We start from the raw sequence: 144179 nt of genomic DNA, 5'->3' as shown, positions 1-144179 counted from the left end.
CTACAACAGATTAGTTGTGACTTCAGAAATAAATGAATCAACATTCCATTTCAAAATAGAGCTAAAGTGCAACAAAATTTACAATCAGCTGATACAAAAAAATTAATGGTTGCCTAATGTTTAAACCAAAAGCTAAGGTTGTTTCATGTAGCGAGCACGAAATGAAACTAATGGGTAAAGCCACAGTGGCTGTCAAGGTTCCTCCCCCACTCTGAACTCTAGGGTACAGATGTGGGGACCTGCATGAAAAAACCCCCTAAGCTTATCTTTACCAGCTTCGGTCAAAACTTCCCCAAGGTACAAAATATTACACCCGTTATCCTTGGAATGGCCGCTACCACCACCAAACTAATACTGGTTACTGGGGAAGAGCTGTTTGGACGCGTCTTTCCCCCCAAAATACTTCCCAAAACCTTGCACCCCACTTCCTGGACAAGGTTTGGTAAAAAGCCTCACCAATTTGCCTAGGTGACTACAGACCCAGACCCTTGGATCTTAAGAACAATGAACAATCCTCCCAACACTTGCACCCCCCCTTTCCTGGGAAATGTTGGATAAAAAGCCTCACCAATTTGCATAGGTGACCACAGACCCAAACCCTTGGATCTGAGAACAATGAAAAAGCATTCAGTTTTTACAAGAAGACTTTTAATAAAAAATAGAAGTAAATAGAAATAAAGAAATCCCCCCTGTAAAATCAGGATGGTAGATATCTTACAGGGTAATTAGATTCAAAACATAGAGAACCCCTCTAGGCAAAACCTTAAGTTACAAAAAAGATATACAGACAGAAATAGTTATTCTATTCAGCACAATTCTTTTCTCAGCCATTTAAAGAAATCATAATCTAACACATACCTAGCTAGATTACTTACTAAAAGTTCTAAGACTCCATTCCTGTTCTGTCTCTGGCAAGAGCAGCACACAGACAGACCCTTTGTTCCTCTCCCTCCTCCCAGCTTTTGAAAGTATCTTGTCTCCTCATTGGTCATTTTGGTCAGGTGCCAGCGAGGTTACCTTTAGCTTCTTAACCCTTTACAGGTGAGAGGAGCTTTCCCCTGGCCAGGAGGGATTTCAAAGGGGTTTACACCTTCCCTTTATATTTATGACAGTGGCATATCTGCGTAAGCACAGATATCACAGTAGAGTTGCACTACCCCATGAGAATAGTTAAGGAGTATATGTGTATACTCCAAAACTATTTTCAGTTTTGACAAGGGTTATGTCAATTCTCATTTGATTCAAATAATATGTTTAATCAACTTCAGTATGGCCTCAGCACTTGATGTGTAACAATACATCAGATCATTTGAGGATCTTTGAGGGTCTAGATGGAATAGAAATTGATGATTTGCTGATTTGGAGTAAAAATTATCAACAACACAATGAGAGACTGATTAATGTTCTGCAGTGTGTCTGAGGCTATGTCTACACTACCACATATGTAGGCAAAACTTATGACACTCAAGGGTATGAAAAAACAAACCCCGGAGCAACATAAGTTACACCAACATAAGTGCCAATGTGGACAACACTATGTCGGCGAGAGAGCTTCTCCTGCCGACGTAGCTACTGCCACTTGTTGGGGATGGTTTAATTATGTCAATGGGAGAGCTCTTTCCCATCGGCATAGAACAGCTACATGAAAGATCAGTACAGCTGTGCCTCTGTAAGCTCTCTAATGTAGACACAAAACAACTCTAAATGGAACAGAAACAATTCTGCCAGATCTGGCTGAATGAGATTGCTTATGTAGTATATATAATCAGTGACAAAGGAGTTTTGGTGGACCCAAGAATGGCAAAAAGCAATTGTACAACGCAAAAGACTGCAAAGGCTTACACAGGTTCATGAGCATGTTAACATATCTAAACAAATGAATCCCTAAATTTTTCACAATTCAATGCTCCACTCAGAATGATACTTGAGGATAGTACAGAAAGGCACTGGCAAGAGAAAAGCTTTGGGGAATTTAAAAGAATTTGTCACAGAAGTGCCTATAATGAACTATTTTGAGATTACTCAAGAGCCTAAGATCCGAATTGATTCAAGGTTGTGGGTCAGAGTTCAATATGCAACAATTCAAATAGGTTCTGTTACAGGATCCCTCACAGAACTTGTCAGCACCATTCAGAAAGCCAGCTGCAGAGAGGTTGAATGTGATGCTACTGACCCTGTTCAACCTCTGCAATTCCATGAAGCTAGTGGGTGAGCTTGGCATCCGAAGCTTGATCCTATGTGCTTCTGACACATTTTGCTTCTACTAAATTGCTAGGCTAGATTAGAGAGGCAGTGCAGTCCAGTGAATAATGATCCTCTTCCTGGCTCTGCTCCTGACTGCTGTGTGACTTTGGACAAGTCAATGAATCTCTCCATCCCTCTGTTTCAGATCCTCAGTGGTTTATATGTTTCAATTGTAAACTCTCTGAAGAAGGGAGAGTCTCTTAACTATGTGTTTGTACAGTCCTCACATGATGGAACCTCAGTCTTGGTTGGGCTCCCTAGGTGCTACCATAGTACAAATAGTGAACAGTTTGCTAGATAAAGGTAGACTTTTCTTTTCCTCAGGAGCCCAACTAGGGAGGTCCACTGTCTTTGAAAATAGCTATTTAACGTAGTAATATAAACAAATACTTTGTACTTTAATACAGTTAGTTGTGAACTGAGACTCCTAGAAGAAATATGCAAGTAAAATGTGCCTGCCTGTGAATAAAAAAAATGTGTGTTTCTTAATGAGACACATTTTACTTACCTATATCTATACCAGTTTGTATAATTGTTGTATGACATATTTGGTTTCATTTTTCCATGTTGATCACAATAAAAGCTGTAGTAAATGTTTAAAACACAATTATTTCATTTTCTTGATTACACCCACAACATTTTTCTCATAAAAACTTTCTTAAAATATAATTTTGGTGCTTCAGGAGTGGGTCCTCACCATACAAATAATTAACGTATGAATGTTAATGGGAAATATTGGGCGTGTAAGTAGAATGTACTGGTCAAGTGAGGTATTTTAATAATATTGGCTATCTGCCATAAATAAAGACAGCAGCAATTTATCCCATCTCACGAGTTAGCTTGATTTGGTTGATTAATGCTTGCAAACGGATTTTAATTATATGTAGTAACAGTTGGTATTTGGAGACCTAAATATTTGGGACCATGTGGTGACAGTTTGAAGCTCCATTGTATGAAAGATCTAAAGAAACCCTCTTAACATTAACTTGATTTCGAATTTCAACCAATTTTATAAATTGATATGCCTCCAGATTTCTCTCTGCATTTAAGGAGCTCTCTTTTTGTTGTTTGTGTTACTGTCTAAGTACATTACTTTATGGTCACTCTTCCATGGGCTCCGAGCTTTGGCTCAGGAAGGCCACTCTTTCTCCGTAACTGCAGGCTGTCAAAAATTTGATCAGCTACGGATTTTTATTGCTAGGATAATCAAATAACAAAACATGTTTATTAATTTTCCTGGAATGTAGATGCAAATATTACGGTTGTGTACATTTATTTTTGATAAAAGATTTGCAAATTTAGTTTGCTTATGGGGAGCCTCATGATGTGATAATATAACTTTCAGTGTCATATAGTTTAAGTACCATTACTCTATTTCTTGCATAATTTGTGTTAAAAGTACATTTTATTTTATTGTTGTTACATATTCAATTATACTGACCAACGGAGAAAAAATGGGCTCCCTTGTTTAGTCGTTTTGCATAAATGAAACATATTGAAGATTAGTGAGTAGTCACAGCATCTTCTAAAGTATTATTCAGAACCTGGTCCCATTTACAAAAATGAGGGCTAAATCCAGATGAGTTAAGTATCATTTACTTAATTGAAAGTAAATGTAAAAAGCTTTCTCAGCCTCAAATGAAAATGCTGAAACCAGGTAATTTTAAATGGATATGAATTAGGTTTGTAGTCATATTGCTGGTGCCTAATTTGAGCGTGTGATAAACCTAATAAACAAAACACCTTTACAGTCTAGGTTACAACAAAACCAGCTACCATGATTGCAAAGATGTTCAATTGTGTCTACACGGATGTTTAAGGGGTTTTTCCAATAATGTTAGCTCACATGATTAAGCTAACTTGACTGAAGAAAGCATCTTTTTTTGCTATCTAGACAGGGCCTTGGAGAAATTTTGATTTGCAGACTCCCAGTGCCTTTTGTCAGAGGCCAGCCTGCAGCAGAGCCAGTCCCCTGGCAATCCAGTGAGTACAGCTGGCCCTGACAGAAGCTTCTGATTGACTGTACCACCTGATTGGCTGCCTGCGGGAGTCTCCAGGCTGATGATTAGGCTCAGCAGCAGCAGCAGTCCAGTGGTGGCTCAATGCATTCCTAGCCTGCCACTGTTCTTGGTCCTATCCCTGCCTCTGCTGTCTCTAGACCTGCCCCGCCTGTCCCTGCTCCAGCCCCCAGCTCCTTTGTAACCTCTGATTCCCTCCTCTGATCCTCTGCTAGCCTTCTCACTGTGACTCCAGCTAATCCTTTATCTTAGGCTATGGTCTCTGACTCTTGGCTTCACTCCTTGACATGCCCCATATGGATTCAATGCTAACCAGTAAGCCGGACTCTTGCTTCAACCACTAGGCCAGACCACCCACAGCTTGGTTGCTGACAGTTAGAGCAGCCAAAAAGATTGACCAAGCATGGGTAAGTGGCTGGACTGCCCTTCAGATGGATTCTGCAGAGGCAGCCATGCCCCTGCCAGACACTGTGGGAATCCTGCAGACTCTATAGGCCCAGGTTATGGCCTTGCAGGCACAAACTGCAGCCCCATAGGCTCAAGCCATCCCACGCATAGCTGCTAGCCCAGCTTCTAGGGAGCCGGAGAGTCAAACGCCTGATGAGTTTGATGGGGATGGTAACAAGTTCCATGGTTTCATGACCCCATCCTGGCTCCTGTTCATGCTTCAGCACCTACTTGTTCTCCACTGACCAGAGTCAAGTAGGACTTATTATTAATCTGCTAATTTGGAAGGATTTCGCCTGGGAAACTCCCCATCTGGAGACTTCTAGCCCCTTCTTGGGGGCAGTTCAAAGAGTTTGTACAAGCTATGGCCATTGTATTTGATCCGAATTGCACACAGTCTGCCAAGAACACGCTTCAGGAGCTGCATCAGGGAAACAGGTTGGTCGCCAAGTTTGCCACAGAGTTCTGGCATCTGGCAGCAGACACTAAATAGAATGAGGTGGTGCAGCACTACCATTTCCAGCATGCCCTAAGCGAGGAAATCAAGAACAAGCTGGCATGGGTGGAGCTGCCACCTGACCTTGGCGTCTTGGTCAAGTTGTATATCAATGTTGATGATCATCCTGACTGAACGCTGCCTGGAGAGAGAGTTGAGTTCCCAGTCCCATCCGCATTCTCATCACAAGGGCCTACACAGATCAGCCAAGTTCAGCCTTGTCTCTCTGATGCAGAAAAGGGCGGGTGTCATGTTTTGGGCCTCTGCTGTATTATGGGGAATTTGGACACTACGCTGTAGTGACTACAGTGTGGGATGCCCTGCTAAGAATCAAGCTGTGTCTTGACCAGAAAGACGCCTCGTCTCAGCCCAAAAAAAGGTGTCTAGGCTGAGCCTGTGTCCCCACTTCACTCCAGGACCTTTCACCTCTCCTTGTCAACCGGCACCTTAGCTATGAATGGACACTGTGCCAGCACTGTCCAACTCTCCCTCTGACTACAACATTCCCTCCATATCAGAGGTCAAGCTGAGGGCACTCATGGGCCTCTGACAATTTCATGGATTTAGTCTTTGCCTGGAGTCATAACATTCCAATTTAGCCAAGGAGCATCCCTGGTTGGATGGAGTCTATTGACAGATCCCTCCTCTCCTCCATATCAGTTACTCATCAAATGGTACCCTTGATGCTTAGCACTCTCCAAGGTCACTGGGAGGATCAACAGTTTGGTATGATCCATGCATGATCCTCACTCCCCTGTCATCCTTGGCATTCCCTTTCTCATCACCCATGATCCGCTCATCTGCTGGAGGCCAGGCACAGTACACTTCACATCAAGACTCTGCCATCAATTTTGCCTCCCAAAATCATGTTCTGGTGCGATCTTTGCCACCTACTTGAGAATTCAGAAACCAAAGGAGGTACACTGAAGATGACTTCCCCCATTCCTGTGATCCCCTTGATAACTTCAGGAGTCCCAGTGTAATATTGAGATTACCTTGATGTTTTCAATAAAAAGAAGGCAGCTACTTAGTCACCCATCACACTTATGATTGTCCAGTTCACCTGCAATCTGGAGCCGAGTTCCCCTTTGGCCACAGTAGTCTCTCTTGGAACCTGAATTCCAAATGCTCCAGGAGTACCTCTGCGAGAACCTAGAGAAGGAGTTTATTTGCCCCATCCACTTCTCTGGCAGGGGCTTCAATCTTCTTTGTGGCAAAGAAAGATGGCTCCTTTCGCCCTTGCGTTGACTGTCGAGTTCTGAACAAATTGATGGTCTGAAACCCATACTCTCTGCCACTTATTAATGAACTCTTTGAGAGGCTCCACTCAGCTGAGATTTTTACTATGTTGGATCTTCACAGGGCCTATAACATTGTCCAAATTAGGGAAGGTGATGAATGGAAGACAGTTTCACACCCAATATGGATATTTTGAATATTTGGTTATGCATTTTGGGTGATGTAACTGGCCAGTGATGTTTCAGCATTTTGTCAATGATATTTTCCAGAACATATTGAACTAGCTTGTGAGTTTGTTTGTTTTTTGATGTTGTTCTTGGTTTTTCTTAAAATCAGGCACTGCACGAGCAACATGTGTGCCACATGCTCAACAGACTCTGCCAAAACCATCTTTACACCAAACTGAAGTTATGTAAGTTTATACAGACACAATTGCGCTCCTCCCCCAAAGGGCTAACAATGGACCCATGGAAGGTATCTGCCATCTCTGGGTGGAATGTCTGAAGGACATAAGAGGCATACAGCAGTTTCTCGGGTTTGCCAATTTCTACAGGCATGTTATCAAAGGATTCTCTCCCCTACTTGCTCCCATAACTGTGCTTCTTTGAAAGGGAGTCCATTTCGTCTGGTCACTAGAGACATAGTTCGCATTTGATCAGGTCAAAAGATCCTTTACCTCAGGTCCCATTCTCATGCTTCTGGATCCTGCCAAGCCCTTCACCATAGAGGCAGATGCTTTGAACTTTGTCATTAGAGCTGTTCTGTTACAACATACTGGCTCTCATAACCAACTCCAACCCTGTGCCTTTTATTCATAAAAACTAACCCCCTACTGAGAAGAATTATTATATCTGGGACAAAGAGATACTTGTGATAAAGACAGCTTTTCAAGGATGGTGACACCTAGAAGGAGCTCAGGTCAGGGACACCAGAACAGCGGGGACCAGGGGGCCATGTGGCCCCATCACTTTAAAAATCCCTCCCACATTTTACTAGCTGTAAGGGTGAGTGACTTGGGGAGGGGATGGAGAGGAGCAACCGGGAGGCAGGGCCTTGGGGGAAGAGGAGGTGTGGAGGTAGGGCCTTGGGGGAAGGTGCGGTGTGAGGGTGGGGACTTGGAAGGAATGGGGCAGCACAGGGGTGGGGCCACAGTTTGGGTGCTGGTGACCCCCCACTTTTAGGGACTTTTCATTGCCCTGGCTCAGGTCCCAGTCCAGGTCCATACTGACCATAAGAATCTGGAGTATCTTTGAACTGCTCATAACCTTAACTAGCAACAGATCATCTCGTCACAAGTGACCCAGGTCCTTAAGCAATACCTGTGTTACTTTCTCAATTATCATCAAGACGACTGGGTCATCCTTCTGCCGTATGCAGAGTTTGCATACAACTCCATCCAGGCATTTACCAGACAGCCCATTCTCCGTAAACTATGGTTTCCACCCTTGACTTCATTCAGCTGCACCTCCAGACTCCCAAGTCCCTGATGCAGCAGATCTAGTTGCCCACATTCAATGGTTTCACCAAGAGTTTACCAAATAAACTGAAGCTTCCAAGGAGAAATACAAATGTCATGCCAACTGAAAACACCAAGCCACACCAACCCTGTCTGTAGGAAATAAGGCCTGGTTGTCCTCCAAATACCCAAAATCCACCTGTCCCCCAGCCACAGATGACAGGTTATGGATGACTTCAGAGATCTCAGAAGGATGCTGAAGGACAGAAATGTCCTAGTAACATTCCTGGAGATTCTTCCTGTCCCATGAATGAAGGAAGACAGAAGGTAAAGATTCTGGATGTGGACCACTGATTAGGTAAGCGGTTCAGGGTAAATGGTTTTGGTTTTATAGAACACTGGTTAACCTTCTGTGGAGAGGGGGTTGCACAATTTGGATGGCCTCCATCTTCTCAAGGACAGACTGGCTAGACTAGTCAAGAGGGTATTACATTAACAACAAAAGGAGAGGGAGAAAAAGGGAAACAGGAGCATCCATTTAAAACAAAATTAAGATGTCAAGAATAAAAGATTAATCAAGGCACTAAGGGACCTTGTTGCAGAGCTGGTACACCCCATCACCCTTTTGGGAAGGGGGAAGGGTGTTATAACCCCACGGCTGAGTCTGGAAGACCGCCCTTAACTTCTAGGCAGTACAGTCTAACGGTCAGGGTCAATAGGGTGCTTTCCCTCACAGGGCGCCTGGCCCAATGGCCAGAGTCAGTAGGGCCACCCTTGAGCAGCAGGGCAGTGCAGTCTAGTGACCAGAGTCCAAAGGGCTTCCCTCTCTCCTGGGGCTGTGTGGCCCAATAGCCAGAGTCAACATGGCTACACTTGAGCGGTAGGGCAGCATGGCCTGATGGCTGGAGAGGTGGGCTATTGCCTCAGGGCGAGTGGTGGCCAGGGTATAGGGCCTGGGCCCTCCCTACACCACTGGGTCACAACCCAGGGCTCTGGCAATCACAGGTTGCCCACCACCTGCTCCGCGGGGATCCTGCTGAAACATGCTGAGCTAAGCCCCGGTTCTATGAATGGTTCCCTGTTGAGTCCCTTTGGGATACTTCCTACCAGTTCCTCCACAGCTAGTCATCTTGGGGGTCCCATGACCTCTCCTCCCTCTGTGGCATTGGATGCCTGGGAGCTGTTGGTCGTCACAGTCTGGCTAGCCTCCACATCCTGGAGTGTCGGCAGTTACCCCCACAGGACCCTGTTGCGCACCTCCATTTCCTTCGACAGTCAGCCCCTACTGATCTGAATTGCTCCCTTTTATATCCGGGTTCCAGCTGGAGCATGCTTAGCAGAGATGAGGGGGCATGGCCTCCTCAGCCCACAGAGTATGATTAACCCCTTCTGAACCACTGCGGGGCTGGTACACCCTGTCACGGACCTGAAGAGAATAAATTATTTAACTGTCTATACACCAATGCTAGGACCGTGGGCAATAAACAAGAGGCATTGGTATTGCTCATTTATTAGCATAAATTGAACGTAGTTGACACTACTGAATCCTGAAGGGATGATTCACATGATTGGAATGTTAAAATCACTGGTTATATCCTATTTAGGAAGAATCAAGTGGGCAAATGGGGAAGGGGAAATGGCACTCTGTCAAAAATGGCATTATAGTAGAACCTCAGAGTTACGAACACCTTGGGAATGGAGGTTGTTTGTAACTCTGAAATGTTCATAAATTTGAACAAAATCTTATGGTTGTTCTTTCAAAAGTTTACAACTGAACATTGGCTTAATACAGCTTTGAAACTTTACTATGCAGAAGAAAAATGCTGCTTTCCCTTTTTTTTTTAGTAGTTTACGTTTAACACAGTACTGTACTGTACTGTACTGCATTTGCTTTGTGTGTGTGTGTGTGTGTGTGTGTCTGCTGCTGCCTGATTGTGTACTTCCGGTTCCAGATGAGGTTGGGGGTTGACTGATCAGTTCATAACTCTGGTGTTCATAACTCTGAGGTTCTACTGTACCTGTTTCTGAATCCTGGTCTACACTACAAATTTATGTCTGTATAACTACATTGATTTTTCCATACCTCTGAGCAATGCAGTTATACTGACCAAATTCCCAGAGTAGACAGTGCTATGTTGATAGGAGGGCTGCTCCCTTAAACATAGCGTCCACCTCTCAGGGAGATAGTGTACCTACACCAATGAGAGAAGATCTCCTGTTGGCGCAGGTAGTGTCTTCACTAAGTGCTATAGTGGTACAGCTGCAACGATGCAACTCTGTAAGTGTAGACAAGCCCCTCGTCACTAACAACTCTGAAGCAAAGGAACTTAATTGCTTATGGATTAATTTCTAAAAGATAAAGTGTGAGATGGGGTACTAGTTGGTGTATGCTACAGATTATAAAATACACTATAGAACAGGATGACCAGCTCCTCAAACACCCAACGATAATGTGTAGAGAAAAAAAGATGTGTTATCATGGGGAGTTTCAATCATGTGATATATACTGAAGGTCTCATGCTGCCAGTAGTAAAATATTCTTGGAATTTCTAAAAATTATAAATGACAATTTTCTAAACTGTGACCCAAGAACCTCTGGATGCCAACTGGCAGAGGATGCTGTGGAATATAGGGGTACAGGTGAGGTCTCTAATGAAAACCTGTATCACATTCGTCATCATAACCATTGTGAGATGTATGTATGGAGAACGTGTGGGGAGAGTAATTTTTAATACACACACACACACACAAAATCATGTTCTCTAGGTTTGTAGCTAAAAATCGGTCACTCAAAGGTAGCATGTCTTAAGACAAACTCCTCCAGACAAGGGGTTGGAGACACTTATCACCAGAGGGACTATTGTGTATTATTGTGTTATATAATTGGAGTCTATTGTAATTCTAAGTCAAATACTAATGAAGAGCTGGTGGAGACTTGAGAAGGAAACTAACAGGAATAGATAATCAGTGGTGGGGAGGGAGAACTCTACCTTGAGGTGCACCTCAATGGTCTAATTTGGTATAATTAGGGAAACAAAGAGACACCTTGGTATCCTTCACCTAGGAAGTAAACAGAGAGTGAGTTTGCTTCCTGAAAAAAAGTTCTCAAGCAGACTTGGTTGAATAATGCTGAAGAAAACCTTGAGGATAACTTGTTAGTTAAGTTTAGGCTTTAGAATGTGTGCTATGATGTTATTTTATATGTAATCATTTATACTTATCTCTCACACTGGTTTTTATTTGAATCTCTGTTCTTTTTTACATAAATTTTATTTTGTTTTATAACTGAACCCAAGTGTTGTGCATGTTACAGGACTAGAGGCCTAAGGTAAAACAAGTAAATTGCGGTATACTGTTCCTGTTTGGAAACAGAGGAATTGGGATTTCCATGAGCATCCAGTGATCAGGGGCTAGATACCACAGGGGGACACTTTGAAGGGACTCATAGGTTGGGGAGAATCTGTTATTTACCTGTTATTAACCAAAGACGAGGCTGATGATCCCAGTAGAGTGCTTGAGTGGCAGACAGGCTGGTAGTGTTAGGGAGATAGCACCTAGCAGGTACAGGCAAGACTCCCGCGCTTTGGAGGCAGGTGGCAACAAGGTGACTCACAGCCCAGGGTGTCCTGAGAAGTGTCACAGTGGTGCAGTTGGTAGGATTGGTACCCCACTTGCTAGCTAACCAAAATCATGCTCCCTGCACTTATTAACCAAAAACTGAGAGACTCAAAGGTAAAAAGACTGGAAACCAATCAAGAAAATATTCGTTTGTTATTTTCTGTTTGTTTGTTTTGGGTAAAGGTGATGAAACAAAGGAAAGTATGAGTAAGCAGGATCAACAGCAAAGAGATCAGACTGATCCATCAAAGGGGACTGAGTGCAGTGGTGGAGCAGGCTTAGAAGACCAACCTGACCCAATTCTCAGTGAGGCAGCCAGGAAAACCAAACTGGATGAGGTCCAAAAGATGGAAATAGCAGAGCAGACCAAAAGGCTGGAAATGGAAGCTGAGAAGCAAAAGCGGGAAGCAGAGAAGAAGAAACAGGCAGTGGAAATAGAGGCACAGCAGAGAGCACTGCAGCTGGCACAAGCTGCACATCAGTGAGCCAAGGAACTGAAGGAGTGGAAGCATGAGGCAAGAGATCCTGGGCACAAGATGCTGGAGATATGGCTACAGAACCCTCAGACAGCAAGCAATTCTCTCCAGAGATCCCAGAGCTGGGACAAACTGTACCTTACTTACAGGGAGAAAGATTGTACTAATGAATACTTAACCACCTTTGAAATAATCTGTAGCGTACATAATATCCTGATGACTGGAGAATGACTGTTTTGCTCTCCAGACACTCTGGCAGAGCTTTGCAAGTGTTTAATATGGATGTAAATGAAGCTATGAGGTATGATATTTTAAAGGTTTAAAATTACACCAGTCATATTGCCTCAAACTCAGAAACCTCAAGATGGTTGATAAGTTATATCACTGGTAATAGATGCATAAAATGGTAGATTATTTGAAAAAAGTGGATAAAGATTAAAGGGGCAGACACCCATGACAAGTTGGTAGATTTGCTGTAGCTCAACGTCTCACTATCACGGCAGTTAAGCACTAGAACAGGCTTCCAAGAGAGTTCATGGAATCCCCATCATTGGAGGTTTTTACAAGCGGGCTGGACAAACCCCTGTCAGCAATGGTTTACGTTTACCTAGTCCTGCCTCAGCGAAGGCGCTGCACTTCATGACTTCTCAATGTCCCTTCCCAAAAGGGCTAAAATGTGATCCTTGGATGTATAAACAGGGGACTACTGAGTAGGAATAGAGAGGTTAGATTACTTCTATATTCTAGTCAATGATGTGTCTGCTACTGAAATACTGTGTCAGGTTCTGGTGGTCCCACTTCAAAAAGGCTGTTGACAAATTGGAGGGGGTTCACTGAAAAGCCATAGGATTGATTAAAGAATTGGATAACATGCCTTACAGTGACAGATTCGAGAAACTCAACCTATTCAGCATAGTAAAGAGTAGGTTAAGGGGTGATTTGATCACAGTCTATAAGTACCTGCTTGGGGAACAGAAATTTGATAGAGAGCAAAAAATTAACAAGAACCCAGGGCTGGAAGTTGAAGCTAGACAAATTCAGACTAGAAACAAGGTGCACATTTTTAAAAGTGAGGGTAATTAATCATTAGAACAAATTATCAAGGATTGTAGTGAATTCTCCATCACTGGAAATTTTAAAATCAAGATTGGATGTTTTGCCAAAAGATATGCTCTAGTTGAAGCACAGCTATTGGACTCGAGTTAAGAATTTATTCAGGGTAGTCTTGTGCCCTGTGTTATGCAGGAGGTCAGAGTACCTGATCACAGTGGTCCCTTCTGGCCTTAAAAAATCTATGAAAAACAAAGAGGCTGGGTACTATAGAACCAGAACTACTGTACTTAGTTGTTCATTGCCAGGATCTCTTTCTTTCCATGAGTACACTCACTAGGGATTGCCTTAGGCCATCAGAGCCTTGTAGCAGCACTCTTCTCTTTTTCAGTGACCTTGTATACATTTATCTTTATATCTTTAAAAACTTCCCTATACTCTTGCCCTGTTTAAAGAAATTGTTTAGTCAGTTTTAACAGGTTTACAAAATCTTGCTATTTGTATATCAGAGACAAAACAATAATCGTGACAAGAGTGAGCTTTTGTTTGGAGAAACGTTATGCAGTAATTTAATCATCAGATCTCTCTATTTAACAAGGTGCTGCCATATAAAAGAGTGTCTTTACACTATTCCATGACATGTCTATTCTCGTAATTATTAAATTGAGTGACATCTCAGATTATACATTTAACAAAGCAAACTATCAAATGTTAATATTCAAAAAAATTGGACAGGTATGCTTGTGTTTTTGCAGGTGAGTGCTCTTAGGCTGAATATTGAATAATGATCCCCATACAGTTAAGCTTCCATTTATCTTCTGTCTATTTTACTGGGTATGTAATTAGTATGTTAAATTTTCCATAACAATCTTCCTTTTCTTTTTCTTCAAAATTCAACCTTTTTTTAAATATCCTTTTTATCATCACTTATCCTACTAAGCTAATATACTTCCTTGGCCATTTGCATTTTTGTTATATATTCATTGATTGGAAAAAAATTTCTTGTGCAGCCTTCTTGTCCACAAGACTTGAATACAGTAGTAGATTATTTTGCATATTTACAATTTATTTGAAAATTATGTGTGACCAAGATTGCTAACCTTGCCTAACAATTACATTTTGTATTCAATATTTTCTAATTATTGTTTTGACCAATTGCATGTAGTCCCTAACCAGTTCTGCAGTCCTTTATTGCATGTTTCTTTGTTGCTACAGATGCTTATGATTCTTAATGCCTGGTTTTAAATAATGTTATTGTTAATTGTAAATGTGCTGATGTAGAACTACTTGCTCACTTTACCTACATCTTTCAGGTAACTTAAGATGCTAATTATTTTCAAAAATCCAGGTCAAATGTTCACTGTCTGAATTCATTATCCACTCAGCAAAATTGCTTCTATTATGGCTGTTTCTGTAAAAACATGAAAACTTTACGAATGTTTTTAAAGGTCAAATTCTGGGCTCAGCTGCACCCATTTACTTTATTTGCACTCAGTAATGGATCTATGTTTTTGAAGTGATAGCAATATGAAAATAATATTAGACAAATGAGTGTTCACTACACTAGCTATGTGGTTTGGGTTAGCTTTGTGAAATACAGTGAATTGTAGGATAACTTTCAGAGTAACAGCCGTGTTAGTCTGTATTCGCAAAAAGAAAAGGAGTACTTGTGGCACCTTAGAGACTAACCAATTTATTTGAGCATAAGCTTTCGTGAACTACAGCTCACTTCATCGGATGCATACTGTGGAAAGTTTAGAAGATCTTATTATATACACACAAACCATGAAAAAAATACCTCCTCCCACCCCACTCTCCTGCTGGTAATAGCTTATCTAAAGTGATCACTCTCCTTACAATGTGTATGATAATCAAGTTGGGCCATTTCCAGCACAAATCCAGGTTTTCTCCCCCCCTCCCCCCCCCCCCCACACAAACTCACTCTCCTGCTGGTAATAGCTTATCCAAAGTGACCACTCTCCTTACATTGTGTATGATAATCAAGATGGGCCATTTCCAGCACAAATCCAGGGTTTAACAAGAATGTCTGGGGGGGGGTTAGGAAAAAACAAGGGGAAATAGGCTACCTTGCATAATGACTAAGCCACTCCCAGTCTCTATTCAAGCCTTAGTTAATTGTATCCAATTTGCAAATGAATTCCAATTCAGCGGTTTCTTGCTGGAGTCTGGATTTGAAGTTTTTTTGTTGTAAAATAGCGACTTTCATGTCTGTAATCGCGTGACCAGAGAGATTGAAGTGTTCTCCAACTGGTTTATGAATGTTATAATTCTTGACATCTGATTTGTGTCCATTTACTCTTTTACATAGAGACTGTCCAGTTTGACCAATGTACATGGCAGAGGGGCATTGCTGGCACATGATGGCATATATCACATTGGTGGATGTGCAGGTGAACGAGCCTCTGATAGTGTGGCTGATGTTATTAGGCCCTTTGATGGTGTCCCCTGAATAGATATGTGGGCACAGTTGGCAACAGGTTTTGTTGCAAGGATAGGTTCCTGGGTTAGTGGTTCTGTTGTGTGGTATGTGATTGCTGGTGAGTATTTGCTTCAGGTTTGGGGGCTGTCTGTAGGCAAGGACTGGTGGAGAGTGATCACTTTAGATAAGCTATTACCAGCAGGAGAGTGGGGTGGGAGGAGGTATTTTTTTCATGCTTTGTGTTTATATAATAAGATCTTCTAAACTTTCCACAGTATGCATCCGATGAAGTGAGCTGTAGCTCACGAAAGCTTATGCTCAAATAAATTGGTTAGTCTCTAAGGTGCCACAAGTACTCCTTTTCTTTTTGTAGGATAACTACAAATGCTTGCAAAAGGAATAATCTTCAAGATCCCCATCTAGCAAAGTAGTCACTGTAGAAACATCAAAGCCAGTCTATTTAAATTGTCCTCAGTCATGGTAGTGCATTGTTAGTTTTAAACTAAGCAAGCGTGGAAGAAGGAATATTCCTAATAGCTGTAGTCATATGTGGAGTAGCAAATAGAGTGACCAGACAGCAATTGTGAAAAATTGGGATGGGGTGGGGGTAATAGGAACCTATATAAGAAAAAGACCCAAAAAATTGGGACTGTCCCTAAAAATCGGGACATCCGGTTACCCTAGTAGCAAATATCTTTGGCAAGTCAGTGGCACAGCTGGGAATAGAATCCAGGTTTCCAGATTCCCAGTCCTGTGCTCTCTCCACTGGACCACAATGCCTAGAAAAATCAAGTTTTCTACTTTACTAAAATTTTGTACTTTAGTAAAAGTTATTTCAACTAAGCAGGGTGCTGCATCTGGAGTAAACTTCAAATGGTAGCCAACTTGCATCTCTACTTCCTCCTTTTGCACTACATGACTCAAAAATTACTACCTTATACACACAAAAACTGCCTTGAAAGATAGGGAGGACCAATTTTAGAAGTAAGATTGACTCTTTGAAAATATAAAGCGATACAATTTTTGTCTTGCAACACAGAACACATTGCTTATTATTTGATATACACAGTATTCTGATTATTTTGAATGTTCCTTGGATAGAATTTAGATTTCTAATGTATCGGCTGTTTATCTAGGTAGTAAACTTGACACTGTTTAGACCTTTTCATTTTCATTTATCATTTATTTCAATTCCTCCTTTATATTCATTTGAGGATCATTTGTTACATTTTATTCAAACTACTGAAGAGTTTACCTAGCTTTGATACTTCTATGGCTACTTTCAAATTAGTTAAGATAACACTTCAGATGTAATATTACTTTTGAAAATGAAGTAGAATGGGTTTTTACTTGTTTATACTTTGTTAGAATAATAATGTATATGTATAATTTGTTCTTTGATTCTACCTTTGTGAACTGCTACACCATGAGAAGAAAATCTGAATAAGACAAAGTCTTTGATTTGACCAAGGGACCAGGCAATCTTTATGTATTTTGAATGAAGAAATAAGAGTAAAGAAGTCTCACTATTTGATGTTAGGCATGCAGAAACTCTCATATTTGGAAGTCTCGGACATTTTAACCAGTGTAACAAGCAGTTCTTTGTATGAATGCTAAGGATCCCGCTAGGTACAAGAGTATTCAAAAGGCTCATTGGAGAATGCTGTTTTTAATTTGTTTTTACATTGATTGATGCCAGAAAAAAGGGAAGTCATGCATTATCAGCACTGGTATTGCATACAAATGTATTTAATTTGTCATTGTGTATACATTAATTATCTTCATGTTTGTGGCCAAGACAAGTCTTCAAGAGCAAATTAATGGCATAAGTGGTATTGTCCTTTCATTGTAATGAAGAATGGGCAATATAGCTTATTTTTATAAGCTTGAGGCCATCTCATAATAAATTGTGATCTTGCCAAAATGCACAAAGGAGTTAGTGCAAACTGGTGCTTTAAGTGAATAAGCCCAAGAGTTCCAAATGACACTGCCGCATCAGCCCTCTTTCTTTTGCACAGAACCATTCACCCAATATGTTTGTTTTTAAGGTAAGACATTAAAGCAGAGGTTTGGGTTTGACATGGTCATCAAAATTCCCACAACACTCTAAAAGTAGGAATGCTAGCCCCAATATCTTGGCCAAACTCTGTCTACCTACATTCCCCATCTAGGTCCTGATTTTGCACCATAGAAGTCAATGGGAGTTTTTTGCTACTAATTTCAATGGGAGAAGAATCAGGTCGCTAGTTTCAATGGGATACAGTATACTTCTCCTTCTCCTGTGCTAAACTATTGTGTGGAGTGACTGTTGAATAGTTGCACTTCAATGGTAGTCAAAATGATCCCATATAATCTGTATTATTAGTAGAGTTTGCAAAGCATATAAAGCTCTGCTCTTTGGAATCCATCTGGATGAAAAGCCCTTTACAGTTAAAAGATCATTATCATTTATTACTATTGATATTAAATATCTGTGCAAGTTGCATGCATTTGTTCTGAACATGGTGGTGGAAAATAAGGCCATGCATATTCCTACAACAAAGCTGTTCATTGTATAATTTAGTTTTCAGCTGAGTGAACTTACTGCAGGTGAAAATAAGATGATCCAGATCTGTCAGCACTGATATACATGTAGGTGGTTCCATTATTATAATTTGTGAAATGCTCACAAGCTGTCTTTGTGAGGATTCTTATATAGAATAATGTATTAAAACGAAGCAAGATGTTCTACCTTATGATGGGAGTTGCAGTTGTGCAGTTTGTATAAAGTGATCAAACGTGTCTCAAATACATAAGGAAAGTTTTTGACCTGAAAGAGAGAATTTTGTTATTGTGTGATATATATTTTTGTGTAAGATATTCAATGTTGTAAGAAAAAAATTCGTTTCTGTTTGTAGGATGGATTCCCTTCAATCAAAAGTGACTGATAATATTTGTAAACCACCTGCTCTTTTCATGATCAGGGGGTTATTACAATAATTATAGCACAACTGTTCTCTACAGTAAGAATTGTCGGTAATAGTAGAACTCTCCATATCTCTTGAATGTGTCAAGTGGTTGTGTTAGTATCTTTAGATTAGCTGGGGTTGTTGCTGTTTTGAGAAGATCACTTTGTTTTTGTCAGCTGTTTCTTTAGATTCTAAAGGCAACTATTGCCTAAATTAAGTTTTATGGGGTGACTGGAGCTTCAATAGAAGGTAGAACCAATTTGTAATGTCTGTTGAAAAAACAACAGCTTGATTTGACAAACAATAATGCCCACTTTTACTTTGAACACTGTTATTGTATTTCAGCAGTAGACCTGCTTGTGAAAAAAAGTTTGTTTCTTATATGTAATATGACAACATAACCTGATGTGATCCTGCACATAGTACACTATATTTCAATTTAATTCTTTTACTTTTTCTCTCCAACAGTGTTCAGAAAAGTGGAGCCATCTCTAGTAAAAAAAAGAGAGGAAAAACTTGGTCTAAAACATGCACCAGTTTAATTTCACAATCATTCAATTGTATCCCCATAGGCAGGCTCATGCCACTTTGGAGCTTTGCTCAGTCGGGCTCTGTCTAGGCAGGAGTTGATTCAAGAGAGCATAAAAGAGAATCCAAAGCAAGCAGAAGAGCCAGTTCCATGAAACAATAGGTTAAATACGTGTTATGAAGACAATGAATTCTCACAAGTGGTAGGGTGACCAGATGACCGATTTTATAGGGACAGTCCCAATTTTTGGGTCTTTTTCTTATATAGGGTCCTATTACTCCCAACCCCCTGTCCCGATTTTTCACATTTGCTGTCTGATCACCCTAACTAGTGGTCTAATCCTGCAAACACTTAAACACATGAACAATCATATTCACATGAGTAAAGTCCCAACAGACTTACTATTCTTCTGCTTAAGTGATTTCTGGATGTGGGCCTACATGAGCATGGTGCTTGCAAACATGTGAAACGAAAAGCAAAGTGTTCATGTTCTATACCTGAAAACAAATCTTGCATTAAAGTGAACTAAGTAAAACTAAATGGTTGAAGGGCAGGTCTCAGTTGGATAGGGTGACTTCTGATCTACCTGAAGTGTATGTGTGGGAATTACAGGAGCCACTAAAGTTCCATACTGAAAGCAGCAGCACTGTTTTTTGCCTTTTGTTCTGGCCAGTGTGCCCATTTTTGAAGTATTCAAACAAAGAACCACAAACCGCTAGTCACACCATAATACCAGCTTGTGTTTATATTTTCAGCTCTCCAGATCATGAACCTTTTGAGTGCACGTAGAGCAAGTGCTCATGTGCACGCGCCCATACGCCATCAGGAGAAATGAAACTGTAAACACAAGCTGGTATTTTGGTGGGAGCACACTAATATGGCGGTTGGTAGGGTCAGAGGGTGGAAGGTGAATTATGGATTCAGAATTTCCTTGCTTTTTACATTTGAGTCAGGCTGCTTACGCAGTAGCTGCTTTTCAAACTGAAATATTAATCTGCTTTAAAGCAATAGGGCCTAGATTACATGTTAGATTGGAGATCTAGACTTCCAAGAAAATTGATGGAAGCCTTACCAGTTAAAATATTGAAAGGTAGCCTTTCACAAAGTAATATAAAATATACTATGGGGAACTACTCTGCACTGGGAGAGGGATGGACTGGATGTCCTCACAGGACTTTTCCATTTCTAGCTTCTATGATAGACCAACGGCCTGACAAATTTGATTGTTCAAAATTAAGTGAAATATAATAAAAAGCATTAAAAATTATGATTTTGGAGAAAGGGATGGTCATGTTTAAAACTCTGAGAAAACTATTTAAATCTAGGCTAAGGTTTGTATGCAAATGTAAACTATCAAACTATAAACCTCTTGATTGGTAAACTGAAGAGCTGAGAAATTTTTAACTATAGCTGCATTACCCAGGCATGTGTAAGAGGATTTCTAATGGTTTTTTCCCCTCCATTTAATTAATATTGTAATAGAATAGCATTATTCACCCAGAAGTGATCAGGCATACTTTAACCTACTAATGAGAAGGACAATTAAGGAGTAGCAAAATTATGAGTAATGGTAATGTTTCCTATAGATGAGCTAAATATATGTCACTGCAGCAATGCATACATCTTATATATCGGTACATGAAAACAAAATGCTGTAATATAAAAACTGTAGGTTTAGATCTAAGGACCCATTGGGGCTATATTTTCACAATGGTGCATGGAGAGTATATGTATAAATCTCATTGTCTCTCCTCTACCATATAGTACAACTAAGGCCATGTCTACACTACCACTTATGTCAGCAAAACTTACGTCACTCAGGGGTGTGAAATGACACAGCCCTGAGCAACATAGATTTTGCTGTCATAAGTGGTAATGTGCACAGCGCTATGTCAGCAGGAGAGCTTCTTCCACCTACATAGCTCCTGCCACTTGTTGCGGGTGGTTTAATTATGTTGATGGGAGAGCTCTTTCCCATCAGCACAGAGCGGCTACATGGGAGATCTTACAGCTGTGCCACTGCATCAGTACAGCTGTGCCGCTGTAAGCTCTCCAGTGTAGACATAGCCCAAGCCGTTGAAATGCTCTCAGAAGAGCTACTTATTTGTGCGGATATCTAAGGACTCCTTTCCGTACTAGTGTTTTCCCAAATTCTATAAGTAGTAATTTCTGCTAAAAAAAGGGAGCAGTACATGTCAACATTACTCAAACCCTGAATTCTGAAATGAAAGTAAAACAAAAAGTTATCTTATTCACACATGAAATACTGTTATTTTAAGTGTATATTAAATACATTTTAAAAAGAGATTAACAGAGGATGATGCATGTACTGCACAGGGCTAAATTTTATCTAGAGAAAGCAAAAATTTGATAGCCTCTGTAAGAATCATTTATTCCACTGATTTGCACACAAAACTGATCCTGCACAACAAAGCCCATTTTCCCACCATTTCAAGATGACAGGATCTCATGCAGAGGCCATTGGTGGTCTATTTCCCTTTGCTTCTCAAAAGCAGAATATTGCCGGTGACCTATTCCTCCTTTCAGAGAGAGCAGCAATATGATGCAGAAATAGGCTGAGGGCCCTAAAAAACAAGAATAAAGATGTATGTCAAGAAGAGGAATGCCAGAATCTATGTCATGAACTCTGTGTGGCCTAGAGCTGGTCATATAACGTTCTGTACATCTGTAAACTCATTTTTAGGAGTTTAATATTTACCTGTCTCACAGGAGTTGTGAAGCTTAATACATTAATGTTTCTTTGGGATTACTGGGTAAAGGTACTATGTATTGTAAGTGCCACATACTATTATTTATTCTTATTATCAGTTCTGGAATTGTAATAGAGTTCAAAATAATCTAGTTCTGTAAGTAAATCTGAGACAGTATTGCCAAACCAAGCATTCAAATGTAATGAGTCAGGCCCCCATAATCATTAAATTAACTTAAAAGTCATGGGATTTTTAAAATAATGAAACTTATGGGGCTCTTTGCTTTCTGGGTTTTAAGCCTTCAGGTCATATTTTAAAGCTTTTCTCTTCAAACATGCAGCCAAAAACTTATTTTTTAAAAAAATGAAAGCTGAGTTTCTCATGCAATCCCATCACTCCAAGAGCAGGGGCTTTAAGAACAAATCAATGTTGTGGGATTCTCAGTAAAATCATGAGAGTTGGCAACACTGCTAAAAGCTCGACATGCAAGAATTCCAGTGAGGTGTGTTGGCATGAAAATCCCATTTCCAATTCTCATTCCAATCAGTAGTTGTGGGTGCCAGTCTTTGGTTTGTGTCCTGCCTCTTTCCTCAGTCCTCTCTGTGCCTAAGCTCCCCTCTTCTTCCACTGTGGTGAGCAGCACAAGGTCCCTCCGTGGGGGTAGGATGCAGAGACCTGCTCTTTCTGGGCCTGCTGCCTGGCTTTGTAGGCCTCTCCTTCTCATTCAGTACTCCCTGTTCATGTTCCAGGGTAGAGAAAAAGAAACCCACCAAGGGGCAAAAGGAGTGGGAGAAACTGAGGGAATTCCCTAACTCCAGAGATAAGACAACTTCTGAAGAGGGGGAGTGATAGAAAGGCAGCAGACAGCCACCCAAAAACCCCTCACTTCTAGTCAAGGAAGGCTGTGGGGAAGAGGAGGAACTGAGACCTACTCAACAATCCTCCCTGATCCAGTCAGAAAAGCAGCTAACGGGCGCTGGGAGAGAGTGGAGAACTACTCAACAGCCTCTAGCTTCACAACAGAGCGTGAGTTCTGGTTATATTTCTCCCATTTCCATATTATTATTAGCAGTAGTGGTGGTGATGCTGTGTTGTTTTATTATTTGATATTTCCGTGAGTTCTTCTGTTATCCACCGGAAGCCATAAACCTCTGTTTCGTGACATCACCGCTGTGGACATGATTGTGATATCACACAGAGGATTATGACTTCAGGCTAAGAATAAACAGTAAAAGTAGATCAATCCATAAAAAGCACAGATCGCAGTTTTATGGGAATGTCCTTACTAATAAAAAGCCAAAAATCAGAAAATATTAGATAGTGTGGTGAAATCCTTTCTAAATAGACTATTATCCATTGTAGTGGTTTAGACTGGTTCTGCCCTGTCAGCCTCAAAAGGAGGACGCTCCATCTTGTTACACCACCTAGCATCTGATAGCCAATAGATAGGGGATTAGCGCAGTAAATGTAAGCAAAGAGGCTAGGACCCTGGCCCCTTAGGTCAGGGCAGGGCAATTGGCAGTCTATAGCCCAGCTCTCTGGCTGGAGCAGACAGCAAACAGTCAGGCCATCCAGCCTAAGGTGGGTAGGCTGCCACCTCAGGGGTGGTGTTGGCAGTAGGGGTTATTTCTACATTAGCAAAACTCTGATGTGGTGTTTGTAAGTGTTGAAGCAACAGATGAGCACCTTTTAAAATGCAAACCATTACATTTACAATTAGATTTTAAAACCTTTTTCCAAATGCAAGATTTTATGTTCCACATCTTATCCTGATTTAGGACCCAATCTAACCCCCATTGAAGTCAATGAAAAGACCCACCCTTACACTTATAGTATGTCAAGTGGCTACAGACATGTTTGGTGAAATACATTACTATTAGTGACCTTGTAATGACTATAATTGATTTGTTTGGTTCCTCTTGGTTTTGTGCCTATTTTTCCTTCAGAGTTAGGTCTTATTTACAGTGAATCGTAGGCAGTGAACTTGTGTTACTTTGTGCTCTTCAGTTAGAACAAGTTTTTGTAATTTAAAATAATGTCAGCTTGATACATGTGATTTGTAAAATAAAGTGATATCAATGTGTGTTTAAAAACAAATACTATTGTAATGGGTTAAGTAACTAATCTGAGTATTGTTGTAGGATGGGACACTAGAACAGATTGTAATAAGTTAGACATTAGTAAGAAAAAAAGCTATTATTAATTATTAAATATCGTTATAATATGAAACTTAGGGCCCTGCTCATTTTCCCACTGAAGTCCATGAAAAGAAGCAGGATTAGACACATTCTCTAATTTCTCAGGAGTTTCACATGCCAGCACTTTATCAGAGATTGATCACTCAACTCTCTATGCAGAATTTAAGTAGACTTTAGCAGATTTTAGAGATTTAGGTCATAAAGTATATCAGGTTCTCCTCAAGGCAAGTAGACCTTGCTAGAGTATTCATTCATGTTAGAGTTCAAGATCTCTAACATTTCAGAAATAGCGGACAATACATTTGGGAATATAATAACTAAGGTTTATTGCAAAATTATTTACAAAAACAAAACAAACTCATCTTACGTTAAATATATTAACAGTGTTCACATCATCTTAACGTGCTCAAGGAAGGTTCAAAATGAAGACCTGTTTCTCAGAATTATTAATTGAGGTCAGTGGGACTCTGCATAGGTGTAAGGGTCCTCCAACAAGGATTCCTTGGTATGGTTAGGGACTTACTTGGGACCATGGTACAAATGAATCTGTCTATCTGTAAGAAGGTGGGTTTGCAATCCCATTATTAGAGCTGGTCAAATAATTGATCATGATTAATTCACCTCTTTCTTTTCAGGAACTGTTTGTGAACAGAATGTGATTTTCTCAAATTGATTCATTTACTGTTTACTGTGAATAATTATTGGCCAGTTTGTTTATGAACAGTATACTGTGAATATCTGTTATTCAAAGGTGTGCTGTCTTAACCGGACACAGAGATACAATAATGATACACACAACACAGTAGTTCTCTCATCCGCACAAGCTTCTTCCTTGATGATGACCAACTCCCCCTAAGTAGTTCCTTATAAGGACTATCTTCCCAGCATGCCATCCTGGGAGCTGGCCCTTTAAATCTGGCAGAGACAGCCAGTTGTAATGCTAAAATGGTTCTTTTGCAGCTGGCTGCTGCCTCTCCCTCTATTTCAGCTGGTAAATACTGTGAACTCCTGTTATGTTTTCCCCTCATTTTCCTTTTGTTATCCCTGAGGAGATGGCACATTCCCACAGACAAAAAGACCATGTGTTAATTTTCTATTCCTTGATAGTATGTATCAGGTTGCCAGTGTGAATACTCATGACTACACATTCAGAATTCTCTTTCCGTGAATATTCTGCAATATTTGCTTAAAATTTGCTGCATCAGTGAATATTCCTTCAAGCTAACCCCAAAGGAGTGTGAACAGAGCTAGAGCAAATTAATTTAAAATTCCAAATTAATATCAAGGGAAGTTTTTGTAGCAGTATTTGGATAGCACTAATCAGTACATATGGCCTCATTGTTTCCTCCAAGATTCAGACATAGAAGGTTCTGCCATAGGTGATCTCTCCACCTTTGGTGTGGAAGTGGTGGCTAAACCACTTTTGTGACACCATTAGTTCCCTCCACCCTACCCCAACAACACCCTCTCCATGCAGTTTGGTGTTCACAATGGACGAACAGGAGGAAGATTGGGTGAGCCAGGGGCAGAGGAGATGCACATTTGTACATCCTCTGGCCCTGCAGACCTTCCCTGAAAAAGTTAATTCATCCTCAATGTGTACTTCCCCTCTGGATACCTTGTTTTGGCCCTATAACCCTTACTCCTGTCCCGGTTTGTTCATTTGTTGTTCCCCATAGTCAGTTGCTAACAGGGTTCAGTGGCTCCTCCCCCCTTAATTGAGGGGATGAGTCTTTAGTTTTGTGTGGACTTAGCCCCACTTGTTGCAGTACCTGCGATAGGGAACCTAAGAGGGCACAATCTGGCCCACAGAATGGAGTGTACTCAAATCTCCTGATGTCTGAATGGCCTCATAGTAGAATGGACAATATGGATTAAAACCCCAATCCATGGCAGGTGGATAAGAACATCAACACTATACTCTCACCCACAAAAATTATCCTCAAAATGGAAGGAGATGGAAATAAGCTTTTCAGTTATGGTGTTCATACACCAGGACTTTTCTCTAGTTACTATGCTATTTAACTGTGACTTAGTATTCCTTGTCTTCCCCAATCTTACTGATTACAAATACATTTTTCTTACAAGCTAGGAGAATGGGGATAATGATTCTAACAGTGAATTCTACTTTCTAACTTGTCTGCCCCAAATGTATTGAGATAGAAATTGGAAGGATTCCTTGCTTGATGGGTAAAAACCATAATTTCCTTCTGACCACTTTAGTTCTTAGCTGATGGCCAATTACGAGGAGGGAGAAAAATTGTTCTTCTTTACCTCTGCGGATAGGACAAGAAGTAATGGGCTTAAATTGCAGCCAGGGAGATTTAGGGTGGACATTAGGAAAAACTTCCTAACTGTCAGGGTGGTTAAGCACTGGAATAAATTGCCTAGGGAGGTTGTGGAATCTCCATCATTAGAGATTTTTAAGAGCAGATTAGACAAACACCTGTCAAGGATGGTCCAGATAATACTTAGTCCTGCCATGAGTGCAGGGGACTGGACAAGATGACCTCTCGAGGTCCCTTCTAGTCCTATGTTTCTATGATACTTTGTCAAACATGTAAAATAAATAGTCCAGCATCAGGGGACCCAAAAGTCAAAAAAGATCAAAAAATTATCACTCCTGTTCCTTAGAAGCAAAATGTATTTTGCAAAATTGATTTAAAATGTCTTTGGTTAGATTATATCATCTAGCATTTTTTAAAATGGGATATTTATACCATTGGCAAAAGTACATTCAAACATATGTACATCACTGCATATATCACAATTAGAAGAAATCTACAGCTAAAGATCACAAGCACATTCTGTCCTTGGTCCCTAGGTACTTCAGTACTCTCCAAACAATGAATGCAATGAGTCATGAGACAGAGTGCAGGGAGTGAACAGGTGAGCTTGCACTCTGATCACTCCAAGATCCATTAGTTCCCATTTCCTTCACTTCCTCCCCCTACCCCCAGAGCTGATTGTGGTAATCAGATAATCAGGCTGGCTGGCTGGGTGAGATAAAGAGCCAATTAGCCCATCATCCCAGAAGGATAAAGATACACAGGAAGGAAGTGCCAGTGGAGGAAGGGAGAGAGGGAAAAGACAAGAAAAGATGGGAAGCCCAGCCAGCTAGCTAGCTATCTGAGCCCAGACTCACAGAGGCCTCAGAGAAGGGAGACCTCCGGTCCTGAGGAGAAGGCCTAAAGTATAGGGGATATTTACTGTTCCACATTTTCAGTTTTTACCCATTTTACTGATAAATTACCAGGGTTTTCTATTAAATGAGTTCAGTTTTTACTGATTTACACCTGTTTATCAATCCACTCAGTATTTTGTCAGGTACTTAATTTTGTTAAACACTAAAGCTTTACGTGATTGTTTGTCCTGCACCTCCAAGATTGAAGCTGTTCCACAGTGCAAAACACAGAACACACACACCGTGGAGGTCAGAAAATCAGAAACGTTAATATCTTGCTATGATTGGCTTATAAGGAGATGCTTCCTGCTATTTCTTTGTATCCATGTAGTGTGGCACTGAATTTAAGCAATCAGTCCTCCACAGATTAATATATGTAATGCCACTTATCCACCTGGTTACTTCCTTTAGTGCCAGTCTCCTTACAGATTTGGATGGACTGGCCTGGGTTCTTCTGGATCCCCACACAGCCAGTCCTTCCCTTTCTGTGGCTAGCTCCAGACCACCCCCCAAAATAGCTTCTCCCTCTTCCAGGGCTCATAGGAGAGGGAATCTCACTCCCTATTGCTCAGGCTAGCTCTTCTTCCTGCGCTTTCCCTTGTGATCATTTGACTCTGCCCCTCCCTCTGAGCAGGCACGCCTGCAATTCTTCCCAAAACCAGTGGGCCCCTGTTGTTCTACACAGTGTCTCTCCCCTCTCTCTCTCTCTCTGGGTTGCCTAGCAGACTGTCAGCCCTTGGCTCCCGCTTCCTACCAGGGACAGTGTGCTTCTCCTCCCTGAACTACCAGCACACAGAGCCCCAGGAACCTAGGTAAATTCCTTGGGGTTACATATAGATAAGGTAAAAAGTAAACACGGGGCAAAAATGCAAATCTGTGCCTGAATACCAGCAAGAAAATCAGTGCTTCGAAATTTTCAAGAAAAGTGAAGACAGGAGTGAAGATGATGCCTTGCGCTGCAAGTACTGCAGCAGTGAGGTGAGTGCCTCCGCTGACAGAATAAAGGAGCATGTCGAAAGCAAGTGACACAAAAAGCTTAAAGGAGACAGTGAGTTTTGAGATAAACAGTCAGTATCAGGAACTTTCACCAGGACTTAAATGGAAGAGAGGACCCAGCACAATTCTGTCAATGAATTTGTGCATCATGCTTTTTTGTTTTGCCAGACAAACACTATTATTAATAGTAGAAGGGCCTAGTGGTGACTGTGTGACAGTACAGTCCAGCAGCAAAAACCCCTTCCGAATGCAGACCACCTCACTCGTAAGTATCTGAAAGAAAATGACAGTGCTTTAGTCTCTAAACTGATGGAACAAATTGATGAAAATATGAGGTCTAATCTGATTTTTGACGAGCCTTATGATGCTTTGGACCATCTGATTCTTGGCCTTAATAAACCCACATTGTTTTGTGCTGATGTGACGTTCATCTCCTCTGCTGACAGCCATTTTGTCGACGCAGTAATAACTGACATGTTTGAGATGTACCAACTAACTTGGGAAAATGTGGCCACAACTAACACAGATTCTGTTTCCTATATTGCTAAATTTACGCAGGAGATTAAACTCCATCAGAAACTGGAGCTGCTATGTATTATCTGTCCTGCTCATCTGATTAACGTTGCGCTGTCAGAAGCTACTGCTACAGAAAAAATGAAAGACATGAATTCTTGCATCACTGGCTTCGGTGGCCATTTTCAAGCATGCAAACAAGTTGAAGGCTTTGTTTTACACAGTGCAAGACAAGTGCAGGGCCAACTGCTGATTACCTACCTCTGTTGTGCCACTTAGGTAGATGAGCTTGTATTTCGCTGTAAGTAATGAGCGGACTGTTCTAATGTGTCTCTTGATCATCCTCAGTTTGTTGGTTCTAAAGGAGAAACTCTGAAGAGACTGGCAAATAACCTAAATGACCACCAGATTCTGTGCAGTTAGGTAATGTTCATTGTTGAAAACTTGGAATCTCTGTGTGACACACAGAAAATACTGGAGTTTTCTTCAACTACTGCCAACACATTTGCCAATACAGATGTTTACCACATCCTGACAAGGAAAATCTCAGCTGAACTGAGCACAAAAGCTGCAGGAGAAACATACAGCCAAAACCCCCAGCTGTTTATGGAAATCCTTCTCACCCCAGAACACGAGAGAACCAAAAAACATTCAAAACCTTCAACACAACGCTCAGCAAGAAATGGGAGATGACCATTGCCCATAATCTGAACCCCAAAATGTTCTTTTTGAAATGTCATCCAGGTTATGCAGCCCTTCGTCAAGGTGAATTTTGCAGCAGAATTTTGCAGTTATGCCAGAGTGTTTCAACCATTTGCCACTCAAGATGAAATTTCAAATCTGAAAGGGGAATTTACTACTTACATGAACTTGCCTAACCCTGACAATGTGAAACTAGATGTCTTGGCTTTTTGGAACATTCAAGACACATTTCCCAACTTCAGCAAAGTGGTACGGTGAGCTTTGAGTGTACCCCCTAGGTCTATTGATGCGGATTGCATATTTTCAAAGTTGGACTACCTCCAAGACAGCAAGAGATTCAACATAAGTGAGGATTCTTTGAAGAAAATTATGAGAGCATACACACACCAGGATTTCTGGAAAAACTACTGGGTCTGAGAGAGACAAAATATACCTTTGTACATTTAAAAAGTTGCAATTATATTATATTAAAGTGTGTATATTAGAAAAGGTTTTTTGTTTTGTTTTTTCTTTTGCCCTGGTTTTTTAATTTTTAACCCGAATTCATCCCAGTTTTAATGTCTGGAAAATAAACACTGAAAAATTCCCAGATTGTTTTACAAGTAAAAACTGAAAACATGGAACACTAGGGATATTATAAACAGACTGTTAAATGGGGACTGTAGTGGGCTTGATGGAGGGAACTCAAATAAATGGCACTGTGAATGCACCTCCTATAGAGTCTGTGCAGTTTCTGTGAGGCAAGAAAAAAGGACTAGATGTGGTGTACTGTCCAGGATCATGATTTTCCCCATGTGTGGTGACAGAGGACCAGAAGTGGGAAGCTGGTGGGAGGAGTTGGTGTTCGGGCAATGGAACAGACTCTACAATGGTTGATGGAACAATAATAAAAGATGCACAACATCATGCATTTGTTCCAGCAGTCCCACTGGATGGAACAGCAGTCCCTCCTTGCCTGGCAGACTAAGCAGCAGATGAGCCTGCAAGAGTTCATGAAGGAATCAGTGCAGGTGCAACAGCAATGGATCCAGAGTGTGGTGAGTCCCACAATGGAGAAAAGCAGTAAGACACAGGGTTATCCTGTGTAAGATGGGCTCAGCGCTTGACCTTGATGCATTTTTATCCACTTTTGAGGGGGTAGCGATGGAAGCCGGGTGGGATAAGAGATCATGGGCTCTCCGAGTGGCATCCTATTTGTCAGGGGAAGCACAGGCGGCTTATATGACCCTGAGTAAAGAACAGGCCTGGGACTACTATGGACTAATGGAGGCCATCCTGGACAAAGTAGGCCTCTCCATTGAAAAATACAGACAGAAATTTCAGGCTGCTAGATGGACTGGAGGTGTGCAACCCAGGGTATTTGCATAAAAATTAACAGACTGGGCAACTCACGGGCTAAGGCCAGACACCCAAAGTGAAGGGGAAATAATAGACACTAATATTGGAGGAATTTTTCCAGAGCCTCCCTGAAAGCGCTTGCCTCTGGGTCTGGAGGCAGCAGCCAACAGCCACAGAGGAAGCAGTGAAGCTTGCAAAAGAGTTTGTGGACATGGACTTTCCCAAGAAGGAATTACAGCTGTTTCAGGGACCGAACTCAGGAAAGAAGGGGGGCAATTTTTCAACACCAATGACAATCAAGAAGAAAAAGGAGGTGATGAGGAGACCTCATTCAGGGAAGTGGGGCATGGTTTGCTACCAATATGGATGCCCAGGGCATATAAAGTGGTTATGGAATGTGGGCTCACAGAGTTTTGTGGGTGGACTGTGGCTAGCAGAGACAGGCAGAAAAGAAAAACTCGTAGCATCCCTGTAAAGATGGGGAGGAGGTATCAGAGGGGACTGGTGGAGACTGTTTCAGGATGTTCACTGGTCCAGAGAGATTTATTGAATCCCCATTGGATGCTGCCAGGTGAGAGCTTAAAACTAGAATGCATACATTTTAGGTGAGAAGAGATTCTGTCTAATTCAGAGATATCCCTAGAGGTCAAGGGGGCATTTAAGTGGAAGCTGGTAGGGGTGGGAGATAAACTGCTCACAGACTGGAAACCCTTCCCTTAGAAGAGAAAAATGGAAGTCTGGAGTCGCCTGTGACAGGAAGCAGGGCTAATCAGAAACAGGGCAAAGGAGCTTGACATAGAAAAATCAGAAAACCCGAGACCTAAAGACACAAGCCAGGAGGAAAATAGGACATCCCTAAGGGAGGCTGGCAGGCTGGGTAAGATAAAGAGCCAATTAGCCCATCAGCACGGAAGGATAAAGAGACACAGAAAGGAAGTGCTGGGGAGATCAGAGCTAGGGCAAGTTGGGCCCAGTCTCATACCGTATGTCCATACTGCAATTAAAAACCTGTGGCTTGCCTGTGCCAGGTGACTTGGGCTCATGGGGCTTGGGCTTAAGGGCTGTTTACTTGCAGTGTAGACGTGGGCTTCCGCTGAAACCTGAGTTCTAAGACCCTGTGAACATCTACATTGCAATTAAACAGCGGGTTAGCCTGAGCCCTGCCAGCCAGATTCAGGGCATGAGCCAGCTATGGCTGTCTAATTGCTGTGTAGACATACTCATAGAGGCTTCAGGGAAAGGCAACCTCTGCTCTGTTCAATTCCTGAGGAGAGGGCTGAGAGCACAGACAGTATTGTAAAGAGATGGTTGCATGGGGACTGTAGTGTTGGTGGAGGGAACTCAACCGAATGGTGCTGTGAATACACAATGAGTAAGGCTACATTTTAGTCACAGGTATTTTTAGTAAAAATCATGGACAGGTCATGGGTGATAAAAATTCACAGCCCCGTGACCTGTCCATGACTTGTACTATATACCCCTGACTAAATCTTGGGTGTTCTGGGGGTCTCTGTGGGCACTGCTGGTGCTGGGCAGGCCATTGGGGCTGCTTGTGTTGGGGAGGGGGGATTTCCAGGGTGCCCACTGGTGCTCATGGGGGCTTCGGGGCACTCACTGGTGCTGGGGGAAGGTGCTGGCGGTGTGATCCGGGGTGCTCGGGGGTGGGGGGATGACCTGGGACTGCCACTGCTGACAGGGGCCATTAGGGAGCACCGCCGTTGGTGGGGGCCTGCTGGGACCGCCGTGGCCACTGCTGGTGGGGGCCGGCCCAGGACTGCCGCAGCCAGATGCTCGGGTGGCCCTGGGGTCAGGCACACCTGCAGGCTGCAGAAGTCACGGAGGTCCCAGAAAGTCACAAAATCCATGACTTCCATGACCTACACGACACTCTCACAGCCTTAACAATGAGTAATCTGTGCAATTTCTGTGGGGCAAGAAGAGAGGAAGGAGGGCATGCCCTGTTACAGAACATGTAATATGTTCTGCAAAATCATCACATACTGGAGTGAATTAATGACAGAGGACCAAATTCTGCTCCCCTTAATCAGGCATTTGGTCCCATAACTTCACACTTAATTTCTTTGTTTGGTTAAAGATGAATCCTAAAAATTCTTCAAGCTTATTTTTTGTAGAGTTAGGGTTTTTTTTAAAAAATAGTATTATTAACATGCTTTTCTGGAATTGTGTTGACTAAAGAGACTGAAATGGCTCCTTTGATCTTACTGTCTGGTATTAATATGAATTGAAATACATAAGGTATATATTTATTAGGTAGGTACAGTCCTGCTCCATCCAACAGAAGCCAATGACAAAACCTTCAATTGGAAAGTTATCGAGGCCTTTAATAGTTATGAATCCTTAAGAGCACTTACAGACTATAAAACTATTAGGGTTTTAATATGGACAAAAACAGACTATTCTTCACACGTTAGTAATTTTAGCCTTTCTAACGTTTTTATGTAATGTCCCTTATATTCCTTATATAGAGCAGGGGTTCTCAGATTTCATAGCACTGCAACCCCCTTCATTACTACACAACCCCAGGAGAAACATCCACCTTAACTGAATTGGCCTCGTTAGCATTGATCCCCACCCCCACCCCCACTTCCTAAGACAACTCCCATCTTTTCATGTGCTGTAAAATATATATATACTGCTTACTGTATTTTTCACTCCATGCATCTGATGAAGTGGGTTTTAGCCCACAAAACTTATGCCCAAATAAATTTGTTAGTCTCTAAGGTGCCACAAGGACTCCTCATTGTCTTTGCTGATACGGACTAACACAGCTACCACTCTGAAACCCCAGGAGGGCGGACCGAAGCCTGAGCCCACCCAAACCCCACTGACCCGGGGGGAACGCAAAGCCAAAGCCCAAGGGTTTGAGCCCCAGGCAGGGAATCTTGTAACCTGAGTCCCAACACACAGGGCTGAAACTCTCAGGCTTTGGCCTTGGGTGGTGGGGCTCGGGCTTGGGCCCTGGGCCCTAGCAAGTCCAAGCCAGCCCTGACGACCCAAGTTTGAGAACCGCTGCTGTAGAATACAAAAATGCAGCCTAAACTATTTCACTTATTTACAGTTTTATTTTTTCACTTCTTAATCAGACTCTTAAATAACTTTTTACAAAAAATGTACAAAAATATTGAGGTGGAAACTTTGTAATACAGGCTTTAAAAATTATTTGGGCTAAGAGGTGGTATGCGCACACTTGGAGAATTAGGTTTGTAATGGAAATGCAGTCAGAAGACTATTAACTGTAGTGGCACTAACAAGGCAGTGTTTAATAATAGATTTTTCATGTAGGAGACAAAGCCATTAAATCCACCTTGTGTGTGTGTGTATGTACATTGGAGGAACACCCCAGTAAGACTTTATGGCGAATTGGCAAGCATTGTCAATACACAGGCAGGCACCGAGGTGACAAACTCATCTGTGTGGAATTATTGTTTATTGAATTTTCGGTGTATGGATTTCTGTAAAAATGTCCCTGGTTAAATTAATATTTAAAGAAGTCAGACCAAACTGGTATTTTCCGTTTAGTTAAGGATTCCACAATTTGAACTCTGGAAGCTCAAATGTTTCCTTAATTGTTACAATTCCCCAAATAACTTATTGTTTTAAGGAGCTGATGAGCGGAAGCCAAATGAGTGCATATTCCAAATGAAAATCGAAATGTATGACTCACTTCTTTACATTAAATATTTTCTTTACTAGGTGTAACGGGACATCCACCTATCCTTTGGGGGCTAGTGGGAAAAGGACTCTTAAAAAAAGTATGCAGCAATGGATAGTTATTCCTTTATTTTTAACTTTATTTTTCTTCTCTGAGTCTAGTTAAAGAGCTGTCTGGAAGTCTGAAGCTCTGAAGCTCTTGTTTTGAAGACAAGTGGGAAGTTACTTTGGGCGCCTGGGTGAGCGTTGGAGGGCGATTTGATGTTGTTATTAGAAAGCATGGATAGTTTGTAAAGCCTTCCCTTTATTGGTCATGAAGTTTCTCTTTACAGATCAGCATGTACGTTGGTGATAGATTAAATAGACTTCTTTATGGTGACATCTCATCTGCATCACGTTCCCAAATTGTCTCAACTTGCGAGTCAGGTATCCTTGGGGTGTAAGAACAGGAAGGGTTTTCAACTAAAGACATAGTTAATTAGCAATGCAATGGCAATTAATAAGTGTGGGAGCGTAGATGGCACAGAGAAAAGAAAGCAGAAATGGCGATTTTCTGAGCTGCATTCACGCTGCAGCATTTTATAATCTGCCTTTTCCTCCCAATTCCAGAGACGCTGAGCGCTTTAGACGTGAAAATATGACTGTTACGAATTCACAGATTATGGAAAACATTAGCTAATCACCCCATCCCCGTGCTGGAAGAGAGAGACGTTGGGAAAGCACTGGGGACAGTCTGGTGTGAAATGCAGTAGTCCTGCGATGGGCTTTCCAAATTCATCCCCCTAGCACAAGGAAAGGATCAAGTGAGAATGCGGAGAAATGAAACGCTGAGAAATAAAACAATCAGGCTTCATCAACTGGGAGCCAATACGCTTGGCGAAGTGAATTTCGCCAGGATTGCTGAGGCAGGCTGGGTGAAATTTGTAAACCATACCCTTGTCTATTGCTTTAGTATTGGCAAAGTCGCCCTAAGGAGCTGGTCCGAAGGCTCGCACGGCACAAGCCCAAGCATTTCATCTGCTTTGTAGAAAGATGGTAAGCAGTTATTTCCGAAAAAACAAAGGACAGGACCACCGGTAGAAGCGATTCCCCTACTCGCTGGAAGCGAGGCGCCTTGGGTATTTTTCCCCTGGGGTATCCTATTGTTATCTTTCACGATACAGGCAAACTCGGCAGGACAACAAAGGTCTGATCTTTGTGTGAGAAGGGAAGGTAATAGAGTGAAAGTCCTCTCCAGAGGGTAATTAATTCCTGACCATTCAGACTAGAAGCCCCCTGTCACTGTTAAGGCTAATGTGCAGGTAGCTCCGCTCTATTTTTCTTTTTTCAAAAATCTTTTTTTTTTAGCAGAATGTTATACTATTAATTGCCAATTTGCATATGTGTGCAGCTGCTGTTTTGGCTCCGATCTCCCATCCGATAAGCTTGCTGGAGGTATCACAGAGCACTTGGCAGCTTTCCTATTTGAAAAGAAAGCCTTCCTAACTACAGAACAGCTGATAGTCTATCAGTGATAGACCCTGATGGCGTGAATTACAATTACACTACTTTTCACACTAAATCTGGGTGATAGCTACTTGGAAAGAAGTTTCATCATTTTTTACCACAAACTGGAAAAAGAATTACATGGTCATGCTGTGCTTTTAAAGGCAGTTTGGTTCACTTTTGTCTATTTAACACCTAATTCGGAGGAGTCCATAGGCATCTGGAGATCTGAACGCCGCGTAATGAATTCACTGTTTAGATGGGAGATTTTTAAAATCTACCTCAAATTACATTTATTAACAAGGCGACCAGGAAGTGTTATAGTTGTTAGACGCTTCATTTATTAAATAATTTGTGGGTATTTTCAGTTGTCATATCCAGAGTCATGGGGGTTTACTTATTTTTAATTAGCAATTCCAAAACAATGCTACTGCAATTTAATAATTCATCGACTAATCTGGGGCTCTTCGGTTCAGCTGCTAATGTTAGATCATTCAGATTGTTATTTTGATCTGTTTATAAATCATTTTGCTATGGTAAGAGAACTGCTGCTTTGAAATTAATAGTCAGGATCCTTAGACTCTGCTAGAACCTACCAGCCAGCAGTGTCTACCTTTGGGTGACCAGTTTTTTAAAAAAGATAAGGTTTGGTATGTGTCAGAGGAATAGTAATTTTAAAAACTCACTTATTTTTTCTCTCACTTTATGATTGGTCCCTATTTCCTGTTGGCTTCCTTTGAAAATCAACTGTGAGAAGGAGAGGGGGGAAATGGAAGTGTCAAAGCAAATTTAATTGTAATACTAAGTCACCCGCATTGCTTCTGAGGTCACAGTCTAAACTTTCCTTTTTATGCAAGGCAGTGAATTCAGCAAGATCTTTAAATGTTTCAGATACTTAAATATGTTTTTTTTTTTTTAAATATTGAAATGCCCACTGGAAAGCACGAGGCCTGACGTAGCTAACCTAACAGAAAATAGACGCTGTTTTCCTTTTTTAGTTGCTTGCTTTATTGGATTTCTCACTCTCACAGATTATCCAAAAACGACCCATTGATTGATCGCCCGTAGAGCTGCATTTGGTGTAAAGAAAAACTTCACAGCTTTATTGGCTCCCAGGAGACAAAACAAACAGAACAAGATATTCTTATTAATACAAACAATGTAACAAATGAGAAAATCACCACATTTAAATAAGATAGTCAAGTCAGTCCACTGTACATCCCAGCCGCTGATAAACCAGGGATGGCAGCTAAGGTAACGACCAGCTCTCTGAGGGACAAGTTCCCCTGAGAATTGCAATATTGCTCACAGCATCTCATCATAGGGAACACAATTAAGCTAAGAAAACGCCACCGAAGTCAACTTTCAGCAAAAAGAAAAGGAGTACTTGTGGCACCTTAGAGACTAACCAATTTATTTGAGCATGAGCTTTCGTGAGCTACAGCTCACTTCATCGGATGCTGTAGCTCACGAAAGCTCATGCTCAAATAAATTGATTAGTCTCTAAGTGCCACAAGTACTCCTTTTCTTTTTGCGAATACAGACTAACACGGCTGTTACTCTGAAACTTTCAGAAAGTAAACTAGCCTGCCTTTCCCACCCACTTATAATGGTGGTCCAATACGAAACTGCAATTCTGGATCTAAAAGGCGAAATGAGTTTATTCTTTCAAAAGCGTTTTGAAATCCTTCCTGGCATGGGAGATTTATATAGACTGTGATCTGAAAGCAGCTGGTCCGAATTTTGGGGCCTTCTACGAATAATCGTAACCACTATATTTACATGTGTGAGAGACCAGATCCAAACATCCTGCCACGTCTTCAGCAAAAATACAAAGGCCGTTCCTTACTCTTTAATTAGGACTCCCAAGTCACAGAATCAATCTCCACTTTCCACGTGATTATTTAAAGTGGAACAAGTGTCCTCCACTTTTTAAAGGAAGCCAACAACCGATTAACTTCCTTTGGGAAAAAGTCGAAAAGTTTGGAAAAATAAAACAGAAAGTGAACCATTTTCAAGGTCAATGACCCAGTAAGTCAACCACGTGTCTGCTGTATTGGCTGCTAACCCATTAGAGGAAGGATGTAGCCAGCCTCTTGGTTCCTAACATTTCCTAAACTTTACATGGGAAAGCCAAGGAGGCACAGAGGGAAATATGGACCTCTTTGAAATGTTGTGGAAGTCTTAACAGCCTTCTGGTCCTGTTACACTCAGGTAAAGAGCTGGGGGATTGCTATTCTACCATGCCACCAGCAATCTCTTCTCTCCTAACAGACAGCCTAAAAACAAGTTAAAGAAACATTTGTCCAAAGTTTGTGTGCTTCTGCTAAAAACAGGATGTCCCCCTGCCTGGATGGCGGCCACATGACTTCGATGAGGCCAGTGGGAGTTTTGAGAAAACTGCACATGTGTCCGCGGGCCTTTACTCTTCTAGATCTGCAAAGAAAAGCTGAAAGGATGGGTTCTTATTGTGTGTTTGCAGAGGGCCGTGCCCAATGGCGTGCCATCCTGGTTGCTGCCTCTAGACCCTACTGTGATACAAATAAAATAAATAATGAGAATAATGAATAAACGCCTACTACACTCAAACCCGTTGACTTGCCTTTGGCCTGCTGTGGGCCTGTGAGCTTGAGAAAGGGCTGCAGGCTCTTTTGAAGTATCAGCTGAAGAACACCACTTTATGCACCTCCAGCTCCCAGGGATAATAAACAGGATCGAGGCCATTCATTCCAGTGGTCATGATGGGTACACAAGGGATGCAGAATGGCACCAGCTGAGCATATATACACGTGGCCCTGTGTATGTGTGTGTGTGTGTAATGTGTATGCCCCCCTACACGCTTAGTGGCCAGGTAACTTCCATGACCTCAAGGGGAGTTTTGCCAAGGCTCTCTAGAAACGGTATATACATATTTAAAGAGTAAAACAATTATGTTTCTACAGTCCAAGTGGAATCGCTTTACCTTTAAAAGAAATGTCACCATTGATTGACTTCGGCCCACACTGCTCTTGGTTGGGGCAGTGATTACATAAATGAGTTTCTAGGATTAAGAAATAAATTATTTCAAACAATTGCAATGAAATTATAATACCTAACGTTTGTAAAATTTTTAAAGTTGTAATCAAACAAGTTCCAATAAAATGCTCTAGCCTTAAAATCTTAATATATTATTGCAGGACATTTCAGGCCAAATTAGAAGCAATTTTCATATTACTTTCCAATCACGTTTTCTTTTTACATTACTTTGGACTGAAAGAATATTAGTAAAACATTAATCAGAACCCCCTCGGAAAACATGTTGATATTAGTGTGTTGGGTCAGATTTGCACAAAGGAATGCAAAGCCACTTTGATTACTAGGAAAACTTGCCGTGCCTATTCCCGGTGTTGAAAGATGACTAGACCTGGCAGACGACGCTGTCAAGAACTAATGTTCAAAGAATATTTACCATTTCTTGGATGCCTATGGGCACGATATTCCATGAGCAAGTAAATTAGGGATGACATTCCTTTTGCCACAGTCTCTGTTGTCACTTGAAGCAATTGCGAATCTATGCGTAACGAGTGTGCTTGGTAGACTCTATACAAACTGCAGTTAAATGGACACATGGTTGAGAACTTTATTAGAAATTCAGTTTCTGTGGTTTTGGCTGCTGAGTCTCCGTGGGCTTTCACATCTTGAATGGCATGGAGCCCGAGGTTTCTTTCCACTGCTCCTATTGAGCTTGGACTTGGCTTTTTACGCCCCCACCCTTATGTCCACAGTTATGTGTATTGTATTTCCACATACTGAAAATGTAGTCTACACTGCTGAGGCTGACAAGGCTAACAAAGGCTCTTGGGGCGCATACACACCAGATCTATTTGTGCTCTGGAACGTAGCTCTCCAAGCAGATAGTTCGACTGATCTAGTGCTGTACTGGTTGATATGCATAAAACTGGGATTATATTTTTCTTCTCCTTTATCATTATATACCTCCTCCGACTAGGGTAAATTCCCAAAGGAAGTCGTGGATATTGCAGTTTCCTTTAATCCACCACAAATAACCTGCTGTTCACAAGTTGATGGTTCGGATGCCCTTTCAACTAGATGACACTTCTGGGACAAGAGCTAATGCACTAAATTTCTGGATTGGATTCCCATCCTACCTAGGGTTCAGTTTATGCTATGGAGGCACTGTATTGTCACTCACAGACGCGCCTTCACACACGCAATCTGCATGCGCATTCCTGTTGCACATGTATTGACCCGAGAAATAGCTTTAAATGTTTTTTCAAGGCATCTGCTGTAAACACAACACATTTTACAGACAGCTTCTAAGTCCAGGATCTCAATGTCTTGTTTAATTCCACTCTCCAATTAGTAATTGTTTTTAATAGCCGATGTGCGTGCGCCTAGTGGTGGCGACAAGGGCATTTGGTCCGTTAGAAAATAGCTACATTATCGGTGTCGCACCAATGTTCACGCTGAAGTATAAAAAAGATGCTTGTAATGACAGTGCATTTTTAGTGCTGTCCGAAGGGTAGCAGCGCAGCTGCACAGGCTGCCCTTGTGCATCCGTCTCTTCCAGTTTGTGGGCAGGTACCGAATCGTGTCCCAGCTGGCAGGCAAAGGGAGTTAGCAGGAGAAGAGAGTCTTTTTGCGTATCTTCTGTGAATCCTCAGGAAACACAATCGCGTTCTTGATCTCTAGTGCTTGTAATTAAGAGGATGGCATCTTGGGCTGGAGTGTACGGGAGAAAATCACTTTCACAGCACCTGGAGAGCTTGGGGTGGTGTTTGCTGACTAGGATGACCAGATAACAAGTGTGAATCTTTATGAAGGTTCCATAACCTTTTGCCCTAAGAGACTGTACTTTTGACACGGCAGGATGGAATAATATAGATGTTTGTATGTGGGTGATAGTGCGGGGATTTTAAAACAACGAGACTCCTATTAAAGTATTTTAATGAACTACATTCAAACAATGAAACCCTAACAAAGCCTCCGTGTCCCTGCTAAGAGTAAAGTCTAATTGCTAGCCAGCGACTGTTTTGCTTAGCGAGATTTTGTATTGCAATCAGATACAGAGAAAAAGCTAGCAGGTGAGATTCACATTTAACGTTTTCAGCTCGTGACCTCAGAAATGTCACGCCACTTTTCTTCTATACATCCCCTTTACCTATAGATCTTTATAAAGAAAGTGGTAAAACAAACAAAACAAACAAAAAGACTTCATTCGCATTCCGCGTCTGCCTTCTGTCTCACACATATTAAATTTCACAAAACAGAAAGAAACAATAGAGCTTATTAAGAAAAACTTGTTCGGATTGGCAAATTAAGCATAACGGAAACACACACGTTTTTACAAGTACGTGGTTCTCTTCACCAACTGAACATTTATAACCTTTTTGAACGTATATACTTGTCTCTGCAAAATGTTTCCGTTTTAGTTCACTTTCACCATGTCACCCTGTTACATAAATCTGTAATTCGGCCAGTTTTCAGAATCCCTTCTAAATCAGAGCACTCTTCGCCTTTATTTTCTGGGCAGATAGTAACCAAACAAGTGTAATCACTGCTCGTTGATTTTCTTTCCCAGTGAAATAGCTGGAGAAATGCAATGCACTTCTGTAGGTAAGGTTAGTCCCCACTGAACATTCTTAGGCATGAAAGAAGTGATTAATATGATAGCCAGGGTGGAACCCACAGTCTCAGCATTCCTCTTTCCGGCCAATATGTGTATCATATGATGATGTATATGTTAAACAATCTTGGAAAATTATGTCAAAGGAAGCAACAGCCCAATAAGCCATATGTTCAGGGAACTTAACCAGTTTCCACTAGGGATCAAATATCAGTTCATCTTTGTCTCCTTGTGTGCAAATATTTTTTACAAAAATTCCATGTAGATAAACTATAAAGAGAGCCGAGATTTCATCCCCCATCGCTAGATTCAGAAGCAAAGATGAACAATCTCCTACTTAGCAAAGGGCACAAAGGTTAACATGAATGTCTCCCCCTATTTGTGTATCCAGGAGGTCAGTATTATTTACATATACAAAACTGTGCACCTAGCGTTTTTAACATTTCTAAAAATGTAAAGAAATCTAATGCTGAGCATCGCGAGGTACTAGACTTCTCCGCACCCTGCGTATTGTAGCGATCTGGAGAATTGATTTTGCAGCCTGGGATGTCAGAAAGCCACAGACGCATGAAAGTCTCACCATCTGTATGCTCATGGAAAGTCTCATCAAATAGTCTCAAATAAAGGCGTAGCATCATTTAAAAAAACAACAACAATAACTAGCTATATACATATTTGAAAACAATTAAAAAGCTATCGAAAGTAGTGTTCAACCTGGATTAGCACGGTCTTCATCACAGGCCTAAAACTAGCACTTTTCTTTGTTTGCTTAACCTCCAAATCCCCTGGTAAGGCACACCAAAATGGTTTTAAATATCTCTTGTAAAGGAGAGGTTTTAAACTAAACCGAGACGTGTGGCTAGTGGATTTCGGTAAACCACGACAGGCTCAGGAACCGGGTGGTGGGCTGACTTTGGGATTAGCTAGTATTCTGAACAAAATCCTCCTGTAGGTATTTCTCCTGTCTGTGCCAGAGAACAAGGGGTGTGTATTATTAGGAACCACCTTCTCCCTCTTAATGCAGAAATTACATCGTTCATATACACTCCTGCAAGTAATACAGCATCAATATGTTATTCCCTTAACATAAAAACATCCAGTTTGTGTAAATCTGTAATAAATAATATTTTAATGTTAAGGAGAAGTGTATAGTAATCAAAATCTTTAGGGGCAGGATGGAATAGAAACTGAGAAACATTTGACAGTAAACAATCCAACGCTCATTCTTCTGCCTCACACTAGGAATATGGCGCATTTAGCTGTACCAGTGGTGCAGATGCTACCGCTCTCGGAGCTGCCTTGGTGAAGTCCCGGGGTGCTGGAAGTGGGGGGCAGTGAGCAAGGCCGAGCAGGGCCTGGGCAGACAGCGTCTTCCCCCAGCCTGGAGTGGGGTGGGCGGCTTCCCGCGCAGGGACGCGGTGCGCGCATGTAAAGCAATGTAGACCTGAGCACCTTTTCCCCACTCGAAGGCCACCTCCCTTTGTGCCTCCTCGCAGCCAGCGAGCGGGACCGGCATGTGCCGCGCTTCAGGCTTGCAAGGCCGAGCGGTCTGCAAGGCACGAGGCTGGGCTCAAGGAGAGCCGGGGCGGGCAGCTGATCTGCCGGAGCCGACCAGCGAGACACAAAGACAGCAGGGATCCCCCGGGTCGGGAGCGGCAGAGGCTGGAGCCCCAGTAACAGAGCGCGGCCGTGCGCTTCTCCCGCCTGGGCACCTCTTCTCTGACTCCTCGGCCCGCTACACTGCCAGGAACTAACGGGTCCAGCCTATCCCGGGGCTAGGAGGGGAGCGGGCACTGGCAGGGGACTGCCCCACACGCCGGCCTGTGTGAGGAAGGCCGGGCCAGCGGGAGCTGGGTGCCCCCGGGGGGTCGGGCCGGCTTGCAGGCGATAGGCACGGCGCGCGCGTGGTGTGGTTGCGGAGGGCCCTGGGCTTGCCATGCGGCGGGCGGGAAGGAGGGATCGCGGCAGGCGGGCGGGCGGAGGGAGGAAGGAGGCCGGGCTGATTAGCATGCAGAAGCGCTCGCAAGCCCGGCTCCATTGTTTTAACACCTCCCCTCTCCTCCGCGCCAATCTGTCACCGTTCAGCAGGCGAACGCTGCTGCCTCGAATGCTGCTCTTCTCAAATGAGACGGATAATTAGCTGCCCCGCACGAATGGCGCACTCTTCTCACCCCTGATTGCTATCACCTTCTTGCTCCTGGCAGTTTTGACACCTCGTAATCAGCCTGCTGCTTTTTCTCTTTTCTTTCCCTATTTCTGATTTTTTTCTCTCCCCCTTATTCCAGTTTTTTTTTTTAATGCAATCCCAGTTGCCATTTGGATTGAAACTCCTCTGCTGAGTTAACCTTGTCGGGTTGCGGGGGAAAGGAGGATGTTCGGCAGGGAGGGAAAGAGACAGAGCTTCCTCTGAGCCCCAGCTGCTGAGCTCACCATGGGTGGGAGAGAGGAATAGCTTCGTTTGAGCCTCTAGTGCCCTTTTCTACTGAGGGACCAGCTTCTCCCGAGTCGCCTCTGAATTCACCGTGGAGAGAGAGTGTGTGTGTGTGGGGGGGGAGAGGATACTTTGAATGGCACACCGGCTCAATTAATGGGGGGGGGGCAGTAGCATTGCCTCAGTTTAGTTACTTTTGTGGCATGGGGAGGGGAGTTTGAAAGTCCAGTGGCCATTTGGAGACTCTCTTCTGCACGGAGGGAGAAAGAGTTTAGCTTCATCTGAGACTCCTCGAATGAGCTGACATCTGTGGGGGGGATGGGGGGGACAGCTCCCACTGGAGTGTGGCAGAGGGGACTGATTCCAGAGCTAAGAGACCTCAATTAATGTCCCGAATCTCTCTCAGCAATCACACAGGGGAGGACTCGGAGGATCTGCCACAGGCGTGTTTTCCTCTCCTCTACCGAGCACTGCCATGACAGGCGAATGACTGGAGCTACACGCAGCTGTCGCGGTAGCCGCGAGGCAGAGGAGCTACATGTGTTCTGCCGGGCCGCCAGCACCAGGCAGCCCCTGCACCAACGCTACCCCCAGGGGAGACCTCTCGGCAGAGGCCGGGGAAACACCCTGCCTGGGTGGAGGTCAGACCCACTAAGACCTTCACGGGCTGCTGGCTCTGAACATGTGCGTTCGTTGCCACCTACCGCCCTCCCTGCGGGGCAGAGGACTGCAAGCGAGACAGCAGTGGAGGCTTGTAAGCCTCTGCAGCGCCAGGGCTGGCGGGGACTCGGCTCACGCTTCTAGCCCGGCAGGAAGTAGAGAGAGGGAGGAAAGCAGCACCTTGGCACCAACCTGCTGCTCCTGCCCTCATTCTGCTTCCTTCCTCCCACCCGTGATGGGTTCTTAATGCACTTCCCCTGCGGCCTCAGCCTCCGCTGCTGCGTTAAACGGGGGAGAGGAGAAATCGCTGCAACGGAACCTGCTCTGGTGCGGAGCGTAGTAAAGCCGATGTCCGTGAGCCGCCGCCCCCTCCCCCAGGAGCGCAGCGCGAGAGCGGCGCCCTCACCTCCCGCTGCTCCAAGCGGCTCGCAGCTGGCCAGGGTGTGCTTTGAGGGTGGTGGGGTTTTAAATGGATGCTTGCAGCCCCTTGCTGTGGTCCGGGCACCGCTCGCTGCCCTGGACGTGGCGCCCCTCAGGCAGGAGTGTTTGAAATGCAGATTTAACTCTTGTCGGAGTCAGGCCCCCGAGGCTGATAGGCAAGGTGGATTAGGACTCCCCCTCTTTGGCTTCTTCCTCCAGGAGAGGGAAGGGGCGTTGCTAGGCCTGCCACCCCTGCTGTGCACAGAGGAGAGCTCTGGCCCCTGGGCGGACACTCTTCGGCTCGGAGCAGGAGAGGGAAAACGCAGGCACGCGCAAAAAAGGTGGCAGGGATTAAAAGGTAATATGAGCCAATGTGAGCTGTGGGTCTTGCTTTTTACGGGCCAGAGGACAAGGCAGTTGGGTGTCAGCCTATTTTGGAGAGCGATTCCCTCCCCCTATCTCCCCCACACTAAGTACCACCCCCAGCAGCGCTCACCTCCCAGCGATAACTGGACGGGAACTTCACCTGCCCCACTGCGCCCAAAGACGTGCCTGCCTCAAACCCTTCCATCCATGGAGCTACGAAGGAAAAGGGGTTTTAACGCTATTATGGTAACAAACGCACTCTCCAGGTCACACGAACAGACAAGCACTGTACCCTGTACTTTATTACAGTACATCAGTAGCCAACAGCTAGTCACATACACAGCAGGCACTTAAAACTACAGTAAATAGTTGTAGAAAAACGTTTAGTGTAAGAGCATTCTCCAGTGACTTAAAAATCCACTTCTAAAAACGATGCAAGATTTATATTTCCCTTTAGCTTTGTAAAATGGTGACCCTCACCCCATAAATCTTTGAAAAGAGAGAAGTTAGGGCCTTGCTTACCTGTAGCTATAGAAAATATATTAATGCTAACAACCACTTTGACTGAACAGTTCCAGTCCAGACTTAAGTGCAGACAGCTCTCTTGGAAGAGATCTTTGCAAGTCAACTGTTTAAAAACAAAATGCAAGCTAGCTGATCTAGCATTCATAAAATACACACACACAGCCATCAAAATTTAAATTATAGTTTAAAAGTGATTTCTAGTTTAAGAGAGTATTTTGAAGTGAAGACTTTTGTTCAATTTTTTAAAAAATTCCCTTGTGGTTGAGTAACACAGTCAGTAGGGAACCACAAGAAATGCTAAATTATCTTTTCAACTTGTAGTTTTAGGGGAAAGCGTAACCTGGTTCATCTCATCTTCTCTCTATGTAAAAGCATGCGTCAGCTCCCACAGAGGAACAGGTATTTTCCATGAGCTATGGATGCTAACAATATACATTATTTAATAGTGCACCTCTGCCAAAGATACATACCATTGCTATCTTCATTTTAGCCAGAGAGCGAGTATTGTTTTGTATCTGAGACAAATCTGTTTATTACATCATTGGCAGAGATCAGTGTAAACAAAAGACAAATGTATCTTAAGTATGACATACCTGTTACTTGGCTGCTCTAGTGGTTTTATAAGAACCTTATCTGCAATAAAAATACAACACTGAACCTGTCTTAAGTCAAATTTAGACATTCCGCCCTCGCCCTTCAGATGTTCTTGGGGCCTGTTCCTGCTTCTATTTACTACAATAGGAGTAGGATCAGGCCCGAGGGCACTGAGGAAAATGGATAGGACTGCTCACACTATCTCCCCAAATTAAAGGCCAAGTTCTGCAAACATGTACTCATGCAAGTAGTCCTTACTTACATAAGTAGTCATTAATTATTGTGGGACTACTCAGGTGAAGATAACTTGCGTAAGAAAAGGTTTGTAGGATCAGGCCCAAAGATCATATTGCAACATGACATACTGAAGTGAAACTGAATTACAGTTTTCTATGGGCTAACTTAAATATGTAAAATTACAAACGTTAAATGTAATTTTAAAAAAATGAAATGAACTTAACTAAAAAACAGTTTCAGCGACATCATTACGAACATAGTCTTAATTCTGAAGTTAACATACACACATGAATTAAAAATATACAAAAGTGTAACCCAGTATCTCTACAAGTCTTATTCAGCTTGCTTCCGGATACATTGATTGTTCTTTAAAGTGTGAATTAAGATGCCTGAGAAAATCCCCCCTGGATGTAGTAGATGGTGGGAAAACTTTTTGACAGAATTCACATATTCCAGACTGCTTCAGTTCTGAGTCTGTATAACCTTGTGCCAGTAAGTTATTATCTTGAGTGTGATATGGCTTCCAGAAGGGCTGGAAAAAAAAAAAAGGCAAAAAAGTTATTTATTTGTGTTTTAAATGAATACAGTTCTAAATATAAAAGTTACCAGCATTTGTTTTCCACTAGTTAGATTTTGTACGTACGTGATATATTTTAATAACAAAAATGGCATCTCTGGTTCTCATTACATTAAAATCAAGAAAAGACTTCACATTTTGGCAAAGTAAAAGAATCAGAAGGAAACTAAGCATTTATACATTTACATCTGCAAACACTGTGTCAAATACAAGAATAGAAGTAAGATTTTAAAAAACACTCATGAGAATCAACTAAAGCTTCCTTTATCAACAATGTCAGTGTAATAAATACTAAGGCTTTTTATGGACTCTTCAAATATTTCACTGTAGGAAACTAAACCATGGCATCTGTAGTCTCTGTACTGAGATACTGTATAAACATTCCTGTACAGATAATATTGCCCTTTTTAGAAAAAAAGCAATATACATTTTACATTAGAGTACAGCATAGGTTTACTATATAAGACGTTTAACATGAGGCAGATTTTATTTTACATTCCCCCTATTGGAACGTATCTAGTTTTCAATTTAATCAGAAAGCAATCTCCCTGGCAATGTAGGGTAATTTATATTTTACCTTTTATCTGTTGCTAATATTACAATAATGAAATTAAATTAATCCTTAACCTCCCTTTGCAATCCTCATTTCTTCATCACAAAGACTGTGTGGCCTGAAGTGTCCGAGTCTCTGCTTCTTCTTCCTACTTGGCATCAAGTTACAAGCCAAAGTGCACTCAAACTGAATGGCAGCAAGTAAGTGGCAGGAGGGGGCACAACCCAGGAGAGATTGCTACAGTCTTTTTGCTATTCCCTTCTGTGCATACATGAGGTTAAGAGTATTTTGGCAGTAGAAAGGCAAGCAGTTTCCCTTGAAGTTAAGTCTCTTGCTGTCCATCCCCATAAAAGAGCTTCAATTTTCGTGTTCCCAAACTTTGCCAGGCTAAAAAGCAGGTGCTTAATCCTCCAGTGGCAACAAACTGTGCTACCAACCTGGCTTTCACAGTGGTTAGTTCTTATTTCTAAACCAGATGCAGTTTCTTTTAGGAGTTAATTCCCTTCCTAAACAAGGTTTAGCATTTCAGGGGGCTGTTGTTCATTAGAAATTACATCAGTTTCTTCTGCAATACAATCTATGGATTGTATATCATGGGTAGTTGATGTAAGTTGCATATGAAATTTGTCTAGACACTAACATACTTTTAAATATTCCTATAGGAGTGTGTTTGTGGTTACTCACTTGCAACACCACCTTGAATAAACTGGCATTTTTAATAACCATATAAAGAGGCATGATATTTAAAGTGGCCAAAAAGGTTCTTGTAAAATTTGCTGAAATGTATTGGGGACTAAATAAGGTTCTACTCTTACAATCTGGAACTACCAGGCTTAGGTACCAATCCAGAAAAACACTTAATACCACAGACTTCTTGGGGACTTAAGCATGTGCTTAAGTGTTTCCCTGAATAGGGACAGATTTAAGGAGATGCTTAAGCATTATGCTGAATTGGGACCTTAAGCATCTATTTAACTGTCTTCAAGCAATAGCAGTCCCATTACAGTCAATGGACTATTCATGTGCTTAACGTTATGCATTTTAAATGGTTTTCTGAATTGTGGCCTCGCTAGGGTTGGCAGTCCCACTAAATAAAGCACTGCATCAATAATTAATATTTGAGGAATCAGACCTTAAGTTGTAAAGGTATGCATATATGTACAAACACAGTTAACTATAAATCTGTAAAGTCTTAGGTCCAGTAAGATGCATGTTTATTGTAATCTGCCACGTTTCAATCACATTGTTTTCAAAGAGGTACTATATCCTAACAGGGCCACCCAGATGGAGAAAAGGGAGGAGGAGAGGAGAGGAAAAGGGACTGTTTGCAGGGTGCCCCCTAAACTGAGTGGCATTGTGACCGGGCGCATGGGGTTGCAGTGCCACTCAGATTTGGCACTGTGACCCTGTGTAGCAGCTCACAATGCCCAGGGTGGGTAGCCAGCCCCACAGGACAAGGGAAGGGAAGGGGAGACTGCTTCAGATTTTGTCCCAGGCCTCCAAAATCTCTGTGCAGCCCTGTACCCTAAGGAAACAGCACTGAGTTTTCCATTTAATATCCATAAAACAGGAAAGCTAAATTTACCACATAAACTGAGAGCAACAGCTCCAGAGGTTCATTGTTGCCAAATATATTGTATCCTATAAGTTAAGATATATGGTAACTATGACAAAGTCCTAGTCTATACTAGGGGCAAAAAAAATCCAGCATGTAATTCACCACTCTTGGAGCGCTACCAGTAGCAACTATAGACAGGGCACAGGCAGGCTGCCCAGTACTCAGCACAGGTGTCGACAGGGCTTGGATGTTTACTACTAGTCCCTCTACGACAAGGTGGTGAAAAAGATCTGGGCACTGTCTAAACTAGAGCACAACTGCTGCAGCTACACCAGTGAAGAGAATTACACCCCTAAGTTTTGCCAAAGTTGTATTAATCTAACTGGATAATACTTCAGTACTTGAACTCAGCTAAGAGCAAATCTCTAACCCTATAATCAGTAAAAAGACAACAGATCAATTCAATTCACCCAAAACATTTTGGAAGCAGTTAAGTAAATATACATCACCTTTATTTAAATATACACACATGTATATTTAATGGATTCTAAAGTAATATTGGCTTCTGTCAAATAAACTTCTGGATAAGATGCAACATTTTAATCAATGTCCTTATGTTCTACTTTGCTACATGGATATGACTTCTAAATATTGAAACTATTTTGTATTGCCAGTTTTCTTTTGAAATGTAACATTCGATATTAAAATCTCCCCATAGAGCTGTAGTATTGGTCATTCACATTCTAAAATGATACCCTCAAACTAAAGTAATTTCCTTATTTTTCACAAATACCAATTATCTAACCCTATGCTCTCTTGTCCACCAACTCTCCTGCACTTTTAAAGCTGCATACTTCCCTATCAACTTTTAATCACACACCAGCTGTTTCACTTACTGTAATATACAATGCAGGGTGCCATCTATTGAAAAATGAATTCACAGACTAGCTAGTAAAAGAACAAGCAGGAGAGATAATGGAGAAAAAGGGGGAAAAAACAAGGAATTCTACGTAATAAAAAGTTGTTTAATGTCTTGTACTCAGTCCCAACTATAACTGAGAATTTGGAGGAAAATAAAGTACAATAAAAAGGAGTATGTAATTAATAATTCAGGATAAAATTAAAATCTACCACAGCACAAACAATATATTGAAAATATAATCATACACTTTGAACAATGAATCTATGGCAATTAAAAAAAAATAAAATTATGTAAATCAGCACTACAAATCTCGGATTTGCTGCCAAAAATTTTCAGAAATTAAATTTAAGACTATGGTAGACAGTAGAACGAGGCTGGGTCAGTTTTAATAATACATCTACAGCATCTGAGGATCTCTAGAGCAAGGTAAATGTTATTTTAGCCTCACAGCTCCTCTTTTCCTTATTTTAAAGGCAAAGTTGAGGCACAGAGCAGTTAAGGCAATTTGCCCAAGGTCAAAGGGAATAACTGGAAGAGCGGAGAAGAAAGTGCAAAAATTCTAAATATCAGTATCTGCTCTAGCCTTTGGGTAATGCTCCCTCCTACGAGAAAGAGACAAAAAGTGAAATCCTGGCCCTATTAAAGCCAATGGAAGTTTTGCCACTGACTTCAATGGAACCAGGATGTCATCCAAAGGCTCTGATTAAGCAGAGCACTCAATGGGACTCACACACACACAATTGTTTTGCTGAATTTGGCCAAAGGGCCTTATTTTCAGGGACACCGAGCATCTACAGCTCACGCTGAATTCAGCTGGAGTTCTGGACGTTCATACTTCTGAAAAAAAAAAAAAAATCACACCTCAAGCGTCTACTTAAAAAGTAGATATACATTTGCCTGTATTTCTTTAGGTTTCCATTTATGACTATTTGTGGAAATACATATTTTCCTATTCTACAAGTACTTCTAAAGTATTTTATCCCTTTTAAGTTGTTCTGTGTTTGTCCCTCATTAGATCTAAAGATAATTCCTTCAGGGGAAAAAAAAATCTCATCTATCTGGTATTTTTTAAAAATAGCACATGCCCAAATGTTCAGTTGTACATTTTTAAAAAGTATAGAGATGCACACTATTTGATTCTATGGAATAAATACCTGGGTAAAGAGAATTTTTGGATAGTTGTGATTAAAATCAATTTTGCAATGGATACAGAAACAGTTACTTAATATCTTCCTGAAGTGAAATTTGTGCCAACATCTATATTCTTAAATCTAATTTAAATCCCTCCATTATTTCACTGAAAATGTAGTTAATGTACACAAATTTAGTGTCAGAAAGCAGATCTACATAAAAGTCAAATGTTCACCATAAAAATGGTGATATTCATATAGGTTTCATTCCTGCCTGAAAGACCTTTGCACGGCACTTGTTTAAATGAAATATTAACCTTTAAAATATACAATATCAATATAAAGATACCTGCTGAGGTCCTCTGACAGCCCTCCCAGTGGCCTCTGAAGAGGGAAAATTTAATTCAATGGCATCTTGATTTGTGTACGGATATACAAGTTTCGTACCAATGTCTGCTGTTTTCAAACATGGTGTTTTGTCCTGAGTATTCTGTTTGAGCATGGTTGTATGGCTTGGGGGTTTTGTTTTGTCAAGTGTAGTTAGGTTTTGCATAGTTATGGGGTCAACTCCATGAGTTTCAAATGGGTTACATTCCAATTTACTCCAGTTCATAGTATGGTCTTCATGCTTCATGTTAAAATGATGATCTTGAAGTATATTTTCAGCTATTGCAGTACAAGGAACTGTTGGTTTATCTGGAGTGCTCTGTAAGAAAGTAGAGTCATTGTCTGTAGGTGGAAACTTGACATTCAATTTAGAAAGTGATTCTACAGAGTTGTCTTCCTCATCTTGGCCCACTCCTCTTGGTGTGATAGATGTTGTGCATGATACACCTCTATTTATATCTGGTTTAACCTGAGGTTTAAAAAGTTCTTCTGCTTGTTCATCAGTTTTATCAGTACACTGAATAGGCATGGAAAACGGAATTTCTGTAAAGGGGGGAAAAAGGAAATTGTCAGACGCCATCTATGGGAATATTTCAAAGTAATTGTTAAAGCACAGATGTGTGGATCAGTTATTTTTCTTGATTCTCTTTCTTGATTTTTTTAGAATATTTTCCTGAAGCCAATAATTTGAGGGATGCTCCCCCTATCATCCCATTAAAGAAGGATAGCCTCAGGGCAAAAAAACCAGAACGTGAAATAACAGAGCTTGATTAATTTATTCTAACAATTCTATCCCTCTTAGATTGCCCCATATTCTCAACACACACTCACGTACATTTACTACAGTGTTCTGGCAGCTGTTGCAACTCAAGATATTGTTTTACGGAGTGCCAACAGTGTGCTAGGCACTGTAGTCCCAAAGTATTTGAAGTGAATAGACCTTCACAGTAGGGATGGTCTTCCTCTGTGTTTGAGAGCTCTCAGTGCATTCGAGAACTACAAATAATAATCTACATATTACTTCTAATCAAGTTGGGGAATAGTTTTACTATATATTTCATGTATGCAAAGTCCTCCTGAAATCGCTCCAATCTATGGTGATAGACGCCATATAAATTCACAGGCAGAAACCGGCATGGTAAGTCTACTGCTTTCTATGCTGCAGATATATATTTTTTAAAATTATAGGGTGAATTTGCCCCTTCTAAAACCAGGTATAGTCATGTTGGTCCCAGGATATGAGACACACAAATTTGGTGAGGTAATATCTTTCTATTGGGCCAACTTCTGCTTTTCAGCTACCCACAGCTCATCTTCAGGTCTGGGGAAGAGCTCAGTGTGGTCAAAAGCTCATCTCTCTCACCAACAGAAGTTGGGCCAATAAAAGATATTACCTCACCCAACTTGTCTCTTCCTGAATGAGGCAGAGAATCTTTTAATGCAAAAAGGGGACATAGTATTGTTTATATAGAATAAACAATACACAATAATAATGTACTGTCAAAAAAACCCTCAGAAATCAATTTCACAGGCATCTATTAATTAACTGGAAGCAGCTTGACAGATACCCAGAACTTTGGAATATCAGGTCCCCTATTTACGTTTTAAAATATGGATTTAGGAGCATAACTTTAGACTCTTTCAGTATTTTTTTCAGCATTTGATGTCCAGGTATAGCTGAAGTAGATACTTGTACATATTGATTTCAGCTGAGTAGAGCAATAAGTGGGTACCATTAAAATTTTATCTTTTTAATTGTTATCTATGAGAAATTATCACAAGTATGGTTACCGTTTAACAGTTAGACAGTGAATACAAGTTTTAAGGGAGTCCAGTGTACTACTTATTAGGACTGGAAGTCACGTTATTAATAAATATATCTCACAGTCTTGATCAGCACTTCATTGTACTTGCCTCAAGAAAAGACAAAACATCAACTTTGGAATAACTTGCTGAGTGCCCCAAATCAGAGATAAGAGGGGCACATTTGGCACATAAATAAAAGATCAACTTTCATGTACCCTTTCTCCCCCTTGAAGTCATGGACCACTAGCTCTTATTTCATATGAAGTTGTAACATCTAGTTTGTCAATATGTATTGGAGACATCTGCAGGGAGCTGGAAGAGTAAAGTAAATTTTTTTTTGTGAGGGCTTGAAAAGCGGTCTATAAAACCCTATCGGGACCTGATCCTGCTGTCTTATAGTATGCAAAAGCTAATGAAACTACTTCAAGTATTATGTACTATGTCCAGTATAAGTGTTAGCAGGATCAGGCTCATAGGACCTAGTCCAGTTCTCGCTGAAGTCAGTTTTTCCACTGATTTTGGTGAGAGTTGGACCTTTAGTCTGTATAATAAATAAATAACTAAATAAATTAAAAAAAAAAAAAGGGCGTTTCAAGTCTGCACAAGGCACTTTGTCTTAAAGTCCTCTACCTCTCCACATGCCAGCAGCCTTCTTTGACAAATGTGAGGCTAGAAATATTCATAACAGGCATTTTTATAAACAGAGCTAAATAAAAAAACAAAAAGTACAGTCACTCAGAGCATGCTGGGGCATCAGACTGAGTGAGAGCCAATGATCTACTTCAAGGGACAAAAAAAGAAGTCTCTTACATGGTGACTGCCTCTTACACATGTAATTTGGAATGTTCCTCATACAATTCCAAAACTCATGGTGCATTTTCTTAGTGAACTGCAGAGCACCACGTGAGCAGACTTGAAAGAAGCAGATGGTAAATAGTGGAAGTACTTTCAATGTATGTGTAATTTACAGTATTTTCAAATATAAAGCAAAGCTTTCAAACAGTTGAATCACAATAAGAGCTAAAGGAAGATGTTACCATTTACAGGTTCTCTCTTTATGTTAAGTTTACTGAGTTGGTCTGTTTGCTTTCTTGCTAGTGTGCATATTCGATGACATTCTTCCTTCATCTCCTGGAAAACCATCTCTAGATCTTCCCTAAAAGTTCAATATTTTAAATCAAAAAGTGTCAGTAGGTTCAGCTCTTTCATGACCTTGAATTAAAAAAAAAAAAAAATAATAATATTCCACAACTGTAAGCCAGAGATCGTGTTGACCACCAGAAACATTTAGCTGGTAGTCTTCTCCTTAAGGTGTGTGTGTGCGCACACACACACACACACTCCTTTGCAAAAGCAAATGGAAGGGAAGAAAGTAGTCAAACATGATGAAATATGTAGCTGTTTGGTCATATCACATGCATAGGCCCCCTGCATGGAAGTGATGGAATGGAGAAATAAACCTTTATAGGCCAGGGATTCAAAGGAAATGTGAGCCACAGACCTTTCATGTTTCACTGAGTTCCCTCCAGCACTGGCAGTACAACACATCCTTGGCAATTATAGTGCTTCTGTGTTCATGCGAGGGCCAGTCCAGAGAAATTAGCTGATGCTGTTGTGAACATACATTATTTCCCATTTTTGCTGTGGGCTTTAGTCCATGCAAGAAAGGAAATATGCTATGCAAAAGCAGCTGCTCCCTGGCTCCCTCCTCTCCTTGCTTTATGTGACATTTTTGCAGCGGGCTGGAGAACTCCTCACTTAGGCCACGTCTACATTGGCAATTGAACGACAAAACTTTTGTCTTTCAGAGGTGTTTAAAAACAAAACAAAAAACCACACACCCTTGAAAGACAAAAAAGTTTTGTGGGTGACAAGCGCCAGTGTGAACAACGCTTTGTCAGCAGGAGCACTCTCCTGCGGACAATGCTAACGCTGCTCGTTGCGGGTGGAAGTTTTTTGTCAGCAGGAGAACCAACAAACAGCGGCTACACAGCACGACTTTTAGCGGCATGGCTGTAGCAACACAGCCATGCCACTAAAGTTGTGTAGTGTAGACATGGCGTCTGTTGCCATTCCCTTCTGCACAACCCACATCCTAGCTTTTTTCCTCTTGCTTTTTTTCCCCCTTAGGGCCTTTCACAGGTTCCTAAATGGCTGTCAAATACTTAGTAAAATCACGCTAAGAATGGAAAACATAGCTCTTCATACAAGCGCAGTTTTTGGCTTCTTGAAAAACATGGCATATTACATTATTCTGATTACTTATGCATCACAAATACTTGAATTGAGGCACATGAGACCATGCAGACTAATGAAGCATAAGTTCCTAGATCTTGCAAAAAGGACTTTTAGTTAAAGGTGAACTGAAGATTTGAGGTGGGGTAGAGGAGAGACACAGAGGGTTAGTGTCTTATTTTGCTTCTTTATGCCGCAGGGTTTTTTTGTTACTTTTATCAAAAGGTTTTTCTTTGTGAGTTTTTATTCACCCTGTTGCAGTTTGGACTATTAAGTGCTACCTTCCTTATTTTGCTGGAGGTGTCCCTTGGAGGACACAGAGATGTGGATTAGGAACTCACTCAGAAGAATGAGGACAGCTGGTGAGTGGTTTTAGTATTCATTCCAACTGTTTCTCAGGTGTTTCAGTTCGTTAGTAGTTAAACACCCCAAACTCCACTTAAAGCTTTAAATAGTCTGATACCACAGATATTTTATTCAGTCAGTCAGATTTCACTTGCTTCTCTCTGATGCCATGTCATAATCCTGCAAATTCTTCAGTCATGCATAGCCTGGAGAGAAGAAGAACTGGGCATACGAGAGCTGAATTTTAATGTAAAGAACATGTGCTCAGGTGGGAGGGGGAGAAAAGTGGGAATAATTTAAAAAAAACCCAAAAAACTAGACACTTCAAATAAGATCTAGAAAAAAAAATAAAGTAGCAAAAAGCACAATGCCATTTTTCTCACCCCATGTGACACCTTTAAGAATCTCCTTCTAAATGATCCTTCAGCAAAGGTTGGTAAAAACCTGCCTTAGGTCTGCACTTTTCACAGGAGAATATTACTAAGGCTCTGGTCAACCCCGTTCACCATAAAACATGCAGAAGGGCAATACTCACTCATTAAATACAGCAAGGTTCAGTGTCATACACCTCTATGATGCCCTACTTTTGATTATTCAGGGATCACAAGGCCTCCTTTGCATTGTGGGCAGTGACTCCATAGCTAAACCTGGCCCCAAACACTCAGATTTGGAACCATAAAGTTGAAGGATTAGTCCCTTGTGCAATCTGTTGAGCCCTCTCCTGGCAGCACTGCCCTCCTATGCTGCACTAGTTATTCCAGCATGGCTGCACGATCGCCCTCAAAAGGAGTTAAGGCTGATACAATAACCAGCATTAACATCCATAGCTATTTCCCATGGAGCTTAAACTCCTGCTGCATCATGTGGTTGTTTTTTCTTCCTCCTGATATATCCCTGAATATCCACAGAACACCAGCTATGCATCCACATGCCACACAGGCTCTGCTCCCCTCCCTACGCTGCTTCTGGGCCCTTTTCTGTTCTTTCTGTATTGTGAAAAGGGAGGGAAGCAGCTGGCCTTATTACTTTTTAGCAAATGTGAACATTGTTTACAAAAATGCTGCAAAATTATTTACCTTTCATGCACAGTTAAAATACCAGGGATCCCTGGAGATAAATCCTGTCTAGCTGGAGCAATCTTCGTATGTTTAATCTTAAAGTAAAACATGGGATTAGGGATCTTGTTTTGGTGTACGAATTTCGATTCTTACATTTACATGGATTTAACACAAAGGTAGATTAACAAATGTCTCAACATTCTTCAACAATCAGCAGAACCAACTAATCTTATGTGTATCCCAAGAAGCCATTTAGAAAACAAATGTACAAGAAATCTCATGTTTCATTCTTTGATTTTAAAATCCCTTCTAGTACAAATTTGGTAATGCCACTATTTTGCCCTTATACAGAGGTTTTCATATGAGACCACAGGCGCCGACTCTGTGGGTGCTCAGGGCTGGAGCACCCACGGGGAAAAATTAGAGGATGCTCTGCACCCACCGGCAGCTAAGGTCCCCTCCTCCTTTCCCCCGGAGCATGCCCCATCGCTGCTCCTCCACCTACCTCCCAGTGTTTCCCGCCCAGCTGCCAAACAGCTGTTTGGCGGTGTTAGCAAACTCCAGGCTGGGGGGAGGAGGCGGGGCCGAAGCCAGGATTTGGGCAAGGGGTTGGAATAGGGGCGGGGGTCAAGTACCCGCAGAAAAGAGCGGAAGTCAGCGCCTATGTTTGAGACTCTCATAGGACTTTAATATGTGGGTAAGCATTATCCTCCTCTTTATAGGTAGGGAAGCTAATGCACAGAAGTTGTATTGTATTACAATTCAGTTTTAATCATGTATCAGATCATAGGCTCATTTCTAAGGAACTGATGTATTTTAAATTCCAAAAATCAATTGTCTAAAATTTTCAACAAGCAGATTAAAGGCTGATAAATTATCTATCATGCTTTTAAACAAGTTGTTACCTTTGACTACCACCTTGTGGATTACACTAGTATTACATGGACTGTAAATTGTTCACTAAATATTGGCTACCCCAGTGGTTTTCAACCTTTTCTCAGTTGTGGACCCCTAAAATATTGCGAATGGAGGTGCAGACTCTTTTGGAAATCTTAGACATAGTCTACAGTCCAGCAGGGGTCTGTGGATCACAGGTTGAAAACCACTGCTCTACCCTGGATGTTTTTCCTGGTAAGTGAAACTCCAAATCTGACCAAAAAAGAGTGGGATAAAAATGGAAGACTGAAGCTAGGTATAATATGCTATTTGAGTCTGAACGGTAAAGACCAACTACAATACAGCTATGTAATTTTTCTCCAGCAATATAATAATATTTAATTGTATAACCATTTAAAATAAAAATATGAAGAATAATTAAGGTACACAAAATAAGATTCAAGTATTTTATGGCTTAACTGAAGGAACATTACAGCTAGTGTTACTGTATATATTTTAACAATTTTCTTAGCAACTTACATACAGTTGTAATCTAAAATCTGTTAACCAGAGTAATTTGTATAAACAAAATCTTAAATAAGCATAATTATTTGCAAAGGTGTGGTGTCTCATTTTATTTACTTACCTCCATTTCATATATTGGCATATTTATGCAATCCTGTGCTTCACTTTTTTCTTTTAATCTGTTTTTTAGAAACCTTATTTCTTCTTCTTTAATGGCAATAATAGATACAAGTTTATTTTCCTTTAGAGTGTTTTCTTCCTCAGTTTGCTTCAATTTAATGCCCTCTGTTTCCAATTGTTCCTAAAAATAGCACAATTGGTTAATATTTCCAGAATAGGAAGAATATCATTATGCAACAGCCTGGGATATATTACATTAAGTCTTGGCAACCTAAATGAAATGAGTCTTATCTACTCACTAATGTCAATTTGCGTTGAAATAATTAAAGACCATTTAGTGCTATATACAGATATGTCTGATCATGGACAATTACTCAAAACAATTGTGTGCTGTTTTGAGCTTATAAAAGCCAAGCCAGCAGATTTCACATTAGTGTTTTAAGAAAAGTGGAAGACATGGTCTTACTTCATTTATATACACTGTGTGCAGTAACATTTAGTTTCATAGCATGCTAAACATTGAGTTACAGCAATTTTAAAGAAGGTGACAAAGTCTTCAGAGTTAATTTCTGGAGCAGTTAGAAATGTAGCTCTATCAGTTAGGTGATTTAGATTTCCAAAGACCCAAGCTGCATGCAATGCTGAAAAGATAAGGAATTAGACATTTTAAGTGTAGGCCCTATGCCAAATATTCAACCAGAATTTTGTAGAAATTAAATATGTACAGAGAAAATCTATCAGGACACCAAAAGGGAAGACTTACACATTTAAAAAAAAAAAACAAAAAAAAAAAAACCCACAAACCTAAGTAGGCAATCCTTGAATTATTTCTCAGTAAAAGAATATATGGCTAGCGACACAGAAATGCAGTTACAACAGCTAAAAAGCTGTCTTTCCTTGAAAGTGGTGGAAATGTCTATACCCAAAGTTTCTATACCAATGGAAGCACAGGATTTCTAGAAAGTTTGAAGAGGACAATAGAAGCACTAATGACCATTATCCAGTTACATGAATAAACACATTTAAAAAGGGGGAGTAAGAGGGAATTTGGGCAGTTATTTTTGGAGGGATTCAGGCAGCACTGTGGCAGTCAAATAAGAAAAGGCAAATTATGGAAGAGAACTATTTGAATATGGATGACTGAACTGTATTTTTAAAATGCCACAATGCAAACAGGAGACAGACATTCACTTGGTTCAAAATTATATTTGTCCAAAAGCAACCAAATACACCACAAATATTCTGCTCTTATTTTGAAATTGGATACAAAAGTCTCTCTCTGAAACAAATTTCAAATTGCTTTGCAAGTTATCCAAATAACAAAGTAATTCAGGTGTTTCATTCCCGAGACTTATTTTCCCACTAAAATTAAATGTTTGTTTGTTTATAAGTGTATTGATCTAACTGATCAAAATAGTTAAATAGAAACACTGTGACTTAGACCCAGGGCTGGAAAAGTCACATGCAATGTCAAGATAAATAATGTGCCAAAATGCAAGTCACACCATCTGGAAAAATAATTATTTTAAAAACAAGGTCAGTGGGAAGGCAGATAAAGAATGCTCAAGGGATGAGCCATATTAAGCCAGGTATCTGCCTCCAACAGGATAAAACTTAAGTCACCGAGTAAAGAATTAGGCCCAAGGTATACCCTGTTCACCAAAACAAACTAACAAACAAAAAAACCAACCCCTCCCTTCCCCCACCATGTTTTATGAAGCCTGTACATGCAAATACAATGAACTCAAAGTATAATGTATACATGGGATGGGGGCAGATGGAGGCAATGGAGAAGGAGCCAGCCCCAGGTGTGGTGATACAAGGAGGGGAGTGTATTCAGATAATCCATTAGCAGAGTCCCAAAGAGGCTGCCGTAAGAGTCAAAAATATAGACACATTCTGAGATGAAATTTAAAGACGACATGTTTCTATATTTAAATTTCACAATTTAAGCCAGTTAACCAAGAGTCAGTGCTCCAGGTCAGCTCATCCCGCACCGCAAATTACCTAGTCCATAGTTGGCCTTCCCTTGCCTCAAGGAGCCACAGTCAGCTTCTTCCACTCACTGAGTGGTCAAAACAGTCTTTAAAATGGGTTCTCTCCACCGGAGGGAAACCCCTCATCTCCCTGGCTGGCTGAAGTCCTAGCAAATCCAGTTCCTCGGATGCTCTCAGTTGGCAGGACAACCCATTTCTAAAGCCATCCTCATATCTATATATGCTGTTACCTTCCCGATTATTTCCTACAGCTGGAGGACCCTACTTTCAGGTTTGATGCTTCTGCCAGGTACTGTGGGACAGATTTCAGTACCTGTTTCCAGGACAGGCCATTAACCCCTCTCTGTCCTTGTCCAGGTTAGGATCTATATACCCCATTACAGGGAGTAGAAAGAGGTCTAGTAACCAAGAAGTCCAAGGAATGGGATGAAGAGAAAAGATGCAGCAAGAGAAGGGGTAGTATTGACGGGACATGAATACTAGGAAGGAAGAGATTTTTGTACTCAGTTCTGAAATGGATAGGAAGTCTGAAGATTTCAGACTCAAGGTCATATGTTCCCAACTTCCAGAGAGGGATGAGATTGTTCAAAATATGACAGCTAAATCTTAATTTGACTTAGGAGGGACTTAGGGAAAGCAAAAGGAAATAATCACAAAAGTGAGAGGAGTAGAAGGCACAAAAAGTTTCTGTAGTCAAGGTAATATTTGATGTGGATCAGGTTAGGAGGGGATAAACATTTAGTGAGTTGGGAAGCAAGTAAGAACTTTGCTGAAGTTTAAGACACAGGTTCCTGACCATTTGGGTGAGGTGGTGGTGTTTTTGGATTAAGATATTCTTACCAGTTTTGAATGTGCTGAAGTTGAAGGAAGTTATGGTGGAGCCAGAAGTTGCATAAGGTTGAAGTACTTAGAGAGTGAGGAAAGGGCTGTAAGAGTAAAGGTTATAAAGCATAAGGAGGTCTGAAAAACATTACACAGTAAAGTTAAGAATAAAAATGTAACAATTGTAAAGCAAGGTTAAGCATGAAATGTATTAAGTACATACATTAGAAACAGGCAAATGTATAACACCACTTAGCTCATGGCTCCTTCAGTCCCTGCACACAGCTCTTGCAGAGTCTAAATAGGATTGTGCTCTTTTTACTCTGGCCAAAAGTCAGGCAAAGCAAGAGGAGCACAGATTACAGGAGAGCCCCCTGAAACACAAGGCAAAGACCAGAAGCAGTGTGGGAGTTCCTATGGCCTTCCTCTAGTCAGAGGACAAAGGCAATGGGGCATAAGGAAGGCAGAGAGAAGAGAAATTCAGTGGGAGAGTCACTACATACCAGCACAACAGCCTGTCTGTGTACTAAAACGAGCATCATGTTGTTGTGAAGAAGCTATTTCATCACATACGGATGAAAGTCGGCATCACGGTGCGCGGTCATGACATTACAGCAGGATACGTTTTGGGTCTCTGACGATTTGGTTATCCATCCAAGTCGTTATATTGCCTTTCCCATATCTTACAGACACTATAACAGTGGCAATTCAACCTTTAAGAACTAGAGTCACCAGGACTGATTGGGTCTCGGTGGCTTCAACATCAATATGATGACTCTCCCAGATTAGTTTATGAACTCATGATATATTTCATGTATCTTATATCCCATGACAGCTATGGGACTGTCTAGATGGTACCTAGCTCAATTAACATATCTGGCCATGTTCTGGATCTTATGTACTGGGATTAGCAACAGGGATAGAAATTATACCTTTGTCATGGAGCTCTCCATTATGACACATCTTTCCTGTCAGGGCATGGCAACCTATTTTAATGGTCTGTCCTAGGAAGCTAATGGAACAGGTAAAATTTCAGATGGCTCTAAGGAAGAATGCTGGTCAGCTGACAAACTGCTATCAATGACCTTATGGAACATTAACCATCTTTTGTCTGACTATTGATAAGTTTACCAATAAGTGTCCCATTCAGCTTCAGAGGTCACCTGACTAATTCTGCTTTTCATCACTCCAGTGGTGCACAAAAGGAGGCTTAAAGCGGTCTCAGACAGGCAGGTGCAGGAGAGTCTGCAGCTGGTATAAACCCAGCATATCAGCTATCCATTAGCTGCTCCCTCATCTCAGAGGTAGGTGGAATGGAGGAGGTATAATGGGGTGGGAGGGGCTGGAACACACAGCACTCCACAGGACTGTCCCAGCTAGCATTTCTTAGAGTAGCCTCTCAGGCTGCTTTAAGTTACATGGGGTGAGGGGAAGGGGCATTTCAGCCCCAGGATCAGGGGCACAGAACGGTGACTTATAGCACAATCCTTACCACTCTGCTTATGCTCTGAACAGCTCAGAACCTAGACCACAAAGTAACTTACTGCAGGATAAAATTATTTTTGAGATTGATGCCCTGGCAGTGCCTCAGGTGTAGAAGCATTTCTTCCCCTCTGCTATAGCATCTAAAGTCTTGGAATATTTCTGGGAGGAATGTGAAGAGCATGGTAAATATGGATGTTTTGTCTTGGTTGTGGAGTCAAGTATTCATGCTTCACAGATAAATTTACTCTGATTCACATGGCACTGTTTGCCTTTGTGGGGAGAGCTGTGTTTAGGGGAGAGAAATGCAAGGTCTTCTTTGCTTGGGTTTCATGTAGTTTTGCCTACAAAGGTCATGGCTATCCTGGGGAGGTTTGGGCTATGACATGAAAAGTGGACCCATGTCCTTCCTAGTTGATAAGATCTAACTGGGAAATACTCAAGACCATTCCTGGAATGGAATGGGATGTTGACCCCTTGGTCTCCTAAAGGGAAGCATTGACAAAACTCCTAGTCCCTTTGATCATTCTTTACTGTCTCTGGGTCCTCATAATTATGCCAGTTATTACCCTCTCTAATCTCCTTTTCTGAGGGAAGATTGTTGAGAAGGCTGTGGCGAGGCAGTTCTGGATATAAAGGAGTCCACAGATTTCCATGACTTCATTTTGGTTTTAGCTTGGGTATGGTATAAAGAGACTGCACTAGTCTCTTTGGTCAGTCCCCTTCTGGGATGTATGAAGATCATATCAACGATCGTTCTTTCAGACCTAGGAACTAAAAATACAAGTACTTAATGGTGAAAGGCTGACTATGAGGTATAGCTCACACATCTGCAGATTCCAACAGAGAAGACAACATTTCTCTTGAGAGGCTATGGTTTTTCCTCTGCAAGAGGATCCAGAGGGATATGTTGAGCAATGCTCATATGTCCCAAGGGCACACTCAGATATGGTTGTATAGGAATTATTCTGTCACCCCTCTTGATCAATGTATAAGAATGCCAATCTGGGAAATCTGTTTGGGTTACAATGTCAACAGATTGCAGATGAAAGAGCCGTGTTCTCAACAAGGGGTACAAGTACCCCGGGGGTACACAGAGGTCTTCCAGGGGGTACATTAATTCATTTAGATATTGGACTAGTTTTATAACAGGCTACATAAAAAGCACTAGCGAAGTCCGTACAAATTAAAATTTCATACAGATAACTTTATACTGCTCTAAATACTATACACTGAAATGTAAGTACAATATTTATATTCCAATGGATTTATTTTATAATTATATGGTAAAAGTGAGAAAGCAAGCAATTTTTCAACAACAGTGTGCTGTGACACTTTTGTATTTGTATGTCTGATTGTGTAAGCAAACGCACCTCACTTGAAGGCTAATTTGAAGGCATGAGACAAAGATCAGACTCCTGAAAGGGATACAGTAATCTGGAAAGGTTGAGAATCACTACTAGCCCTGGATAGTGCAACTGTCTATCTCTGAACATCTAAGCAAACATTTTGAACCGCTAGAAATCAGGGATTGATGCTGTACCCATTAAAGTCAATAACATTTCCATCAACTTCAGTGGGTACAGGATTGAGCCAAGAGAAAGATTCCAGTAGACCCAGGTGAAGACAATTTGCGTATTTAAGTGAAGTTCTAGGGAAGACCCGGGTAATTACATAACTGGGGAATGTTCTAAAACAGGGGTTCTCAAACTTCATTGCACTGTGACCCCTTTCTGACAACAAAAATTATGCTAGGACTGCAGGAGTGGAGGACCAAAGCCTGAGCCTGCCTAAGCCCCGTCACCCTGGGGGAAAAAGCGGTGGCAAAGCCAAGCCCCACCTCCCCAGGCCAGGAGACCAAAGCCCAAGACCTCAGCCCCAGGCAGGGGGCCTGTAACCTGAGCCCTACCGCCCAGGGCTGAAGCTTTAGGGCTTGGGCTTTGGCCCTAGGCCCCAGCAAGTCTAAGCCAGCCCTGGCGACCCCATTAAAACAGGATTGTGACCCACTTTGGGGTCCTGACCCACAGTTTCAGATCCACGATAAATCTAAACACTAACTAGAGACAGAATGAGGGGACACAAACTATTTTTAATTTAAATGCCACCACCATGGATTTACCCATGCTGAATTTATACAGCTAGTGAATGAGACCGTTTTGCTAGGGATGTAGCAGAAAGGAGTTCATGTGGTGGAGGACAATGGCTGTGGATATAGTCTACCTGGTTTTTGGGGAAAAAATTTGATAGGACATTTAAAAAAACAAACAAACAAAACAAAAAACTGAAGTGAACTACCATACTTGGGTTGATGAAGAATCGGTTCTTCTACTGAAGACAGCGTTTACAAGAGAAAGCAATTTAGATTGGGCAGGGTGAAAAATGCAATACGGAGGATCAGTTTTGTTCCATATATACCAAAGATCCACATTAAGTAAGCGATTAAATTTACAACGGATACACCTCTTACTCATGCACATCTTTTTGTAAATCAGAGAGATACCTGAATAGTCTAGGAGCAGGTACCGATAGGTAGTTTGTGCCTCAAAAAGAAAGACAGTCTTGTGGTTAAGACACTGGACTAGAATTCAGAAGATCAAAGATCAGAAGATCATTTCCCAGCTCTGCCATAGACTTCCCATGACAGTGTAAGTACGTCATATAATCTCGGTGTCTCAGGTCCTTATCTGAGAAATTGGGATAATTCAGCTTCCTTTCTCCCACTCCTTTTCGGTCTTATTTAGATAGATTGTAAGATCCTCGAGGTAGGGGCTGTCTCTTAATATTTGTACAATATAGATTACAATGAGACTTCAATCATGGTTGGACCTCTAGGCTCTACCAGAATACACATAATAATAATGAAATTCAATACAGAGAAATGGAAAGACCTGCAAAGATATTTTGACAAGGAGTTAACTCTCCAACTAAATTATACTCTCATTTTCTAATTAAATACAAAGAACTACCAAGGAAATTATATTGTGGGGTTACAAGTGCTAACCCAGAGGCGGAGACCATATGAGGAGGAGATTCTTGTATGCTCCTTTCATTCTAAAATGTCCTAATAACAATAAACTGAAAATGCTTATTTAAAAAAATAAATAAAAAAAAATCTCAAAATTAGATTCCTACAAGATAATTAGCAACTGTCACTAATCCGATAAAATGATTTTCAAAACAACACCTCTGATTAAAATGTGCTTAGTTCACCAAAATGCAGGATCACTTTGCCCATAGCTCAGATTTAGCAAACAAATCCCCAAATTAAACTTTTTTAGTCTGAGCTTTTGGTTTTACAAGGTTTATTAAGACAACACTGTGGGGTCATGCTCAGACTGATAATTCAGCCTTATGGGATGTGCAAGCCCCAGAAAACGCAGCAGGGAAAGGATCAGCTTGATGCACAAGGTCTGCTCTGGGTGTGGGAGCCTCATGTAAATCACTTCCTCCCTCCTGAACGCTGCTGTTCTATTCTCATCCCTGCCAACCTCAGTAGGTCTATGATGAAAACCCTTGTGTGGCTTCAGCCAGCAGCGGGTAGGGGAAAGGAATATATCCAGCCAGTTTTCGCAGCAAGTCACTTCTCACCCCAATCACTTGCTGCCGCGCAGACTTGCCAAGTCCCCATCCTCACCCCGATGACTGCATTGTGACAGATTCTCATTACAGAAAAGGGGAGCTCCTTCTTGACTGTCACATACGTGAGGTGAAGAAATAAGTGAGCAGACAGGTTCCCCCACCCCTTATTTTTCCCCCCCGAGTCAACATTATTCCATGATCGACCCTGCCAAACAGCAACAGAGCTGGGAAAAGTGAAGCCTTATCCTCAACTGGTGGAAATCAGCACAGCTCAACCAACTTTGGTAGAGCTATGAAAATTGACATCAGCTGAGGATCAAGTCCATAAGACCCTGGAAAGGGAGCAGTTCTGGGCATCTCTGAAAGCTCATTTCTCCATTAGAGCTTAAAAGCATAAATATAATAATCCCGTTAAAGACAATCAGGCTAGTGTACCTTTAAAAGTTTCTCTCTTTGCATTGCTAGTTTGAGTTTTTCATGGAGCTGATCAAAAGTTAGATTAGGGGAGGTGTCATTTCTCCATGCTTCACTATCTTCAGACACTAGAATGCGGCCATGTGCGCTACCTGTAAAATAAAAACAGCTCTCTGAGCAACACTGCATTTTTTTCCACCCACCAACCACGTTAGGATTTTTTCTTTTAAATGCATCATATGAATTTGGTATTTTCACTGGGCCAAGTATCACTGCAGATACATATTAAGTTGATTTTAGTTTCCTTTATTGGACCTAGTATTAATCCAACAGAGGCCCAATTCTGCCCTCAAATCTCAGACGGATGAGCAAATCCAACAATAAACACATATTCTTGAAAATAAAGCCATCAGCTTTGCTGGCATTTGTGAAAAGGAAAAGCATTAGACTAGTGTGAATAAATAAATAAAATATTCACAAGAGTGCTTTTACTGAAAGAGTTTTAATGGCCATTTTGCAAACTTTATTTCCATCATGTGTAGAATTGATTCAGAGAATTAAGAATGTTCACTGACCATTTGAACAGAAAGAGAAACTCCTGTTTATAAAGCTTAAGTAACCCAATAAGTTAACAAAAGAGTGCCATGTAACTTATCTGACCCGTCACACAACATAAAAAGTGAACACCTATTGTACCCAGTTCTAGAAAAAACTATAGGCTAAAACTTGTTCACACAAATTATTCAAACAATTGTAATAAATATTCATAAAAATAAATCATATCCTGTTTGCAGATAATTTGTTACTACAATTAACAACTCTACTCACCTAAAGTCCATTGGCTTCAATGTGAACAAGCTGGACATTTTTTTAAAAAAAAAATCTTCAGTTTCTTCTCGAAGAACAAACAAAAAGGTTTCCAAAGATTTTTCATTTTATAAACAAGATTTGAAAATGCAAAAGTATGTTAAGACTATTTCCGTGTGAACTTGATGATCACTTTAGATAAGCTATTACCAGCAGGACAGTGGGGTGGGAGAGGGTATTGTTTCATGGTCTCTGTGTGTATATAATGTCTACTGCAGTTTCCACGGTATGCATCCGATGAAGTGAGCTGTAGCTCACGAAAGCTCATACTCAAATAAATTGGTTAGTCTCTAAGGTGCCACAAGTACTCCTTTTCTGTGTGAACAGAAGTAGTTATTTCCCTTAAGCATAGCATTACCGCAGAGTCCTTTTGTGGATACATATTGTAGAATCTGAAGCAATATACAAGTCAAAACTATTCTGCAGTACAATACATGATTAAAGGAAAGACATATAAAGCACAACAAATTAGAGTACGTACCTTTGTTAGCATTTACAGGAGCCAACTGTGATTTAAGTTTTGTAATCGTACTTTTCTGAAACGCTATCTGTTCCTGCTGTTCAGATATTTGCTGCTTATAGCTATCTATCTGAAAATACAATAATTTAATTAGCATTAGTCTTATTTTGTTTTGATTAAAGGCTTCAATTTTAGCAGATACAGTTTATCAGCTTTCTTTTTGGGATGCCTGCGGCTGCAATTTGTGCACAGAAACATGACAGTTTTCACCTGTGACACGTCTAATTTTAAGTCTGTACTGATTGGAAAAAGGTAAACTACTAGATAAAACAAGATTGCTGTAACTCTTGGTTAACAGTGATGGTAGTAAATGTCAGGATAACGTTTATACGGGAGGCAATTTTCAGTCATAACCACAAATTAAAATGTGTTTTAAAATTAGGATTTGGATATTTATTTATTCTTTCACAGAATCTGTTAGTTACCCCAGTTATATCTATATAGGACTCTATCAATTTAACTTTTCAGGAAATAAATCTAAATGTCTAAGTAAAGATATTAGTTTTTTCAAACTTAATTTGAAACAGTATTATAGTTCCACTCCCCATACCTGATGTTTGCTGTTTAACTAAAAAAAAAACAAACAAACCAGGAATAAATATACATGTCTATATTTAATACATCAAACTGCGTGTCTTTGCTAACTTTGCCTTCCAAGGCTCCTGGAAGAGGGATGGGGAGAAGGCCCAACTAGCAAAGAAAAGAATAGCTGCTCAGGGTTATTCTTCATCCAACTTTGCCTAATCTTTTCCCCTAGCTTGACCTGCCCTGCCCTGTTAGAACCTAGAAGGCCACGGAGCTACTCCAGGTAGATGAATATTGGCCAGCCAGTTAACTGAACAACAATCAGCTACCATTCAGGTAGCTGAACAACAAGAATATTAAAATATATACATGATGACACTAGCCCATTCTTGATGGCACAACATTAATAGTGCTGAAGTTATGGGAGAAAACTTGTGAAATTCTAAGAAGAAAGTTTTAGGAGGATTATTTGAATTTTTACTGAAATTATGATACACATTACTCTACAGAGAGTGGGGGCAAGATTTGTTTAATGAGTTACTTCACTGTTATTGTACTTCATGTTATTGTACTACTGTATTGGAAGTCTCACAGAGTTAAGAGGACTTACTGAAAAGTCGCACTTGTCCATACATCAAGAATAAACCTACAATCTGACTAAAGGTTACTCTGAAAGGCCAAGTAATTGTTGCAGTGAGAGCATTAAAAAAAAAAAAAAGTGATCATAGAGCAGTACACTCCAGCAACTATAAAAGACCTCAGGAAGCAGAAAAATCACTGAAAACCAAATTGAAAATGTACAACAGCAATGTCTTGTCAACACTTCTGTACAGAGCACAGACATGACAGCTAAAACAGACAGAAGAGAAGATGCTTTTGACAGCCAGTGTGCACAAATTATTCTTTGAGTCAGATGGCAGCAACAAGTTACCAACTAGAAGATCTGCATGACAACCAACTATCCATCTGTACCAAACACCATCTGGCCAAGAAGACTCTGGCTTCTGTGTGTTTGACATGGCTCCCAACTCTAGAGACTGGTAAAACAAGTGGCCTACCAGTAACTTCAGTAAACTGTTAACAACAAAATGATGGACAAGCCAACAAAGTGCTACGGCTATGGAGTGAACAGAGAAAGAGGAAGGAAACATTAGAGCAAGCAACATATGTAGGTCATCCAAAATAAACAAACAAACAAACAAAAACTCATGTTTGGTAAAAACCTGTAGTTTCTATAGGTTGACTTCCCTTAGGAAATACTTTTACCTTTAATGGTTCTTTTCTGCAGTCAGAGAATCTGATTGCTGAAGGTTGATTAGGGCAAAGACAAGTTATTATGAACACTTTATGGAAGATCTGTGTATTGCTTGTCTCTAAGCAAAAGAGAAATGCACAACAAAATCCCATAGAAATTTGTTTCCATCACTGTAGAATACTCACAGTCTCACCCATTTGCTCCTTATGTTCCAATTTTCCACTGAGCTTTAGAAAGGCCGTTCCATAAGCATGTATTTATTTTCTTGTTTTGAATGCAGCATATGTATCCAAAGAGGACAAAATTAAGTTTATAATTTAGCAATTAATTTCAAAGAACGCAGAGAGTTAGAGTTTAGGAGTTTCTCAGTTGTGTTGAGAGAGCGAGAGCCCCAGTCCAGAACAGCAAATAGCTTGCGGGTAAGGCACGCAGCTAGCATGTGGGTGACCCAGAGTTCAAGCATCTGGTCTTTGACTCAGGCAGAGAATGCACTTGAACTGAGGTCTCCCACATCCAAATAAGTGCTCTGAGCACCAGACTATTCTGCGGTAGGACTATTTTTGGGAGGCGGTAGGGAGGGTTACTGGATTTCAGAATAAAGTGTGCTCTCTGGCAAACACTCTCTTACCCCTAACTCCATTACTTCCTCTCTCTGAACTGTAAGTTAATTTAGGACCCATGTTGCTCCAGACAGGCCCGCACCATAGCACCTCCATTGAACTGTGTGTGAACTGATGAACAATGGAGTCTCTCATTCAAGAGCAGGATTTGAAATGCTCTAGAGACCCCTGTGTGCTAGGCAGTATCACAAAGCCACAAACTGCTGCTTTTGCAGAGTATTGGACTGCATGTGCGGCTAGCAGCTCCAGACAACTCATGGAAATGTTGTTGGGTCCAACATGATGGTTGAAATATATCCTTGTAAATGCTTGTTCACATCATTCCAAAATCCTGAAAAACCCAAAATGCTACAAACTGTTCAGAATCTTCCTTGAACCTCCCTCTTCACTGCTTCATTGTTGGATAAAAGGATATAAGTATACAGTTTGATTCCTGTATTTTAAAAAGTGGTAATATTAAAACAACTTGTAAGTTAGTTTCTGTCATAAGTATTTTTAATTATCTTTCTATGTGCTTGTACAGCATCTAGTACAGTGACCAAAGACCCCAATATCTCAATTATTAATAACTTATAAGGCACATCTGTGTGTCAGGTAAGTAACAATATAAATAACTGTCTGAAAGACCTTCAGATTTCCCTATCAATTTGTTGTAAAATAAGAGTAAGATAAATTAGATTTAATATTTTCCATGAAAGATGCTGTCTACAAAGATACATTTACATTTTTAAAGAGCTCCCTGATTATCTTCCGGAGACACCTTTCCCACACCTAAAACCACCTCAAAATTACAAATAAAAGATTAAAGACATGCCAGATGATACACACACATATTGGGAGTTTCTTCCCCACACCATAATGTGCTATTCTTTGATTTAGTGGTTTGGTTTTTTTAATTGCAATTTCCATCTTTAACAAGATGCACTGAAATTTCAGTTGCTGAAGTAAAGCAAAACTGAAGTCTCCACATTTACTTTGATTCTCAACAGAATGGATAGCTTTAAAAACAAAACCAACACATACTTTTTGCTGCAGTTCTGTCACAGCATGGTCTTTATCCATGCATGCCTGTCGAAAGGCTTCATAAGCTTTATTAAGCTGCTCTCCAATATTTTTATCCATACTTCCCAGCACTGTCTCATCACTGAAAAGATGGACAAATTAACAGACCTGAAAAGTGATCAGAAAAAAAGGATAGTTAATTAACAAAGGTAAATTTGAGAGACAAGGTGAGTGAGGGTAATATCTTTTATTGGATCAACTTCTGTTGGTGAAAGAGACAAGCTGTCGGGCTACACAGAGCTCTTTTTCAGGATTAGGGAAGGTACTCTGAGTGTCACAGCTAAATACAAGGTGGAACAGATTGTTTAACATAAGTAGTTAGCACATATTCCAAAAAAAGGGACCATGCAAAGTAGAGTGACCCGTTAACACCTCTGCAGTGATAGGACAAAAAAAAAAAAAAAAAAAAAAAAGGGTGTGTGTGTGGTTAGTGGGTTACAGATTGCTGTAATAAACCATAAATCCAGTGTCTTTGTTCAGTCCATGATTTTTAGTGCCTAGCAGAGTTATGAATTTAAACTCCCAGGCTCATCTTTTGAAAGTGTTGTGCATGTTTGAAGATGAGGACTGACAGATCACTTTATATCGGACTTCTTTGTGAAAAAAGTGTTCACCCACAGGTGATGGGATGTTTGTGTCTTTTATGGTTTTCCTGTGTGACAATCACTACGCTCTCGAATGAACTCACACGGAAAAATGAAAAAAGACAAAAACATCCCATCACCTGTGGGTGAACACTTTTCACAAAGCCATCACACTCTCTGACCTATCAGTCCTCATCCCCAAAGGAAACCTGCAGAACACTTTCAGAAGATACGCCTGGGAGCTTAAATTCCTAATTCTGCTAGGTACTAACAAAGACACTGGATTTATGGCTTATTAGACTAATCTGTAACCAACTAACCTCTCCTTCCCCTTTTTGTCCCATCACTGCACAGGTGTTAACAGCACATATTCAAGGTGGAGAGTGGCCAAACTACTTATACTAATCAATCTGTTCCACCTTGTATTATTAAACTGAGACATTCACAGTACCGTTCTTCTTCCCTGTTGAGCTCTGTGTAGCTTGAAATCTTGTCTCTCTCATCCACAGAAGTTGGTGCAATAAAAGTTATTACTCCACTCACCTTCTCTCTCTAATATCCTGGGACTAACACTGCATACAAAAGGTAAATTTGTAATTTTATCATGTCACGTAACAACTTTGCATCAATCAAGTACATGGGACAAATTATCAAAATCACCCAGTGTTATGAACTATGTATGATCCTGCCCATGCAAACACTTAGGGTGTAAGTGTGGGCCTGAATCAAGGCTTAATGAAGTCAGTTTGGCTTTGGTTCAAGCTATATATGCACATGCATAGTGCCACTGTGTTATTCATGTTTAAGTGTTTGCAAGACTGAGTGATTGTTGAAATCAGAAAGTTGATGATATACAACACACAAAAGCGTTGAGGATTTTAATGATTATTCAATTGTCCAACCACCAGAAAGTTTTCCATTATGGAACAGAAAAATAAATAAATAAAAATCACCACGTAAACAATAGCACATGGACACATCCCTTTCCTGTCATATCTAACACTACAATGAATTTCAGAACACCTTTTATCTACAGGTTAACAATACCAAGCAGTGAAATCTAGCAAAAAAACCTGGGACCTGCTGTATTAATTTAGATGGAATAAGTGGGTCAGAGGTGTTAACATTCAAAGGTGTTAAACAAGGTCCGGGGTTTTTGGTGTACAGAGATTTCAGTCTGCTGAATGCCATGACAAATACGCCATTGACATTTTCTAAACCATTTATTAAAGATACAGAAAAGTAGTAAAAACAGTTAAAGCATTTGAAGTGTAAAATATTAAGTAAGGCTTTTATTTTAACAACATGCTTGTTCCCTTTAGCTGGAGAGCCTTAGAAGAAAAGAGTCTCTGGTTGACAGTCTTTTAGAAGGTATTAAAGATTGTAATAATTGTCTCTTTGGTTAAAAGAGAAGTTAGTTGGCATAAGCTGGAGCTGTTGCTGCTAAAATCCAATCCTGTTTCATTTTAGGTGGTGTTTGGGATTCAGTTGGAGCTGGTAGACGTGGCAATATCATCTGGAGCCCTCGCGCAGGCCTGAGCTGGTCATGACATCCCTCAGGATTAAGATAAAGACGGTCTAGGGTCCCAGGTGATGGGGGTGGGGAGAACAGAAGGGAGCAGCAGCCGCCACGATGGGGAAACTTGTTCCAGTAGCCTCTATTTGTTTCCTGCCCCATTTTATTTAAGGGCTTAAAAAGGGTGTGATGGGTGGAATAGCCCATCTCCTCATTATATGTCAACCACTTACGTCTAATATGACAGCAGTTTTGGCTTATTAATTTCCAGACTTGTATTTCCTTGTTTACAAAATCTGACATGTTTAACAGTCTGACATATTATTAAGCTTTGTTGTTTGCACTAATCTAGTTTCTGTTGGTTTTCTTGCACCTATTTTTAATCAACATTCTTTATTGAAAATAACGATCTACTTTCCATGGTAAATTCAAAAAAAGCAGGCAAAAGTTATAGACCAATTGTCACAACAGACCTTTCTCCATATATTGGGATGTGTAACTGTATGGGCTGGAGGGTCAGGGGTTAGACAACTCTGATTACTTTAAAGAGGCACACCTGAGAGGAATCAAGTGATTTCCCCTACAAACAGTAACTGGCAGCTGCAATGATAAGATGTAGTTTGTTCAGGAATGAGAGACTGCTAGGAGTGAGCAGGTGCAAACAGAAGATTGGGACTAAGACTCCAGCCAGGTAGGGCTTCATAGTGGCCTGCCAAAGCAGGAAAGGCCTGGGAGGGGTAACAGAAATGTGTTTGGTAGAGTTTGAGTTAATCTTCTGTGAATAAACCCAGACCCCCAGGAGGAGTATTTTGAACATACACTTCTTCTGTGTAATGGACCCTGAAGAGGGGAGAAACAGAGGCAGGGTACTACAGAGTGACCTCTGGCCATAAGGGGGTTCTCTGGAGGCAGCCAATTCTGTTACAGGATGTCTATTGTATGTAATGAACAGCTCCAATACCAATTCTTAGAGCTGAAAATCAGTGACCCCTCCTCCCCCAAACACAACAGTTTCCAGGACACAACTAGGGCAGATTTCTATTTCAGACAGAATGAAACATAATGCCATAAATCTTTTGCTTTGACAATTATTATTTTTATTAAAGGAAAACTTATGTTCCTGAAGCTTGTGGAGGAATCTGGATGTAGTCCTAGAGAGGGTGAGCCAGGAAAAGGGGAACAGGGATGTGCATTTTCCCACCACTGAACCTTTGGTGGGAAATCCACCAAAAACTGCATTTTGAAGTGGTTAGTGTTTTTTGGGGGGGTTTCTTTTGTGGCATGCCCTCCATGCAGTAGAACCTCAATAAGGGGGTGGTTGTTTTAGAGACAGTGGTGGGTCTTTGCTGCGAGACTCCATTTGAGCAGCGCAGCAGGCCTCTACACCGATGCCCCTGGCTTGGGGAAGAAAATCGGATCCTATGGTTTTGAGGGTTAGGCCAGTTGTCTTCCACTAAATTCATGTTAATGAGGTGGCTGGAATGACAGCTATTGCTACAGGAATTATGACATGAAAATTAAAACTTAATTTCAAATGAATTGGAAATCAGAAGATGCACCTGAGTCACTGTTTATTGTTTCTATCTAAATACAGTTTATAATCAGAACACCCACATTCAGCATGACCATGACTTAACAGCGTTTCTGCTACTACAGCACTTTTCTAACATTCTTTTTAGATGTTAAAGAGTGAGCTTAGGCAAACTTTAAATGAAACTTCAGTTCAGTAACACAGAAGTGGAAGTATTATTGTAGAACACAATCCCTGCTACATCAAAGCAATTCTGCTCCTGGTAAGCTTCAAAGCAAGGAGACTCAGGGGGAGATAAGGCAGAATACCCAAGGTAATCTTTCATACTAGAAATGTTTCAAACAAACAATTTATGCTTTATATAAGGCTTTTATTAGGGAAAAATCATAAAGTTCCTTATCTTCCTAATAGAAGAATAGAAAACAGTCTGGCTTTACAGATGTGAAACTAGTAAGATGACAAGAGGAAGACGTCAGTATGGGAATTTTTAGTAACATCTGACCATCTAAGCTATGCTACCATGGAAAGAAAACAGTACATTTATATAAATTGAATGGGATACTAGTTTAGAACTGTACAAGTTAGCAGGCTGAAAAGGTGACATATGCTTTGGCCATCTATATTCTTGTGTTTATATACACAAGAATATATACAAGACCTGAAAAGGGAGGATAGAACATGCATGGATGCATGCGACTGTGATAAGTAGAATCACAATTCTGTGATTATTCCTTGGTGAGCAACCAGCAACAAAGTGGACAGTTTAATTAGTGCTGCAGTCCTTTATGGGGGAATGCTAGTAGTCTTATCAGGAAAGGAATTAAGTACAAGTAGATGTGGGACCAAATTTTCCAACAGGGCTCAGCGCACACAAAAAAAATCTCAAGTTTTCAAAAAAAATCTCAGCTCCCAGTTAGACAACTAAATAAAGTAGGCAAACTTTCAAAAGCAATCAGCTGCTCTCCTTGCTCTTAATAAGAGGTGCTGGGTTTTGAATGCTTTAAGACTGTCACAATTGTGGGTGTTGAGCCCTTCTGAAAATTCTGGCCATATTGGCTAAGTCCTCAGCTGGTGTAAACTGGCATAGCTCCATTAAGTTAAAGAACCACAGTGTTTTACACCAGCCAAAGAACTTGGCTCAGTATTTTTAAGACCGTTATATTTGTGTCCTATCAGCTCTGAGAGTCACTCCAACACTGAATATAAATAACATTTCATTACAAATATGCTAACAGGTACAAACACACACATTGTGTTTTGTATCAGAGAAAGGAAATACACATTACATAGCATTTATGGTAGCTCTCTCTTCAAGTTACAATATCACCTACGGTTGTGGTTGCTTCAGCTACCATAGCTAAATAAGGTCAAGGTAGGTCAGTACTTACATAGAAGATAGGAAAAACCCAGGTGCTGCAGGAAATGGTGTTGGTAATTCAGAAGGTGGCACTACTGCCTCTGAGTCAGTAAATTAACCATTCCCCCAGCATAGTAGTCAGATGTTACACAATTTTTGTATTGATCTAATTTCTTAATTCAGGGGTGTGATCGTTTACTGAAATAGTTCTCAGTGCAATCCCTCCTGTTGACATAGGTATACAAGTATAAAGGTTCCTTATACTAGTATAGCTCTTTCCCCTTCCCATATGGGGAATAAAATACTTTTACACCGATATAGTTGTGTCCAATATTGGGGGGGGGGGTGTATAACTGGTACAGTGAAAGCAGTACAATGTGTGTGTGTAGACAAGCCCCCAAACTGCTTCAAGGGTCATCTTTCAGCTGAAGTGTGAACCAGAAACCTTAACTGTTGGTTATGTATCTTGTATCTGTTCTAATTTGTTTTATTTGAACTGTTCTTTTAAATGGAGAGAAGATCTCTTTTCTGCTGTAGAGGCTGTATCTATTTTGTGATCAGATGCATACCAAAGAGGAGAGACTCACTGGGTGCTCCCTTGCTGGGACCTCACTCTTGTTCTCTAGATATAAAATATAGATTAGATTATTGTGTCTGTAAAAGGTATTGGAAGAAAAACAGTATCTGATCATTAAATCTCACAAGTATCTTTCTCAAGAATGAAGGGTGACAACAGCAGTGACCATGCTGTGTGTGTGTATAATTACATTCTGCCTACATAAACTTCCCACTGTACATGAAGTTGAATAATGTAACACTTCTCTCACTGTTGTGGAGTACTTCTGAGTGCTGTTGAACTGGATGAATTTCAACCCAGAAGTGACTGCACTTTTGTAGCCGGTGAAGCTATTTCTATATACTAGGTTCTGAAGTACTTGCGGATATTTAGGAATAAAAGGCATCATGTGGATGTAAGATTATAATAATACAAGTAGCTAGGAGTGATTGTGGGCTATGATGGGCATCATTGTCCTCCACCAATGCAACATAAGGGCAATGCATACTGCCCCAAGGCATCTTGTGTAATGTACACTATTTCTTCCCCTTCCCAAAGATTAGCAGTCTTCCTCTAAATGGAATAGTTTTCACTGTAGTCTATAGATGGGCAGGCAATTAGCTGCATCACTTACAGGAAGTCAAAAAGGAAAAGCATTGTTAAAAATCAGAATTACTGAAAGTGTGCTCTTATGTTCCTGAAAGGCTGGCACAGGACAATGAAACTGTTTTTATACCTTTTTGTAACTTCCCTCAAGTCACCCAACAGGTTTTTAGGCAAACTGTTGTGAGTTATGTCTTGTACTAAAAAATAATAATAATAGACAACTGGTTTTAATGGAGTTTGAAAGAATTGTGAACAGAAGAAATCTAAGTACAGGAAGATATGGTTTTTAGCTTTAGATGACTCACATTCTGTACAAAAATGAAGACCCTTTAGATTGATTGTTTCCAAAATACCTTTAGCCTAGTCTCTTGCGCAGCATAGTTCATCTAATTCTCTGAGGCAGTAACACAATGACTAGAGATGTTAAGTATTGAGACTTACCATTCAGGACAAAGTATTGAAGGTAGGGGGCCAGGTCAGCCACCGGTGTAAACCAATGTAACACCATTGAAGTCAAGACAACTACAGTGATTTAAACCAGCTGAGATTAGTCTCCTTATGTACTGTTTAATATTTAACTAATCACTCAAGTCAGAAGACTAGACAGCACTTAATGAACCCTAGAAAAAAAATCACCTCAGAAATCTTGGCCTTTTGAGGCATCACTCTACCAACACTGATACCTGCTGCTGGGGGAGGACTGAGAAATCTCCCTTGAAGACTCATTCTGGTCTCAAAGCATGAAGGGAAAGGCTATCAAGTAGAGCTAGGCAGGAAACAGTTTGTGTCCAATCCATATTTTTGAGAGAAGATTTCTCATCCTGAATCTTAACAAAACATCACTCATTTTCCTTAAAAAAAGCCTTTCAGTCTAACAGACTTAAATTTCTAAATAAAGAGCTGTTTTGAACTGGAAAACTGGAAACTTTAATTCTGAAAGTGTCAAAACAAGACATTTTGACAACATTGATGCATTTCAAAAAGCTTGAGTCAGGAGATTGGTCTGGAATTTGACAATTTTTTTGTTGAAAAAATGCCAATTTGTTGAAACTGACCACTTTTACTATCAATCTTCCCCCCAAATAGTGTTAATGGGAGGTGTCAGAGGAGATGACACAAGGAGGACAAGTCATAAACAGGGCCCTCAAAGATTTAGAGCAAGCATGCACAGTTCTGGATACTTGTCTGATCCTCCAAACTTTGAGTTTATGCCCCCTCCCTTAAATATAATCACAGCACAGAGGGAGCAATACAAAATGCTACATACACCATATGCATCTGTTGTATTGCATTTGCCAAACAGTATCATCTAACAGTGTTAAGTAGCACTTTTACATCCCTGTACAAACTCTGTGATCATGTAATTAAATATTTATTGAAATGCATATGCTGAAGAGGGGGGAGTTAAGGTCTATGTGACATCCATAAGGCCCAATCTTCGCCGGTGAACTGCTGCACCTACATGGAGTCCCAGTTGGGCCTTGGTAAGTATTTCCTGTTTAAATACATAAACATGATTGTGTAGGTCTGATGACACTGCTCTGCTACAGGATGGTACAATATCATGCAAAATATATTACAATAAGAAATGGCTACATGTACCAGGACTAGTAAGTTATAGTTTTAACAAAACACTGGAAAGTGCTCAGATACCACGGTGACAGGCACAACACCAGACATTATGAGAGAGGAAACAAAAGATACAAGAGCCTATGGCCATCTGCACACATGAGACTCCGATTGATTTCAGTTGTTGAAAGCAGCATGTTCCTTAATGCTGTTCCATTCATAGTACCACTACACTGACAGCCATTCGGCATATTATGAAGAAGTAGAAACAACAACTTAGTTTGTTACTATTTATATATGTATTACTTCATATTCCAGCATACTGATAATGAAGATGTACACCATGAGTGTCCTTGCCAGCAACTTCTCAAAAGCCTTCTTAAAATGTTTAAAAACAAATTTATCAAATTGAGTGTATACACACCCCCTTAATGATAAAAAGTTCACATCAGAATATTGGTGCTGTTCCAGCAACAAACACTTCTCTACATTTCATCTACTTTTCTATGTAGTTTTCTTCCATGGGAATATTTTTTTAAAATTACTTTGCCACAACCAGACCACCACTGAGAACTGGTGAAGCAGCTGAAGTCATCATTCAAAAAGAGTTGAGGGGTTGTCACTGTAGATGGGCTCTTTTCTCCAAAATGCCTGATTTTACACCACTGCTAGTGAGAGCGGAATCATACCCAAAGCCTCTAGTGCCGTGACTTTGCCTTGTTGTGAACAATGCTGAGGACCTCTGTTCTTAGGTCTTATAAATACAGATTATTGTTACTCTTGATTAATTTTATGGTAGGTTCCTTTAAAAAAATTAATTGAGCAAAGAAATCACAAGGCAGGCCCCCAGTTCAGGTCCAGAAAAAGAGTCGTGTGATGAAATTCCCTCCCCCCATATTTCTTGCAACAGAATTTTCCCCTCATGATCTGAAAAATCTCCCATTCATTCACCCTGTCCCAGCCACCTGTGCTCAGCCCCTGCAGAATAAGCCACCTGTGGAAGCTACCGGAGCGGGGGGAGGAGGGGATCGTTTTGTCCCATGACTGGCTCACAGAGCAGTGAACAAACCCTCCCCGCCCTGGGACCTCTGCAGCCGCTTCTGAACACAGCCCCCGCCTGTCAGCCCCCACAGAACAACTCCTCCCTCGCCCGCGCCTGCCCCAGACAAGCCAAGCAGCCCGCACGTCTCCCTGCCCCGGCAAACCCAAAACAGGGCCCTGGCGGAACTCACGAGCACCTCGAGTCCCCACCCCCCCCTTTTCCTCCTCCCCAGGCAGGCGCTTCACTTCCGTCTTTCTGTCAGGATCTGCGGGGCGACTGCAGAGCTCCCCCCAGGCAGGCTGCCCTGGTTACCTGTGTGCGAGCTTCAGGGCAGAGGGGGAGAGGGGCACGAGCTGCCCCCAAACCGGGGGCGGGGGAGGAGGGCGGGCGAAGGGCTGAAGGAGACGCAAGCCGACTGTAAATGCGAGAATAAAACGAAGAGGAGCGAGCGGCTGCGGAGCAGCTCGCCGAGTGGCTTCGGGGGCGTGCGGCTGGCCCGCTCAGAGCCGAGCAACAGCCGCAGCCGCGACGCGAAGGCCGCTCAGGCCCCGGCCGCTCTGCCCAGCAGGGCAAAGACAACGGCTGAAAAGTGAGTTAAACTTACGAACTCCTCGGGGCTCAGGCGGCGGCGGCGGCGGCGGCGGCACCTCTCCCTGGAGCTGTGCAGGAGCAGACTGCTCTTCGCCAGCCTCACTCTCTTTAACCCAGGAACCAGCATTTACTTCCTGTGGTGTCCCACACCGGCCCCAGCCCATGTGACAGCGTACGGGCGAGCATCACAGCTCTGCCCTTTCCCCCCAGGTCAGAGGTTACCAGCTGCTGGGTGGTTAAACCAGACATAACTTTAAATGTTAGTCACTGTAGCAAACGCACACTTTGTACTGCAACGTGGACGTTAAAAGATCCCCAGTAGCACTTTCCTTAAGAACAGGAGAAAGACTGTTTCAGTGCCTTTGGCCGTCTCTCCTCCATTCACTTTTGTGTAGTATTATGTGCCAATTTTCTGCCTGTTTGTTACCCCCCACTCCCTACCAAAGTGGCTGCACTTTCATGCCCAATGGAGATTATAATACATTACAGTTCCAGAGAGCACCTTTCATCCAAGGATTTGAAAGCATCTTTTGATCCTGTGTATTGGTTTAGGATGACACTAAACTTTTCCACACAATTAATTTAGGCAAATAATTCTGTTTCTCTAAGTTGCACTGCACTGTCGCTTTTTGAAAATCACATTAGAAAATAAGCCAATCAATAAGTAATCACTCCAGAGCCAAGGTTGCAACTAAGTTCTCATTATAACCTTGAATTGCCTCTGTCCCATATACTGCTCTCTCCAGCTCCTGTAGATCTCTTTTAGGACCTCGGGGGAGGGAAGGAGACTAGACCTGGGAGAAGATCTGGGTCATCCCCCAATCTCCTTCCTCTAGCCTTCCTGATGTCAGCAGGAGGGGAGGATACCCCCCCCCCCCCGTAAGCCTCAGGAAAGTCATTGGGTCCCATACGTATTCCTCTTGGGAAGCTACCCAGTGACCTTAGGAAGTGAATCAAGGGCCACTCTGACCCACACCATCCCCTGCCCCTCTGAGCCTTGGGAGGCTCATGGAGGCCTACCCTCAGTCTCCCACAAGGTTAGTTGGTCCATGATAAAACAATTTTTACTGATAAGAGGCTGAAAACTCTGTTTTGGCCCATTTAGTGCTACTATGGCTATGAAGACAGCTACAAGGAACCTAATTAGTCTTTGAGCCCTCCTCAGGTGAGGCCCTCACAAGCCGCCTAAAGCTTGCTAAAGGTTCTCTCCCGTTACAGACCCCTGGACATCTACAAGAAAGGGGGAAGTAGGCCCTCAATTTCCTCCATCGGGGCTTTAACAATCACCAGACATAGAAGGCTCAAATTCTCAAGCAATTTAATTTGGGGGTGGGGGGGTATGTCAAGCTTTTTATGGTTTTTTGTTTGTAAAAGTAAAAAAACAAGATTTTTTTTGTACCGATTCAGTCCTGCCACCTATGTCTGTACTTCTGCATTCTGTTCTTCAGCTCCAGTTTGTCTGCTCATGAAAATGACCCCAATAAGTAGCTGAAATAACAGAATTCAAGCTGTGCTAAATTTAGTATAATTTAAGCCACATTAAAAACAGGCTAAGTGTGTCATAAATCAAATAATGTTATCTGACAACAGTGAAGATAATCCAGTATGTATTCAGCTGGTGTAAATTGCCATAGCGCTATAGATGTCAGTGGAACTATGACAATATCAGATGAACAGCTTCCTCAGGGTATGTGCTGTTGGTTTTACAAGAAACAGAAGTTCTCTGCTCAAACTCTAATACACTCAGTACAAGTTTCATGTTAATTTATTAATGCTGCCAGAGCAAAAAGTGACAACCATTTAGAATTTTTTTCAATTCATAAGAACGGCCATACTGGGTCAGACCAAAGGTCCATCTAGCACAGTATCCTGTCTTCTGACAGTGGGCAATGCCAGGTGCCCCACAGAGAATGAACAGAACAGGTAATCATCCATCCCCTGTTGCCCATTCCCAGCTTCTAGCAAACAGAGGTGAGGGACACCAAATACATGTACATTATTCTTCTATTTAGCACCTTGTCAGTAATATTTTGTGATATGCCAAAAGGAAAGCTAGTCTTTCCTCCTTGATCCATATTTAGCATCATTTTTCTCTTTCCCCAAGTATGATTTGATATATAAGGTGGTACATACTGTGGGTGGGGGAGTTCACATTTCTGAAGTGTTGTTCCAGGCTGCCTGCAGTCTTATTTGTTATACTTGGTCTATGTTTGGAAGTTGTTCTTTGTGGCTCACATTCTGCACAAACTGAATAGGTCAGACAGGCCACATAACTACTTCAAGTGGGCTGCAGCTGGCCTCAGGCTGAGTGTTTGACACCCCTGCCATAAAGGACAGTTTAACAAAAAGATACAAATACTTCACTCTGGGGTCAACATACAAAATATATTATTGTAGATAACATCAGTCAGGCTACTGCCATTGTAAATCAAGTAGCAATAAATTGTGGGGTAGAACTTACTACACATATGTTTGCAATGCAATATGGCTTCAGGAGGATTAAATTTAACTATTAGTTTAAGGATGATCCTTCATGAGGTTTTATTGCTCATATATGAATTGGCCTCTACAAATCAACTTTCAGAAGCTGAAAGGTTAAAATGTTTCTCTAAGCTTCTTTATGTATCCACATTTCCAAACACTAGGTGGCCCACGTCAGATGTTTAATGTTTTTCCCCAGGACTATTAACTTTTATAGGGAAAGCATAGTACATTGTGAGGCGCAGACACAGCTTTTGGCATTGTATGAATTGAGAAGTTGGCGTTACTCTGGATATTCACAGAAGGGTAATTATCAGACTAAGAGAGGAGACCAAATCTAAAGTTTGGTCACAGAATTAACATGTCAGAATTAAAGAGAGGATCTACAGTACGTTGATGCAGATGGAAAGTATCACCTCTGGGTTGGAGAAAGAGAAAGAGTTGTGGAGCAATTTAAATGAATCTGTAGAACTGTTATAAGATAGAGGAGACTAACTTTTTTTCTGAGAAAGTAGTAATCTGTAAACTTTAGCTATATGTAACATAAATTTGGTTTTGGTTTTGCATGGAATATTTTCATAGCAGACACAAATGCACAGAAGGCTTGAGTTCCAGAGACTAGCTAAACAACAGTTATCTTTAAATGCAGTTTAAAAAAAAACAACCTTGGTGTAATCCATAATAATAAGGCAAAGATGAGTACAATTACAGTATTTACATCTCCCCTTGCAACCTTACGATAGCAATACAGTAAGACAATAAAGATAGGAGAAAATCATAATCTGACATTGTTTAATTATTTCAGTTTGACTGCATGCAGTCTTTTGCCTATAAGCTATAGCAGCTAAAGTTTTTGATTACCTTGTAAGTAATCTCTTTAAGAATATTTTTCTCCGGTCACTTTCTTCAATAACAAGATAGGCAATTTTTATGTAGTCTGGAAGCTTTATCAACAGGATTTTGAAATGCAGCTCAGTCAGTCTCCTATATTGATTATGACTGACGATAGCTGGGAACTTCCACTGAGAAATCCCCCACTTAAGAACTTCCTTGTATGCAGCTGCAAACAACCAATCATTATGAGATATTGCCCGCAACAGAGCCTTTTAGCAGAAGACAATCTGTAAACCAGCTATGGGCCTGATCCTGCAGTCCTTACTCTGCGTAGTTCCAATTATTTTCATGGTACCACTCACATGAGTAAATGCTACTCTGTGTGAGTAAGGGTTGCAGAATCAGGCCCTATTAATTTAAGTGGCTGCTTCTTCAGAGCTAATGTAACTATTCCATTTGCAACTAGTTTTTTTTGTCTTGATGGGGGGAAAAAATCTAATATGTTGCTAAACCTTGGTCCCAAAATTCACATGAAGTCTGTGTCACTGACAATGCTGATAGTAAAAAGCGACAACTTTGTATATACCTTGATAAAATATATAGAGATTAGATGTATATGGTACGTAAGTACAGGGTGTAATTCATCTCTCTGCAGAGAGCCTGAGAAAAACCTAGGCACCACTTAAGTCTCATTTAAGCTCTAAAGCAGTAGTTCCCAAACTGGGGTTGTGAACCTCTGGGGGTTTGTGAAATGTTACAGGGGGTTCTCGGGAAAAAATTCCCTAATGGTGGACAGAGCTGTCCTTAGGGACCCCGGGCATCACGGGGCCAGCAGCCCGGAGCCCCTGGACTTCCAAGGGCTAAGCAGATCAAAGCAAGCATATCTATCACAGTGAAGAGATTTAAACTTCAAGACTCTTTACAAGAAATGGAGAGGGAGGTGGATATTTTTCGCTGTTTTTAAAATTAAACAGGCAGCTAGTATTCTTTTTAAAATTATTATGAAGAACAAGTTTAAGCTTTGTTGTAACGTGTGTTGTTTGCCTGGACTGCTCAAGACCTGACTGCTTGTGTAGGAGGAACTCTTTGAGTTGGCTTCTTAAATACCTTCATGCTGTTTCACATCTGATACTCCTTGATGAAACATAGGATCCTTGTCTTATAACAGGCTTATTCAAAGTGATACAAGCTACAAAAGTGAGATCTTGGAAGAGTGTTACCGTTTTCATAATGTAATAAAAATACTGTAATGATAAATAACAATTAATAATAAATAGTGTGTAATAAGCATGTCATAAAAACAAATTTTATATTTCCAAAATCACTGCTTTTATAATTTATACTCAGGTAAAGGAGAAAATCCCCAGAAATATTCATTTTTAGGAGGGGGTTTGCGAGACTTGACATTTTAATGAAAGGGGTTCACGGGTTGTTAAAGTTGGGGAACCACTGCTCTAAAGGGACTTAAGTGCTAGAGACCTTGAGCTTGGGTGAATTTTATCTCTAGTGAAAATTCTTTTCCCCCACCAAAAAAATGTATAGTGAAATTTACAAACTGAGTTTTGCTATTAGAATATGGAGGAGAGCATCTGTCTGGGAAAAATTCCCCTTCTTCCCACCTCGAGGAGCAGCAGCACACCCTTCTGTTGCAGGGTACTCTTAGTGATGTCACACTGATGCAGACTTCCAGGAATTTCCCTACATATGATAACCTCCTGTGGAAGCATCCTATATGATGTTGGAGGAGCAGGTAGCAATGCAGTCTCAACTCCTTAGGATATCCATGAGTTTAGAAAAACAAACTTTCTGCCCAATTAATGGAGGGAGATTGGAAGGTTGTAACCATGGTTTCTGAAATAATGCTGAACAGTTTGTCCTTTGTTACACTTGCAATTACACTATGGTCAGCACTGACTCAGCTGCACATTTTGTTGGCTCCTGTTGGCATAAGAGACACCAATTTATCAGCACAGCTTCAGTTAGACTTAGATCTCTTGCTAGCAAAAGTGACAATGCAAGAACCCACAGAGAAACAGCAATGTGACTTACTTGCTAGCAGCATAGGAGAGTTTAATAAATGTAGGAACTTCTCAGTCAGGAAGTTCTCTAATTACTGCTTGAAGGATGACTCTTCATGTTTATGTCATGCTTCAGAACCCATTGTCAACAACAGGTACATTCAATAGTGTAGACGAGGCTAAAAAAGTGGGTTACAATAAATCAATTGTGGGGGTGAAATTCACCCCATGCAAAGGGCCTGCACAAGGCCTATTTACCATTTAAAACTTCACAATTGGGTGTGAGAAGGTAAAGATACTGCAGTCTGTAAAGGATTACCAAATTTCAGCTGGATACCTGGCTACTAGGGTGAATCAAAGGGAAAGGGGGAGGTCTCTGGGGAAATTATTGTCTTGTGTTTTTCACTTGATTTGCTTTTGTGATTGTTTGGTGGATAATAATCAAGCCTTGAGGAAAAGGCATTGCAATAGTGAGGGGGCAGGAGTTTTATTTCCATTCCTTGACTGATAAAACCAAACACAGCAGATTAAATGGGATTTACCTGGTGCAAAGGCTTTGGAGTGGCCTGCTGCCAGGAGGTGAATGTCATCCTAGTAGCACTTTAAATTGTTTCAGTTAGGAATCCAAACCATTTTCCATTGTCATCCATGTTTTTTCATATGCTTGTGACTGTATGAAAAATGCTGTCGTTTTCCAGGGTTGTTTTCTTCCCAAAGCTAAATTATTTGGGAAAACTTTAAAAAAACAACAACAAAAAACAAACAAAAAAACCCTTCAGCCATTTGATTCAGAGGAGAATTTAAAAAGAAAAAACAAATACTGTCTCCCCTTTCTCTAAACATTCTTTGTTAGAGCATGCCAAGAGAAAAATCAGCTGAAAATATTTGTACATACTAGGGCTGTTGATTAATCGCGGTTAACTCATGCAATTAAGTCAAAAAAATTAACAGCAATTAAAAAAATTAATTGCAATTAATTGCACTGTTAAACAATAGAATACCAATTGAAATTTATTAAACATTTTAGGATGTTTTTCTCCATTTTCAAATATATTGATTTCTATTACAACACAGAATACAAAGTGTACAGTGCTCACTTTATATTATTTTTATTTCAAATATTTGCACTGTAAAAATGATAAAAGAAATAGTATTTTTCAATTCAACTCATACAAGTACTATAGTGCAATCTCTATCATGAAAGTGTAACTTACAAATGTAGATTTTTTTTTGTTACATGACTGCACTCAAAAACAGAACAAAGTAAAACTTTAGAGCCTACAAGTCCACTCAGTCCTACTTCTTTGTTCAGCCAGTCGCTAAGACAGACAAGTTTGTTTACATTTACAGGAGATACTGTTGCCTGCTTTTTATTTAGAATATCACCTGAAAGTGAGAGCATGGCACTTTTGTAGCCGAGGTTGCAAGGTATGTACATGCCAGATATGCTAAACATTCGTATGCCCCTTCATGCTTTAGCCATCATTCCGGAGAACATGCTTCCATGCTGATGATGTTTGTTAAAAAAATAGTGCATTAATTAAATTTGTGACTGAACGCCTTGGGGGATAATTGTATGTCCCCTGCTCTGTTTTACCCGCATTCTGCCATATATTTGATGATATAGCAGTCTTGGATGATGACCCAGCACATGTTGTTTGATTTACAAATACTGTCACGGCAGATTTGACAAAATGCAAAGAAGGTACCAATGTGAGATTTCTAAAAATAGTTACCGCTCTCCACCCAAGGTTTAAGAATCTGTAGTGCCATCCAAAATCTGAGCGGGACAAGGTGTGAAGCATGCTTTCAGAAGCCCTAAAAGAGCAAAACTGAGATGCGGAAACTACAGAACCCGAACCACCAAAAAAGAAAATCAACCTTCTGCTGGTGGCATCTGACTCAGATAATGAAAATGAACATGCATCGGTCCGCTCTGCTTTGGATCGTTATCGAGCAGAACCCATCAGCAGCATGGATGCATATCCTCTGGAATGGTGGTTGAAGCATGAAGGGACATATGAATCTTTAGTGCAACTGGCTAAATATCTTACAATGCCGGTTACAATAGTGCCATGCGAACGCCTGTTCTCACTTTCAGGTGACATTGTAAACAAGAAGCGGGCAGCATTATCTCCTGCATATGTAAACAAACTTGTTTGTCTGAGTGATTGTCTGAACAAGAAGGAGGACTGAGTGGACTTGTAGGCGCTAAAGTTTTACACTGTTTTATTTTTGAATACATTGAATTATTTTTTGTACATAATTCGACATTTGTAAGTTCAATTTTCATGATAAAGAGATTGCACTGCAGTACTTATATTAGGTGAGTTGAAAATACTATTTCTTTTGTTTTTTACAGTGCAAATATTTGTAATCAAAAATAAAGTGAGCACTGAACACTTCGTATTCTGTGTTGTAATTGAAATCAAGATACTTGAAAATGCAGAAAACATCCAAAAATATTTAAATAAATGGTATTCTATTATCGTTTAACAGTGTGATTCATCTCATGATTAGTCACCATTAATTTTTTAATTGTGCGATTAATTGTTTTAATGGTTTGACAATCCTAGTATATACTCTTCCTGATTTCATTGGTTTGGATATACTTTCCTGGGGCTAATTAGACTAAACATTTATAGTGATATCTGAAAGTCAGATAATGCTACTTCTCTACATACTGAGTGCTAGTATCTCTTCTTTTGAATCATTCATTTCCTCTGTCCTTTTTAAAACTGTCTTAACATGAAAAATCTATTTCTTTAGAATCTGAGTGCTTACTGCTTTTTTTCTGTATTATTTGACTGCAACCAAGCCATCAAGCTTACTGGCAATTGTTTATGTTGGCAGATGGTCAAAAAGAAATCTGTACTACTTTGAAAATGTAGGGGTCTGGAAACTTGAGTCACAGCACAGGGCTTTTCAGGATTGTTCTCGAAGGACTGGTGATATCCATCCTCAGCTGTCCTCTGTAAGGCTTGTATTGGTGAAAATGGTGAAATAACTTTCATGGCTCCTTAGCTGATGATAGTATTTATAAAAGCAATTGGCCTCTGTATATGGTTCGTCTCTTATACAACCTTTTTTAAGACTCAAGTGTTTGGCTTTAGTTCTTATTATCTTTTCTAAGGAGTCTAAGGAGAGGGGAAGTTCCCCTACAAAGTACTTTTGCCACTTTTATGATTTTTGTTTAATTTCACTCAGTTGTCCCATTTTAAGGGCACTCGAACTTTCTTTCTGAATATTGTAGTACAGTACTAGGCTTTTTAGTGCTATGGACTTTCTCTGACTCCAGCTGATTTGGGTGAGTGGCTCTCACACAGCCTCCCTCTGTAGGCAGGAGAAGCAATGGCTCCCTCTTACTGAATGTTTGTCAGCTGCGGTAGACTCACTTTTTCAGCTGTAGGGTCTGCAAGGGAAGAAATTCTTCCCATTGATTGCAGTAATCTGCATAGTTCCTCCTGACCTCAGCCTGCTAACTCTAGCGTCTCCTCCCTTCTCATTAGAGCATAGGAAGGCCCAATAGAAAACACCTCATGGCTCCCAGAAAATTGATGGGTTCCAGAAATCCTGCCCCCAGCCCCTATGCAGGGAAACCATACTGTCTCAACTGCATCCAGGGGTCCCTTAGCCCAAGGAGGGTGAGCAGAATTTACCCCAGTATCTATCGATACTGTCGGCAGTAAGATCAGAATTTGGCCTGTATGCTGAATACATGCAACAGCCAATGGAGTTACATATGTGTGACAGACCCTTTGGCTACATTTTAATTAATACAGGGAAAACTCTATAACTGACAAATTGCTAATTGTATGGACAGATTCCTTTGTATACCGAATTCAAAAAATGAAAACATGTTCTGTCTTGGCTGTAACTGCTATAAAGCCTTTATATTCTTATTTTAGCATTTATTTAAAACACTTTCAATTCAATGTTACCAAACAAGTCAATGGGCCAGTTCATGAATTATATTAAGGCCCTTTTATACTATTCTGACAGGGTAACATGGATGGAAATAGCCCCCTCTGTAAAACTAATTATTAGAGCTCTACATCAACCCTCTTCTGTTATCACTGGCATAGGCAATGGATTTGGGGTGTTGCTACAGTAGACTGCAGTATAGCTATTCTCTGCTTCCCAGGACCATTAGAAGCAGAGTGAATTACAGCAGTCCTGAGGCTGCTCTAAATTATCCAGAGAACTAGGTAAGGCCCTGCAAGGCCCCAGAATATAGGGAGAATAAAGGTCACTTAAAGCTACCTTAGGCCCAGCCTCCCTTCCCTACCTCAGACAAAGGAGTGGAGTAGCTGGGAATCAGGCCCAACATATCTAAGACTGTTCAGTGCTCGACATTTAACAGGGAAACACAGAGACATGGGAACATCATTCGGACAGTACTATTGCTCATGCCAGTAATTTCAGACATTATTGAGGCACATGTAATATCAGTTTACAACCAGTGGCTACAAAAGTCAAAAGGAATCTTCTGAACTCAAATCCTATGTCAACACAAGGCCAATTGACAGCGCTGACTTTCCTGAATGGGAGCCAAATCTGAGTAGAAGGCCAGGTTTAATGACAAATCATGTGGGTTTTTAATTAACTATTAGTTAGTTCACTTCATCTCTTCCCCCTCATCTACCAGATGAAGTTAAGTCTAGATTGTAGCACTAATGATGTACGTTAGAGGTGAATGATAACATAAAGGGGTGCCACAAGGGGGAGCAATTATTTGGGAAGTTAGCTAGTCATAAACAAAACATGTCTAATCCTGTCCTGTGTTCCTAATTATTGTACTCTCCGCAGTACAATAATCATGTCATGTCCCATTATTGTGTTCCATAATCATGACAGAACTGTCATGATAATGGGACAACAAGTCAGTTTAAAATGAGTAAAATTAAGCTAATCTTGCAACCAATGTAAAACTGCAGCAGTAACCTAGGATATATCTTACAAATTTCACCTCTTTGCCACATCGTTCATTGCACTTTTCCATGTGCCATTACTTATAAGGGAAAGATGATCTGAATGACACCTCCACACCATCCAGTGTTTTTATTATTGTTCCTTGCTGATCTAATTGCTCCATCTTCCTGTTTTAAAATTCTTACTGTTTTTAGAATAGGAAAAGTGGCTTTGTGGCTCAAGCACGAACTGGAAGTTGGGAGAACTGAGCTCTGTTCTTGACTCTTCCATACACTCGCTGTGCAAGCTTGGGCAAGTCACTTTGGCCTGGATGCACAAAGAGACATAAGTCTTGCAATGCTGAGCATTACAGTGCCTAACTTTTATGAGCTTAGAAAATCACTGGGACAGTAATGGGATTCACAAACCCTGAGTATGGCACCTGGGTTCCCTATACAACAAATGTGGCAAGACAGGTACCTAAGAAAGGGACCCAAAAAGCAAGCACACTAGACAGGCAGCCACCTAATATAGCCACTGGGAGATGCCAACAAAAAGGGTGCATCCTAAGCCCTGACCCTGTCATGGAGTTAGGCACCTAAGCCCGGTATACAGGGAGGCATCTATCTCTGCTTGCAGTCTACAGCTGGGAATCACCTCTCGTACAGTCAGGTGGCTTAGGTGCCGAAGTCGTTTCTTGTGAGAATGAGTTAGGCACCCGCCTCACTCCACACAAAATGGCTGGAGGAGGAGGTAGCCACCTTACAGCTATTAACCCAGTGGCTAGCACAATTACCTAGGAGGTGGGAGACCCAGGTTCAATTTCCCCCACTGCCTCAGGAAGAGAAAGGAGACCTCTGTGCAAACCCTACCTCTCAGGAGGGTGCTTTAATCACTGAGCTATAGGATAGTCTGACATGGGGGTTCCCTCATTCTCATCCCCAGTGAACATCCCCTATAGTGACAGATTGTGTCTGGGAGCCTAGAGTGAAGCTGCAGTGCTCATCACCACAGGGGTAGAAACTTAGGCACGTAGGGAACTTTTATGGTGGAAAAATTAGAGGCACCTACAGCGGTAGACCACAGCCAAGCAGGAGTTTTGTGGATCACAGTGGGCTTAGAACTGGAGCTTAAGTGCCTAAGTCTGGGGTTTAGGTGCCTAAGTACTTTTTGGGAATCTGGGCCTTTACTTTTTCATGCCTCAATTTCATCTATCTGTAAAATGGAGGTAATATTTACCAACCTCAATGAATATTGAGAAGGCTTAGCTGTAAAGTGAAATGAGATGCTCGGATAAAAGACACTGTAGACGGGCAAAGTATTGATTAATTAAGCTTACCTAGACACACATGCAGAGCTTCATGAAACTTCTGTAACAAAGCTCAAAGCCAGGTGAAATTCACTTGTTTTCAGCAAAAGCCTGTACCGCTGCCAGGTTTGCCTTAATGTTTGCTGAGGTCCATGTACTTTCAAAAGAAGTTTCAGGTGAAAGAAGCTGAATTTTGAACAAATATGGGATGAATTTGGGGCCGATCTTCTTCCTCCCCCGAGGTACAGACAATTATCAATTGTGTTTGAAGCTATACGCTAGTTGGTGATTTTGCTTTGACATTTTGTGTTCATTTGAATCCAAACTTCTGAAAGAACTAAGCCAGATGAAACAATACAGACTAACCCCCTTGCAAACCAAGGCCAATGTCTTTCCATAGCTGTACTCACAAGTGTTAAAAAGAATGGCAAAATTATTCATCAGGCTGGTTTCCCAGCTCTTATTCACACAACAAGTAATTGATAAAAATTTTAACTTCCTAAAAGAGTTATCATACAACTTGTATTTATTCTTTAGATGAAGAAGGAAGAGAACAATATGATCAATGGAATTAGAGATTTTGCATAATTAGTTGGGGGGGGGGGAACAAGCACAAAAAACATGCACACGCTTCGTCTGGCACAACTTCAATCTTCTTATTCACCAGCTGCTAAATAATTTTCATATCCCTTGCTGCTTTCTCCAAGTGAAAACACACCTGTTCCTTCAGTATTGTAGCCATTTATTGTTGGCTCTCTGTAAGCAAGAGATGTAAGAGCATTTTGACTTGCATCACAGATCTGTCATGATAGAGCTATTTAATGGGGCTGTGGCCATATTAACTGCTGATTCCCTTTAGTTGTGTCCACAGCTATAGCTCATTCAATGTGTGAGCAGTATTATATGTGCTGACTGACATGCTCTCTTACATTTATTCTAGTGATAACATGCTGAGACCATTAGAAAATACAGTCCAGTTTACTCTGGTTTGCCAGTATTGCTGCACACTTCCCAATAGCCCTCTACATACACAGCAGTTATAAACTCCATCTCCATCAAGTCAGTTGGTCTGAGAAGTGCAGGCAGAGCTGTAGAGGTAGAGCCCAGCAACAGAGACTTACTGAATTGCAGTCTATGTTGCAGGTGGAAGAGCAGGTCATAGGCGCCTAGATGAAAGCGATATATCAGAGTAGGGATAATGGCAGGAAAGACCGAAAGAATAGCAGTAAGGAAGTAGAGTGATGATGCCTAGTAGAAAGCACAGGATGACTATGAGGTGAAAGGTGCTGTGGGATAGGACGAGAGGAGAGTAGCAAGTCATGACTTTGTGCCTGATCATATCCTACTGTAGGAAAATCCAAAGAAGAGACTAAAGAGGAGGAAACCACCAGTTGGTTCCTCTCATTGAGAAATTCTCATTCTTTCCATTGGAAGCCAGGAATTTACACACATGGCTGTGGGCCTTGCTTGTAAGATCTGGTAGATCCCCTAGAACCTACGCACATCCTGCAGGATCAGTGGGAGGGTGGGACTATCTGCATGGAAACTCTGGGTTTCAGGTGCTGCTCCCATTTCACACACACACCTTGCAGTGGAGCCACACTGACAAAGCTTCTGTAGCATATCAGCATTATAAGGAACAGACCAATGGTTAGTTGCAATCAATGACTAGACACTTTTCAGGAAAGGAAACAATTTGCCTGATTGTTGCCTGCTACCAACACTAGTCTGCTACAGTCAGTCATAAAAGAGGCACTATCATCTAAGTCAGGGGTAGGCAGCCTATGGCAACCATGCCAAAGGCAGCACGCGAGCTGATTTTCAGTGGCACTCACACTGCCCAGGTCCTGGCCACCAGTCCCTGGGGCTCTGCTGCCGGCCAGGGTTCTGACCACCGGCCCTGCTCAGACTGCTGCCAGCCCCGGGTCACAGCCACCGGTCCCAGGGGCTCTGCTGCTGGTCTGGGGTACTAGCCACTGGCCCACTGCCAGCCGGGGTTCCGTTCGCCGGCCCCCTCAGCCCGCTGCCGGGCCCAGGTCCCAGCCACCCGTCCGGGGGGCTCCGCTGCTGGCCTGTGGTTCCGTCTGCTGGCCCCGCTCAACCTGCTGCCAGCTGCGGGTCCCGACTGCTGGCTCGGGGCTCTGCTCCTGTCCTCAACCCGGGGCTCTGCAGCCGCCCCAGCTGTGGCCCTCTGGCCCCAGCCTGAGGCATTGAGGAGTGCAGACAGGGCCAAGAAGGGGCTCAGCTCAGTGTGAATCACATGGATTCTTATTACTGGCACGCAAAACCTTAAATTAGAGTGAATAAATGAAGATTTGGCACACCACTTCTGAAAGGTTGCAGACCCCTGATCTAAGTACCGATTAATAATAATTTGTAGCACTTATATAGCACTTCACAGACATTAGTTCATTCTCAGAATACCTGACCAAGGTAAGTATTCCCACTTTACAAATAGGAAATTGAAGCACAGAGAGGCTAAGTAATTTGCCAAAGGCCCCACTGCAAGTCTTGGTAGAGCTGGAATTGGAGCACAGGAGTTTCTAGCTCTCAATTCTGTTCTCACACCACTGGTCTATGGTTTCTCTTATTTACCATGTGACACCAGCAGTTTTATTTGGTTACTATCCAGCATCCATAGGTTTCTTTTATTCTAGCAAATTGCCTTTTTTTACCAGTGTCTCTCAAGTGGCTACATGCTCTTCACCATCCTTGACAGGATTTTTCTACATTGTTTTTTTGTTTTTTTTTTAAATTCCAGTATGTATTCTTCCCATCTGGCTAGTCCATCACTCTTCTTAATTAGTAAAATGCCATCCTGTTAGATTCTCTCCTGCCGGGAAGTCAGTCAGCTACCAAATCATTTCTTCACCTCCATCATATATTTTAACATTTTAAAACAGCAAAACTGTAACATTCTTCTTTAACAGGAAAAAGTGAAATTAACTACAGCAACACTAATTAAGTATAGTTTAACATTAGCTTGAATTTAAAACAGTCCTCATGAGACTTCAGAGCATGTACCCAAAGTATCATAAAATATGTAGCCACACTCCTTCTCAATTAACAGTCATTTATTTGGGAACAAGAAAAAGAAGCAACAAACAGGCACAACCTGTTCCTCACTCCTTTTCTCTCTAGTATTTATCCTCTGCCCAGCAACACCAGACTGCTTTCTCTGCTTGCATTCCAAAAAGAATTCTCCTTCTTGTGTCTGGGGAATACTAAGGTAGTTACAGCATCATTATATTTCCCTTTCTTGAGCCTTAAGCATGTTTTTACCATTATAAAGCTACTTAAAGACAAAATATTGGCTATTAAATTGTAAGCCTTATGTTGAATGTATCAGTTGTATTACAAAAATGTCATTATTTTACTTCTGTCTAACACTTACACCAAGTGGAATGACAACCATTTCAGATCACTGAATGCCTTAACTTTATTTATTGATATGGTGAAGAAAGAAAACTTAAGACAGTCACATACTACCATAATGATGTCTTTTTAAATGTAAAATTAATTCTTTATTAATTTTATAATAATATGATCATAATATAGCAATCATATGGAGACATATTCCACTGGTTTTTAAGCAGTCAGACAACTTGATTGAGAAAGTCACATTTAATAAATAAGAATAGATTCAATGAGAAATTACTCTAGAGATTTATAGAAATGAATAGAGATCATTTCCATTCGTCAAGAATATTTTTTAGCTGTCCTGTAGTATTTTATAGCAGAGATGTAGTTCTCCTAAATTCTATAGGACTCTTTTATAAGGAAGAACTTTAAAATAAAATACAATATAATGAAACATTGCTAAGTGTATAAATATGTACAGGTATAGTGCTACAAACTATTTTAAGACTATGTAAATGCTCTAATATCAAAATAAGCACACTGAAGTAAACAAGTTGTGTGGAGTAGAAGGGAACAAATTCCTGTTAATCACAAAAAGGCCGATTCTGCCACATTTACTTGTAAGGAGTGTTACTTCGCTTCCCATGCAGTCTCATTGAAGCCCTGAGACCAACTGCCTGAATAAGATACCACTCACTCTCTTTAACAGACAGATTTAGGCTATGGCATTGGGAGATATGTAGAGAGCAAAGGCCGCTATGCTCCCTCCCTTGCTATGTAGCTTCTGGGGAGTCCTCTGTGTCAATAATGTGTGAACAGAATTCTGTGTTAATTCAAAAACATAGCCTAGCAGAAAAGGAATTGGAACTAGGGAACAGACAATCTACATGCAAAATGTCATGACAGGTTCAGCATTAACTCACCTTCTTCACTTTAACCCCCACTGGAGGAGTCAGAAGTGCCAGGTGCCACTTGGGGAGCTGTAGCATAGTGGTAAAAGAGCAAAACTTTGCTTCTAGCATTGTGGCCTTACAGAGAAGCCAGCACTTAAATCCATAGGTTGAGACCTGTGGGGCTTCATTCGGCAGTGTCCTGCAGCAATCTCGCTTACATAACATTGTGACTGTTCTTTCAGACTTAGAACCAGATCCATTCCTGATACATGAGTACAGCATGACCAATATTTTAGTACATGGGAGCAATAGTATGAATAGATCAATGCATGTAGCTAGTCTCTGTTCATCACTGTCACTTTGGATAGCATGTTGCCTCTTCAAATCTTTGTCAGACTGGTGGCCTAGGGCATGCATGCCTGGAAAATATACTCTTATTTGGGCATTTTGAACATCATGGCACATCTCATTAATAATAAGTAACTTCTTTTGACATAACAACATAAGACTTATTAAGCACAACTTTGCTGGGTTCACTCAATGTCTAAACAGGTGCATGTATCAAATCCCTATTTACAGGTTGTAACATACATACAGTAAATTGCCTTAGGCAGTATCTCAGTGGCTCATAGGAATAATGAGCATAAAGAGTGATAATAAATCACATGGCCCCTTTAATATAAAAGAAATGAGAGCACCATCCTCAGCGTTGCGGAAAGGAAAACACTGGTTAACAAAATATTGAGGGGTGTTCAGTATAATAAAAAAAGGTTACTTACGGAGAGAGCCAAGATACCACCACTGTTATGGATGAAGTAAGTCCAGTTTTGACCCCTCCTCCTATCTTTTCCAAACCAACTGTAGTACATGAAATTTCTCAGGCATGATGATATGTAGTTGAGTGATTTTTGCCCAGAAAGTTGAGGGTCACTTCATGAGGCTCCCAGAAGCAAATCTTCCCTCCTTTCACCCAGACATTCTCTGTTTCTGTCTTTCAGGTTAAATTGTCTTTCCTGTGTGCGCTGCTTCTCCCAGAATCCTATACTGTCTTTCCAGTTCCCTCTGTCTTTGTATCTGCATTCTTCCCCAAAGTCCCCAGTCTCAGCTGCCTTTGCTCAGACCTACCATCTCTTTCCCACTCACCTGTTCTTCCTCAGTCTATGCCTCCCACTCACCAGAGTTCCCATCACCAGCCTCTGATCTCCAACACCTCCCATCCCTAGTCTCTCCCTCCCTAGCAAACCTGTCTCCTCATGCTGCCTTGTGTAAGATATGTGTAACCCTTCTGCCCGTCAGAGTTGGCAGCAACAAGGGCCGGGTTCAATATCTAGGGGATCCATTCCAATAACACAATGCAAACCGGCTCGAGCCCCCACCCAGTGACCTGGGACAAATATATACCACCCCCGCTGGGCGCCTCCAAGAGGCAATACTTCCCCTCTCGCAAGCACATAGTCTGAGTGTAGGAAAAGCCTTTTAATAACAGAGAGAAACAATGTGGCATTATGTTGGGGAAACACCACCAACAGGATTCATAACACAACCCATGAGCAAAAAAAACCCACCCCAAGGAAATTGGGGCATGCCCTTTTCCCTTGGGTTCTTGAGTCCAGCAACCCCAAATCACCCAAAGTCCCAAAAGTCCAATGACCCAAAAGTCTCTGTCCCTGGTCAGGGCAGCCCCAGAGTTCGAAAGTTTATCTGTGGAACTTTACCTCCCAACCTGGGTGGAAATGGGATGGGGGTAAGAGGCACCTTACATGATCTGAAGCTGACCGCCCCATAGCAGCGCTCCGCTCCGCCAGCCGCCCCACGAACTCCTTCACTCAGCTGTGCTCCACTCCGCCAGCCGCCCCACAAACTCCTTCGCTCAGCTGCGCTCCACTCCGCCAGCCGCCCCACGAGCTCCTTCGCTCAGCTCCACGGCCCACAAGCAGCTTCTGCCATCCACAAACTGCTCCACGTCGAACTGCTTCACCAGCCGGTCCGCAAGGCACTCCAGCCGTCCCGCAAACTGCTCCACAATATATCTTCAGGCTCCCCCACTGCTTAACACAACACTCAGTGATTTCAGCTCTTAGGTGAATTCAGCTTGTAGTAGGGGAGCCCCAGTGTTGGTGCACTGTCAGCCCAAAGTGAGCTCAGCAGCCTATAACCAGACTTCTAATGAAATCAAAATTAGCTCTGATATTCCACAGTAGAGAGAGGAGAAAGTACAATTAGCATGTAAGGCCCTCACCAAGGGGCCCATGCCACCAAGTATTAATACTTATCCCCAGCCTCTCTCCATTCACACAGTTTTGGAACCCATGACCATTGCCTAGCGAGTGCTACTTAGTTGATGGTGAATCCCTCCATCATAACAAAAGGCCACGTACAGTTCCAAGCACAGTTCCCATAATCAGGGTAATAACAATTTATTCTTCCTGCCCCAATAACAGAGACACTGGGGATCCCACAGCAGCCAAAGTGACCATTTGGGCAGCTATGGTCTCATTCTAGGCGTGGTGGGTGTGCCTATGCAAATAAGATTGGCCCCTGCAGTTCTTTTCCACAACTTGCCACACCTCACCACCAGATGTCAGGGTGGAGCTCATCCTGACACTGCTTACATATGTATCCCAGTTGGATGTGTACTTTATAAACACCTCATCAGCACTATGCACAACAGGCTGGCAGTATAGCAAAACCTCTCACAATACTTCAGGTGAGAAGGGGGGAAGATTTCTCTTTTACCTGCACCAACATTTCAGTAGGGAAATGTGAGGCAGTCACAGTCCCGGGCGGCATGTGACTCCTGCATTGGGGAGGCTAGGCGTGAGTGCCGGAAGCTCCCTAGAAGTGGGAGGGACCACCAGTGCCTGGACCACAGCCCCGCCCCCTTCTCTGCCCAAGGCCCTGCCCCCACTTGGTCCCCTCCCCCAAGGCCCTCCCCTGCCACCGCTCATGCCTCTTCACCACTTTCCCTGAGCCCGCCCTCCCTCCCCCCCCCGGCCACTCATTGGCAGACGGTGGGGGGGGGGCTCAGGGGAACGGGCGGAGAGGCACGAATGGCGGGTGGGGTGATCCTGGGGGAAAGAGGTGGAGCAAGGGCAAGACCTCAGGGGAATAGGTGGAGTGAGGACAGAAAGAGGAGCAGTGCAGGGGGGGCCACAGGGCAAAAGTGGAAGCGAGGCTTTGGGATGGAGTGCGGGTGGGGCTATGGCCTGGGCACCCTTTTGGTGGCGGCACCCCAAAGGCAGTGGGCTGGCATACCTCCAGATGGAGGTGCTGCTGCATCCTGGCATCTTATACCCACTGCCTATGGTCACAGACAGAGAGAAGGGGGATTTATGCAGTTAAGGAGGTGTCCAGAAGGAAGGGAGGACAATAGGTTCAGGCATAGGGCGTGGGAGACATTCCTGAGGAGAGGGAAGCACAGATGCACAATGAGATCATCCTGAAGCGTGATGCATGTACTTATGTCACTTGAAGACTTAAGTAGATGGATGTGCAACAGTTATTGACCTTGGGTCCATTGTTTTAAATGAATGGTTTATGAAAGATTGTGTTCTACTCCGTGGGGAAGGGTTACCACTGCTCCTCCAGGAACTAAAAGCAGTGGGTGCTGATGAAGTCAAATCAGCCAAGTTGTAACCCCCTTCACTTGCAAGAGGTACCACTTCCTGGGGAAGCTCACATAGACTAGTTCAAACTGGATTCTCCAGAGGCCAGACAAAGAAAGGATTGGTTAAATAGCCTGAGTTTAAACTGACTCAGGCCCTTCTTTCTGATCCAGGAAATTGACAGGACCTCTGTCCAAGGGGAGGCCCCAACCCTGGCTGAAGTTTGGAAAGGTTTGACCTACTAGGGCCATACAAGATTTGTGGGTGACCTCTTGTAAACTTTTAGCATGTGCATAGGAACTTTTTTGCTTTCTGTAATGCTTCTAACTGAAGAATAAATGTGCTTGCTTAGGAGGAGCTGTGTGGTGACTTGTAACTGCAGGCAATACACTGGTCATAGCCTTCAGAGAGAAAAAATAGCATAAGCACTGGCCTGTTTAGGCAGTCTGGCTTGCTGGGTATATCACAATAAGGGGGCTTTCCGGCCTTAAAACCCCTGGTTAGGGAGAGGAGTGAGGTCTTTACCTAACAGAGGTGTTAGCTGTGTGCCAGAAATCTTTAACAGTGCACCCTTGAACCATGGAGGGGGAATGAAAGTGCAGATACCCTGAAACTGTGACAGGATTAATCTAATTTTCTGTGTAGTACAGCTTTAAATGGAAGGAGTTTTGCTAGGCCCTGGTTCAGTGGGGGTGAGGGGCATGCTCTGTGGTAGTTCATGTCAGCTGCTGCTTGTGCAGACTTTACTTTTGTTCTTTCTTGTTTTCCTTAATTTAAAATTAAAAGGTTTCAGAGTAGCAGCCGTGTTAGTCTGTATTCTCAGAAAAAGGAGTACTTGTGGCACCTTAGAGACTAACCAATTTATTTGAGCATAAGCTTTCGTGAGCTACAGATAAAGTGAGCTGTAGCTCATTAACCAATTTATTTGAGCATAAACTTTTATGAGCTACAGCTCACTTTATCTGTAGCTCACGAAAGCTTATGCTCAAATAAATTGGTTAGTCTCTAAGGTGCCACAAGTACTCCTTTTTTAAAATTAAAAGTAATTCAGGTGGAAAATACAGGTTTTCTCATAGTGTATAAGAAACATAGCTAAAGACACTGGTCTTTGGAAAGTGAAGAGGGAAGACTGGTAAAGCAATCTCTATGACAGATAGGAGGAATAGAAGGGAGGACAGCAGTGGTTCTAATCTGTGCTAGTCCTACTTACCTCTCGAGAAACCTCAGGATTCTATTTCCCCATCCCACATATTCCCATCTGCCTATTCAACCACGCCAGCTCATCCCCTCCCCAAATATCACATTGGGGGCCTTCAGTTAATTTGCCTTTGGGACCCTTATTCATAAATCCACTTAGCCATCAGAGAATGTATTAAATGGGGCTTGTTGTTCTTGTTATTTAAACCCATGTCTTTTCAAAGGCAACCAAATTAAAAACTAACATTTTTCTAGCTACATGCTTGTGATACAAGAACATCCTCAAAACACCAGGTTGGCAGAGTGGAGACCATATATACACACACATTAGTGGACTTGTTTCTTTCATCAGACTTTTTTTTTTCTCTTTCCCCGCTGCTCCTTTTTGGCATTTGTGTGAGTTTGGCATTAGGCAAAATGAAGATGACTTGGCTGAGGATGAGAAAACAAGAACTGACTTCAACATTTTTTTTAATTAAATGAGATTCTTACTTTAGCTTTTCAAGACCATCCATGCTGCACGTACCAACCCCTCCCCATTATTAACGTTTCCTTTTCTATTGTTAACACTTGAGAAGATGAGAATGTGTATATTTGCTAGTTAGCATATCTCAGATGGTAATAGCTTAAATAATACAAAGAAGAAAAATAAGTTACTGGAGAGTAAAAAAAGCACTGGGAAGATTTGAAGTGCTGTCAAATACAAAAGATATTTTAGGACATCTGTTCAAAATGCTGGCTTCTCATATCCTTCAATTTCATATTCCTTTTTTATATGTGGGCAATAAAATTGCATGATTCATTAAATACATATTTTGGCATCTGCGTTTACTGTATATTTTTGAATACTGGAAGTCAGAATAGAGAACTTCCTTCTCAGCATTTTTTTTAATGGTACACTTTGAGCAGAACATTACAGATGGTGTTCCCTGATTGCTCATAAAATTTCAGGTTTAGGCTGTAGTTCCCTGATAATTCTCCAAAATAGCCTGAAGGATTGCAGAACTGTATAACTGAGTTTTGATCATATATGGACTTACAGGTGAGCAGAACAAACTCAGGATTATTTAAAGGCCTATTTGTTGTTAAGCCTAGGGTGACCAGACACCAAATGTGAAAAATCGGGACGGGGGTGGGAGGTAATAGGAGCCTATATAAGAAAAAGACCCAAAAATCGAGACTGTCCCTATAAAATCGGGAAATCTGGTCACCCTAGTTAAGCCATATATATGATATACAGAAGGCTAGTGCAAGCATTTTCAGCTTTCATAGCTTAGATCCCATCTTAATACAGCAATTGTTTCATGGATACCTCCCCCTCCATTCACACTCATGTAAAGTACCACCCTTCCCATTCACAATCACATAACATCCCTGTGGCAACTACTTGCTTACATGGATGTTTAATATTCATGTATATTCATTTTTTTTAAAAAAAGTGATTTAGCATCTGGAAACAAGGAAAAGAGTTAGCCCCATATGACCAGCCAAGTCTTCTCAACAAATCACTCATTGCCCATGACCACAGATTAAGGACAGTTAGCTAAGCATCAGGTTTGATATAACTTGAGTGGAGCCAAGCAAAATTTTTTGTGCAAAACTTTTTTTTTAACAGAACAGGTCAACCAAAACAATTAGCAAATTTAGGCCAATATTGTCAAATTGTGCCAATAAAAAAACAAAACGGGGAAAAAAAAATCTGAAAAAATTGAAATGTTTCATTTCAACTTTTTTTGAAAATGAAAGGTTTTGATCTGAAACAAGCTTTCATTTTGAATTTTATTGATTCTTTAAAAAAAAAAAAAAAGGTTAAAAATATCCTGAAAACTAAATGAAACTTTCAGTTCAGGTCATATTCAATTTCGCCCTTCCCTCCCCCATTTTTTGTTTGTTTGTTTGGGTTTTTTTTGGTTCAGCCACTTAACCAAAAAAAAAAAAAAAAATTATTCACACAACTCTAAACTTGAGTTTTTGAAATTAAAATGTATTGATATTGTTTACTCAGTGTTTTGTCAAGGTAGGTAAAAAGTCATGGAGTTTAATGCATGTGCATTATTTGCATATGACTTGAAAAGCTGTGATAAAAATTTACAAATTTGAGCACTTTGACAAAGGCACCACTTACTCCTCATGGTCATGGTATAGCTTTGCCTCATTTTCCCCACCAGTTGGCAGCCTCCCTGTGCCTTTCAGAGTTTCTATGAAGTGTTCTTAAAACTACAGTACCCACCTTCTGAAGTGAAGAAACAGATTGACAGAGCCAGAAGGGTACCCAGAGGTCACCTACTATAGGACAGGCCCAACAAAGAAAGTAACAGAATGCCACTAGCCGTCACCTTCAGTCCCCAACTAAAACCTCTCCAGCACATCATCAAGGATCTACAACATATCCTGAAGGACAATCCCTCACTCTCACAGACCTTGGGAGACAGGCTAGTCCTTGCTTACAGACAGCCCCCAACCTGAAGCAAATACTCACCAGCAACCACACACCACCCAACAGAACCACTAACCCAGGAACCTATCCTTGCAACAAAGCCCGTTGCCAACTGTGCCCACATATCTATTCAGGGGACAACATCATAGGGCCTAATCACATCAGCCACATCATCAGGGGCTCATTCACCTGCACATCTACCAATGTGATATATGCCATCATGTGCCAGCAATGCCCCTCTGCCACGTACATTGATCAAACCGAACAGTCGCTACGCAAAAGAATAAATGGACACAAATCAGACGTCAAGAATTATAACATTCAAAAACCAGTCAGAGAACACTTCAACCTCTCTAGTCACTCAATAACAGACTTAAAAGTGGCAATTCTTCAGCAAAAAAAACTTCAAAAACAGACTCCAACAAGAAACTGCAGAACTGGAATTAATTTGCAAACTGGACACCATCAAATTAGGCCTGAATAAAGACTGGGAGTGGATGGGTCACTACAAGAACTAAAAACTAATTTCCCCATTCTAATTTCCCGCTACTGTTACTCACACCTTCTTGTCAACTGTTCGAAATGAGCCACCCTTATTACCAATACAGAAGTGATTTTTCGTCCTGTTGATAATAGCCCACTTTAATTGACTTGTCTCGACCCCCCACTTGGTAAGGGAACTCCCATCTTTTCATGTACTGTTATATATATCTTCCTACTGTATTTTCCACTCCATGCATCTGATGAAATAGGTTTTAGCCAACAAAAGCTTATGCCCAAATAAATTTGTTAGTCTCTAAGGTGCCACAAGTACACCTCATTGTTTTTGCTTTCCCTCTGTGATAAGGAAAGTCCAACAGAACCAAAACCACTCCTTCATCCCTTGATTGGATCCTCCCATAAGCTACAGCTCTCTCTCTAGGTCCACACAATCTTCAGTCTTTGGTCACAGGGTTCACAACAATCCCTTTACCACTTGGTCCCAGGCATGTTGTATTTGCCAGAGACAGTTTGGCCTGCCCCAGGACAGAGCAAATGTGAATAAGTCCCAGGCACAAATTCAAAGTGGTGTTCCCCTAAAAAGCTTTTGTGACTCATTTCTCATGCTCCTCTTCTCACTCCGACAAAACCCACAAACATAGCCCCTTTTCCCTGACAGCTACCTCTTCCTCTGCCTCCTCCTCTTTTACCACCACCAAAACTCACCCCTTCCCTTGGTGGCTGCTTCCTATTACACCTGCCACCATCCTGTCTCTCTTTTTTCCACTGGCTTCCATCTCCTCCACCGCCACTCTTCTCTTCTTTCCTTAGTGGCTGTTCCCTTTGAAAGCTCCACTTAACTTTTCTAATGGCTTAGTGGAGCTGACGAGCATGCCTAGGTAAGTGGCCCTGCCCCATAGCTGTTTCACTGTGGGGAGAGAGAGCATGTGTGTTCTCAGATGTGTTGCTTCCATGGCTGGCTCCATAAGGGGCCACGGTGGAAGCAGGAGTGAAGGGGTTAGAGGATACTAGAGTTCAAAGTAACTGACAATTAGTTCCTTTCCCTTCCATGTAGCAATGGCACTCTGCTTCCCTATCACCTTTTCCTGGGTCCTTCTTCCCCTCACCTAGCCAGTCACAGATAGTAAGTGAAATAGAAGCGAGAGCTTCAGTTTGGTTCTTCTTTTTATGGCAGTTCTTTGTGTGGTCCTCCTGCAGCCCCAAAGCAGCCTGGGGCAGTTGAGATGGGAGTCATACTTCCTAGTGAGGCCATCCATATTTTTATTTTTAGCTTGATTTCCTCTCAAGTACATTTGTGATTTCTACTGTCCTGATACCCCTCAGAATGACACACATATCAATAATATTGTTGCTCGTTGGAGCCTTGCCTGGTTGTACTGTTAGGAGGAGAAATTGATCTGAGTCAGGTATTTTGTTGTGCAATTCTGTTTATTTACAAAGAATGTGCACAAACTTCTGTTTCCCTGAACACAGTAAGAACAAACAACAGCAGGCAGTTTCCTTGCTCAGAATTTCCAAGCTGCCTTTCTAGTCAGTCCTGTGCCCCACAGAGCTCTATCTCTGCTACCTCACAGGGTCCCACTTACGACTGCTTCCCTGACTGCATCGAGGTCTATTAGCCAGGATGGGCAGAGATGGTGTCCCTAGCCTCTGTTTACCAGGCGCTGGGAATAGGTGACAGGGGCTGGATCACTTGATGATTGCCTGTTCTGTTCATTCCCTTGGGGCAGCTGGATTGGCCACTGTCAGAAGACAGGATATTGGGCTAGATGAACCTTTGGTCTGACCCAGTATAGCCGTTCTTATGTTCTGGCTTTCTGCCTCTGACACACATAGTTCCAATCAGCCAATGCCCTAGCCCAGGGGTTCTCACAACAAATTTTTCAGTGACCTCAGAGTGCAGCCACCAACTCTTGCTTGTGGCCACTCTGACAATTTTTCATAAAATACTTATTAACTTTAGGAAAAACAATAAATATTCACATACACATGTCCAAATCATTGTAATTCATTTATGTAGGGTTTATTGCTGACTCAGTAATAAAAATAATGTACAGTTGTCTTTATTCTTTACTGGACCTAGACAGAATAGAAACAAAGATAAGGTGCTTTACACGTTCTTGTCTTTTTTTGTTATTGTATCTTTTGAGGTTTTTGGTTGATTTTTTTTTTTATTTTTTTAGATTTGCTAGTTAGTAAGTCTGCTGCTGTGAAAAGTGATACTTGTATGTTGATATCACTTTTCACAGCCTCCCAGCTAACTACTAAGTTTGAAAAGTGATATTAACAAACATACAAATATCACTTTTCACAGCAGATTTATTCATCCCTAGCAAGCCTGGGGACAAATTAAGCCCTGGATGGGGAGGTGGGTGGTGAGGCAGTGGGGGCCAGGGATGATGGCGGGGAGGTTAGCCCAGGGGACAGAGCCCAGTGCCCTGCACCTGGAGGATGGAGACCTGCTGCTGGAGACTGCTGCCCGCCATCCCAGGACTGAAGCCTGATTCCCACTGCCTCTGGGAAGGTGGGGAATTCAGTGACTGCCTGCTCCTCCAGCATTTGTGTCTCCAGAGGAGGGTAGGGCCCAACTCCTGGTGGTGGTCCTGGGGGAGGGGCCACTGCTTTGCCCCCCAAATCACCACCCAGGAGACTGTGGCTGCAAGAAAAGCCCCTGGTGGCCACATGGGCCACGGTGGCCACATTTGAGAAAATGCTGCCCTAGCTCCTGCATTTACAATTAGTCACCAGGGAAACCTCTTGGCTCTGCATACAGACGAGTGCCTTGGGTGGTGGCTCTCTTTCTCTCCAGCTATTTTACTCCATAAAGGAACTTAATTGCTTCTTCCTTTTAGCCTGAATGAAGGGTGGCTAGCATGCCCATCTGCTCTAAGGTCTGTGATTTCCCATAGATCAAATACACTCCTGATGGCAGCCACTAACACCTTCCAATATAACAATATCCTGATCTTTTATAGTGCATTAAAACTCAATTTTTCCTCACTTCTCCCCATAATTAACACAAACACTGTCTCATCCTTTTTTCTTCCCCTCTGTATCTTTTCCTAATCTTAGTATTTTTGTAATGCAAGGCCAAACTGTGCACAGTTACAATCCTTCTGGATTCTCTCTTCAGACATGGTCCTAATAATCTCCGCTTTGTACTATATCCTGCTATGTATCCCAGTGTTTGCTTTGCTTTGCTTTTCTTGCTGCTGCCAAATATTCTGTAATGTGATGCATTTAATAAATAATTGTTTTAAATATTGTCTGGATAGAGTTGAGAGGGAGGAAGGATTTTCTACGGTTCAGCCTCAAAATAGGAACTCAGGAAATTTCACTTCTATTCCCAGCTTTGCTATTGCCCTTCCAGCCTTGTCTAAACTAGGGAGTTTTTACCACAAACTCCCATCATTGCTCTCACCAGTTGAGCTGCATCATCGTTAGCAATATTGGGAGGATGAGTGCAGCCTTGCTTTGGCAGCTATTTTCAGCATTGTGTCAGTGAAACTCGGTCAGAACAAGTCTAATCGGCAGGATGGTGAAAACAGCTGCCAAAGTCAAAAGAGGTGTGTCCTCACACCAGGACAGCTGATAGCAAGGTTGGGAGTTTCTGGGGGGAAAAATCCCTTATGCAGTCAACCCTTGTTGTTCCTCACTTTTAGGATTGCTGGGAGTAGGGATGCTGTGAGTGCATCAGCACCCCTGGCTTGGAGTACAAATATCAATGAATGTATGGCTTCCATCATAGATAGGGTTTACAGTTTTTCCAATGGCTTTCTGCGCCCTCACTATAAAAATTGTTCCAGTGTCCCTGCCCACCCACAGACTCCTCCTGTGTTAAATGAGGATAGTAAAACTTATCTCAAAGTTATTGCAAACATTAGTGTTTGAGAAACAATTTGAAATCCTTGGATAGCAGGTATAACAGGAATGTGAGCATATAAAATTTGATTTAGATGTTCGAGAGGCTTTTCTTCTTACTTTCTTCAGTATCAGAGAATACCTTTCCAAACAGATTGTAAGAAGGACTGTTTAATGATTATTCATTATATCACCTCGGATGTTGCTGCAATGTACTCTTTTAGAGAGACTAGTAATTGAAAAAAGACATGGGTGGTGGCATTAATGAAGATATGAAGAGGGCCAGATGTACTAAAGGGCTGTATCCTGTGAGCTTTATTCAAGGGAGTCATTCGTACTCATGTGAGAGTCCTATTGGAGAAAAGATATAACATTTAAAAAGCTGTGAGCAATACATAAATGTATATTCCTGTAATAAAAAGTTAGCAGAGAAAAGCATGTGGAACACATAACATATGGCATTCTCTCACACCTCATCTGGCATTTGCCATATTCTGCTTGTAACTTTCTAAATTTTGTATATTTTTTCCTCAGTTTCAGTGAATTGGATTTTTGGCGGGGGTTGAGGGGGCATATACTATAATATCAGCAGGAGATGATTTACAACTACATTTGCATGATCTGAATCAGGGAGTTTAGTCTAGGTCACATCTTAGTAGAGACCACCACACTCATTAGCAGTTGTTCAGCTCATATAAATCTCCTCCTGTTTCTGATTGTACATCCTGGCAGTAATGACAGCAGTCTTTCACGTGAAAAAGAAATATTAGAGAAGTGATTAATTTATTTTAGCTAGCTTCTCATGTGAATTTGACAGCTGGAAATAAAGAGAAGCAGCACCACGTGACCAACCTGCTCACGACAGATCACAGTTTGAGAAACTCTGATCTAAATGATTAATGGGCGATTTATTTTTATTGGTCATAAGACTGAAAGCACTGGGGGTTTTTAGAGGCAGTGGTTGCAGATCTGAATTTAGTAAATGTGGCAGACTGACTTTATTTGTCAATAATTCATGTCTGATACAGAGTAGAAACACGGGTAAGGAAAGATATCAAACATCAAATCAAATATCAGGCAGACAATGAGTTATTTTCAAGATTAAAACCTTTGGTCCATGCCAGTAAACATCTGAACGGATGTTTAATTAGCATCTCAAAAGGACCTTTTTCAGCGTCAGTTACCTGGAAGGTAGATGAATACAACTGTGGGCTGAGAGTCAGTGGTTGTGTGGATACACCTTCAAAGGAACATTTGGAGAAATCAGTGTGTGTAACAGAAAGAAAAACAGGAACCCAAATGTCTTCACCCAAAGATTGATTAATTAAAATAGGGAGTAACTTAAAAATATACAGTGGATTTTCATAAGAAACTTCCTATTCCCTCAGAAAGGGCATGTATATAAATACTTTAGCTCACATGCTGGGACTAGGAATACAGGCTAACATCTTGAGCATCAAAAGGATCATCGTCTGTAACTGCAGTGGAAGGGGACCAGACTCCTAAGAGTGGAAGATGATCTAAGACACCAGAAGAGACTGGTGTGTATGTGGAGAGAGAGAGAGAGAGAGAGAGAGAGAGAGAGATGCTGCCTGACAAAGAGAGTGGTAGGGAATAAAGAATACATGCTCTACTAGGCTGTAACATATTGCATGTTCTCATGTAATGGCATGAAGGGGACCTGTCTAGAATAGCTTTTGCAGAATTTCATACTAGGCATGCTATGAATATCCCTTTCTTTTTAATCCAGGTTTTTCTCTCTCCTTAACAAATATTGTTTTGAGACCATCTGAGTCTTAGATTGTTTTGAGGTAAAATCCCTTCAGTGCATCCCTGAAGAGGAGAAGATCTCTTGTGAGAGGCAGCTGAACACAATACCTGACCCATAGCAATCATCTGAGGCAACCCCCATATAAATGCTCCCCAATAGTGATTGTGGTCAGTAGATGGATAGGAAAGCTGGGTGCCCTTGCAGAGTGGGAGGAATAGGGGAGTGAAAGTTACAGTAATTATTTATACAAGGGCTCCAAAGGCCATTAATCAACACATTTCCAGTCACTTTTCTGTTAGTTCTTGTTAACGTAGTTCCTCCCTGTGACTCTTTCCACTGATGACCAACCAAGAAGTAGTTTAGAAGCCTGTTATTCTTTCCAGAACATATGTATCTTATTTGAATGAACAATATTAGTTCTCCCAAAGTATTCGTATTCTCCCGAGACTGCAGAAATCTGGATAAAATTTATTACAGACATGAAGCTGCTCACCTCTGTGATATTTAGTACCATGAAGCTAATATGTAATATCAGATTTCAAATCCTTAGTTATGTTCCCTGTTTAGAGACTGTTAAATTTCAGAATGTTAGATGGTTCCCTGTTAGTCTTGCTTACAATTATAAGAAATGATCAATAATACAACAATCAATAACACTTTTTTCTGTAACTTGTCAGTGAAATACAGTAGCTTTTGAAATAGCAGTGTCTGCTTATTTGATTTGTTCATTTACATCTTTACAGTCCACAGATGTCCTTGACCTCTTTATTTTACTTGCCAGATGGCAGTAGCAACTAATTTCCCCCTTCGCCCCCCCCCACCTACTTTTCTATATTCATGCAGTTCAGAATGTTTTTTAATGATCTCATGGCCTCGATTAGTAATTTATCATTTAACACATTTACAAAACTTACATCAAAATGTTCTTTCCCCTTCCCTCTTCAAAACAAATGGAAATATTTTTCTCCTGCTAAAACCCACTCCCACAACTCATGCATTTCTTATGGATATGTCCTGCACAGTTCTGCAGTAACAGAATTTGCAGGGAATTATCAGCCTCACTTCAAATCTTCTGTGGGTCAGGGAGTAAATTGGATCAGGGACTAAAAAGGACAGCTCCAGCACTCAGGTACATATTGTCTCTGCAGGCAGAAATGATGAAAAATAGGTGAATCTGTCCAGAAGAGTGAGGAATGGTCAGGTATGGGGAGGGGAGTGTTATTTCTATCGCATTGTACCGAAGACTTCTTGGAGCCCATCCATGTGTGTTCAGTGGGGTTCAGGTTCTACAGTTTTGGAGGGGCTGGGACAGAGCCAGAGGGAACAGTTACTCTCAGCAGTATTGCCTCCCCCACTTGCCTACAGTATTGCCTCCTCCAAACCTACAGACTTTTGTGAGGAAGTTAATGCTTATTCTACCATAATCTCTGTCCCTCCTCTTTACTGTAAAGCTTTCTTTGGCAACCAGGAGACGAGCCCCTGACTACAAAGGGACGTGGAGGGATGAGTAACCAATGCAGATGGTTTTAGCGTCATGAATCGTCCAGAATCTGCTGATTTGTGGGAGAGAAACCTCCGGCCACTTCCCCAGGAAGAAGGGGAAGCCCCTGAACCTGAATGAAAGACTGCATCAGAAATTCCACCACTGCAGATGGAATTTCCTACATGGAAATAACCTGGGCACGGGATGGCGTGGCCCTATGTTATCTAGCAAGGTAATACAAAACTGAGTCACTGTAAATTGGTGTCTATCAGCAGTGACAGATTCATTATGATGTCATCATTGGGCTTCCAACATAAAATCAACATAACTTAGGACAGTGGCAAGAAGGTAGGTGGAACTGTTCTTTTAAATGCTGTTTCTACCCTTTTTGTAAGGGTAGGGTTTCTGCTCCCATGGCTCTCATGCTGTACTGCAGTAGGTTATTGTCCTCCTTTTTGGAAGTAGTTGCTTTCCAGGGGTACTGAATATACATAGCTTCTAAAGTGCTTTTGGAGCCAGGATGAGAGGTGTTAGAGAAAATATTATCAGTATAACATTTTAAAGCATATTTTCTAGAGTGGATGGGGGAATGGGGAAGGTAAAAAACTGAAGGCCTAAAAACTCTGGTGGCAGAAGAGGAGCAGACTGGTTATTAAACTGATTGTGTAATAAACAGTTAAGAGAGCTACTATGATGATTGATGGAAAGAAACACTTCTGGCAGCAACCATAAACTTTCAGCCTGAATGACTTTCAGAGAAATAACAAATCTAAAGTAAAACACAGAACAAAAGTATCTCTCAGAGAGCCCCAGCACACATCTCCTCTGTAACATGCTGCATTAACTTTCTCCTACCCAATGGCAGCTATCCTGGCACTCCACCACAGACATTTAGAAATCGAAAGATGCAGTACCCAGAGAACAATCATAACTACTAAATATCTCGTCATAATACTTAAGACATAACAGTTGAAGCAAAAAAAAAAAAAAAGAAAATTACATAAAACATCAGTCAACTAATTCTATATATTTCCTTCCCAAGAAGTCGGTTGTACAGACAATGCCAGAAACAGAAATACATTTTCAAGGGAAGTTATGACCACCCCAAAATGGAGGTCTGATTCTGCAGCCCTTATACACACAAGCACTGAAATCCTGTTATGGTATGTGTAACCTACATGCTTGAATAAGAAATCCTCAATGAGCCAGGGTTTCCCTAGGTGTTTAGGAAATGTAAGAGAGTGAAAGGCTGAAAATCTTTTCCAACCAGCAAGTGAGTTGTATAAATTACCAAAGAGAAGCATCAGATAGGAATTGAGTGGGTGGGGGGACTATTGGGTGACTGAACAGCTATCTGAAGAGAGGAGAAAACTAATCCATTAAAGTCTTTCCTTCCTCCTCAAATTCCTTCCTCAAAACCCACTTCTGTGTTGGTTACAAGCCAGCAACCAACCAATAAGTGTGAGGCTGAGCATCAGCTGGGGATAGGTGATCTATATAATTTGCTTTAAAAAATATTCAAGAGCTTTGGAACCATGAAGTTGTAAAACAGCTAACCTATAGAAACACATCCTTGTCCTTCTCTTTTCTCATAGCAAATTTCAAGTTAAATTGCAGTGACCATGTCTTCCTATGTGTTTATACAGCATGTGACACAATGAGCTCTGGAACTGACTGGGGCATATGTATGCTCCCACAATAGAAATAATAGTAATCAAACATAACAGCAAGACTAAGGCCCTGCCTGAGTCTATAATCCTTACATAGGTAAAACTCCCACTGATTTCAAGGTGAGTTTTGCCTAACTGAGGACTTCAGGATTCAACCCCCTGATGCTTAGCGCGATCTTGTTCTGCCTCTGAACTTCCTACTGTTCCAGTTAGTAGGACATTATTTGTTGCCTATTTTGATTAGATTCTAAACGCTTTGGGGAGCAGGAACTATTTTATTTTGTGCTGTGTACAGCACCAAGTACATTCTTTGGCATTAATAAATAGCAAATTAAAAAATATAGAACATTGTAGAACTATAGAACTCAGTTATCAGGGATATCTACTGATCTTGTCCTTATTGTTAGTTATTTAAAACCTAATTTATTGCTTTGTTTGTTTTTGAGTTTAGAGCTTAAGCATCTGAAGAGATTTTAGTTTCTGGACCAAGAAGAGTTATTCCCATAGCACAGAAAGTAGACAGCTCATTTGTTCAATGGATCTGAAGCAGTTCTGTGTCTTTACTCAGTAATTAGCATGTTTTTCTTTAGTATAGCATATGGCATGCTTACTTGTAAACATACCCTGAAAAACCCTTTCCATGTAGCTGGCGCTCTGAACTATGTTGCAATTTCATCCACACACGCTTGTGGAAATACAGTGGCAGTTCTGAAAGCGCTGATATTTTAACAAATTCTATGTGACATGCCCGTAACCTGAATTTCCTCTGTGAGTTTCATCATGAGAATTGGATTACACCTTGCATTCACAGTAGACCTGGTTCTCAGTTATGCTAAGGCCACTTTACGCTGTTTTGACAGCATAAAAGGTCTTCAAAGTGGGCATAGACAGCCCCCTGAGAACGTCACCTGTGTGGAGGGCCTCTGTGGTCAGTGTACAGCCTGGCTCTATGCTGGCCCTGATGCCAGCCTCCAGTTTAGGGTCTGAGGTGGGGGGCGGGGAGGGGTGGAGGAGGATTTCATCGGGGTGGCTAGTGTTCAGTGGTCCATGGAAAGCCAAGTGTAAGTTCGAGCAGATCTGGGAAACATGCAGGTGGCTTAAATTCCCCGCTGGCCCAAATACAGTAGTGTATTAAATGAGAATCAGGTCCTATATGTGTAGTTTAACCTCAGTGGAACTCATTTATAGGGTGAAATTTACCACTGTGCCAAGGGCTAACCAAAGGCCTCTGTACTAAGCTCTTGCAAGGAAATATTAAGTAGGACTTAAGTGGCATCACCGGCCTCATGCCACCCTTCCATACTGGGATGAATTTCACTCATTAGCGAGGTAACATAAAAGTTTCAGATGCTTTCAATGCATTTCAAAGTGAAAATGGCAGTGTTGTTATTGTGCTCTCTCAACAACTCTCTCTTTTCTGGACACAAAAGCAACTTGGCTTGGATACTAGAGTAGGGTTTTGTTGGAAATTTCTGTAATCAACCACAAAGGATTTGGGGATGGGAGCTTCAATTCAGTATAAGATGATGGGTTGGCCCATGGGCCATTGATAAATGGAAAAATATTTTTAAAGAGAAAAATCTCCATTATCTAGACACTAGAATTAGCTATGCAAATGGCCATATAATCATATTGTCCTCCCCCTTCTCCTATCCTTCCTTATGCTATCATCTTTCTCCTTTTGTTCTCAACTTAATTAAGATGGATAATTTTTCAGGGCAGGGTAACTATTGTTATCTGTATTGTAATGTACATGTACATCTGTGGCACGACTTAAGTAATAAATAACTATCATAATTCCTCAGTGAACAGCAGACTTATTTATATAGCACCCATTAACATTTTTCTGGTTTCTGTATCAAAGTTAAAAACAAAAATCATCTACTTAAATGGATCTAGGACAAATGAAACAGAGAGATGTAGCTACTCTCAAAGGCAGGCAGACAAAAAAGGAGAAAACAGCCCTAAAAGGAAGATGTAGAACAGAACAGGAAATGATCTGACCCAACTACAAAGGCTTTGCAGTAAGCCTTGAAGATAGCTACAAAGGGAGGGTGATTGACTTTTTCAGAAGGGGAAATCTACAATCAGGCTTTCTGAATGGAGAGGGCTCAGTCCCCAGACTGGTAAGCCAGACTGGTCCATGGAAAATTACAACTCCTTTTCCATGCACAATATGAAAAATCCTCTGTAACTGGACTAGTTCAGAGAGGCTTCAAAACCTATAGCCAGAGCAGCTTCTAGTGAAGGTAGGGCCTCAAGCATTGGGTCTAAGTTTTCTGGGGGAAGAGGGCCAGTGAGAAGAGGCTCCAGGGCCAGTACAAGCAGATCCAGTGTCCCCTTCAAAGAGAACATTGGCGAACCCCTTATGATACCTTTTTAAACTATAAGACCCAACACATGGTGCAGATGCCCTTTGACACAAACTGGGATCTTCTGAGCCACAGATTTAGCAACATGTTCATATGCTATAATGCTTCGGTTCCAAATTAGGGCGCTCAAGCAATTAAAAAAATTAATCATGATTAATTGCGCGATTGAAAGATTAATTGCGATTAATCACGCTGTTAAACAATAATAGAATACCACTTATGTAAATATTTTTGGTTGTTTGCCACATTTTCAAATAGATTGATTTCAATTACAATGCAGAATACAAAGTGTACAGTGCTCACTTTATATTTTTATTACAAATATTTGAGCTGTAAATATAAAAGAAATAGTATTTTCAATTCACTTAATACAAGTACTGAAGTGCAATCTCTTTATCATGAAAGTTGAACTTACAAATGTAGAATTATGTACAAAAAAAACCTGCATTCAAAAATAAGACAATGCAATACTTTAAAGTCTACAAGTCCACTCAGTCCTCCTCCTTGTTCAGCCAATCACTCAGACAAGTAAGTTTGTTTACATTTGCAGGAGATAATGCTGCCCACTTCTTGTTTACAATGTCACCTGAAAGTGAGAACAGGCGTTCATATGGCACTGTTGTAACCGGCATCGTAAGATATTTATGTGCCAGATGCGCTAAGATTCATATGTCCCTTCATGCTTCAACCACCATTCCAGAGGACATGCGTCCATGCTGATGATGGGTTCTGCTCATTAACAATCCAAAGCAGAGCAGACCAACACATGTTCGTTTTCATCATCATGAGTCAGATGCCAGCAGCAGAAGGTTGAGTTTCTTTTTTGATCGTTCGGGTTCTGTAGTTTCCGCATCGGAATGTTGCTCTTTTAAGAGTTCTGAAAGCACGCTCCACACCTGTAGCTATCTTTAGAAATCTCACATTTCTGCCTTCTTTGCGTTTTGTCAGATCTGCAGTGAAAGTGTTCTTAAAATGAACAACATGCTGGGTCATCATCCGAGACTGCTATAATATGAAATAAATGGCAGAATGCTGGTAAAACACAGAGTAGGAGACATACAATTCTCCCCCAAGGAGTTCAGTCACAAGTTTAATTAACACATTATTTTTTTAACGAGCATCATCAGCATGGAAGCATGTCCTCTGGAATGGTAGCCAAAGCATGAAGGGGCCTACGGATGTCTAGCTTATCTGGCACATAAATACCTTGAAATGCTGGCTACAAAAGAGCCATGTGAATGTCTGTTCTCACTGTAAGGTGACACTGTAAACAGGAAGCAGGCAGCATTATTTCCTGTAAATATAAACAAACTTGTTTGTCTTAGCAATTGACTGAAAGAAGTAGGACTGAGTGGACTTGTAGGCTCTAAAGATTTACATTGTTTGGTTTTTGAGTGCAGTTATGTAACAAAAAAAATCTACATTTGTAAGTTGTGCCTTCACAATAAAGAGATTGTATTACGGTACTTGTATGAGGTGAATTGAAAAATACTATTTCTTTTGTTTATCATTTTTACAGTGCAAATATTTGTAGTAAAAATAATATAAAGTGAGCACTGTACACTTGATTTCAATTACAACACAGAATACAAATATATTTGAAAATGTAGAAAAACATCCAAAATATTTAATAAGTTTCAATTGTTATTCTATTGTTTAACAGTGCGATTAAAACTGTGATTAATCGTGATTAATTTTTTTAATCATGGTTAATTTGTTTGAGTTTATCATGTGAGTTAACTGCGATTAATTGACAGCCCTATTCCAAATGCTGTCTACTCCATTAGATGTAACTACATAGCATATTTGCAATTAAGCTATTTTCAAATATAGTCTATATGACTGTAATGAACCTTTTGTGTTTGAAGCATTGCTACGATGCACCCTTTCCACTTCTAAAATGCTCCATATAACCACTTTATTGGTTCTGATTCACAGACAGTGTGAAGGGAGGTACCCAGGTGCTGTGCAACTCGATGTATCACATGGAGAAGCCATTGTCATCCTGCATAGTCTGCCTCTACACTGGAAGTGCTGTGCAAGCAGGCAATTGCCAATACACACTACAGAATGATGCAGGTTCTGGCCCTTAATTACAATCATTCTCATCTCACTGTGCAAGGATTTGGATTTAGGAATTTTACTAGTACTAATTCTAATGTTTCACCTAATGAAGTACCTGTACTGGCCAGATCAATTCTGAGAGGCTTTAATATTCACATACTAACATACAGAAGGAATATGTTCGGAAGGGGCAAGGATTTGTGTATGAAATATCTACTCATTCTGACAAATGAATAATTTTTCTAAAGACCTTCTTCTCAAGTCACATTATAATTACAGTACAATTGTTTTAGGCACCTCAAAAAGCATGACAAAATATTAGCCATTTCAAGCTAATAACACTTCTAAAACTGTGACCCAAACTTTGTGAAGATGGAGTGAATTTTATTTCAAAGGATGATGTATATTTTTCCATGGGAGTAAAAAGTACCATTTAATTAATCAAATGTTCAACTAACTCATCCTTCCTTCTAACAATGATCTACCTTTTGCTGTTATAAATGCTAATTTGCCTATGTCACATGCAACAAATTACATTTTAGAAAATTTGAACTGGATGATTATATAAAAATATGTGCAGTGTTGTACCTGGGGTTAAATTGTTTTCATTTATGTCTCATATAAGTTCTGCATTAATGGAATATTTCTGACTGTCATTGATTATACAATGAAGTCCCTTTGACAGAATGTAGATTCTAGAAGAGTAAAACCTCTCAAGTATGCAATATCCTGCCCCCGCTGATTAAGTAGTATCAACAGCTGCACTGAAGTACAGAACTATTCTGCTGATTGACCAGGCAAATCAGACCATATGAGTCTCATTTGTTCCCACTCAGAAGAGATAAAAAGCTGAAAGTTGCTTGAAAAAATAGAGGGTAGGGTCAGGAGGTCTTGGAAGCGAAAACTGTGAATAGTCAGTTCAGGAGGAAAACTGGGCCAAGTTTGTTGGCTTATTTTCAAATAGAGCACTGCTTCAGGGCTCTGTTGCTTGACTAAACTCACTGAGGAAGTTGAATAAAAGAAATCATTAGAAATATGGTAGGTTTTAACAGCCAGTATTTCTAAGTGTGGTATTTTTATGAGGACCATGCCCTCCTACTTACACACCCTGTCTTTACAGTCACAGCTCTCATTAACAGTATTGGGAGATCTGTTTGTGTGAGGTCCAACTGAACTAGAATGCTTATCTTCTCCAAAAACATTAGGCTTCTTTATCAAGCACATTTTTGTAGCCTGGATTTATAGAAGAGCTGGCACGTCACATCAACAGGATGCTATGAGCGTCTGACTCATTTTCAGTGCACATGTTTAATTCCATTCTTATAAAAACCTATTATAGGTGGGATTGGTACTGCCTCCTATTATTAAGGCTGACCACTACTTCCCATTATAAAACTGTTTTAATTGCTTTGAACTTTCTGAAATTGTCTGTGCTGTCTCCTTGTTTGTTTTTGTTAATCTTAGCCAAAAAGGTTCAACCATTTCTGAGACCAAGGCTAGGGGGAAATGTCATTTTGCATATGTTAAAAAATTCTGCTGACCTTTTGTTTGAAATGCTCTAGTGTCCCCATGCTTTGGAGCAGGCACCTGAAATGGGCCAGGGAGTGGTCTTTGTGTCAGGGATGTATCTTTAGCCATCCCTGTGAAAACCCATGCAAAGTTGGCCACATTGTAAGTCTGGAAAGAAACCACTTGCACATGCTCAGATTTCTTTGATTTTTAGCAGTTTAAATCGCTGAAGATTCTCATTCTTATGTACTCATTAAGCATATTCAAGCCATTCACAGCTCCTATGTGTGACTGAACTGTGTCATCCCCACAGAGCAACTAAGCATTTCCAGGCCATGGCTACAAGGGATCTGGACTTTAATGGCTTCTCCAGGCCAGCGTAGAGCTGGGTACTGGAAGGGAGAGCAGGGATCCTGTTTCACCTGTGCTGTCAATAACCCCTCCTGCTGGTACCCAGGCAGTATAAAGGAGGAAGCTTCCTGGTTTGACTGTACAGGGCACAAAAGTTTGGTTGGAGGAGAAGCAAAGGAGTAGACTCTCACTAGAAGTCTGGTGAGACTGGGAGTTTGGAACTGTCTGGCCAAGAGCTAGAGGGGTATAGGCTGGGATTGGTACAGGGGGAAAGTTAGGCTGGAACTGTTTGGTGAGAAGACTATGATTGGAAGTAAGGGGGGCACTGGAACTGGTGAGGGAAGCAGAGCAAGTGGGAGCTAGTTGGCTGGGGCAGATGCTGAGATTGGATGAAGAGTTGGAGGAGGAGGAGGAGGCTGGGGCTGTGTCTTGACAAAAAGACTGGGACTAGGAACCAGTGTGGAGGGAACAAGGGGCAGAGAGATCAGATGCGGAGCTGGGAGAGAGATGAAGACTGGGACTAGGATGAGAAGCCTGAGGAATTGAGACTGGCTGGGCAAGGAGCTAGAATGGGCTAGGCTGGGATTGGGAAGAGGAGCTATGCATAGATAATGAAACTGAGACAAGGAGCCAGGGGTGGGAAAGAGACCAGATTGGGACTGGGAGAGAGACAGGTTGGAGGGGATGGGGCGAAAGCAATCAGACTTGTGGGAAATGGGCAGATCAATCCATACGCATTAGAGCACATGCTTCTCCAGAGCTTTGAATGGAACCCAGATTCCTGAGTGTCACCATTCCTCTGCTGTCAGCAAATATCTGTGAACCCATTGACCAAGTGTCCCATTCCTCCCTGATTCTGATCCACATAGAGGATTACAACATATTATTGCTATTAGTTACTCCATTCACTCAAGTGACAGAGGCAAGGTTGCACCAGCAACCTTAATTCTGACATTTTCTAACTTCTGAGTGTTTGACTTTACAGCCTTAATAATGTCCTTTTAACATAGTTTCTCTGTGTGTAATATAAAATAATTTTAAATATATAAATCTAGGTTTGAAGATAATGTTTATTGATAATGGAAAATACTATGGCTGGATTTGAAAAAGAACAGGTTAATTTGATGAGCCCTAATAACATTTGTAGCTATGCAAGCTTGCTGTAACAGTAATATTTAATTTAAACAAATCTCATACTTCAGGGTTCAAAAACTGTAGAGGTCAGGAAGCATTGCACTCACTCCCCCAAATATACACAATATTACACACTGGCTATGTTACATAGTGTTTTTCACTTTCTTTTGAAACTTTAATGAGGAAGGGTACTGGGCCAATGGTCTAATCTGATATGGAGAAACTTATGTTAGTCTGTTTTTATTTTATTTTATTTCTTTATTTATTAGGTAGTGCACATCTTAAAGAAGAAAGACCTATTTTGTTATTCTTGATCTTTAAAAGCATTTATAGATGCATTATTCAAAGAGTAGACTGTTATGGCTAAACTGGTCCATCCAGACTGATCACTGAAAGCCAAGCCAATCACTTTAACATAGAGCTGGTACACACCAGACTTTATTAGTTGTTGATGCTTAAGCAGTTGGGATTTATGAAGACAGAGCATCCACCCTATCCAAGTTTCTTAGGGAACCAGGTTGGCTCTAAACCTGCAATTTATAGTATGTGCATTAGTACTCTATGTAAGCAGAGCACCATTGACTTCAAGGAGATTCTGTGCAGGTGCTGCTTTATACCCACATACAGTAAATTTCAGGATCAGGGCCTGGTCATCAAATATTAATGCCATGTGAATTGTTAAGCCATTGGAGAAATTCAAAGTGGACTAATATTTAATATAAGTTTTTTTTCTCTTTTCTGGTTATTAAAATTGCTCATTCCCTACAAAATTCCATGGTGACTGGGTTAGTAGGATGAGCTACTTTGCTGGAGTATCAAGGTAAAGGTGGACTGAAATGCTATTCAGACTTATAATACAATACAAATCTGTTTAAGATCCTAAATCATTAATGGAATACTTTTAGCTTCAAAGTTAAAGAAATATATTAAAAAACCAAAATATTTTAAAATCTTTTCCATGTTTATATATATGCCAGAATCTCATGTCTCAATATTTCCTTGTAGGCCCATGTCACTCTGTCTGTCTATCTACCTGTTGTCTCTTCTCTTCTATTCATATGGTAAGTTCTTTGGAGCAGGTTGTGAAGGCTAGGACTATAACAGGGTTTAAAAGAGAACCGGATAAATTCATGGAGGTTAAGTCCATTAATGACTATTAGCCAGGATGGTTAAGGAATGGTGTCCCTAGCCTCTGTTTGTCAGAGGGTGGAGATGGATGGCAGAAGAGAGATCACTTGATTATTACCTGTTAGGTTTACTCCCTCTGGGGCATCTGGCATTGGCCACTGTCGGTAGGCAGGATACTGGGCTGGCTGGACCTTTGGTCTGACCCAGTGTGGCCATTCTTATGTTCTTAGGTACTGTCTTTTCGTTCAGCATTTGTACAGCATCTAGCACAATGGGGTCCTGGTCCAGGGCTGGGGCTCCTAAGCTTATAACAAACAGGTTTAAAACAAACAAAAGGAAACATTTCTTCACACACAACACAGTCAACCCGTGGAACTCTTTGCCAGAGGATGTTGTGAAGGCCAAGATTATAACACGGTTTAAAAAAAAAAAACTAGATAAGTTTCTGGATGATAGGGGTCCATCAATGGTTATTAGCCAGGATGGGCAGGGATGGTGTCCCAGCCTTTATTTGCCTGACGCTGGGAATGGGTGACAGGGGATGGATCACTTGATGATAACCTGTTCTGTTCATTCCCTCTGTTCATTGGCTACTGTCAGAAGACAAGTACTGAGCTAGATAGTGTGGCTGTTTTTATGATATAAAAATGCCTATGTCAAACTGTCTAGAGTGGCTCATGATCATGAATGCCAACCTCAGCGCAGACTGTTATAAACCAGGGCACAAACCCCAAACTGGTTGTATGTTCTATAATTAGATTTCACCAACCAAGGATCAAGTGTGAATTCCTCAAGCACTATACCAACCTTAACATGGAGTCACAGACACTCTTCTTGGGCACTCCAGTCTATCTTGCCACCCAGACAAGCCTGCCTTTGTGATAGATGGTCCCTTATACCAAAAAAACGCAACAATATTCTGGTCACTCCCACACCCAAAGGACCAGTCACTTACCCCAAGTCAAGTGTACCCGAGATCTCTCACCAGTGAAACACTTGTTGCCAATTGTTTGTTAAATTAACTAAAGGTTTATTAATTATGAAAAAGAAAGAAGTTATTTACAAGGTTAAAGCTGGTAAACATACACATGCAAATGAGTTGCGGTGTTAGGTTCCAAAAAGTAATAAAAGCTACTGTAACGTGCAAGCTCTATACTTTATGACCTTTAAGGTAAGCTGTTCAGGGATCCCTTGCTTATGTTTAGAAATATCGCCCTCTCCAAATTGCAAGCAGTATAGTGAGAGCAATTTCTTCTTGACAGGGATATTTATTCCTTTTCCCCAGACCTCAAGCTGAAGGGATGAGTGTTTGTACATATCTCCTCTTCATGGGTGTAGAGGGAACAATCCACTGATGTTCTGCAATAGCTTGTCTGATGTTTAGAGGCCTTGTTTTGTTGGGCAGGAGATGACATCTCTTGTGGTAAACTGATATTTCAGACTCGGTAATTCTTCTCCCCTGACTGTGGAGGTTTCCAGTTTCATAGCAAACACCTTTATAGTTACAGAATAAAACACTTAAATATTACCTTATAACATAGAGTATGGATATTATAAATGAACTTAATGCATGCAGCAACTCACAAGCATTATATTCACATTTAATTGCTATACGATATGGCACTCAACAGGTACAAACATCCATGCAAAGCTTTTCCAGCCTCCTCCCCTGGTTCCAATGCCTTTTGAGGTCTATGTGCCCCCTCCTCACTAAGGATTCATAGCCCAAAAGGCAGAGGGACTTTACCACATATATTCAAGTCTAGTGCCCATCTCTTCCTTTACCAGCCGTTTGACCAGCAATCTCAAAAGTGTTCTGCTACATGTCTCTGTAATTCAACAAGAGTAATTGTCATTAATATTTCTTCTACCATTACAGTAGAATAATATTTTGTTATTCTAGTAAAAGCTAGGTTTTTTTTAAGTGATGATCTTTTTGAAAATAAAAAACATTTTTCATGGCTGTCAAGAGGTGTATAACTAGTATGAAAACCAGTCTCATTCGGCTTTAGAGACTTGATAGCTCAGATAATTATGCAGAACTAATTAATTCAAAACCTGTTTATCAACAGTAGCCTGTAGCTGCAGCATTTCATCACAGAGGCATTAACAAAGGCTTATCACCTGCTTTCTTGATGCTTTTTATCTCAAAGGCAAATCAATATGCAGAGTATGGAAAAAATGTTATTCCCACAACTAACACTTCCCATAACTTGCAAGAAATTTTAGTGTCTGATACCAATTAGTTTTCCTAGGTTAAATTTTCAACAGTTGTACTTGGAGATGAGAAGTGTTAAACACCAAAGTTTCTAGTACATAAAGTCTGTTCATGAGAAAAAATTTAAATACAAATAAATGTTTAGAAAATTTAAATCTTTGTTTAACCCTCCCCAACACCTAGATTATTATTTTCATATTCATTCTCACAGTGTATTTATTTTACTGTCCGAATGAGCTAAATCACCTGCTCCCAACTAATTGTGTACATCCTAAAAATTGTGTACATCCTATATTTGATACTTTGTCTTCCCTGCTCCCCGTCCCAACCCACGTTTTTTTTCTCATTCACCTCTCATGCCTTTTTAGATTGTATGCTCTTTGAGGCAGGGACTGTCATTCACTATGTATTTGTATAGCAACATAAATGTGTAACAGTAACAGAGTACACAGACCTTCCCACAGTGAGGTAGCATTTTTCTGCATGGTCCTAACATCAGCTAACACAGTGGATCAGCAGAGGTGCTCTACCACCTAAAATGTGCTAGGCGCCATCCACTCACATAGGAACATGCAGTCGCTGCTTCAAAAGGCTTACAGTTCCATTTCTAGAGTGTACCTATCACTAAATTATAGGTACGTGAATACATTTATAATTGAACCGCTTTTCAAAAATAAATCAAACTCCAATACCAAGCAAACCCCACTTCACTAAGTTTGAAGATGGACCTGAAGGTGTCTCCACTCAACCACACCTGGACATTTAAAGTCTGGATAACTAGACAGGCTTAGTAACTTATCCTAAAAACCATCACATCTGGGCTTTTGGCAGCATGAGAAGTGAATTTCAGAGCTGCTATGAATACCCTGTTTACAATTCCAGATGAACAAATCTAGGGGTCTGTCATTTTTGGTCACTTCATCTGAACCGAGCAAGCATAGTATGACACAAAATTACACCCAAATCATAAAGCGTAAAAGCAACAACATTACTTGTACTCAGGAACAAATTGGATGCCAATACAGTTTATGGACCACTAATGTAAAGTGCTCTTATTTTTCAGGTTGCTATATAGTCTCCTTGCTGAAGTTGCAAACTGTTTTTTAAGAAAAGCCCCTTGTAGATTGCACTGCTTTAATCCAGTCTAGAGATGGCAAAGCCATGGATGTCTGTCAAAGAGATTTACATCAGGGGGAGAGGTCTCAACCTCTTGGCCGGATGCTGATGGGGGAAAAAAGCACTCGTGTACATTGCTGCTAATTGGAGATTATTTTACTAAGGGATATGGTGGATTTTCCATCACTTGAAATCTATATCAGGATCAGATGTCTTTCTAAAAGATTGCTCCCTGTTGAACTACAGTATATGGCCTGTGTTATGCAAGAGATTGGGGGAGATGATCATAATGGCCCTTTCTGGCCTTAAAATCTAAGGGGGAAATCCTGACCTCATTTAAATCAATGGCAAAATTCCCATTTACTGTAATATACCGGATTGCACCCTGGGAATCTATAATAGCCCTCAGTGGTCCTAGTCCACAATGGGTCCAAATGTGTAAATTTATCTATATGCATAAGTGATTGAAGGATTGGGGCCATTGTCAGTGAGTTATTCATAATATTCAGCTTAAATATTTTTCTGTCCTTTAATTACACCTGCTTATACTCTCTAGTAACATCTTTAATAATTCATTCTCTTCCTGGTGTTTACTTCCTTCCAAAGAGAACAGTACTTATACACATCTATTAATAAAAACATTCACTGAGACATTTCTCTGTATGCTGCAAAATCACAGAATTTGTTGAACAACGTGGGGAGTTTTTTGAGGGGCGGAGGGAGAAAGGATAATTGTCTCATGTTGCTTTATTTCTTTTTATAGCTTTGTAGCAAAAAATGGGAATAGATCAAGGATACAAAGTAGAAACTAGCTAGAAATATAATGCCCATTCCTTTCTTCAGATAAACTACACTTATGCATGAAATATCCACTGACTATACTAGCTACAGTTGTAAAATCTCTGGAATAAAATGCAGGGTGGTTTATGCCTCCTGCTCAGCATTGTAAATACTGGATATAATGGCTTCAGCAACAAAGAAACGAAATGGTCCCAGGGTTATACATTGTATATTCTGCCTGCTCACAGAAAACTATAGGTATAGCAATAAGAAGTGACGCTGGAAGGGTTAAATCACTAAATTTTCAGACTTATTTCTTATCATTTATGAGATTGTTAAATGTCCAAAAGTGGATTTTTTTCTTTTACTATCAGTATAAAACTGAACATACTGTGAGACATAAGGTAGCAGGTGTCTTGGCGCTAAACTATCAAGTCTGTGGGCATTCTGTTATAACAGGTGCTCCAAAAATTCGAACAGATTTTAACAAGAGCTATATGGGCTTTTTTAATTAGCCTGGTTACTCAGCATGTGTAGAAAGTACTAGGTATGTGCTTAAAACATCATAATGTCTTGAAAACAAATGCTTCACATACCCATAGTCATTCTTTGTGGTTGTTAACTTAAGATTCATTTCTTTCTCACATTAGTATTTAATCCTTATAGTCATCCCTTTATTATATGTCCTGTTGAAAAGAACAGTCTTACTAAAAGAATGTAGAAATTCATCCAAGCTGTCAGTGAGTGTTTAAAAGCTTGGATTTACCTGATTTTACCTGGGAATTGTACTCTGCATTAAAGAACTAAAGGATCATATAAGCCAGAAAAAATATTTGCTTTGATTCTCTCTCATATTGAACAACAAGGTGCCACTTTTCTTCGTTTCCAATTGTGCTTATTGCATTGTCATGAAACACATCAGAAGAATTATTTTAAAAAGGAAAATATATTGATTTGTAAAAGATTTTAGACTAAAATCAAAATACCTAATTGTTTGGAAATGGTATCTCTGTATTACAGAATCTCATGCGATGTATGATATCTAGTACCTGACAAGACAGCTCATGCTGTTTCAAATAAGTTTGTATACAATAAGGTAAAAAAAAAAATCCCCCTAAAGAATAAGCCATATTACATTGAAAAAGTATAGAAGGGATAATATAACTGAGGCTTTTACTTGAATTGTTCTATAGCAAAATTTGCGATTTGATTTATGGACTGTTTTTCTAGTCAAATAAAAGATGAAATTCCTAGTTAATTGTTCAGTGACTCTAATGCAGGTATCCATCCCCAGATTTTGCTCTCGTATTTGCCAGTATTTATTTAGAAATGACTAGATACATTCTATCTATAATGCTATTTTATATATAGTTTAATCTGACATATCTTAACTAAGGGATCCAGTTGCTCTAACCTAGTACATGAAGAACAAATTGTTGAAATTTAATGTGGGTTTTCACTTCCTAGATGTTTCTTGTACCTTAAATCCCTTGGTCCAACAGAGAAAATGATCAATCTTTGTACATGAACATTCAAAAAACCTGTTCAGTTACAAAACTGTTGAAAGCTATTTATTTATTTTGGAGGGAAAAAACTAACATTTTTCACAGTCCTTTTTCTTTCTTTCTATTGTTATTTACTTGCTAAACACGAACAGTATGCTCAGCACTGTAAGAAAAACATGTAAGGACAGTTTCATAACCCTATATCTTCATAGACTAAAATAATACTACTTAGCACTTAGTGTTTTTAATCTATGTATCTCAAAGCTGTTTCAAAGTTACATAAGCAATATTATCTTCACTTTACATTAAGGTGGGGAATTGTGATACAGAAAAATAAATGACTTGACCAAGGTCATGCTGCAAGTCAATGGCAGAGCTAGGAACAAATATATGGACCATGTGATGACATACACAGATGATAAGAATCACACTGGGAAACACTGTGGTGGTGTTAGCTTACGATGATAATTTTTTTTCCTTATTTTTCTCCTTAAATAATAACAGAATCCTCGCTCTCTGCAGACTTCCAAGTCCTGGAGAATAGTGAGCAGAGAACATGCTACAGCAGTGCAGGCTTCATGGATCATCCTCACAGCTACGTTATGTACCTGCAATTTCCTCCAAAATGGCATTTATGCTGTTCATAACATGCACAACTGAGCAACCAGAAAGCTGTAAATATCACTGCTGCAGGAGCATATTTTGCACTAATAAGGTACAGTATGTCAGGGTCAGTTGTCGGTTTGTAATGATAAATTTCAGGCAAGACACTAGGTGAAATTCCTGGTTCCACTGAAGTTCCTATTTCACCCACTGAGTTTATGCTCTCCAACTCCCCTTTGGCAATAAAGCAGCTGCTTTGGAAATATTGCCGGGATTGTCTCTTTATATAAATATCACTTTAAATAATGATAATAATATCTTACATGTATATACCAACTTCACAGTAAAGTATACAGAGGGTTTATACAAACTATGGACAGAATTCTCCCTGATGATCTGTGTCTCAGATCTCTTCTCCAAGTGGGTAGAGAGTGAGTTGGGGAGAGTTTGCTATGGCTGATGGGATATCATTCTTTGTCCCCCTCTATTAAGCAGTATCTTTTAAATGTTAGTACTCTGTCCAGTACATTTGATGGGCACTTCCACAAGAACAAATCTAAAAATAAACACATGCATGAACCACACCAGGCACTACTGAAAGGCAGTTACCTCTGGGAGGGGAGAGGTCAGCACAGTAGCACAGCTTAAGATAGTTTGTGAAGTATACAGCAAATGAGACTATTGGAGGAGTTCTTATAACCAGAAGTTAGGAATCACTGTTGCAATATTAGGAGATACTGAGTGGCATGGGCTATGACTAAGGGGAGTGGGTTGTCACAGTCAGAATCCAAGAGATATTTTTGTCATTGTTTATGACAGCAAACCCTATACAGTTGCAGCAACCTATTCCTCAGACTGCTAAGGTTAGTAAATTAATGTACAATACCAGCAAGAGCCTCTCTTTTCAGATTTGGGGCTATAAACAAAAAGCATCTGCGTCAAAAGTTAGCACTGTTATAGGTGATAATTCCCACAGATGTAATATTTCACTTGTGAATGCGAAGGCTCTGAATGGATCTTGCAATGCAGGAAACTGCTCCCTATACTGGGATACTCCACACGAGCAACAGAGCAAAAGCACCATTTTCTGGGATTGGGGAGTTAATGACTCTCTTGTTCACATAAAAGAATATAAAAAATAAATGGGATTTTAACACTACTTGTATAAGTGTCAGAATATACAGGGTGAGATTAATACAGGGATTCAGTTATTCTAATAAAATCTTTGAAGCCAGGATTAGGGATTTCAAAAATATATATATATTTCATTACACAAAGTAAAAACTATTTCCCCATGTTTATTCCCCCCCTGCCCCCCCACTGCTCCTCGGACGTTCCTGTTAACTGCTGGAAATGGCCCACCTTGATTATCACTACAAAAGGTTTTCTCCCCCCCGCTCTCCTGTTGGTAATAGCTCATCTTAAGTGATCACTCTCCTTACAGTGTGTATGATAACACCCATTTTTTCACGTTCTGTGTGTATATAAATCTCCTCACTGTATTTTCCATTGAATGCATCGGATGAAGTGAGCTGTAGCTCACGAAAGCTTATGCTCAAATAAATTGATTAGTCTCTAAGGTGCCACTAGTACTCCTTTTCTTTTTGCGAATACAGACTAACACGGCTGCTATTCTGAAACCTGTAAATATACAGCAAGATTTCAAAGGAACATCACCTTGGTTTGGTTATGCAAACAGAATTTGTGTGTGCCATTCAGGTATGAACAGATCTAGCTAACTTCTCTTTGCCCTGGTCTACACTAGGACTTTAGATCGAATTTAGCAGCGTTAAATCGATTTAAACCTGCACCCGTCCACACAATGAAGCCCTTTATTTCGACTTAAAGGGCTCTTAAAATCGATTTCCTTACTCCACCCCTGACAAGTGGATTAGCGCTTAAATCGACGTTGCCGGCTCGAATTTGGGGTACTGTGGACACAATTCGATGGTATTGGCCTCCGGGAGCTATCCCAGAGTGCTCCATTCTGACCGCTCTGGACAGCGCTCTCAACTCAGATGCACTGGCCAGGTAGACAGGAAAAGAACCGCGAACTTTTGAATCTCATTTCCTGTTTGGCCAGCGTGGCAAGCTGCAGGTGACCATGCAGAGCTCATCAGCAGAGGTGACCATGATGGAGTCCCAGAATCGCAAAAGAGCTCCAGCATGGACTGAACGGGAGGTACGGGATCTGATCGCTGTTTGGGGAGAGGAATCCGTGCTATCAGAACTCCGTTCCAGTTTTCGAAATGCCAAAACCTTTCTGAAAATCTCCCAGGGCATGAAGGACAGAGGCCATAACAGGGACCCGAAGCAGTGCCGCGTGAAACTGAAGGAGCTGAGGCAAGCCTACCAGAAAACCAGAGAGGCGAACGGCCGCTCTGGGTCAGAGCCCCAAACATGCCGCTTCTATGATGAGCTGCATGCCATTTTAGGGGGTTCAGCCACCACTACCCCAGCCGTGTTGTTTGACTCCTTCAATGGAGATGGAGGCAATACAGAAGTAGGTTTTGGGGACGAAGAAGATGATGAGGAGGAGGTTGTAGATAGCTCACAGCAAGCAAGCGGAGAAACCGGTTTTCCCGACAGCCAGGAACTGTTTCTCACCCTAGACCTGGAGCCAGTACCCCCCGAACCCACCCAAGGCTGCCTCCTGGACTCAGCAGGCGGAGAAGGGACCTCTGGTGAGTGTACCTTTTAAAATGCTATACATGGTTTAAAAGCAAGCATGTGAAAGGATTACTTTGCCCTGGCATTTGCGGTTCTGCCTTTGCAAAAGGTTTCTGGGGAGGGCAGCCTTATTTCGTCCTTCATGGTAGGACACTTTACCACTCCAGGCCAGCAACACGTACTGGGGAATCACTGTAGAACAAAGCATTGCAGTGTATGTTTGCTGGCATTCAACCAAAATCCGTTCACACGGTGGGAGGAGGCAAAATGCGACCTTGTAACGAAAGCACATGTGCTATGTATGTAATGTTAACTTTCAAGGTTTACCCTGAAAGAGTGTAGCCACTGTTTTATAAAATGTGTCTTTTTAAATACCGCTGTCCCTTTTTTTTTCTCCACCAGCTGCATGTGTTTCAATGATCACAGGATCTTCTCCTTCCCAGAGGCTAGTGAAGCTTAGAAAGAAAAAAAAACGCACTCGCGATGAAATGTTCTCCGAGCTCATGCTGTCCTCCCACACTGACAGAGCACAGACGAATGCGTGGAGGCAAATAATGTCAGAGTGCAGGAAAGCACAAAATGACCGGGAGGAGAGGTGGAGGGCTGAAGAGAGTAAGTGGCGGGCTGAAGAGAGTAAGTGGAGGGCTGAAGACAGGGCTGAAGCTCAAAGGTGGCGGCAGCGTGATGAGAGGAGGCAGGATTCAATGCTGAGGCTGCTGCAGGACCAAACCAGTATGCTCCAGTGTATGGTTGAGCTGCAGCAAAGGCAGCTGGAGCACAGACTGCCACTGCAGCCCCTCTGTAACCAACCGCCCTCCTCCCCAAGTTCCATAGCCTCCTCACCCAGACGCCCAAGAACACGGTGGGGAGGCCTCCGGCCAACCAGCCACTCCCCCACAGAGGATTGCCCAAAAAAAAGAAGGCTGTCATTCAATAAATTTTAAAGTTGTAAACTTTTAAAGTGCTGTGCTTAAAGTGCTGTGTGGCATTTTCCTTCCCTCCTCCACCACCCCTCCTGGGATACCTTGGTAGTCATCCCCCTATTTGTGTGATGAATGAATAACGAATGCATGACTGTGAAGCAGCAATGACTTTATTGGCTCTGCAAGCAATGATTAAAGGGAGGAGGGGAGGGTGGTTAGCTTACAGGGAAGTAGAGTGAACCAAGGGGCGGGGGGGTTCATCAAGGAGAAACAAACAGAACTTTTACACCGTAGCCTGGCCAGTCATGAAACTGTTTTTCAAAGCTTCTCTGATGCGTACCGCGCCCTCCTGTGCTCTTCTAACCGCCCTGGTGTCTGGCTGCGCGTAACCAGCAGCCAGGCGATTTGCCTCAACCTCCCACCCCGCCATAAACGTCTCCCCCTTACTCTCACAGATATTGTGGAGCACACAGCAAGCAGTAATAACAGTGGGAATATTGGTTTCGCTGAGGTCTAAGCGAGTCAATAAACTGCGCCAGCGCGCCTTTAAACGTCCAAATGCACATTCTACCACCATTCTGCACTTGCTCAGCCTGTAGTTGAACAGCTCCTGACCACTGTCCAGGCTGCCTGTGTACGGCTTCATGAGCCATGGCATTAAGGGGTAGGCTGGGTCCCCAAGGATACATATAGGCATTTCAACATCCCCAACAGTTATTTTCTGGTCTGGGAATAAAGTCCCTTCCTGCAGCTTTTGAAACAGACCAGAGTTCCTGAAGATGCGAGCATCATGCACCTTTCCCGGCCATCCCACGTTGATGTTGGTGAAACGTCCCTTGTGATCCACCAGAGCTTGCAGCACTATTGAAAAGTACCCCTTGCGGTTTATGTACTCGGCGGCTTGGTGCTCCGGTGCCAAGATAGGGATATGGGTTCCGTCTATGGCCCCACCACAGTTAGGGAATCCCATTGCAGCAAAGCCATCCACTATGACCTGCACATTTCCCAGGGTCACTACCCTTGATATCAGCAGATCTTTGATTGCGTGGGCTACTTGCATCACAGCAGCCCCCACAGTAGATTTGCCCACTCCAAATTGATTCCCAACTGACCGGTAGCTGTCTGGCGTTGCAAGCTTCCACAGGGCTATCGCCACTCGCTTCTCAACTGTGAGGGCTGCTCTCATCTTGGTATTCATGCGCTTCAGGACAGGGGAAAGCAAGTCACAAAGTTCCATGAAAGTGCCCTTACGCATGCGAAAGTTTCGCAGCCACTGGGAATCGTCCCAGACCTGCAACACTATGCGGTCCCACCAGTCTGTGCTTGTTTCCCGAGCCCAGAATCGGCGTTCCACAGCATGAACCTGCCCCATTAGCACCATGATGCATGCATTGTCAGGGCCCATGCTTTCAGAGAAATCTGTGTCCATGTCCTGATCACTCACGGGACCGCGCTGACGTCGCCTCCTCGCCCGGTATCGCGTTGCCATGTTCTGGTGCTGCATATACTGCTGAATAATGCGTGTGGTGGTTAATGTGCTCCTAATTGCCAAAGTGAGCTGAGCGGGCTCCATGCTTGCCGTGGTATGGCGTCCGCACAGAAAAAAGGCGCGGAACGATTGTCTGCCGTTGCTCTGACGGAGGGAGGGGCGACTGACGACACGGCTTACAGGGTTGGCTTCAGGGAGCTAAAATCAACAAAGGGGGTGCCTGTACATCAAGGAGTATTTCAGGCAGGACTGCACGGAGGGTTCCAATAAGAAATGGTGCACCTAAGTTATCGTTGTTATTGGAACAAGGAGGTTAGCCTGGCCTCTGATTGATACATGGCTAGATTTACCTCGCTGCACCTTCTCTGTGAGTGACTGCAGTGTGACCTAGAGGAATGAGTCCCCTAGACAGGGGAGGAGGCAAATGAGTACAAAACAAATCTGGTCTATTTCTTGTTTTGACCCACTCCATCTATCTTTTACATCTTTGGCTGGCAGCAGACGGTGCAGAAGGACTGCATGCCATCCACATCTCATGGCTGCTTGGCAGAAGATGGTACAGTACGCCTGCTAGCCATCCCCATCTCTTGCCTGCCTGGCAGAAGATGGTGCAATACGACTGCTAGCAATCCTCATCTCTTGCCTGCCTGGCAGAAGATGGTACAGTACGACTGCTAGCAGTCCGTATCGCCTGCCTGCTCACCATAAGACGGTTCAATAGGACTGACTGCAGGACTAAAGAGAATGACCTGGTCAAGTCACTCCAAATTTAGTCCCTGCGCCCATGTCTGCCCAGGCGCTCCCAGCCGACGCGGCCAGGAGCACCTCGGACACGATGAGGACGACTACCAATCGTATTGCACCGTCTGCTGCCAGAAGGCAAGGGGTTGCTGCTACTGTGCAGCAAAGCCGTACCGCGTCTGCCAGCACCCAGGAGACATAGGGTGACGGTTACCTGAGCGGGCTCCATGCTTACTGTGGTATGGCGTCTGCACAGGTAACTCAGGAAAAAAGGCGCGAAATGATTGTCTGCCCTTGCTTTCACGGAGGGAGGGAGGGAACGGGGGCCTGACGACACGTACCCAGAACCACCCGCGACAATGTTTTAGCCCCATCAGAGCGCTCCATTGTGACTGCTCTGGACAGCACTCTCAGATGCCCGATTGTTTGCCATTGCTCTGACGCTGGGAGGGGCGCTTACAGGGTTGGCTTCAGGGAGCTAAAATCAACAAAGGGGGTGGCTTTACATCAAGGAGTATTTCAGGCAGGACTTCACAGAGGGTTCCAATAAGAAATGATGCACCTAAGTTATTGTCCTTATTGGAGCAAGAAGGTTAGCCTGGCCTCTGATTGATACATGGCTAGATTTACCTCGCTGCACCTTGACTGCAGTGTGATCTAGAAGAATGAGTCCCCTAGACAGGGGAGGGGGGGGAAGCAAATGAGTACAAAACAAATCTGGTCTATTTCTTGTTTTGACCCACTCCATCTATCTTTTACATCTTTGGCTGGCAGCAGACGGACTGCATGCCATCCACATCTCATGACTGCTCGGCAGAAGATGGTACAGCACGACTGCTAGCAGTCCGTATCGCCTGCCCGCTCACCATAAGACGGTTCAATAGGACTGACTGCAGGACTAAAGAGAATGACCTGGTCAAGTCACTCCAAATTTAGTCCCTGTGCCCATGTCTGCCCAGGCGCTCCTGATCGACCTCACAGAGGCGACCAGGAGCACCTCAGACATGACGATGACGGCTACCAGTCGTACTGTACCGTCTGCTGCCACAAGGCAAGGGGTTGCTGCTACTGTGTAGCAATGCCGTACCGCGTCTGCCAGCACCCAGGAGACATAGGGTGACGGTTACCTGAGCGGGCTCCATGCTTGCCATGGTATGGCGTCTGCACAGGTAACTCAGGAAAAAAGGCGCGAAATGATTGTCTGCCCTTGCTTTCACGGGGGGAGGGAGGGAACGGGAGGCTGACGATATGTACCCAGAACCACCCGCGACAATGTTTTAGCCCCATCAGGCATTGGGATCTCAACCCAGAATTCCAATGGGCAGCGGAGACTGCGGGAACTGTGGGATAGCTACCCACAGTGCAACGCTCCGGAAGTCGACGCTTGCCTCGGTACTGTGGAAGCGCTCCGCCGAGTTAATGCACTTAATGCACTTAGAGCATTTACTGTGGGGACACACACACTCGAATTTATAAAACCGATTTCTAAAAAACCGACTTCTATAAATTCGACCTTATTCTGTAGTGTAGACATACCCTAAGTGGGCAAATCCTGTGTGTGAATTAAAATTCTATTATTGCAACACACAAACTGATTGTGCCTGTAAAACTGTAAGTGCAAATTTAGTCCCCGATCCTGCAAATACTGCCAAACCCACACACAAGACTTTAAGCATACACGTAGTCACATTGTAGTCAATGTAGTCACATTCCTAAAATTAAGCAAAGTCTTTTAGGGAATCTTTGAAATTTTGGTTTAAAATAAGCTGGACAGGAAAGAAAGTGTCACTTTCAAAACAGAGTGAATTCTGCAGCCCTGGAAGGAACTTTGAATGATGTACTTAATATTCATCACTATTTTATTTCCTATTGAACGTCTCTATGGTACTTACTGCTTGCCTCCAGAAATAAATAATATATATTTCAAGTATCAGAGGGGTAGCCGTGTTAGTCTGGATCTGTAAAAGCGGCAAAGAGTCCTGTGGCACCTTATAGACTAACAGACATATTGGAGCATAAGCTTTCATGAGTGAATACCCACTTCGCTGGATGCGTGTTGTGGAAATTTCCAGAGGCAGGTATAAATATGCAAGCAAGAATCAGGCTAGGGATAACGAGGTTAGCTCAATCAGGGAGAATGAGGCCCTTTTCTAGCAGTTGAGGTGTGAACACCAAGGGAGGAGAAACTGCTTTTGCAGTTGGCTAGCCATTCACAGTCTTTGTTTAATCCTGAGCTGATGGTGTCAAATTTGCAAATGAACTGAAGCTCAGCAGTTTCTCTTTGAAGTCTGGTCCTGAAGTTTTTTTGCTGCAGGATGGCTACCTATAAATCTGCTATTGTGTGCTCAAGGGATATTGAAGTGTTCTCCTACAGGTTTTTGTATATAACCATTCCTAATATCTGATTTGTGTCCATTTATCCTTTTACGTAGGGACTGTCCAGTTTGGCCGATGTACATAGCAGAGGGGCATTGCTGGCACATGATGGCATATATTACATTGGTGAATGTGCAGGTGAATGAACCGGTGATGGCGTGGCTGATCTGGTTAGGTCCTGTGATGGTGTCGCTGGTGTAGATATGTGGGCAGAATTGGCATCAAGGTTTGTTGCATGGATTGATTCCTGAGTTAGAGTTACTATGGTGCGGTGTGTAGTTGCTGGTGAGAATATGCTTCAGGTTGGCGGGTTGTTTGTGGGCGAGGACTGGCCTGCCTCCCAAGGCCTGTGAAAGTGAGGGATCGTTGTCCAGGATGGGTTGTAGACCAAACATTATAATCAAAGAGGCTGATAAAGGAGGTGCTGTTTTCATCATGAACAGGTCTGACATTCACCTGCACGTCAGTTAGTCTATAAGGTGCCACAGGACTCTTTGCCGCTTATGTATTTCAAGAGATTCATTACATGGTGCCCAACTTCTAAAAATTCAGCCTTAAAAACAACTTTTAAAGAAGATATTGCAATTATGAATAATAGCAGGGAAATATGAAATGGAAAATTAGGAGTTTAAGTACTAATTACAGTTTGTTTATTTTTCCATTTGGTTTGGCAATTCTGACTATCTTTCACTGTACAATATCTGAGGTCAATTAGGATTCAGCTGATCTTGGAGTCAGTTGACACTGATTATAATTAGATGGAGTAAAGGGAAGAGGATGATGTTTTCTCTTTCTCCCTCATTAGGGCTAACTGGCTGAGCTAGTTTTATTGCTATCTTAAAGGCAGTAAAAAAGGTCATGTGACTGTTTCCCAAATGAATTGTTTTGAAAAATGCTGTTGTCTTTTTATGGACACATCCATCCCTGGGATGTATAAACAGTTCTTATTAAAATTAAAAGTGTGGAATTTGTCTTTGTTAGCAGTCAAAATGGGCCGTTTATTTAGTTGAATCCCACCCATCCAGCTCTTGAACTGTGAGGATTCAGATCAAATAGATCCCTGCTCATAACTACTGAGTCTAATTTTGCAGAAACCTGGACTACAAGAGTTGGAAAGATCAAAAACAAACTCAGCTTCCCCCCCTCTTACCTTTACTTAATCATCATTGCCCTAAACTACTATCATCTACTTAAATTTCCCCACATCAGATCTTAGGAACCACAACCTGAAACATTCCAGCTTGGTGTCAATTTTGCAAAACAAAACCACAGCCAGCAAGACTTTGTGAAACTGAAAAACTGCCTGAAGTTTTGTGTTTAGCTGACAAGAATGAAAGTGTCTGTCTAATGATTCATTACTGCATTAAGCAAAAGGCATACAGCTCAAAGAAAGCAAATAGACGGTCACACTGACCCCAGTTTCAGAAATTTAAAATGCCACTTCACCAATTCATTTGTCTCTATGTTATCTCTGTAAGAAGCTAACCTTGTTTTGTAAGTATATTTGTAATCTACTTAATTATAGGTTTATAAATATTGCAGTGTTTTGCTTCTTTATAAGTGTACCACTGATTCTATGTTTACATTAAATAAGAAATGAGATGCACATTATATTTTGGGGGTGTTCGGTTACACCACATATCTGCAGTTTTACAATATAATAACCTTTTACTTTGGGAACAGTACTGGAATAGTAAACAAACTTAAGAAAGAACACACGCTAGTCCTGTTACAAAAGAAAAGCAGTCTCTCCAGTTATACAACTTGAAATTAATACCAACTGACACTTGGGCCCTCATGAGGGAAGTAAGAAAATAAGAGAAAGAGACGTTTCATCAGATTTCATGCAGCTGTAACGTCAGAACTCAAGCATTCCATAAACGCAAATGTTCATCATTCTTGCATGAATACGCAATGGAAAAAAGATCACCACTTTTAATTATTGTCTACAATTCTGTCCTCAATGACATATATTATTCTCTCATAATAAATAATTTCTTCTATAATTCTTTATCCAAGTCAGTGGCAGCAAGAGTTTTTGCAGAGCCAGGTTTATAAAAATTACACAGAATAGTAGTATTTACATTAATAAAAAATTTTAGCTGCAGGCAGATTTAAAGTAGCTTCCAGCAGTCCCTGCTAGTAATATGTTGCCTTCCTTCAACACATACAAGGCAATGGAGAAATCTGAAGAAGGTAAATAACTAATTAACTTGTGGAAAAATAAAATGTATATTTTCTTTATAATTTTATTTCATTTGAAGAGAGGAAAAGCGAGAACAAAAAGCCAACACTTCCTTGGCAAAGTAGCAGATGAGGCCAACCTTATATAGCTATTTTTTTTCCCGGTGGCTTTAGAAAAGAGAGAATTCTTTATTATTATAATTCAGCACCAGCAGAAGGCAGCAATAACATTTTGGCCTGTTGGTGTTTAGAATTTTAGCAAAAACAAGTCAATGGACAATGTTACCCTTTTAGTCATCATCGCGCTTAAAACTGGGGATAGTAAACTCAGAGGCTTGCAAAGCTCTCAAACTATATTTAGGGGTTCACAAAACTAGTTTATGGATTCCGTTTTCCATTTAAACCATGTCCCCTATTACTAGGCAGATTCTTTTGAAAAACATGTTTACAAACTAAGAAAAGACCACTGTGTCTTGGGTCCAGAAGAAAACCAAGAAGCCTGGCTGATACAGGTCAACGCCTGCACACAGTATATTTATTTGGCTTTCTTCTTTCTCTGTTCCTCTTTCTTCCACAGGCCCCTTCTAAGCAAAACACAAACCTGATCACGTTCAATAAGTGTCAGAGTGGGTTTGAGATTAGGCAAAATGGGTTTACCCATCCCAGTTTAAAATACATGTAGGTAGCCTGGGCTTTTCAACATTCCTTTTCCCCTTTAAATGGAAATTAATATTACTACTGCACTAGCCAATGCCTTACTATTTGTTCAACCACCATCAAACAATATTTTAGGATTTGCAGTGTTCAATCCTGGAAAGGGCAGAAACTCTGTTGAACTGTGGGGCACACAGCAGGCTAACCCCCTCCCCCCCCCCAAACTAGTGTCCAGTTCTGAAGCCATACAATTTTTAAGTGCTTGTGACGGGGTATAAATGACATTTTGGCTCTGAAAGGGTGGATTTGGGCCTGAGAGGCCAATTAACCCCATTTAGCTGCACCTGGAGGATGGTTCAGGCTTAATTAAAGATGAAGGTGAGATGGGGAAGGAGCTGAATGGTGACCATAAAGAAGAGAAGCACAGATTAGAAAGAGGCTGCAAGGAGAAACTTTGTAATCATTCTCTGGGATTAGTGAGATGAGGAGGGTCAAGGAGGAATCCCAGGGGGAGAGTTGGCCCTGTGATCCTCTCCTATGTAGAGATATATGGCTGGGATGAAAGATTAAGCCTGTGGAGGGCAGAAGGTGGGTTAAGTAGTACTTTTTGTTTGAGGCTTTATTGGGGGATTCTAGAGGAGAGACTTGAGAGCCAGCCAGCGCTGAAAGAAGGATGAATTTCTTTGGAAGAGGCCTGCTGACAGACTGTGACAGGAAGAAGTCCAGGGAGGCAACTACAAGGAGTCTGAAGGAACAGACCTTGGCTGCTGGTCATAGGGTCCCTGGACTGGCCGAGAGTTGGGGCCAAAAACCTTTTGTAAGGACATTAGACTGTTGTTTGTTGGACTTCTTGTTACCCTGGAAGGGGTCAGACTACAATGTGACTTTGCCAGAGGGCTGAGTCACAAGGAGAGGCAGACTACCACAGGCCTGGAGTGACCACTGACAGAGAGAAGAGAACCTGCAATGATGTGCCTAGTCACAAGGGGGTGCTCAAGCAGTAATTCGACTCTTCCACAGTGCTTAGTGAAAATCACTGGTATCTAGGGACCTAAGTCACCTATATGCATTTAAAAATTTTATCTGAAGTCTATGCTCTGACAAAATGCCTGTCATGGGATGGAAGGATGGTCTTATGGTTAAGTTGTTAAAGTCAGATGCAGATCTGGGATTCAATCCCTGATTCTGCCACCTTGGGCAAGTCAGTTAATCTGTGCCTCAGTTTCCCTTCTGTAAAATGGAGGTGATGATACAATATAACAAGGATGTTGTGAGGATAAACCCTGAAATATATTAGAGATGTTGCCAATGTAGACCATAAGTGCCTAGACAAAGAGAAAACTCTTGGATAGTGGGATTTCTGTGCATTACGGTAATTCAAACAACAGATTATAGGACTTGCTGGTGGCAGAGGACAGGTATGTGCTTCAAGATGAGTTGTAATGAGGAAGGACACAAAGGATGGCAAATAAATTGTCCAGGGTTAGCTCAGCATTCAGCAGCAGTGAGGGATCAACATTGTAGAGTTATCACTGTAGATCATAAAACACTTGTACAAGTACTTCTGCTGGACCACATCTACATATCTCGCACATCCAAAATCTGTTGATTTCTGTGAGCAAGTAATGTAGGTTCAGACCCAGTATTTTCCAATAATTTCCATTATTTCCTGCATGTTAACCTCAGAGTAATAACCAATACCTTTGGGATAACTGAATGTACATAATCTGTTCCTTCAAACCAAACCCATTCCCATAACCCCAATGCACTAAAGTGCCTATCAAAAATCCATATCACTGCTGCTGAAAAATAATGCAGCGCATCTGTGGAGTCCTCATTGCATTGTATAGAAAGTACTGAATCTAGTGAAAAGATAAAACTCACTGAAGCATCAAAACATTGAAGCTAGAGCCAGTTGGCTGCCCTGTTTAGTGTGACCAAATGCCAGTACAACCAAAATCCTCATTAGCTATGAAGACCTCATGCTGAATGAGAAGCTGTTGCTTAGATAAAGGAAGCTACTCTTTGCACGAGTTGTCATCTTTTCTTCCTTGGATTCTCCAGCAGAGAAGATAGTTTAGACAACGAGGAACGTCTGTCTCATCAATTTCTGATAAATTAAGAATTTTCATACCTTGAAGAGTGGAAGCTGATGGAACCAAAGCACTGAAGAACAACTCTGCAAGTGTGCAACAATGGAGAAGCTTGTCCCGAAAGAGATGCTGTTGTGACTGAAAACTATGAAGGCACTTCCTATTGCAGAAAGTAATATGAAATGACTCTGTATTTGACAAGCAAAATGATTTGGAGATGTTGGCTCTGCAGAAATTCGTTGATGAGGCTGTCATTTCTAAACCTTGATGGATAACACTTCCCTAAAACTTCCAAAGCAAGTGTTTCTCCACTAATCCTTAATGCCTTCACTGAATACATACTGTGGATATATGTTAGCCGTAGTCTATAGGAAGGTTCCACTTTATAAAACGGGACTCAGTTATTAGATGTGGGCAACAAAAATAAAGAATTATTGTCATCTATGTAAATTGCAACGAAACCTCTTGACTACATTAGCAATGTAAATAAAGCTGTACCTTTCGCTACAATAAATTTCTCTTAGTACTTTTCTTCTATTGCATTCCCAACATCATCATAAAATACAGTGCCATATATAAAAATTACTCCCAAGCGTCTAACAAGCAGGATTCACACATTTAAATGAATTCAAAAAAAAGCTGAACAGTTTCCAAATTCTTCTATCCAAGCATCACTTAAGAAACTGTTTGTTCAGTTCAGTTTCATCTCTGCAGCTGCCAAACCACTTCAGTTCTGCCAGCTCTGATCTTTGATTGCAAAATAAAGGGTGGTCACTTAACAGTGTATGCAAGAAATATTCCTATTTTGTGAAAAATATGACATTTAAGAAGTCTTTTCAATGGTAAATTGCTAGACTATTAAGTCTATTTATTTAAGCAAAAATGAAGTAGGCTTTGTTCAGTTCTCCCTGTCTTGCTGTTAAATTAGTGAACATGGTATACAGGGTTTGCATTCTCTAAGACTGATGCACTTTGCTGCAGCTTACATTCATAAATATTTCTGTAGTATAATAGTCTGTCAAAACAAATCTGTTTTCCTTGTGTGTGTATGTCAGGGTATCTTTACTGCTGCTGTCCATCTTGAATGAAAACAAAAGGAATTTTATTTTGCACAATCTAGCAAAGCTCATCTCAGTTTTTATAAGTCACCAAAAAGCCCAATAGGGGCAAGAATAAAGTAAATAGCTACTTAATATATGAAAAGTGTTTGTGCATAAGTGCATTAGCCATTCAAAATCTCTCTGAATGTCTGGCTATCCATCTTGTGGGTATACTGCATGCAGCAGTGCAAACAAAGACATTCTGTGCGTTAGAAGTCTGGTAGGTCTAACAGATAAATAAGAAATGCCCACTTTACACAAACATTAGCCACACAGATTTTTGTTAAGGGTATAACCTGCATAAACTCATTGACTCACTGGTGACTAAGCGAACAGATACCTAGTGTACAATGCAACACAATGTAACAATAAACATCTCACATGTTTTTTTTTTTCCCTCAGTATTTTTCCCTCCCAAAAGTAAAAGAGATGGAAATATTAAGCTGGTTATTGGGCAGCTCTTCTAGTTTCCAAAGATTTTTCTTTTTGTAAGGGAGGGGATTATTCCTCTTACATGAAGAAAAAGTTAAAGGCAGTGCTTGATTTGTGCCAGGGCTTGCCAAGTCTGAGCCCTGGCACCTCTAGCCATTCATAGTCCCGGCACCTCTGGCTTGCCATGTCAGTTATAAAAGTAAACAAAGTACTTGAGCCCTGGCACCTCTTTCATTACAAATTAAGCACTAGTTAAAAGGGTAGTATTTATAAATGAAAAAAGAAACTGATTATAATAGGGCTTAAGTTAGTTAGCCAGAGAAATATTTGAGCATTTCTGCTCTTCTAAAAGTTGTCTGACAAAGACCACTAGATACTCGATGTTGCCATCCACTGAAGCCATATGGGAATTTCATCAGTGACTTCAGAGGGTGTAGGATTGGGTTGTAGATATGAACACATCTGCAGCAGGATTCTGATTTTCCATGCAACTAGAACCTTGTATTGTTCAAAGTGCTATTAACTTAGAGTCAGATTCTGTTGCTTTTCCACATATTGAGAAGTACCTTGCTGCGCAAGCAGTCCCATTGATTTCAGAGAGACTGCCTGCAGGGTAAGGAACTACACAATGGTGCTGGTCTCCATTACTTTGTACCTTGTGTTATCATATATGCTAGTGTAGAAAGAGTAAAAACTCGGGATAAAACACGACCAAATCAGAATGGTAGTATTTTGCACACACACCAACTTCTGTGAATGACCACACAAAATGCAAACTATGGAGACCTGGGTCCAATGTGAATAATGAGGGCAGAATCTGGGCATCGTTTAGTTATTTTTCCATTTAGAAATGTAACTTTTTTTTAAAAAAATCAGCCCCATAGTCAGTATTTAATGTAAGCATTGACTAATGTAGTGCCCATCTTTAAAAAGGGGAAGGAGGAAGATCCTGGGAACTACAGGCCACTCAGCCTCACCTCAGTCCCTGGAAAAATCATGGAGCAGGTCTTCAAGGAATCAATTCTGAAGCACTTAGAGGAAAGGAAAGTCATCAGGAACAGTCAGCATGGATTCACCAAGGGCAAGTCATGCCTGACTAATCTAATTGCCTTCTATGACGAGATAACTGGATCTGTGGATGAGGGGAAAGCAGTGGACGTGTTATTCCTTGACTTTAACCAAGCTTTTGACACCGTCTCC

At 41.3% G+C, this 144179-nt stretch overlaps 1 protein-coding gene and 1 long non-coding RNA gene across 7 annotated transcripts; one reads left to right on the top strand and one right to left on the bottom strand.

Moving 5' to 3' along the window:
* Positions 1 to 45537: 45537 nt before the first annotated feature.
* TANK (TRAF family member associated NFKB activator) lies at positions 45538 to 81348 on the bottom strand. 4 transcript variants are annotated; one of them, XM_048869261.2, is made up of 9 exons: positions 81220 to 81341; positions 71816 to 71962; positions 68354 to 68462; positions 67027 to 67157; positions 58713 to 58892; positions 57209 to 57285; positions 54590 to 54708; positions 51709 to 52289; positions 45538 to 47151 (listed from the first exon to the last, which is right to left on the bottom strand). In XM_048869261.2, exons 2-9 carry the CDS (start codon positions 71912 to 71914, stop codon positions 46957 to 46959), a joined length of 1491 nt encoding a protein of 496 aa, XP_048725218.1. In that variant the 5' UTR covers positions 71915 to 71962; positions 81220 to 81341; the 3' UTR covers positions 45538 to 46956. The 4 variants fall into 4 exon arrangements, 3 of the variants coding, with proteins under 3 accessions (XP_048725218.1, XP_048725216.2, XP_048725219.1); XR_007359126.2 differs by lacking the exon at positions 71816 to 71962 and adding an exon at positions 50968 to 51066 and having other exon boundaries at positions 47042 to 47151; positions 81220 to 81348; XM_048869259.2 differs by lacking the exon at positions 71816 to 71962 and having other exon boundaries at positions 81220 to 81348.
* On the top strand, positions 80908 to 138052 carry LOC125644786 (uncharacterized). Of its 3 annotated transcripts, none has more exons than XR_007359128.2 (4): positions 80908 to 81204; positions 111836 to 112215; positions 128219 to 128429; positions 136573 to 138052. It is a non-coding gene; the product is annotated as an uncharacterized LOC125644786 (long non-coding RNA). The 3 variants fall into 3 exon arrangements; XR_007359127.2 differs by having other exon boundaries at positions 80910 to 81204; positions 111853 to 112215; XR_007359129.2 differs by having other exon boundaries at positions 80912 to 81204; positions 111853 to 112099.
* Positions 138053 to 144179: the final 6127 nt, after the last annotated feature.

Source organism: Caretta caretta, chromosome 11 (genome assembly GCF_965140235.1).
Source record: "Caretta caretta isolate rCarCar2 chromosome 11, rCarCar1.hap1, whole genome shotgun sequence".
NCBI lineage: Eukaryota > Metazoa > Chordata > Testudines > Cheloniidae > Caretta > Caretta caretta.
The sequence above is the reverse complement of the archived record's forward strand: the minus strand, read 5'-3'. Positions and strand labels throughout refer to the sequence as shown.

Coding starts and splice junctions, on each gene's coding strand:
- TANK (XM_048869259.2), bottom strand. CDS start 81,333: ATGCTGGTTCCTGGGTTAAAGAGAGTGAGGCTGGCGAAGAGCAGTCTG. Junction 54,709..57,208: donor ATTTTAACTGTGCATGAAAG/GTAAATAATTTT, acceptor TTGAACTTTTAG/GGAAGATCTAGAGATGGTTT. Junction 47,152..51,708: donor CTGTCAGAGGACCTCAGCAG/GTATCTTTATAT, acceptor TTTTTTTTCCAG/CCCTTCTGGAAGCCATATCA.